The 144,179-nt window shown below is 37.4% G+C and overlaps 1 protein-coding gene across 4 annotated transcripts; it reads left to right on the top strand.

The window, feature by feature from the left end:
- Window positions 1-40,733: 40,733 nt before the first annotated feature.
- LOC131044964 (uncharacterized) lies at window positions 40,734-141,190 on the top strand. 4 transcript variants are annotated; one of them, XM_057978464.2, is made up of 4 exons: window positions 40,734-41,189; window positions 134,015-134,127; window positions 139,186-140,200; window positions 140,381-141,190. In XM_057978464.2, exons 2-4 carry the CDS (start codon window positions 134,082-134,084, stop codon window positions 140,868-140,870), a joined length of 1,551 nt encoding a protein of 516 aa, XP_057834447.1. In that variant the 5' UTR covers window positions 40,734-41,189; window positions 134,015-134,081; the 3' UTR covers window positions 140,871-141,190. The 4 variants fall into 4 exon arrangements, with proteins under 4 accessions (XP_057834447.1, XP_057834454.1, XP_057834458.1 ...); XM_057978471.2 differs by lacking the exon at window positions 134,015-134,127 and adding an exon at window positions 41,277-41,368; XM_057978475.2 differs by lacking the exon at window positions 134,015-134,127 and adding an exon at window positions 41,277-41,368 and having other exon boundaries at window positions 139,183-140,200.
- Window positions 141,191-144,179: the final 2,989 nt, after the last annotated feature.

The raw sequence follows: 144,179 nt of genomic DNA, 5'->3' as shown, positions 1-144,179 counted from the left end.
CTTTGAATAAGCAGGCCAATATCCTCCCCACTTCATGAAGAAAGCTCTAGCACGCAAAACTTGAACCAATTCCTTCCAAGCTGGTGAATCAATACAGATGCTGATGGTTCTCTTTTCTGTCATCGCCGGTGCCTCCATCGTGATGAGTTTCTTAGTAGCTGTTGGTTTTTCCTTCCAAAACCGCTCCTCAGTCTGCTTTTTACTCCACTTAGGGAAGTTCAGAATCTGGGAATGACCCCATTTATTCTTGTCTGGCTCGAAAGAAATGCAGGCATCACCAAAATTGCCCCTGTCCCTCCTCCTTCGATTTGTACCTTGCCATTGGAACTGGTTAGCACGAGGTGGGAACCAGGGCCGTTGGTTGTCCAGGCACCGTGAGCCATTCTACAACTCTCACGATCGAAGTCTGCCACCACCTGCAAACCCTAGCCTCCTCCCGCGCTCCATCACAAAAGTATATATATTTTTTATTTGTGTTCTTAGATTTGAGTGTCTATGCAATTTAAAATTCAAGTTTTTCATTTACAAGTTTAATTTCCTTGCAAATTTTAAAAATTTAGAGGTTAATTTCACTAGAAGCCTAATTTTTCAATTAAGAATTAAGCTTGTGCATTGTTTGATTTGGATTAATTATTTTAGATCTAAGTGCTTTTCAACTTCAAAATTCAAATTTTCACTTTCAAGTTTGATTCAAATTTTAAATTTTAAAATTAAGTGGTTAACTTCAAAAACCCTAATTTTAATTTTTTTTTAAATTGAGCTTGTGGGTTGTTTAAATTTAGAATTTACCATTCCAAATTCAAATTCAAATTCAAAATTGCGATCTTGAATCAAATTTCAAATTTAAATTTTAAAATTAAGTGTTTAAATAAAAAGACCTTAATTTTTAAATTTAAATTAACCTTGTGCATTTCCCAAATTTGCATTAATTATTTCAATTTCCAAATTTCAACCTTAGATCTTATAATCAAGAGGTTCTTTTTACAAGGCTCTAAATTTAGACTTAAATTTCTTGTGGATATTTTTAAATTTAAATTTTAAAATTAAGAGGTTATTTTCACAAGGCCATAATTTTTCAAATTTAAATTTATTTGTGGTTTGCATAATTTTCACAATTATTATATAATTTTTCAAATCAATTTTTTTATTTAATTGAATAATCATTTTAATAAAATTTGGCATTATTCAATTATTTTGCAAGTTCCAAATTTCAAATTCTCATTTTCAAAAAAAAAGAAAAATCAAATTTTTGAATCTTATCAATTGACATAAATTAAAAGGTTTTATTTATAAAATCCTAATTTATTTTGATATTCATTATAACAATTAATGGATTTGATTTATTTGCTATTTCACATATGATTCTATTGCTTTTTACGTACATTTATTATAACCATGTGTCAGACAATGACTTCTTTCACTTCATGTTACTTATTTTCATTCATGGCACTTGGACATATTGAATTTTTTGGATTTCAAGTTTCTTCCTTTGCATCAATTATATCTCAAAGCTTTCATTTATCATGTGTGTTGTGTTATGGTGATGTTTTTGGGAAAATGCATTTCATACGTAAATCTTCTAAAAGCTTTTGTAGATCCCAATCCTAGAGATGTTAATGGAAAACCTAACACTTCTACCTCTTCGAGGGTATATCTAATGAGAATGAAGAGCAAGCTAACTCTCCTATCAATTATCTCTCTGATGGAGAGTGAGAATTAAAGAGAAACATGACCCCATCTTCTTCTCATACACATACCCTTGCACAAGGGAGGCAAGATCAAAATATTGGTGTTTCCATCTCTCTAGATCATCCTTATTCTCCTAGAGCCTATCTTAAACATCAAAAAAATTGTAGAGAAGATGATGTTATACATTTGATTCATGATCTCTCTCCTCACATAACGTTAAGTAAATATGAGGCCTTAGATGATAAGGATCTTCCTTCCCAATCTACCAAAGAGGATATGCATGATGAAAGAAAGGAAAATCCTCGTCCACAAGATATTCCTTCTAAACATCCTTACACTATAAATTTCAAATCAATTTATTATAATGTTCCTCCACCTTATCAATTAAAGGATTCTTATAGGAGTGGCTTTAACATAATATCAAAACAAGGTTTTAGAGGAGGAGGAATTGGAAAATTTGAACAAGGAATTTGAGTCGCTATAAACCCTCATACACAAATTTCCATAGAAGGCCAAGGAAATTATCATAAATATCCTATGGATGACCTCCTTAAGATTCAAGACTTTAAAGATCATCTTGCAAGACAACAATCCAATCGTTCTCGTAAAAGTGCTTCTTCTTCAAAAACTCTTTTTTGTTCATTTCATCAAATTGATGAGCATCATGTTGATGGTTGTCCTGATTTTCAAAATGCAATGAAAGAACTTATTGATATTGAAAATTTTAAAATCATTGATGAAAGTCCTTCTTCTACAGATAACTCTTTTCCTCAATCTCAAAAGAATAACCTTACAACTATTGATGATCAAGAAAAATTCACAACTAGAATCTTTTGGAAATTGAAGTATGACAAGAATGTGGTTTTTCCTTTTGTGAAATTTAGTACTAAGCATAAATAAGGAAGTGGATATTGTATTTTTTATCATGGTGGTTCTCATTATCTTGGAAAGTGTAAATAATTCAAGGAATTTGTTCAAGAACAATACGATTGTGCTCGTATATGTCTTTCAATAGATCTTTCTCTTTTTCTAGGTGAAAAGCTAGTGCCTTAGCACTCCTTTCCCCTCATGTTGATCGTCAACCTATGACACATGTAGTTAACTTGATTGGGGGATATTTTTCAATAAAGGTGGTTCTTTTTCAATTTCAAACATCTTGGGGTAGCAACATGATTCCCCTCCATCCTATCTCTTATCTTTAAAGTTTCACCATGTCCTTTATGGATTGCATTATTCATAACTTAATATCCTTTATTGCATATAATTATCCTTTATGTGAGTACATGTGTGTCCATTGTTAGGACCTATTGTTTGTTTGAAATTGCACGTCTCTTATGAATAATCTCTCCTAAGGAAATGTGTGATTCTTCCCCCTAATCTACCCTTGTCTTCTTGCTTGGGGGGCAAGGATAGAATTTTCTCCAACTCTTGCTCTGTAAAATATCACAATTCCCTCTAGGGGCTTTCATTTACCATATATTGATATCCTTTCTTGCATAATGGCATGTCTTTTATGACTAATCCCTCAAGAGGGGAATCTGTGATCTCTCTCTCTCTCTCTCTCTCTCTCTCTCTCTCTCTCTCTCTCTCTCTCTCTCTTTGAATATTGTCGTTTCTTTAGAGTTGTATTTTACATATACTAATGTCATTTCTTGTATCAGATATTTATTCATGTGAGTACATTGTGCATTTTCTTATGTTTTATCTCTCTTTGGAAGATGTGTAATTCTTCTCATTGTCCTCACACTTGGGGGGCAATGATTTCTCTCTCTATCTCTCTTACACTCTCTAAGGATCTACTTTTCCTTTGTTGAGTGGTGTTTGTTTCATGATTTGATGTCATTCCTTGTGTGAAGTTGTTATTTGCTCACGGATTCTCTCTTATATAAGAGGTGCAAGTCCTTGGGTACAACCTCTTTTTCACTAGGCAATGTATAACTATCATTAACTTACCCCCTCACATGGGTTCAAAAGTATGTCATCCTTCATCAAGAATCTCTTTCACCTAGCAATACGGGAAAGGTATGAATTCTTGTTCCCCTTCCTTTCTTGTGGTAGAAGATGTTATATTTATTCAAGAAACTCCTCTTAGAGGTAGTCTTTTGAGAAAAGATCTTGTATCATCCAAGGATCTCCTTTACATTTGTGGCAAGGCATCTCTTTTTCAACTATCTTATCCTTGGTTGAAGAGTATTTCCTCTTTAGCTTGGATTTATGACATTGTTGACTAAAGGATATATCCTTGATGTTTGAAGGTTAATATCCTTGTTTCTAGCTTCCTTAATACATCAACATAGGGCTATATTGACATCAAGGGGGAGCACCCATATCACTCCCTTTGTACCATATTGTACTATATTTTTGCATATAATTTTGGCACATCTTAAACGGGGTATTGATTCTCAAAACCAGAGGAAACAAACTCTTACATAAGATAATTCACACCCGAAACTAGACGCCACATGTGATATATGTCTTAGACAGGGTAACACATCATGGAAACTAGAAAAAAACTCTTACATGAGATGTCCTCCAAACCAGGCATGTATATGTTTCAATTGGGGTTACACATTCTCGAAACTAGAGAAATTTTTTTAAACGAGATGTTCTTGAATTTGCACATTCGCCCCTTGGAATTTGACCACACATTCATCCCTTGGCATTTGCACACACATTCGCCCCTTGGCATTTCAACACACAGTCACCTCTTGGCATTTGTATTTACATTACATGTTTTAAACAAGTTGAAGTGCACTCAAAACCAGAGGAAACAAGCTCTTATACTGGGTGCTATACACTTAAAACTATAAATCACTTGCACACACGCATGAGGATGAGGGGAACTAGTGGAATAGCGCTAGACTATTCCTACTCTCCTCTCCAACATGGATCACCTAGATGAAAACATCTAGGGGTGAGGTATCTATGTTCTCCTCTTTTTCATCATTCTTCTCATGGATCACCTAGATAAACACATCTAGTGTGTATTCATTCTCTCTCTCTCTCTTATTATTCTCATGAACTTGTACCTTTTCTATTGATAGTTCATGGATTATGCTTGCTTTTGTCTTTTATGTGATCGCTAGTGTTTGTGAGATGACATTTTTCAAGAATGATATTAGTTGTTGAGACATTTTGATATCAATGTCTCTTCAACTAGTTGACTTGAGGTCTTATTTTTGGTTCTTAGCTTTTATTGTTTGTCATTTTATCTTTGTTTGCCTTTTTGTTTTTGTCTTGATTTTGTGTGCCCTTGCATATGTTTGAGTGAGTTAAGATCCTAATATTGGGGGCCTGGTTCCTCGAAATTAGTGACATCTTATACTCCTTATGATTTTGCTCCACATTCCTCATCTTCTTCATCTCTCTTTCTTCTACTTTACCATGAGTATTTGTGTAGGATCATACTCCTGCTAAAGTGGGGGCTAAATGCAGAATCCTAAAATTGCACCCCTTTGCAATTTTGACCTCATTTGGGGCCCTCACCTTAATATTCTCATCCCTATACTTAACTAGGATGCATTTTATGCTTGTACCATGTAATAATGGCCTTTATATCACATTCTACCCTTCTAGGACCCTTGACCCTAGCCCAAATATGGGGTAGGACCAGGGCATGGCACCTTGGTCCTCACTAGGACCATGGCGCCATGCCATGGTCCTCCCTAATTGGGCCCTATAAGGAAATCATCATCAAGTGTTTCTAAAGGTCTCCAAGGCTATATATTCTTCATCTATCCATTATGGAGCAACTTTACATCATTAATTTGCAAGCATATAAGTGTGATTAGGGTTTTGTCATGTTCATGACATTTCATACAACATATGTGATTACATTCAAGAAGCAAAGCATCATTATTTGTCATTGCAAATTTGAGGTATATCTTTCCATTATTTATTTCAGTATTTGTATCATTTCATTCAAGATTGATTCCTCAACCAAGGTTTGACTTAGGCAAACCCCTATTCCCCAACCTATTTTCCCTTCTTTCTATGTGCTAGAAACAGGTAGGAAGTTGTACTATTTAGGATAGGCATTATTTGTAGAGACAAATCAACCTTCTTTGGAGGACGAAAAAGTAGGAGGACCAGGGCGCCCACCACCACGGTCTAGGCATTTTTGGAGCTTTTTTCGGGGTCATGTCTAAATCTGCATATATTGCACAAATCCAAGTGCGTGCGAAAAATCCCGCATCTGTAGCTCACTTATTTATCAATTTTACCTTTATTTTTCAGCATTTTACCTTAATTTAGCGTTTCAACTCACAAAAGAGGGTAAAAAAAATTCACTCTTCCTAAATCCAATTAGTATTCAGTCCCTATCATTCTTAATTTGGGATTGGATCTATTGGATTCATCCCTCTTTTCAATGTAATGGAAAATTAGTGGTTTTCATCCCTCTAATGGTGGAAGCCCTAATTTTTCACCATTACACTAAGAAACAAAGCAAGATTGATATGCAAAGAATAAATATAGGTTAAAGAAATTTATTTTGAAGATACATACGCTCCTATTGCTAGAATGGAGGCTATTAGGATGTTTTTGGTTTTTGCAGCATATAAGTATTTCAAATTTTATCAAATTGATGTGAAGTTAACATTTTTTAATGGAGAGTTAAAACAAGAAGTCTACATTGAACAAATAGAAGGATTCAAGTTATTAGACATGGTATGGATATTGTTTGTATATTGAAGAAGGCATCGTACAGGTTTAAGCAAGCACCTAGAGCTTGGTATGGAAGATTCAACAAGTATCTAATGAATCACAGTTTTTAAAAAGGGTTTGCACACACCAAACTTACTTTAGAGTTGAATCAATTAACATCCTAATTCTTGTTGTATATGTGGATGATATAATTTTGGGAGGTAATGATGACATGTGCAAGAATTTTTCTAGTGAAATGCAAAAAGAATTTTAAATGTCTATGATTGGTGAGAATTGCAAGTGAGTCAAAATAGTAAATATATTTTCATTTCTCAGTTAAAGTATGTTAGAGATCTATTGAAGAAGTTTGGATTGGAGAATTCCAAACCAATATGTGCGCCTATGACTATGGGATGCAAGTTGACTAATGATGATAAATCTCCTAAAGTCGATGCAAGCAAGTACAGATCTATGATTGGAGGATTGTTATACCTGATTGCTACTAGACTAGATATCATGTATGCAGTTTGTCTTGCAACAAGATTTCAACAAGAACAAAAAGAATCTCATGTTTTTGCAATGAAGAGGATATTCAAATATTTGAAAGGAATAAAAGATTTTTGATTGTGGTATCCGAGAGGATTAGATATTACTCTAAAAGCTTATATTGATGCATATGGGGCAGGAAGTGTTGATGACAGAAAAAGTACTAGTGGTGGAGCATTTTTTCTTGGCTACTGGTTAGGTGCATGGTTAAGAAAGAAGCAAGATTATGTATCTCTATCAACCACAAAAGTTTAGTACATTGTATATGCTTCATGTTGGACTGAGGTACTTTGGATGAAATAGACATTGAAGGATATTGGTGTGATGTTTGATGAATCGATATCAATCATGTGTGATAATACAAGTGCAATCAATATTTCTAAGAACCTGGTATTGCATTATAGAGCAAAATATATTTCTATTCGGTATCATTTTTTAAAGGAAAAAGTGTTGGATAGTAAAGAACTTGAATATGTACCTACCAAAGAGCAAGATGCAGATATCTTTAAGGAGGCTTTGTGCAAAGATACTTTTGAGTATCTCTGTCATATGTTGGGGGTCACACCCTTTCCTAGTTTGAAATAAGTGTATTTGGCAGTGCATTAGTCCAGGAATTTCATGCATATTTTTGAGTCTGGGATAATGATTGGTGTTTCCTCTTAGGGGGAGCTATGTAGATTCTAAGCTAAGTTGATGTTCACCTTTGTCTTTTATGCCAAGGGGGGGGGGGCGCATTTTGGGAGAGATTTTAAAGTGTGTTTTTCACTGATGAATGTTTCCATCAATGGAAAAGGGGATATTGTTGCAAATGTGAAGATGTTTGATGTTTCGGTATGGTATTCATTGATGTCAATGTGTTGATTTGTATTCTAGTGTTTGGTTTTGCTTGGTTTTTCTCTACATTTTTTTTTTTGTTACAAATGTATTCACGATGTGTTGATATGTCATTGGATATTGCCTTGAGATGTTATTCTTGTGTTTTGGTGGTCCACAAACTATGCTTTGGAAGTATATGCGGTGATGATGATGTTATTTGGTAGAGTTTTGCAAAGCTCCATGTTGCTCCGCATTTCCAGTTCTATTGTTTTGATTTCGGATTCATCTTATTCATGTGTTTATCTTTGCTATTTTGATTCAGAACATGCTAGTGTGCTCTGGAGTTGTGGTTTTGGATATGTTCATTTTGAGTCTGATTGACCCCAGATGTTCTACCTTTTGCTTTGGTGAGGGTGGTGTTTGGATAACATGTTGTTTCTTCATGGTGTGGTCCACTTCACATTCCTTTCCACCGTAGGAATTCTTAGTGAAGACCTATTTCAAATTGTGTTTTATTATCTCCTTGGCTGACTTGGAAAATTCTATTTTAGAGATCAGTATAAATACAAAATGATTGTAGTGAAATCAATATATAGAAAGAAACAGAAGAAAGTGGATTGAAAAAAGATGTATCTCCTATTGATTTGTGTGAGATTTGGTTGTAGATGATCAATATGTTGTGTGTTGATGCTATTTGGTACTGGTGATAGTGATCCTATAGTTTCTTTTGGCATTTCAATCATATGGCAGTTGTGCTTAGGTGTTGGATTCTTTCTTTCTTCTTCTTTTGGATAGTGATCCCTCTTTCTTTTTCTAGTGGTTCTAGTTAGGCAGTGATCCAACCCGTAGTGAGCCATCTTGCAAAAATCACCTCAATTAGTGTCACCCTAATAGGTTTTTTCATATTAATAAATATCATTCTCTGCGGTTTTTCCCTTCTTGGGTTTTCTATGTCATATATGGTGTTTCATGTGTGTGTTATTTCATGTTTATATCTATTTACGATTAAGTAATCAGAGATTGGTTAACTGAATCTTTTTCTATGGGAAAAGTATAATTTTTTTATTTAACAACTAATTCACCCCCTCTCATTTGTCTAGGATATTCAACAAAGTGTCCTAAGTACAATTTTTTTTTTAAATTTTGACATTTTGTTTCTCGAAATAGATGGCACTTGTAAATGATTTGTCAAAACCTACAGGGTCATGTGAGGCCCCTCTATAATAACCTATCTTATATTTTCAAAATTTAGAGTGGTTTTCCTAGGACAATGTTTTTTTTGTTGACATAAAATTTGTCAAGGCATCGAATGAAAATTTGCAATGGAGCCTAATTCTCATTTTGTTTGTCTTGGGTGTGAACTGTTGGTACCAACACGTCTGATTAGGTGGTTTTACCCTAGGTATACTCTTGTTTTACCTCCCAACTTTCCGGAACACTTAGTGCCATACCCTAGCAACGTTGTCACTTAATTTCCCTAAGTGCAAAAAAATGTCAAACTTTGATAAGTTATTTCTCAAAATTTGTGGCACTTGTGAATGATCCATTTGAACCTATAGGGTCACATGAGGCCCCTCTATAGTAACATGTTTCAGAATTTCAAGATTCAGAGTGGTTTTCCTAAGGCAACAATTTTTCTGTTGATGCAAAAATCGTCAAAGGAATTCAATGAAAAGTTGCAACAGAGCCTAATTCTCATTTTGTTCATCATGTCCACAAACCATCGATGCCAACACATCCGATTAGGTAGGTTTGTAGTCTAACATGTCTATATTATCTATAACTACAACTATATTATGTCTGACATAATCATAATCATCATTACACACAAAGGTAACCATCATGAACAAGCATAATCATACATCTTTTTAGAAAAAAAAAACATCACAAAATTTTATTTATATGTATAAAATTTTGCCTCTAAATAGGCATAGATTAGCTCATGTCCTAATTCTTACCCATGTCATCATGTATGAATACAACGTATATCATCAATACAACTACATCACTAACATCATGTACAAATATATCAATTCTATCAACAATCCAACCACATAAATTTCATCATGTACAAATACATCAATGCTATCAAGCAATCCTATATACACAACTAATACATTTGATTCTGATATATGTTCTACCTAATGTATAGCTCCAATCACTAATGCTCTCAAAGATACCTACATTGCAATATTATACAAAATATCAGTATTAAAGAAATAATATCGAGTAAAAGTAATTTAACAATGAAAGTAACATAAACTCCAATGTCGGATGCATTGACATTGTAACAAATTTACTTCTTCAATTTGGTAGAATTGAATCATTTATGCCCTTAATTTTTTTAATCCCTGCATTCCTAAGCCATGAGAAGAATAGGCTTATTAACGGAACATACTAATGAACCTAAGCATTATGAGCCTAGTGAATCATATGGATGTTAGTATTAACAATGAATTGTACCTTCCATTCCTTACAGTTAATTGGTATGAGGTAGATATACTAGTCAAGTTTGCCTGAAGGGTCATCTCTTTGCTTAAGAGTATCCAATATTGCTTCATGATCAACACTATTGAATTTGCTCACTATTGAATCAAGTGTCCATCATTTTCATAATCCCTGCATTCTCAAGCCATGAGAAGAAAAAGTTTTTAACCAAAACAATTATTGAACCTAAGCATAATGAACTTAATGAACCATAGGGATGTTAGTATTAACAATGCATTGTACTTTCCATTCCTTACATTTAATTGGTATGAGCTAGATATGCTAGTCAAAGGGTCATCTCTTTGTTTAAGAGTATCTAGTATTGCTTCATGATCAACACTACTAATTGTACATAGTTCTTTTGTCTTTGGTTTCGCATGATGCTTCAACAACTTAACATTTGTTGCTATAACAAGGTGTGAATACATGAAAATGGTTTTGTGTTTCTCGTAGTCTTCAAATGTAGGTATGTCATTCTTTCTAATCATGTATGTTCACAACCAAGGTCCTGCAACAACAACTGAACCTGTAGGATAAATGAACCCATCATCATCTATCATCAGCTATGTTAGATTTTGATTTCCTTGTACACATCATGCCTACCATTATTCTAATCTCTCTTCATTCCCTTGTGGTGCAACAACTACAAAAACATGTCCTTGTCGTAGAAGATCTAAAAGACGGTCATACTCAACTAAACTTTTCGTGTAATAATTTGGCATTTATATTCTTTGAGATAAAGGAATATTGTGGAACCCATGTATCTACCCACTTACTTGACTCGCATTGATCCCAGTCACATTGAATACAACTCTAACAAAAACAAGCCAACTATCATGTCCAAATGGTCCATGTAATTGCATCTAAGTTTTGAAATAAATGCATCTTTGAAGATTCTTTGATTGGTCAACAATCCAATCTATGTCCTATTGTGCCCTCCTCAACCAACCAAAAGAATCTACACACTTCTGAATCAAGTGTCCCTCTCTATGACATTGTTGACCTACACCAATCAATAATAAAAAAATACATCATAGAATTTAGCACTTGAAATCCTTAATTGCTCCTTAACTAGAGCTCTCTTCAAACATGCACCTACTCCATCATGGTCCCCTTTTCCATTCCTAGCTTCAAAAAAAATCTAAATATGAGGTACACCCCTCTTTGCATGCATTCTACTCAACCAATAAAACATACAAGCATTGTTGAATTGACCCATGCAACTATCTCACCAAATGAGATGTCAATCCATTGCAATATCTTTTTCTTGTAAGAAATCGAAAAAATTCTCAAAATAATGTTGTACATACTGAAAGGAGTGAGATCCATCATCACTCATATAAAATGATACTCCCTAATTATATTCCTATCCTCTTTTGTACCATCAGGAGCATGTCTATATGTTATGTGGACAAAAATAACAATCTCAATGGAATTGTAATACCGAGCTTGTACCTCATTTTGTGGTAGCAATGTGTAGGTTTTTACAAAATTAACCATTGATATAGTAGTGTCAACTAGGAAAGAGTTCTTACACATCCTAAATTGCTAATCCAACCAGTGAGACCTATTGGTATGCCTTGCATACTTGTAGAAAATATTTTCCCTAAAATTTGAAATAAAATCAACAACATTAAGTTCTCTAGAGACCAACTCGCATCTAGAACCTTCACCTCCACTCTTCAAATTATATTTGATCATCTCATATCTCTTTTTCTCAACAATATCTTTCCAAATTTGTGTTCATTGCCCTCATGAAAACACAAAAAAACTTTGACAAGCCACCACATTGTGAGCACTTCTCATTTAAACAATCATTTCTATATAAAAAGCAACCATAATCTCTAGGACATAAAATAGATCTAGCAAGTCCCTCAATGATTTTGGAAGTTGCATTGCACCACACTCCAGCAACATTTTGTTAGTATGCAAAGTAGAATAAATTATCATAATAGTTCATGGTATATTTAAAATTGCACATGGTATTTGCAACAACAAGTATTATGAATTTTTAGAGGTACACAATAAAATGGCTTTAGAGATTCAAAATCCCTTTGTGAGATTTGCAAAGTTGGATGTGTTTCACAAAAAAATTTGAACAACATTTTTTGGCTTGATTCCAACAAATGTTTAGGATGCGGTGATTGCCAATTCTTAACTTTAAAACATCCTTTAAACTGGGTGATACTCTAGAGTTAGAGTGTAAAAATTGTTCAATTTCCTCTTTTACATTATTAGTTAGCTTCTTATCAACACGTGGAAGCCTCCCATTAAAAGTTCATGTATCATTTTGAAGAGGATCGTCGAGTATTTCTCTTCTTGCAAGTTCTATATCCAAGGTTTTACAATTTATGTTGAAATCAACAAACAATTATCTCATAAAGTAAGCCTTTGTCAAATGATGGCTTACTAAGGAAGTTGTAATCATTCTTTGAGTAGCTCTCTTATCTTTCTCCTTTCTATTCTTTCCAATAAAACTAAGAGGATTAAAATGATTTTTGATAATAGAATTTTTATTCGTCTTCTTGTTCACATGAATCTTCAATTTGGCTTGCAAAGGTCTCATCTTTTGCATCTTTAGAAATTAAACAAAAAGTTGACATTTCTCGATCAATGTCTTATTGCTAAAATATTGGTTGAAAATTTGTGTATCCCACAATCAAACGGTTTAGGTTGACCTCTTGCCTTCAAGATTGTCTATAATGTTCTCATCAATTTCAAGTAACCATTTTGGGGTTCTTGAAGGTCTTGAATTTGGAATTTGTCTTTCTTCTACACAAGGGTCTTCATTTATTATAATTTGGTGATACATAACGTTCACTTGGTTCAACATTTTCACCTTCAATGTCAATTCCAATGTTTTCACTTTCAATATCAACATTTTCATATTCAATTTTATTTTGAACATTTTGAGTATCAATTCCCACATTTTCATTTCCAAATTCAATATCATGTTGAACATTTTGAATATGAATTTCAACATTTTCATTCCCAGTTTGAATATCATGTTCAACATTTTCAATATCAATATCTACATTTTTATTTTCATTTTCAATATCATGCTCAACATTTGCGAATTCAATTTCCTCTTCACTTTAAAAACACTTACGAGTGGAGTGGAGGCCTCACCTTCACCAATATTTTATATTCCTTGTCTTCTTTTCCTATGAGTTTCTCTATCTCTTTGTCTATATGCTTAAATTTGGTCTTTTTAAAGTTTTCTTTTACGTTTTTTCTTTCGATGATTGCTACTCCCTATTATACCTCCACAAAGATGTTAAAAAATGATTGCTAATGACAAATTTATGTCAATGATTCTCAAAAAAGCATAATTTCATCTCTTACTATCTGAAACCCCATGTTTGTTGCCTGGAAAAAGAATGTGGATACATTTGGAATGCTCAAAATCACCCAATATCCTCTTTTGTGTGGCTCAGGTATCTAATATTGGATAATATTCAATATCAGATATCTTTTCATAAGGATGCCTACAATTTTGTTGGTCTCCTTTCTAAAAGGTATTGAAATTTTGATAATATCAGATATTTGATACCTTGTTTAGGAGAGAGAGAGAGAGAGAGAGAGAGAGAGAGAGAGAGAGAGAGAGAGAGAGAGAGGCTGGGCAAGGGAGGGGGTGAGCAGAGTCTAGAAGGGGAAAGGGAGAGAAGGAGAGAGAGAGAGAGAGAGAGAGAGAGAGAGAGAGAGAGAGAGAGAGAGAGAGAGAGAGCTCAATATCTAGAAGTATTGTACATAAGAGGATAGAGTTGGGTACAAATAAGTGTACAAGGTGGGGAGATTATACGAGGGATCTAGGGAAACGCAATTTATTTAATATAAAATATTATATCACGATATATATATATATATATTAATATCATTTGTTATATGTATTGGTAATATATATAAGTATTTATATATTACATAAAATAGTATTTTAAATATTATACAAAATAATAATATAATATATAATATAATATATTATATATATAGAAATGAACTAACAAAAATTAGATATCCGATAATATTGGATATCCATTACTTGCAGATATATTTGATATCGGTTACCTTTGACAAAAAATTGTAGCCTTGGGATTTGCCTTGGGATTGCTTGGGATTTGGCTAGGACATGTCAAACCCAGAAAGTCAACATAAAAGACATGTTTAGGAGTTTTCCTTTCTTTTCTAGACTTCGCCTATGTGGCTAACTTTTTTTTTAACCGAAATTGATGAAACAAAAAAGGTTTTTTAAGGAGATTTCCAGCTTTCCATCAATATAAATTTTTCCTTTTTTTGAATTTAATAAATAATTATTATTCATTTTCTATTTGAATTATAACTAAAGTCTTGATTGATAGGCTGATTGAAAAACATCTATAACTTTCAAATGGTATAACATTTTTTGAATCCAAACCATGCATCACATTATAAGCTCACATACTATAGGATTAAAAAAAAATGAATTTCATAAAGTTTTGACAAAGTTTTGGTGGTCAGAGATATGAGTTTTAATATTTTTTAAAAGCTATAGTAAAAAATCATAATTATTTACTTAGAAAAAATTACAAAAAAATATATGTCACATCGAGACATCTCTTTTCTACTTATATCTAAAATCTTATGAAAAATTATTATGATTTGATTATGGTTAGGGTGGTCAGAAAAACACCTTCTTCTTATCTTTTTTCTAAAAAATTAGTACTACTGCATTGAAATTTCAAATTTTCACCAAATAGATTTTGTTTTTAAAAAAAAAAAAGTAGTAGCTTAGAAACTACATTCAGTTGCTTTAGATTCTATTCTTACATATTTTTTGAATAATGTTGATAACTTATTCAAATTTTTACGTCAAGTTGCCTAACTCTATTTTTCTGAATTTTCATTGCCACTTAAGGGCCTAGTTTGACCCACCATGATCCTGCACATACCCTTAAAAATAAAAAAGTTGAAACTATTTTAAGAGCAGTTACATGAATTAAAATATGAAATTAAGAAAGTAGAAATTATTTTTAGAGTAATTGTATGAACAATAATTAATAATGTTGCTTATTTGGCATTTTGCATAAACAACACAATGGAAGCATCAATGTCAAGCTCACGTCCCGAAAAAGGTAAGGAATCATTCAAAAAATATAATGCAATAAAGTTACCTAAGTTAAATTAAATATTTAGAAAATGTGGTTTCTATTGGAACCTACCAAGTTTTCCAAATAAGTATGATGTCTTAAATTATTTTCTCACTACTGTCCTAAGCATAATACAATTATATATATGCACAAGTTGAGTTCCATGATTGTAGATAATTCAATGTCTTTTCTAGCCTAAAATCCTAGAGAATAATAAAAAAATACTTTGAGATATAGGCAAACCTTATACAAAGATCATGTTCTCAGTGAAATCGTTATACACTAGCTAATATCTTGATACCCCGCTCCATTTTTCTAAAATACCCATTTATCATCTTAGAGAGCCACTATACATCAAAATCCTCAATTATCTTCATTTCGTAGTGTTGGTTGAAAATTTTGTCAACTCAAGAAGAGTTTACAAAATTGTAGTTTCAACCATAGCAACACGAGATTATATCTCTCCTAATTATTAAGAGAAGGATCCCCCTGTGATTTACTACTCTATTCTAATAAAATAAAGTACAAATTTCTAACTCAAATTTCTTATCCTCTTTTTTCAAGACAAATGTTATTCTTTCCGTCTCTTTTCAAGAAAGAATTTACAACATAGAGCAGCAAAAATTCTTACAATTTATTTGTCATAAATTAACTTAGAAAGCAAGAACAATATAATATAGATAAGTAAGGAAGCAAAGTGTCCCTAAAGGCATAAAGTCCTCCATTGCTTCTTTGGGATCAGAAAGAGAGCTTAAGCTCAAAGTCTTAAATTCATTGTTGTCCTATCAACCTTTTTATAATTTCTTCTGTAACCCAAAGAGTTAAGGAAATTAAAATAAAGCTGAAAGTCTTTAAAATTGATTCCTAGCTTCACCTTTGATAATGCTTTTGTGAAGTAGTAATATGAAACTCAAAGTCTTCAAGTTACTGTTTCCTTTTCCAAGCTAACACAATCAAGTGAAAAGTCTTCAAAGTGAAACCTTAATATATATGTATCAATTATTTGTACTTGAAATCACAAAATGAAGTACGCAGTCTTCAAAATGATAATACAGTCGCCAACTCCTAATTTTAACAACAATAGTCAAGGTATGACACAAAGTTCACAACTTAACAATTGCCTCTATACTTTAAAATAATATTCTCTCAACACACCTTCACTTGAGTAAATAAGAATTTATATTGAAAATGACATAAGAAAACTCTCACCATAAACACAAATGAATCCAACACAAAGTCTGGATGCCAAAAGCTTTCTTCTTGTTTCATCAAATTTGCAAAATCACAAGAGGAACACAAAGTTTGACTTTTTCTTTTCACTTCGACAGAGTTTCGACATATAGGTTAATTATAATAGATTACTATTACAAAGAGAAACCTCATATTTATCAAAGAGAAACCTCATATTTATAAAAGAGAGGTGCAACATAAAACTAGGAAATAACTATGACTAATTCAAAGAAGACTCTTAATTGACTGTGGACTCATGCATTGCCTAAGTGCAAAAACTACATACAAAATTGACACTGAAGGTGTCAATGTCTTATAAAAAAATGCATCTACTATGAAAATAACTAAGTATCACCAAACACTCCATTCTGATCCTGCTTCATGAAATCCTCAAATTTTTGTAATACCGCTTTAATCTGCTCTTGATCAGGTCCTTTAGTGACTTGTGATGACCTTGACTCGGGTGATAGAATCTCCGAGATTCACATAAAATTTCTTATGCTTCTTTAGAAGTGAGGCTAGATCATCCAGATTAAATTGGATATCCACCAACTTATCAATAGAGGATAGTGAGAAAGCTTGTTTGTCGACCTCTTCACCAATCAGATCTTTCATGATGATGTCTTCATGAAGAGGCTTCTGATTTTCATCGAATTGAGAAAAGTGCAAGGAAGAGTTGATATTTTCTCAAGGATATCCTTCCATTTATCATTACATTCCTTTTGAGCTTTCCTCAAATCCTTGATAAGCTTTTACAGGGTATTCATTTGACGTTCTAGAATTTCCCTTTGCTCAATGTACATTCCCCTTGACGATATAACACCATTGTCAACCAGAATATCTAACTGGAAATATTCTAACTTCAACCAAGAGTCGAAGTCCTTTTCATGTGCTTCTAATTCAATTGAAAATAAATTCAAAGTATTTTCAATCTCAACCTTTACCTCTTCTAGACTGCTTACCAAGGTAACTACTGAACACAAGAGATGAGTCCCTTGACTTGATAATCTATCCATTCAATCTCCTGTTGTCCTCCCATGAGAACTTATTTGTTCAGCTTGTCTCACCATATGTTCATCTACTGAAGAAGTGACTGGCTCAATTATCTTTGATGACTTAGTAATTTTGATCAAAACTTTAGTCAACTAATCAACCTGTTTCGTAAGTTTATCCTTTTTCACCCTTTCCTCATTGAACATGGATACAAGATGTCAAAAAGAAGATTCAACATCCTTAATTGTACCTTGATGTGTCTATTTTCCTAAGTCAATTTTCTTGATACCATAATCAAAGGTTGAATTCTATCGAGATTTGTATCAGGAGGGGGAATAGCCATCTCCACATATTTATTCTTTGACTCATCTACTTTGACCCTAGATAGAGTTTTGGCCTTCTTCTTACCTTTCGGTTTGACAGGTACCAATTGATTGAAGTCAAAATAATCTAGAGATACAACTTGTTTTTTGCTCTTGGGAGTGTTAGACACTAACCAAGGTGGTAATGACAAAACTCCATGAATTCTGACAGTCAAAACTTGTGTAGCCAACTCCTGGGACTGAACACTGGTAGTAATAATAGGTGGAGTTGAGCTGACAACAACAGGTGGATTTCAAACAATAGGAACCTTAGGAGGAACTTGGGTTTCCATCATCAAACTATCAAATTCTTCTAACATAGAAGAAGTGACCTCAAACAAATTAGGGAGAAAAATAGTCTTAAGATTGTCATGAGGTGTATCAAGGTAAAATTGACTCATAGAAGTGGAAAGAATAGTATGAACTTCAGGATCCTGTGATGAAAATAACACAACTAAAACCAAAGGAATGACATCAACAACATAAATTGAAGTAGTACCTGGGATATCACCTGATGAAGGAGGAATACCTTCACATGTCTCTTGAGACTGGGAAGTACTTGGGATTTCAGGTAATCCCTCCTCATCAAATTATCCTTCCTCTTGTTCTTATTCATTCTCTGGTTCATCTTCTTCTTGAAGTTGTTCATCTTCATTTACTTCTTCTTCCTTTTCAACTTCAGCTTGAACTTGAGTCTCTTGTGCTAAAAACTCACCTTGATCTTTACCTTTTCCAACAGTGAACTTGAATTTAGGACCCTTAGGAGTTATGGGTTCCTGTTTGTTTTTGCTTCTTAACTCAGAAGTTTTCCCTTTGGGGCCTACAACATCCTCTTCAAATGATTTAGTTTGAAAAGGTTTCATCTGTACGCCATGTAGGTTTAACCAAATAGTAGCATTATCAATAATTTTTTGGAACCTACACCTTATAGAAGTGTTTTCCTTTGGGACCATTGTATGAAAGGTAGAGGTAATCCAACAACTTTGTTTCTTTCATATGCAGGATCGAGAATGTCACCATCTTCTTAAATATCTTTAGGTACATCTGCAAGATCGAAGTTTTCAATCTATCTACTTTCAAACAACAGTAATCGATTTTCTGCACATCTTCTTCAATTCTGCAATCTACCCATACATCGTCAATTCGATGGATATGAGTATAGTTCTTTTTAATCTTATTCTTCATACCACTATAATCAAAGAACTTTCTGGGTTTCAAAAATCTCATAGTCACTCTTCTCATCTCTTCCTCCATGGCGCGGGCCTTGTAGATGGAATTGATAGAGTATCTGCCTATGCCAATGGAGAACTTAAGCCCTATCTTATGAGCTCCAGATTGACACTCATAGATAGAAATCATTTGGTGAGCCATATTTATAAGGATAATCTTATCAGATGGATATTGTTGGTTGAAAATTTTGTACACCTGGGGGATGTGCAAAATTGTGGTTTCAGCCACAGTGTGTGAGTATGATACTCTCCTAATTTAGGGAAGGCTCCCCCTATCTACAAACTAAGCTAATCTAATATGGGTGGGACAAAATTCTTTCTTCTTCTTTCAAGAAAAACTATACTCTTTTCTCTTAACACATAAAAGTAATAGTAATTGGAAATAAATAACAACAAATATAAAAAAATGAGATTTTTTTGTAGGATTTTTGGAACATAAAGGGAAGCAAAGTTTCCATGAAGGCACAAAGACCTTCGTCACTTCCCCAGGATGGGAAAAGAGAAATAAAGCTCAAAGTATTCAACTATCTATTCTCCTATCAACCTTTTTAGATGATTGTCTAGTAACCAAGCATAATATTTAGTATCTCAAAGTCTAACTACATGATGCACTTCACCTTACATGGTCTTAAAAATAGAAGCAACACAAAGTCTATAAGCTATCTTCCCTCTTGAGCTTTCCACACTAGCTTCAAATATGATAAGTAGCTCAAAGTCCGCATGACCAAATCTGAAAACCAAACATATAACTCTAAAGACAATTAGCTGCTCAAAGTTTGCAAGATTGAATTTAAATCTCTCTTGAACAATAGAACAAAAATACAATCAACTCTAAAAAATGTCGTCACATAACAACTTGAATTGACACAAAGTCTCAACACAACTTGCCTCTTTTATTGAAAGCGATTTGATTTACATATAAGCTCAAAGTCTTATAGTGCGCATACAAACTAACAAAATTTTGTTACATTGTCAAAATAGATCTAAATTACAATAGATACCCTCAAGTATTTATAGGAGAGGAGAATTGAGAAAAAGGTGGGAGGATCCCAGCTAAATTGAGAAATTCTCTCAACCACCATGACTTATTCCAACTACAGTCCTAATTCAACTCAACTTGCAGTTGCTTTACATGTAATTACAAAAGTGCAAGTAATGAGTTAACTTGCAATTACAAAGTTGTTTTTTTACAAGTAAACTTGTCAAAACAAAATTATAAATGCATAATTAATCTAAGTGTCCAAAGACACGACTCTAACTACACCATCCTTTGTCTGTGATGATCTTCATGCTGCTTCAGGATACTAGAACTTGAAGTACTCAGGACTGGTGAAGACATCTCGAACCAGAATGAGAATTTGCATCCTTAATATTCTTTATGTCCTTGGCCAATTAAATTCAACCTTATCTTCTTTCTTGGGGTAGTACTATCTTTTCAGGAGGAGAGTCTTTTGTAAGGCTGAAGTAAGAAGCCTATCTCTGTCTTGAAAGTATTCTATAATTTGCACCCATGAATTGTTGTTGTATCTCTTCTTTGTATTATCCTCCAATCTTGAAATATGCTTGTAAACTAAGGCCCATGCCTTAATTTACTGATTTGGTAGGTCATATGTGCAAACAAGACTGACATGCGAAGGGATAAAATTGATGCAAAAAAGGGCTCACAAGTGAATTTAGGGTTCTGGAAGCTACATTACATGTGTGGAAAAACAAGAGCGTTGACTTGTAATTGCAGAGAACAAAAATGCAACTTCATATGTGTAATGGATAACTACAAGTTGGCACTTGTAATTGGACCTTTAAGACTCATTTTCAAGTGTTTTTGAGTGCATTTTGGACCAATTTTGGATTCTGGAAGGCTGACTACAAGTAAAGATACAACTACAACCGGGTTTTGACATGAGGGGAAAATGGAAAGAATGATACCAACCGGTAATGAAAAACTTGGAAAATGTGAAAAACTCTTCTTTGCAATCAGATTTGTAAAACCCAAAATCAAATGAATGAGTCTCATGGAAATTTTTTAATATTTAAAAATTTTGTAAAAAGAAGATTAACTCTTTTTACCAAAGGGGAGAAAATCTTGCACATTTACAACTTGCATTCAAAGAACTTATCCATTTGGGAAGATCACTTAGAAACCCGAATTTTTGCTTGGTCAAATTCCCTAGACCAAAACAAATGAGCTTGGGGAGAACTGAAATGCTCCATAAATAGACATGCTCAAAACCCTTGGTAGACAAAACAAACTTGGATTCAAACTTCTTGCACCAAAAACGACATGAAAGGAGGAAGAAAAACGCCTTCAATCATATTGTAAATCCACGTTGGGGATGAAGAAGGAAAAACGTCTTGCAATGGAGGTGTAGACACCTAAAATTGTCCTTTCTAATTAAATAAATATTTTTATTTAATTAATTATTTAAGCCTAATTCTTCTATTAATTAAATAATTATTTATTTATTTAATTAATTCATTTATCCGCTTCTAGCCTTTTTACTTATTTAAATAAATACTTTTATTTATTTAAATTATCCTTTTCCTAAATTAAATAAATACTTTTATTTATTTAATTGATCCCATTTCATCCATTAACTAAATAAATATTTATTTATTTAATTAATTCATTAGCCCCTTTTTACCCCTGACACATGTCATTCATCTCTTAATTATTACACTACCTACCCTCTCATTATTTTATTATTTCCTCTACCTACCCTCTAATCCTAGCCGACCATTTCTCCCTTACACCTCTTAATCTTATCCCTCCATTTCCTAAAGTGTATTCTATATAAGGAGATGCTTCCTTCATTATCAACCCTACTCAACTAAGCATTCTAGCATTCAAACTTTCATATGCGATCAAGCCTACTTGCAGCCACATTTTCATTATTTGTTGAGCTCTTATACACACATAAAATCTGAGAGCAAATATATCAAGCAAGATCAATGAAGATAGAAAGAATGGAGATTCAAACCCTAGTGGACATGTGATGGTATAATCTTTATGATTTTGCTGATTTGCATTGTCTTAGATAATCTTCATATGTTATGGTGGATCTTTGTTGTTGTTAGGCTAGGGTTTTATTGTTGAATCCATTTTAGTCGTTCAATATTGTTGTTTTCATTATCCACTTTTCACCATAAACATTTTGGAACGCTCGGTGGGACATGGATTTTTGTTAGATATATGTTTTTTCAAGTTTTTCTAACCCTATATTGTTGTTTTGTAAAACAATTTGGAGAATAACCTTTTGCAGCTTTTTGTACCAAATGTTGTTGGTAGGTTGAGAACAGTATCAAGAGATTTCAATAAAAAAATTCAGATCTTTTGGAGCATATTTGAATTTTCATAAAAAAATAATTTTGAGAGCAAATGAGCGAAGTTTTCAAATTTTCTTATATTTTTGGAAAGATCTTCGATTTATACATATGATCTATTCTTTGTGATTTTAATTTTGATGCAAAATATTTCCTACAAAATCAAATCTTTAAAAATTAGGGTTTTTCATTATTTTGATCAGATCTCACAAACGGCTGTGAATTTTGGCGTCCGTTTTTTTTTCAGGTCAAAAACATTATCAGAAGTTCTCAGTAAAAAAAACAAATTTTTGTGAGCATATTTAAATTTTCTATGAATTTTTTATGCATTTTCATAAAAAAATAATTTTGAGAGAAAATGAGCGAATTTGTCGGATTTTTTTACAGTTTTGGAAATCTCTCAAACTTATACATAGGATTTGGTCTTTGTGATTTTAACTTTTAAGCAACATAATTCCTAAAAGAAAACTCCTGGAACAATAAGATGGGTTTTGCATTATTTTGATCATATCTCACAATCTGCTTGAAATTTTTGCAAGAATTTTTTAAGGCAGGTTTGGAATGCAAAAGTTTCCAGTAAAAAAATCAGATTTTTTGGATCATTGTTTCATTTTCTATGAAGTTTTTAGGATATTTCATAAAAAAATAATTTTTGGAGCAAATTAGAATTTTTTTTGGATTTTTTTACATTTCTGGAAATGTCTTGAAATTTTACAGGTGGTCTATTTTTTATGATAGAAAATAACTCGTGGAAAATCAGACATTTGAATCTATCAAAAAACGTTTTGTCGAAGGCCCCTATTTCACGAAGTCTTTTGGATCTAAAATTTACCTAACTTGTGTGCTTGTAGGAAGGGGTAATCATTTGAAACAAGCCAAAATACTCACAAATCTTTGTTTTAGGATCTTGGCAAGGGTTTTATTTTTATTTTCATTGTGGGCCTTGTTTTCATAGACTAGCAAACACTTCAATTGGTGTACTAAAAATTGAACCAGTGTCTTTTGTGTCTTGAGCAATAGGCTCTTTGTGTTTAATCTTTAGAGGGCCTGCCTCCTCGTGTGGTCATTAGGACTACTAGTGAGGAGGGAACGACCCAAGTGGTAGCAAGGAAAATCCACCTCTTCCGAACCACTGTAAATAACTGTGTCCATGGTGAAAGTCATGGGTAACATGTGTTGATTAGTTCATATCGACACTGTCTCCCGATAAACCGTTTGATCAAATTTATTTGATCAGTAGTAGGGCGTAACCCCTATCGGCTGGGAGGCTTCTGTATTTACAAAGCTGAAAGTGTTGCATGTATGGCCACACAAGCGGATGCCCTTACTAGCACCTTTTTGTTTTAGAAAGCCAAAATCCTTCTAGTTGTTGGGGCAGGAGGTCAGACCTTTGGAGCGGCCCACACACATACGGTTCTTAGTAGAGATACGAAGTTCACCACGGGGAGTTTTCGTGGGGACTGGTGCTTGGTTGCCCCAGAGAATTGAGTGCCGAGGGTGGAGCCAGTGGGGTCAAGCATTTAAGTATCTTCTTTGAATAGCGTAGCCTTGGGGAAAACCCCATGTGGGATCAACAACTATTGTCCTGGCCAACCATAGGAATTGTGTTTGTCTTCTTTTAAACATTCAAACATTCAAGACCAAACATTAAAAAATTGTATCTTTTGTGTCTTCAAGTGTATGCAAAACATTTTTACATCAAACAACACACTTTCTTTTGAGTCATTTTGAGTCTAAACACCTGCAAACATTGAGTCCTCATCAATATTGTGTCCTCTTGTCACGAAAAATGGTCAAAAATTCAAATTTGATCACAACAACAACTTCACAAATTGGAAAAATTGCACTCAGGTTTTATAAACGCGTCTGTGTACTGTAACCGTGTTTGTGAAGTATACAGGCACGTCTATGTTCAGTATTGGAAAAAACTTACAGTCCAACAAACAAGAGCAATCAGTTTCAGAATTCTTGAGTTTCCTAAGTTATTTCTTCAAGTTTTCATCTAGCATTCAACCTATTTTTGGGTCTCACAAAGTTCACCATTGCTTCACACCTTGCATTACATTCACATTTGCCTAAACTTGAGTCAAAAGGTTACTTGCTTGTAATAGGGAAAGAAAATCCCCTTTACAAGTTTTAAAAAAACAAAACATAAAGCAACAAAAAGACTTGTAATAGGGAAATAAAATCCCCTTTACAAGTTTTTATGACTTAAAGGACATAAAACATGTAATAGGGAAATAAAAACCCTATTACAAGTAAAAATAACATTAAAACTTGTAATAGAGAAAAAGAATCCCTACCACAACTTAAATCACTTAAGTAGGAACTTTTATAAGAAATTACAAGTTCTTTTTAAACTTATAATTTTAAATGCACTTGTAATTTGTCCAAAAAGTTCCTATAATGATTTAAAAAACATAAAAAGCAAGGGGGAAATAAAAAGTAAGTTACAAGCGACAAGTTTGAAATAAAGTGCACTTGTAATTGTTTTAAAATTTCCCTACAACACTAAAACAAGATAAAATAAAAACTTGGAATCAAAGGAAAATTTCCCACCTGCAGCCAGGAAGAAAAAACCCAAAATTGAAGAAAAAACATAGCAAACGAACTCAAAACGTGATAAAATTTGAAACGTGGATCGAGGATGGACTGAGGATTAATCTAGTCTAACAAGAAACAATTTTTTTCCTCGATAAGTGTGCCTTAAGAGTAAAACCTTCAACATGCAGTGATTGCTCTGAAACCCAAAATTGCATAAATGGCTAGGAAAAAGAAGACCAAAACTCACCAAAAATTAGGACAATGGTGGCAAAGACACCCCCAACTATTTGACACTAACAAATGTGAGTTTTTCACTTCATAAAATGTTCCTTGGAGACAAAAATGACACATTTAAACCAAAAATTTGTAGGGGTTGTCACATTTTTGAATTTTCAAAAATGAGGACAATAGATATCTCAAGAGCATGAATGGTTCTCTATCAAAACATCAAATTCTAATATATGTGAAGGTGGGAAATTGAAGGAAAATGCAACCATACTCTCTCACCACCTTCCATGCTTCATCTGGCACTCTTTTATTTTGAAGTTCCTTGTCAAGTAAACACATGTAGTGAGCAAAGAAAGCATCATTTACCCTCCTGAAATGATGTAAACTCTCGGAGAGAGTTAACTGAGAGAAGTAGTTGTAAATAGGAACTTTACTCCTGTCACCTATAGTTGATAGAGCTGTAAAATGCCTCATCGAGGCAGTTGCATAGACAAATAATAAGTCATGTAAAATTTCAAAGTGGTAGGCACCTTGGTCAGCTGATCACACAGGGCATCTGTAATTTGTTTGCCCTAGAAGATCTCCTTCTTATTTTGTCTGATGACATGAATGTACTTATACATCCATTTATGATATGTATTTAAAGTTGGAATACCTTTTACTATGCTGAGAAGAGTAACTAGGTCATTGAATTCCTCAATAAAGTCACCGTGGGGAAGAGTATTTGGCCATCTAGAAATCGTATGCCTAGGTGTTTTTAGCCAATTCTCATTCATATTCTTCCTGCATTTCTATGAATGTTTATCAAAATATGTTATTGTTGACTGCATATCAATAGCTGCATATTGATCAATAGGAGACCATTTCAAAATTGTATCAAAGAAATCCTCATCAAGTTTGATGATTGTCTTCCCATCTGTATCCTTCACTGATCTAGTTGTAGACTCATATCTATTGGCAAGAGTCAATACAAACTCTAGATTTTGAGCTGACATAGGGAAAGCAACCATTAGATGAATTTGTCTATTAATGGTGGGCTCCATCCTGTAGGACACTGGTGGTGATTTCACCCTTCAAGAATTCATTGAGATCCACATGACCGATCTCGGTGTCCGCGATATTGTCAATGTTTGATGCCATTGAAGAAGAAGGAAACAATAGATGTATTTCTTACTTTTTGAACTTCATTGATTTTTTACTTGACGAGGGTCCTGACATTTTCAATGGATGGACTGCATCATGAAAAGATCATCATTTGAAATGATTAGCCTTCATAAAAATCATCATTTAGTAGGAAAAGTTCATCGATCAATCACAAATTGATTAAAAATAACATCAATTTGTATGTATGTACTTTGGATGCAATTTGGACTTATAAGTCCGATTTGCACTTGAACAAGTGAAATCAAGACCAAAATCCATATCAGACTTATTAGTCCGATTTGTATTTTGTATAAAAATAAATATCAAAAGGCAATGTATTTCAGACTTTTAAGGCTGAAATGCATTGTAGAAGAGATCATCTAATAGTGTAAATTAGAGTCGTAACTCTGATATACACTACAAAATCAAAATGAGCAAAGTGCATATCAGAGATACAACTCCGATTTGTACTTTGTAACAAGGAAAGCCAAAGGGGTGTCGGGTGGGGTTTAAACCCCGACCGACACTCAACAAAAGGAAAGGCAATCAAAATAAGTGCCAGGTGGGGTTTAAACATCGGCTAAAACAAATGGTGGTTGGGTTTGTAACCCCGACCACCATCACTACGCAGAGTGGTGGGTGACGAGGGTGCAAACCCGCCCACCATTACTGAAGAGAAAGGAAGTAAAATGGGGGGGTCGGGTATAGGATCCCGATCACCACCACAATCATTGACTACGGTGAGGGTCAGGGTAATATCCCGGCTCAATTATCGACCACGACAACAAATAAAACAAGGAAAAAATGACGAGGGTGTGTGTTCGCCCCACACCATGAAATGCATCATGTTGTGTGACGAACATACAATCCCGTCACTCATTAAGAAATACATTTTTAATCATGAAAATCAAGTTTGTAACTCGATGAATTTTGCAATATGTATTGGGTTTTAAATTTGGTTTCAAGCAAAACTAGGGTATGCTAAAATTGAAAGGAAAAGCATAAGAAATCGATACATACCATAAATAATGAAAGAAGCTTGACAAATCAAGATCCGCATTCCATCAAGAAAGAGTTAAGGAGAAGATTAAGGCCAAATTAGAAAATGAATGGGTGAAGAAACTCAATTTTAAACAAACTCCAAAACATTTATTGCAAAATCGTGCATATTTAAAGTGCAAATTAGACTTATAGGTCCGATATGCATTCAAATGACCAAGGTCCGATTTGCACTCAAATTGTTTACTTAAGTGTAGTGTCGGACTTAAAATTCGATTTTACACTTAACAATCAAAATGAATGTAAAACCGGAGTTAAAACCTGATTTTGCTTCAAAATAGGAAAGTTCACATTTTAAGCTAAAATTTCAAAATTTTAACTTAATGAGGTAATTAAACACCAAAAAATGCATATTCGATGACCAGTGAGACAACCAAAATGTCTCATTTTCTTGACTACAAAGGAAAAGGGCGAATTATGAAAAAAATTCGTAGGGGTTGTCCTATTTCGACATAAACGAAAATGAGGATAACACGCAGGAACATACCTTTGTTATATTAAGCATCTTGCAAAATGACGAAAATGGGAACAAAATAAGTTGAATATCACTATTTCACAAGACTAATGTCAATTTATACTATGCACTCGACGAAAATGCGAAAAGGGGCATAAGACACATTAAGTGTTGCTATTTCGCCAAACCCGAATCTCATTAATCTGAGCATCTTGGGAAATAACGAAGGAGGAAATAAAAATCTGTATGGATTTTGCTATTTCACGGGACTCATACTCCACCATATTAAATAGTTTGTGAAATAATGACTAAGGTTGCACTGTGGGTTGATGAAATCGCCATTTCGTGGGTCCTACAACTTATTATATTTAGTAGATTGTGAAATGGAGATAAAGAAAGCAAGCTTGTAAAGTATGTCACTATTTCATTAGTAAAGAAAACTAAGAACTTTAGAAGAGCATGATACAACCATAACTCAATAGAATATCGCTATATCACAAGGAGGACATAAATAACAAGAAATTATATTGCGATGAAGTGATAATAGTGTTAATTGGTTTCTCCATATCGCGGGGAAATAAAATAAAAGAAAAGGAAGTATAGCGATATAGCGACAAGTTTTGTCGCTATTTCATAGTAGTAAAATCAAATTAATAAAGCATATTTGTGATACAATGAAAACAATGAGTCGAGGCAAGTTGATAATGATGTCAGCCTTATTTTAAAAAGGGTGGTGAAGCTATTGATGGCACAAAGGAATTAAATGCAGAAAAGACCCAAAGGTCACCATTAATAGTCGATCTTTAGCTCAAAATTTTCATTCCAAGTTCGAGGATTGTGTGGGTTGAGCTCTATGATGAAAAGAAAAAAAGCTAGTATTGCGCACGATAAAAATCACAAGTAAGTACTCAGTTGCCTCCTCAAGCTACTAAATTTGTAGAAGTGTTTGAATTTCAAGTAAGGAACACAAAATAAAAATGCCTGAGAGAAAATGAGAAATTAGGGAGGGAGAAAGCTCTAAACATGATGAGGGTTCAGAAAAGAAACCTAGGGTAGTAAACCTAGCCAAAAGGCCTTTGCAGAAGTAACTGTTAGATGTATTGCCCGACTCGGCAGACATAGGAGTCAAAAATATGTTCAAGGATAAAATGGAGGGTTGTAGAGATGCTTCAATTCCTATTTCAGGGAGAGACTTGTTTTGGTAATTTTATAAGAATAAGGATGGAAAAATCCCTATGTTGAACCCTTAGACTTGTGATGCTGTAAAGTTGATTGTATCGAATGTCTTTGTGGATATTGAATTAATTTATCTATTGGTAGACAATTACCACCATGTCACTAGAACTATTAGGATTCCAAGTGGGAACCCTCTACTAGTGATTACAAAATTTGCCATTATTGACTGCTTATGCTCAATAAATAAGCCCTAACTAAAATCGACCTTGAGTAGTTTGAGATGAACTATAATAGGTTGCATAATACATTCAGGAAGGATGAACTCCCATCCTATAGGAGAAGGGGCATTGACAACAATCCTTTGATAATACAAAGCAGTGAGCCCTTCTTGGTTGAAGATTTCCTTAAATACTTCCAAAAAACTTACTTTTCCTTATGTCAGATACTAGGGCATGATACCAAAACTGAGATGCTTGTATCGCTATTGTACATGGAAACGAGGATACAAAATTATGAGGTGAACCTCAAATTTGATTTTGCCTCTGAGATTGAAAGGAAGATACATGAACAGTTGGTAGCCTGGAAAGATAACAAGAGCACTGACTTTCGTCATTACTCCTTGTTGTGTTATCTGATCCCGTTTCAAAACAAGCAATCCTTCATTCAAAGATTGAAATTGGGAGTAGTAGATGAAAACGACAATAGGCTACTAGTTCAATTCTCGTATTACATATGGGACAAAAGTTGCAAGAATGTAGACTACAAGGTTTTCCGTGATTCTTTTGTTGTTACTATCTTTGGTGTTTTTTATCATCTAGTTGAGAGATTGTCACTTGAAATAAGGAGGGTGTTGAGGCCATTGGTCTATGATACTGAAAAGGGTCATACTCATAATTTTGCATACTAGTTTATATGGATGAAAATACCATCATTCGGGTATATGGATGCCCCCAAACACCTCATTTATTGCCCATGTTTGTATCAAACATTCTTTCTTGGAATTCGTATGGAAAATGTTGTGGCTAGAGAAATAAGTGATTGCACCAAGGAGAAAGGGGACTTCCATGCCTCACCATGTCACATTTGTAGGTTTTTCCATTGGCACCAATATGTTAGAAAAGGTGCAGAATTACATCAAAACCAATTATTTGTTAAAATATGGCAAATAAAGAATCTGTGATCCTGAGAATCACATTGGTTTTGTTGTTAAGTTAGTTTCACATGAGGTACAAATAGAAGAGGACCTGATTAGAAATTGCACATCACTTGGAGAGATCATGCAAAGGAGGAAAAAATGGCACATTGTGCAAAGGATAGAAGAAGAAAAGAAGAAGAGCGATCCTACTTTCCTTGGATTCCACAATGAAGAAGTAAATGAATTGAGTTGTGTTTGAACTTTGAAAAGATAATGTTAAATCAATAGGTGGTGGATCTCCACTAAAGAGGCCACAATTCCTTTGAAAAAACCCCAAGGGGTTTTATTCATGATGTTTGAAATGATGAATCCACACAGGAGGTTTCTCCTATTCCCCCCACTATCAGAAAATAAAAGTTGAATGACCTAGACCCTCTCATCCCTTATTAGGAATCGGATGGGGAGGGTGACACATATGAAGCTGCTAATATATTAAGAGCTTCACGAGGAGACGAGATAGTAGAGCAGTCACAAGTTGACCCACCAAAATATGAAGAAGAGATACATGGCTATGAAGCCAAAGTAACAAAGGGAGATGAGCCTGTCAACACTATTGATGACAAGGTTGCAATGTCTATGAGGTTCCTAGATGATGATGAATTCATCCATACTCTAGAATTCAAAGATTTTTGGCTAAAATTGACAATGAAAGAATCTGAGGAAAGAAAGCAAATGAATCTCATGGGTGTAAATGAGTCTAAGAATGATGAAGTCGTTGCTCAAACTTTTAAAGAGATAAGATTTGATGATGTGCATATCACTCCCGAGGAAGCTAGGGAAGTTGTCTTAAAAAAAAGGTGCTAATTATTCTTGGAATGACTGTAAAACAGATGACTTTTATTGGATCAAGTCAGACAAAAAGAAGATCCCTTGTTAATAGCAGAATTTGATTCAAATGAAGGAGTGAGTGGTATGGGGTATAACCCCAATACTGAAGTATTAGTCGCATGGATGAGCTCTAAAAGCACCAATAAGCCAAAACTACTAGATTTGGTGAAGGAGACACAAGGGACGACAATTTTAAAAACCATGAAAGATACCTCTCCGTTAGAGGCGACCTCTTTGACGATGCATTCTGCAATGTTCACCAGAGATGCAGTAAAACACATGGAAGAAATGATAGCTAAGTTGGAAACATGTCAAAATGATATGAATGATGAGATAAACAGGTTGTGTGTTGAAAATGCCATGTTAAGGGAAAAGGCAAAGAAACAACCTAATAACCAAAGTAAGGCTATTGTTTTGGATAAACATGCCTCCTCCAAAGCAATAGACAAAACAAGAGACATCAAAGAATGATACGAAGAGAAGAAAAAGTATGTAAAGGAGATTCAAGACATGAGGGCAACCCATGAAGAAATCCTACAAAGAATGCGACAACAAATCTTGGGTACTTTTGAGCAAATTTTTTCACACAGGGTTAAACTTTTATTTGAAAAGTTGGAAGATATTAGTAAACATTATAAGGCTATTTTAAAAATGATAGAAACATTCATAGAAAACATGCATGAGTTGGAGAACTTATCAAAGAGATGGTAACCAACCAACCACATCTTGATTACCTTTTGCAGGGTCACATAAAGGGACCCATATGCCCCTCTAGCAATAAAAGAAACTGAAAAAATGATAGCGAAGATCATTGAGGAGATTCAATATATTCAGGGGGAAGAACAAAAGGTAAAGGCTAAGATCGACTCCTTTCACACTTTCCAACATTGGACTATACCATCTATAACATATAAAGATATAAACATTAAATATTTCAATGACTAGAAAAGCAAGTGTTGCCAAATGGTTCCAAGGATCATCTCTCACATGAAGGAAGTAAAGGATACAAGTGTTCAAGGGTTCAATTTGTTTCTGGACATGATTATCACCCTAGACATTGGATATTCTAAATTCATCACTAAGGTTAGGGCTATGACAGACAAGAAGTGGAAAGACCACCTCATTAACATGCCCGTTATTCAAAGTTATAAATGGCCCAGTGATTATGAGGTTTATCAGTGGGAGACCAAGTACTTGAAGATCTCAGAAGATTAAGAACAAAGGGGAGCTGATCGCTGAATGAGAATTCCGCCCAACTGAAAGTAGAACCTTTCCAGACCCAAGGGTCACTCGCGGGTTACTACTCACATTAAAAAGACAACGAGATTACTCACATTCATAGGTTATAATTAACATCATCTTCTATTTCCTTTATGTTGACATACTTGCTTAAGCAAGATTTCAAATGTTTTTTATTTAATTTTTTTTTAAATTATGCATTAGTGATGAAAAGATACATTGTAACGGTTTGAAGCTTGTTGCTTCTCCCCATTTTGTATATAAGGTTGAAACCAAGACTGATATAAGGACATAGAAGATATAGAAAATATATGGAGAATAGGAGAATACTGCACAAATTTTGTACCTCATTTCAATGGCAAAATATAATACAAGGATTTGAAGTTTCTGGCTCAGTTGTTTGCTAATTTTGAAGATAGAATATTGTGTGATTGTCTCTAATTTCTTTCTTTCTTACATATTTAAATCAAACTACTAAGGGTAATTTTAATTTATCAAACCAACTATTAGTGTTTTGTGCGATTTAATTGATTGGATTCTGTCAGGCGAAATTAAATTCCATTTGGTTAAATTACAGTGGTTCGAAAGAAGTAATTGGATTAAAAAGAAGAATCACATGATATCACATTCTTGCATGTTTATATAAGATATAAACACTGTAAATGGCAAGTAACTCGAATGATACTCATAAACTAGATTAAATGACTCTGCAACCCTGAATGAGGCACTGGTTACAATTATCTTAAACAATTTTTGTTGAAGTTTTTATTTTATTTTTTATTTTTAAGAGGAATAAGTAGGAGTAGGAGTAATAAGGTATAAAGAATTCACTCAAAGCATGCTACACCAGGTGAATCTGAAAATAGAGATCAGAACGAAATTAGTAATTTGCTATATGCGAGGTATATTCGCCTAGGTTTTGTAGAGCCTAAAGAGAAGAAGATATCTCTCATTTGGAGAATCTTGTTCATTGGCCAAGTCACTTAGCAAACCTGATCATAGAACCTAGCACACTCTTAGGGTTTTCCAATTTGTTGATTTGCGAACCAACAATTTCTATCACAACTTTTTACAAATAAAAATTAGTTTTTCTAGATATAGCTAATGGAGCAACAAATATAGATGAATACAAAATAAAAATCCCTCTAGATCAACTTAACTCTGAAAAAAATCAAAATAAAATAAACAAAACATACAATACATAACCTAAAGTTTTGTATTTTCCCCTTTCATGAATCACTTCATACTTGTACTAGTTGCAAAGCCCCATGAATAAGGTAAGCTCTATAATACATAACCTATGAATTTCATTAGTAAAGCTCATCGATTTGAGGTATAAGTTTTATAGAATTGTGAAACGCCATATTTGAAAGGTTAGAAAATATACCAAAAAAATGATATCATACAAGACCCATGTGTAACAGTAGGTTAATATTGAAAATTTACTTATATAATAAAGATAATATATTTTAGATAATTTTTTGTAAAGGATTTAATATTATCCATGATTTCATTTTTTCTATTTAATACAGAAGAATGAGGCTACAGTGATACCTTTTTGGCAGAGATAGGATTGAGAGATATTTATTCCACCAATGTTGTCTAGGGCAGGATCTAAGTTGCTTCATCCCTTACATCATACTACTTGGAGTTTGAATTTTGGTGAATGACTTAATCAAAGACCATATCATTACCCTCATCAATTGTGCTCAACCCATTGATATTAAAGTTCAGTCTCACAACTAAACTATGATATCATAAGCAACTTGACAAAAATAGAGATAAAAAAGGAAATAAGATGTAGACCAGACAATTTAATGGAACATACATAAAAGTGATCATCATCAAAAGAGTAATAATTAAAAGTAATCATCATTAAAAGAGTAATGAGTAGTGCTTCACTTATAACAAAATAAGAATACAAGAAGAAAGAGGAGAGTAATGAGTAGTGCTTCACTTATAACAAAATAGGAATACAAGAAGAAAGAGGACAACACTTCGAATGTCTGAAAACAAAATTGAAGGAAGCAAAGAACAAGATAATAGATGCCCCTAAGATATTGATTAAGCCTATGACAAAATAAGAAAATTAAACATATTAAAATTTAACCTACAAAGCCACATTGTGTCACATTTCATTGTTTGTCTCAAAGAGGTTGTAGCTACTACTGGTTCTACCTTCTAATTGAGCAAAGTAAGAGAATAAAATCACAAATAGAATCAAGTAGACAAAAAAGATCAAGTCTAAGAACTACTCCATCTCCATCAAATTCAAATCTCATTTTTTAACGTGGAACACAAGATACTTCCTTGTAAAGCCTCCAACTTTTTCTTAATGGATAACAAATCTAAGAAGTACTTGTATGCATATTGAAGAGAGTATTACAATCTTGCTTGATTACTGAAAAGAAGAAAAAAAAACTGAGAAAACATTATTCACATTAAAACCATTTTAAAAGATCATTGAATCAATTGTGCCAAATGAATGCAAGTATTCTTGGTTATTTATATAAAATTAAGTTGAACAGATGAAACTTACAAATTCGATAAAAAGAGTCTTCTCTGGCGTTTTTTACAATAAACTATAGCAATATGCATGAAAGCCTAGTAGGCTACTGTAAAAGCCAAATATATAAATTTCAAAATTTGAAAATAAAAACCAATTCTAAGCTACTTTTACATGAATATGCAACATTGGTAACAATGCAGATGAGAGTGAGAATAGAGTGGCTTCCATAAATCAACAAATATTACATTTTATACATCTTTTGCTTAGTTTTGACTGTTTTAAGGTTAACATAAAAATAATCCACAAAATATTCCATTATATGTTCCCCTTAAAAACTTCATTCTTGGATATTTACTTGAATATACCTTGTGCTTGCTAGGTTTGTTGAAGAGAAAATCAAGCTAAATAAAAACACTTCGTATTAAGTGATAGTAAAGGTTAATTTCATGAGACTGAAGCAAATTAAAATCACTTCTTGTTAGACACAATGCACCACTGAGAGGGGGAGGGGGTGAATAAGTGGTTCTCAAATCTTTTTCCCTTTTGCAATCCTATGTGAGCATATCAGTTGATATATTTAACTCAATGCAGACTTACCGGTTATGGAGGAAACTAACTTAAATGCAAACACACTCACAAGGGGACATCACATAACACTAACATATACAAGGAAAACCCAAGATGGGAAAAACCTCGGTGAGCAATGTTGCTGGAGTCTACTACTCCAATCCAACCTCACAATAAAACACAGTTACAAAGTTTAGGGCACCAACCCAAGGAGCACCAACCCCTGACTTTAGGGCACCAACCCAAGGAGCTACAACCCCTGCACCGAGCTACAACTCAGTGTTCACAATGTAAACATCAAATACATAAGTAGATATCTTGTTACAAGTGAATCTTGCAACCATTATATATATATATCTTACTCTGTCGGTGAGATACCTTCTCTGCTTCACCGACTCACTTCTCTGCTGCTTTTCACCTGCTGCTTCACTAGTGGTAAGCCCTACCAGTTTATCTCTCTTCTATACTGCTCTCACTGAATCTCCTCCTCACTGCTATGCTCTTCACCGATTCTACTCTCTGTCGGTTGTCTATTTATCTTCTCTGCAACCTCCTTCACTTCTGCTCTGTCGGTATGAACACTACCGATTCTTCTCTCCAATCGATTGAATGCTTCAACCAGGTTATCTCTCACTCCCACTCTCTTCACAGATGCTCGTTGAGCACTTGGCTGATTTGCTCTTACTTGCAGAAGTTTTTCACTTCGCAATCACACAATATTCTTCTATTGAGCAACAACAAATAATCTCTTTGGCCTTCACACTTATAGCCCAGACTTCCCGCCAAAACCCAATTCAAAATCTGGGCAGTTAGGGTTTCCTCACCATCCTTGAGGCAAACCAAATCCAATCAGATCTTATCGAATCTTGTCTTATCTAATCTTTCAGACTATGAATCTGCATGACTCCTCCACTTACGCATCTCCTAGATCACGCCTTTCATCTCTGGCGACTTTCTTTTTACCCTAATAGTTGATCTCTTGGTCAAACACGAAAGATCTGTCATGCTATTTCCTCCATCGCCTCGATCTTCTTGATTGCTCTTAGCTGACTCGTAGTTGTCTTCCAGACCTCGAGCCTCAAACCCCTACAATAGCTCTACAACATGTCCCGTGATTTGTGTGACCTTTCATTAAAGTCGACCAACACTGTCGATGTACATTCCATCTTTATCCAAACGCAGGTTCGCCACGTTGACTCCATGTGGCATCCATATCGACCAATTGCCAGCTTAGCACTTCATGTTAGTCCAGATAGGATCACCGACCAACCACTCTACCGGTTCCTCTTTCCTGTCGGTTTGCTAACCCTGTCGGTATTACATACTGTACCGATAACCTCATCATGTCTGCATTTTGCTGAATTGTGGGTGGAACACCTTGACCGGTCGTCAGACATGTCTTTCTTGAGCAAGCTCATTTGCTCATTTCCCCAAGGTGGAGTGTTGTCTGCATCTGCACCTTGCTCATATTATTGGTGGGCTTACATACCGATTATCACTCATGATGACACCAATCATCAACCTTCATTAGACTCCTTCATCGGTCATACCATTCTCCTCTGACTGTATCTGATCAGCCGGTTTGTCTGAATGACAAACACATCACTCTTCTTCAGCATGCCTTCTTTGTCGGTCCAGTGCATAACCCTGATCTCATGCACTTAAGGCATTCACTCAATTCACCGTTGGATCTAGTGTGATCCTTCAAGTACTTGCCTTTATCTCTTTACTCTTATCTCACCAAACTATAATGCACTCAATGCATATAGGAGATAAGCTCCACTTACTTGGTGGAGTAAAACCTTTTCATCTGCTCATGTGAGTTCCCTGTTTGTGCAGCATATCTTCAAACATGCACATGTGATCCGGTGTGGACACACTCATTGTTGGTCATTGCTTCTCAAGATGACTGCATTTTCATCTGGTGGGAGTCCTGTTGTTTTGTAACCTCACATCATACCAGTGACCTGTTCAATCTTCTCTTCCGGTGTGGATGTGATTCAGATAACATTCTGCCTCTTCATCACAACCAACCACTCAAACACCTCTCTATCTCATCATACAATTCAGGAACTAACTTGTGTACTAGTGACTCCTAAGTTCATCTCTTCTACTGGTGGTCATCCCATACCGGTTGACATCAATGCCAACACAATGCCAACATTTTCTAGAAAGTAAAATGAGTCAACCAAAAAAAATGTCAAAGTTAAGATTTTTACCTATAGCTTTGTCAAATTCACAAATATTTTACATGTAAAAGGAACTAAGACAACGAAAAAAACTAAAGAGCATAATACTTAAATTTCATTCTAAAAGACAATCACATGAATCTCTACTAAATTCATCAATTTGTGGAGTAAAGTGAAAAAGCCAACCAGAAACAATTCAAGATGTCAACAAGAAATCCATTCTCTAAGCCGCACTAAATTTTGTCCAAACTCACTAGACTCGGGAGTGAGAAAGAGATCTTTAGAAATTGGCTAGGACTAGGTTACAAACCCCAAAAGAACAAAAAAAAAAATAGTTAGATTTGAACTGTAGATAAGTTTTCTTGTCTGAATTATTTTGTATTCAATTAGTTGATGAGTATTAGGCATTTTAACTAGTTCTATTAAGGGGAAAATGATTTATGAGAAGCTTATTAATTATGTATGAAAAATAATGAAATATTTAATATTTTTTGTAGATTCTAAACACTCATAACTCATAGTAGAATGACACCAAGTACAATTCGTCCAACTATAGTAAAAAACCAAACTCCAACCAATATGGTACAAAATTATGAAACCCTACTTCTGTACATTATTCCAATTCTCAAAAAGATAATACCCTAACTTGCCCCAAATAAAACCTATAAGTAAATTAAAACTCTAACATCCATTTCTCAGAAAAATCCAAACTTTACGTCGTAACACACAAATTCCAAACCCAACTTATCTCAAACCCACAAGAAATGGCATCATGTCTATAATCAACAAAATCGTATTGTTGCACATAACCAATCTACAATGGTGAAACTTAAATTGTCATTCCACATATACTTCAAATTTATAAAATAAAAACCTCTTTTACCAAATTACACATTTTCATCAAATTCTAGTATGTTAAAGTCACTTAATTGACATAAAACATGACACAATAATTTGCTAAAACATCTCCCATTTAAGATAAGAAATAAATAAGGATAAAAACTTAGGTTATAACTCAAATCCTAACATCCATTCCCCTCAAAATTCAAACCCTAAAACAAAAATTAATAATACCCTTTCCAAACTCTACTTACCTAAGGCTTGGAAGACATAGCCATTTCATTGTGAGCATAATCAACGATTCCAGACTGCCTTTGTTGGGCCATTGTGCCTCAATAGGACTTGTAATCATAGAAGAAAGGCTTTTAGAGGGGTTCTTTTCAACAACTACATAAGCTTGTGGCAAAGGAGACGATAAAGCTAGATAATTATCTTCATTTGCATTTCCATCTTCTTTCATGTCTTCATCAAAGTCTATACAGTGATGGATCACTTACGTGGCAATAGATCCAACAATTGTTTGCTGATTGCAAAACATTATAAAATTATCACAAATTTTTCACTGCTCATTTTTATTAAGTACTGCATTTTTTCTTTTCCAGAAAAAAAACCAAAAACCCCAACAAAAATATCATCAACCAATAAAAAAAAAGTGAAAACCTCAAAATATTACTTTAATTAAAAATCAAAATTCTTGAAACTATAGTAAATGAGTTTTATTTTGCTGGCATAGTTTCCAAGACCAAACTAATTGAAAAAATAAGAGCACCAAAAATATCAGTCTTCGCCTATAGACATGGACTACTAATAAGCAACTTCAATCATAATTATTTTTCAGGAACTAATAAACAATAAAATACATTATAAAAGTATTTATAACTAGACATAGAAAATATGGATGTGACACATATTCACTTCAATAGAGTATATACATATAAAATGATAAATACATTGATATGTAGTATCCAATGTCTAATACCACTATAATTCAAAGCACAAAAAGATTTAGCTAAAGCTGCAAACTTTGATGCATAAGTTTCGCTATGATCAAACTTTCAAAATACCAATAGAAGCCTCTAAAACAAACCCATACTAAGTAAGCATTGTGGAATAATAGTGAGGAAAACTATAAATGTTTAAACTTTCAAAATACATGAGAAAAGTCTCTAGAACAAACTTCTATTTAGTAAGCTATATGGAATAACAACAATGAATAATATAAATTTCATTATTGAAATATGTATAGATGGTAATTTGAAGTATCTATGTTGTTGCTGTTATTAGTTTGGACATTAATTTATAATTGATTAACTAACAAATAAATGGAAAAAATATAAAGAGAGATAATTTTGATTCTAATTTTTTTTTAGATAATTCTAAACCTTGTAAATGATTATAAGTGGCAAAACAATTTTTTAAGTTGGTGAGATTTTTTTTACCTTAAGCCTAAATGCACCTCCTCAAAATTACAAACTAAAAAGTAGAGACTATTTTTTTATAGGAAATTATTCTATTTAATTTTGTAATAATTTTTTTGTCTCATAAGATCTCTCGCTCTTTAAGAGTACCTAAAGGCTTTTCATGAGGCCCCGCCCTTAGTGTATATGTTGATTTTGCCATAAAGACAAATAGAAGATATGAACATCCTTTCTTGATCTTGATATTACTCTCCAAACATTTTGATAATCCTTGTCTTAATTTTTTTTTAGATGGAAGGTTTTATATCAAACCAAGATTTGTTTAGCTACTTGATATGAGATCACGAGTTATAGAATGAACCTCTTCAGCTAAGAGCCAAAGATTGAAGGGTATCCATTTTACTGAATTTGTCCAAAATACGACCTTCATCTTATCATCCCTTGAAATGTTAGAACCTACAGTCAACAAGACTTATCTGAAACCATTCAACATTAAAATAAACTTCACATAGAACCTAAATAACCACCGTATGCCTATTAAACTTCTTATCTATTCCATTCTCTTGGAATTTTGCTTCTCTACTTTGCGTCGAATACTTTCTATTCCATTGTACTGAGAATTTACTTCTAAACATTGTGTCTAATGCCTTCTTCAGCGGGAAAAGTAGGTGAAAAAAGATGATAAAGCACGTCAATTGATGATATTTTACAGCGTAAAATAATGAAGTTGCAGCCCACGGCAATGCATGCCAAACGCTGATAATGGTTTGTAAAACTGTTGGCTATGTTTACTAACTTGGTAGGTCTGCCAACTTATCGTAATTAAAAATAAATTAAATAATGCGACCACCGATTTTCATCTTGTTAAGCTTGACAAACGGATCGCTTTCCGTATTTCTCAATATTTTATTTTGTTTCCTCTCTCTCATGTGCGACTCGCCTTCTAACCTATCAATTTCTTATCCCCGTTTGAGTAATGATAACTAGTAGGCGCCATTTCAATTTTACTGGCGGTAGGCCTATGTATTCATTCATCATAACCCTTCACTGCCCACTGACCCACTGCCCACTAAATTAAATAGTACACAAAATTTGCCAGGCAAGAGTTATTATCGTTAATGACATGGATTTGTCTTTCCCAGTAGTCTTTTTGGTGTGATGACACGTGTGAAGGCGCAGAAGTGGAGGGGCAATTGTTCGATCGAGGGAGCGCTGTGGCGTATAGCATTCTAGAATGATACATTCAATTCCGCTTTTAAAACATTTACAAACAATACAACGATTATCACAGAGCTCATCTTGTTGCCCGCCCTGCTCTTTCTCTTGCCATTTTAATCGAGTGAAGCGTGCTACTCTCAAGGTAAATACTTTAAAGATTAACCTTAAATCTATACACAAGTTGCCCTTTCTTCTGTCGGACAATTCAGTTGCCCTTTCTTTCTGTCAGATAATCCAGTTGTGTGAATTGCATATTGGGAACTTTGGCGGTTTTTACTAGTTCGCTATAGAAAAACAATTAGAAGGCAGATCTGTTTCCGGGTATGTTCTGTATTTCAAGAGGGCTACTTTATACGGGGGCAATTGTAATCAGATGAGGCTTGAAATTCTGTTTTATTTGCTCTACAACCAATTCGATTTTCTTCCATGTTAAAATTTACAGATAAATTTCATTGCATCCTCAGTTCGTTAGGCGTGGATGAGATGTTCTCTTGCCCCTGCAAACTAATTTAAATTCTCCTTAGCACTTCGTACACTGGTTTCTGGTTGACTTCTGTTAGAGAATTATAGTCAAGAGATCTCAAAGTTCAGTAAAACTCACATATACACCGAGAATATGCTAACATAGACAGACTTCTAATTGGGTTGAGAACGAGTCATCATAATGGAACTCCTTTGCACCACTTGGTATAATTTTGAAACTGTTGGTTTATGATACTATGAATTTCAATTGACACTGACAAAAACTATAAAACGGCTATAAAACTATATTCAAAGTTATTTGGAGAATCCAAAAGAGTGTAAGAAATTGGGTGAAGTGAAAATCCCCTGGTTATCAGCATGAGGGATCTCATACACCGACAGGGGTTCTAGCCAGACTGGATTTCTGTACCTTTTTCCTTTTATGTAACTTCACTGAATTCTATTATTTGGATCTTTAGAATTTGATTTTGAGCAGCATGAAAGGCTATTAATTTATTAATCTTAATCTTTAAAGTGGAAGGAAGAGGCAGTGACTCCAGCTAAAGGCCATTCAAGCAATTCTGTTTGAGGAAGCCAGAACTATAATTTTTGCACTGTTTTTGTTGTATTAGCTCCTCTTGATCTTGTCAAAGAACTTTACAGTTGATTGTTCAAGTTTAATCCATTTCAAAGATGTAAATTTGTACACGATACAGTTCATGTTTTAATAGATAATTTGCCAAATTTTGGTTTAGTAAGTCAGTATCTAATACGACTTAGCATTCCCAGAAAGATTTTTCTTTTGTTTGGCTCGCCATGGACATATTGTTATATACTTGTTTTGAATCCCCTTGTGATAATTTGTTACCATTTTATGTAGGGTGTAATAAAATTTTAACCTAATATAGTTGATGGAATAGTTTAACATAGCCATTAATCTCTCTAGTGGTCCAAATGGAAGTAAAATGTAACGAATATTTTGTAAAGATTAGAACGAGCAGAGAAAACGATAACAAAAACAGAAAAGGCAAACAACACACGATTAATCGTGGTTCGGTAAATTTGCCTACATCCACACTCACAGCAGGGAATAACTTCTATTAATCAATCACACTATACATGGGCTGCACACAGCCATTAAATAATCATATTCAGATATGAAATGAACAGTTGGAAGAATGCGAAGGGTCATGTGACCATTGGGTTTCACATTCCCAACAATAAATCTTAATCTTTAAAGTGGAAGGAAGAGGCAGTGACTCCAGCTAAAGGCCATTCAAGCAATTCTGTTTGAGGAAGCCAGAACTATAATTTTTGCACTGTTTTTGTTGTATTAGCTCCTCTTGATCTTGTCAAAGAACTTTACAGTTGATTGTTCAAGTTTAATCCATTTCAAAGATGTAAATTTGTACACGATACAGTTCATGTTTTAATAGATAATTTGTCAAATTTTGGTTTAGTAAGTCAGTATCTAATACGACTTAGCATTCCCAGAAAGATTTTTCTTTTGTTTGGCTCGCCATGGACATATTGTTATATACTTGTTTTGAATCCCCTTGTGATAATTTGTTACCATTTTATGTAGGGTGTAATAAAATTTTAACCTAATATAGTTGATGGAATAGTTTAACATAGCCATTAATCTCTCTAGTGGTCCAAATGGAAGTAAAATGTAACGAATATTTTGTAAAGATTAGAACGAGCAGAGAAAACGATAACAAAAACAGAAAAGGCAAACAACACACGATTAATCGTGGTTCGGTAAATTTGCCTACATCCACACTCACAGCAGGGAATAACTTCTATTAATCAATCACACTATACATGGGCTGCACACAGCCATTAAATAATCATATTCAGATATGAAATGAACAGTTGGAAGAGCACGAAGGGTCATGTGACCATTGGGTTTCACATTCCCAACAATCTCCCCTGTGAAGGCCAACTGGCACAGCCATGCACTGGCATTCCCTGCTTCCACATCTAAACTCACATTGCACCCAATTTGCAAGATTTTAACTTCGCGATCTTCTGCTCGCATAGACTTCGGATTAATCTTCTGCAAAGCACGTCAGATTGAATGACATTACAATTAACTTCTGCAGCTAATATATCGAAACCATTGAAAGGATCATTAACTGGTTCTAAAATGAACCCTTCATCCTGAAATGAATTCCGAAGATCATGGGTGCTCCCCCGTGATCGAAAAATGGAAGACATGTCATCTTTCTCAAACACCATGAGCAATGAGGCTGGCTCAATAAAACCAACAAAAAATTCTAGTTTTGGAACATAGTATTCCTGCCAAAATCGATTATATCTTCCCCTGCCGTTAGGTGTGCCAGGGCCCAGAAGTATGATTCGCTATCAGAATTCTCATGCCTACCAAAGGAATTATTACAAGCATACAGTAACGGCTTCAGATGCTCCAGCCACGTCACCAACGACTCTACAAGATCACTCAGCCAGAATATTACACAACTGCCAGCGGCCTCGATACATACCGATTCACCTGCTCGGTCCAACTCATCATCCATGGAAGGTGCTACGACAGATGAATGTTCACCATCCACTCCTTGACGAAACGAGCAGAGAAACGTATAGGTCAGAATTCTAACTCCCATCAAGGACAGCGCGGGTTTATCCAAATTATCCGTTACAGTATCTGTTTTGTACTGCAAACCGTCAGGGATTACACCACCTTGGCATTTGGCTAACTCATGAGTTCTCTTAAACCACTGGGACACATTCACAGGTACAGACTGGTGATTCGTGTGTGCAGAGGCTGAATACTCCCCATTCAAGCCACGACTTTTCACACCATATGCAAGCACCGTGCCATTTACAGCAACACCATTGTTTGCTTTGATATAGATACCTACCATATTGAAGCTTTTCACCATCTCGTTTATAAAATTTTGCACCAATTCATTATTCCCGTTGGGGTTTTCCGAGAAGTGTATGATTCCCCAACTGTTAATGTTTTTCTCCTGAAAAACATCGTTCCCACTAGTCATGTTCCATTGCCTCTTATCGCTGCTAGATGTCATCGGCTTGTGGTTACCCTGCACTAGCACAGGTGTGCGTGCTATCACGTTGGTCATTTCTTGGCTCACAATTTCGCTCTCATGGATGAAATCCATGTCTACAACCTCAAAGATCTGCGCCTCAACAAAATGCCCAATTCTAGCTCGTGATATGACGAGAATATTAACATATTTATCGATCCCGCAGATCACACCTGGATCGGTCAATCTGGTAACGCCAATGGCGGCTTCCTCAACCCCTGGTCGCATGGGGGTTTCCTCGGCCGCGACTACTGCTATAGCTCCTGTTGCTTCTACAATTCGGGCCTGTTCGGCATCGAAAAGGAAGACCCCTATTGCTTGTTTTATATTTTTAAAATTTCCTGTAGACTTTGACATCTTTTCAGAGATAGGATGCCAATTACACCTAAACAAACGTGGCCATTTCTCCTCTGGTAATGTTGCACCAAAAATTGTATTTACCTCCTGAAGCATAAACAGGGAAACACCTATGGAGTCTACCACCACCATGCCTCCCAAATGCGTATCACCAACCGTGTCTTGTCCTTTCTGTCTGCCGCGATTCTGCCGCAAGTATGCCTCTGCTCTCATAAGTGTGGTTGGCCCTTTCTGCACCCCCTCTGCAATGTTTCTGTGCTTTGCAAAGGCTTCACGATATCAAGAAGTTGGTCCTTGGTGAAACCCGCCAACATTTTCTGCGTGGTCTCTATCTCTCTCTCTATCGGTTCTTCTCCCAGGCTTTTCTCATCCTCCGAGAGCTCCATCACCACAATGCAGCTGCCATTGTTTTCTTCATACGCTGCCTCCTTGGTGAAGCCCTCTCCGCTGGGGTCAACTTGCATCTCCACCACAGCCTGAGGACAATTCAAAATAAGGCCTGAACTAGACCTGGTCTGGGTCAACACTCCTACCACCACATCACGAGGCCCATCATCCTCAATTTGGTCTGAGATTGGAGGCTCAACACGTTGTCTTCGTCGTGGTCTGCAATCAACATCATTATCTGTATCATGATCACGAAGCCTTTTGTTTACAGAAGTAGCTCCCCTTGCATAAATCATAAATTGATCAAAACTTCTTCCATCCTGCACTTCGTCATCCAATTCCATAGGATCATACTCTTCTATGAAATTGTCTACATAAAGGTCTTCTCTCTCTTCAGCCGCAACCTCTACTTGGGCATTCAACAAATTTTTCTCAACATCCTTTAGCTTGGCCTGAAGATGAGCTTCTCTCAAAGAGGCGTTTTGCAAATCTTCTTGAAGAGCAAATAACTTGGCTTGTGTATTGCTATGATGATCTTCTAAAGCTATTACGAGATTCTCCAGCTCAAGATGCCTATCAACCGGTATATCATCAAGGTTGCCTTTATTTACTTTTGCTCCATTTAAGATTTCCATCAGTTCTTTTTCTCTTAAATGTCTCGAAGTCTCAACCTCAAAAATTCTTGCCAAGGTATCTTCTATAAAATACAACTGATCCGTCTGTAAGAAATTTTCCTCCTTTAGCCGCATAATTTTCTCTTCTTGATATTTTTCGACATCGTATGTCTCATCATCTTCACTCGCCTCTACGTCCTCTTCTTCAGCCGAATCCTCCTCATCTTTCCACCCATCCGACCAATGTACATGGTGTTTCATTTCAGCTTCTTCTTCTTCCTCCATCTCTGCTCAAGCCAACATGGCTCTGATACCAATTGTAAAGATTAGAACGAGCAGAGAAAATGATAACAAAAACAGAAAAGGCAAACAACACACGATTTATCGTGGTTCGATAAATTTGCCTACATCCACACTCACAGCAGGGAATAAATTCTATTAATCAATCACACTATACATGGGCTGCACACAGCCATTATATAATCATATTCAGATATGAAATGAACAGTTGGAAGAACGCAAGGGGTCATGTGACCATTGGGCTTCACATTCCCAACATATTTCTCTTGTGGATCTATCTCGACAACGTTACTGTTTCTTTTCTCTTTTCCTATTTTTTGAAGTTCAAAGAGCTGGGGAAGTTTCTCAGCTTGGAAACACCGTTTCACATATCCGAGTTGTTTTTCATTCAATTTCTATCTCCAATTTTCTTTTGTTCATAAAATTGAGGGTTCTATTGGTGCACTTACCTGTAAAATATAAGATTCTTATGTTACACATTGCAAAAAGAGGACCAAGCGAAACCTACAACAATTTACAATACTATCAAAATGAAATGAAATTTTACCCCATTCCGAGAATACAAGCTGAAACAACCTAACTAGAGACGATAGAAAATATCTTCTTAAACCTGCCACTCTGACACAACATCAACTATAGGGAAACCTATTAGCACCAAATCGGTCACCTTCCTTTCCAAGAACACTCTTGGTTTCTTTCTCTTCATACCCACCGATCTTCACTCTAGGATCAAAATATGGGTGTTTCTTGGAATGAACCAGACCCTCCAAGGATAAGGACGACAACATGGATATGTCAGAGACATCCATATTACCCTCTCCCTATGAATGACCTAAAAATTATTCCGAGTGTGAGCTACTAACAATAAGCTTCCAATGCTCCCTTTTGGTTGTAAATTGTTTAAGTTTCTTTTCTCAAGGACAAGATATCCCCTTCCACACTCCCTGCCAGCCCTGCCTCCTGTCACAGGATCTCATCTGATTCTGATTCTCCCAAGGGAAGTAGCACCTGGGGAATCCGTAATGTCCCCTATTCGGATCTTCCTATATCTTGGCATAGAATCACGAATTTAGTAAATAAGGTTAAGTATATTAAAGAAATGTAAAATTACCGACTTTAAATCTTGATTTAGATCCTGCAACCAAGTTAGTTATCATTTCTAATATCCATGAAAGATTGGAAAAAATATAATCAATTATAAGGAGAATCCTAATCCTTACATCACCATTGCAAATTACATGATGTGGATGTGGGAATTCAATTAAGACTTTCCCGAACCTGTCCTTTCCAATCTAGCCCAAGAGCACGGAATGAACACCCAGTCATTCAGCCTCCTGGCCCCACCTAGGGGTTGGCGTACTTGATGGGGGACTTAGTGCTGCTGTAATGTCCCCATTTGGGATTTGCCTTAATTTTAGTCCTGAGACAACCATTCAGACTTAAAGTGAGAACTAGAATATAAAATTTACCCAAACTGATGACATTTCATTATTAATTTAAATTTTAAGAACAGTTCAAAGGATAGAACTTATCTTGATAAGTTTCTCCGATCTGTATACTTGAGATATATATATCTCAATTGCGATAGTGCTGCTTAACTGAAACTTCAGAATAGTGTCATAATAAGATAGATTCTCCACCTTCCAGGCCCCTTTTCATATACCTTCTATTTCTTAGAGACATGCTCTTTAGAGAAATGTCCTCCTATTAATTGTTTCTTGTGTCCTCTTCCTAACTGAGGCTTACTCAAACTACTCTTCCTTTTCTGATCGCTGCATCTGATATATTAAAACCTTTTATATTGCTACCTTTTAGTTATACATTCCTTAATGTCTCCCAATATCGATATGAAGGGCTACCGTCTCCAATATGCCTTTATAAATATTCAGATGTGTACGCTGATATCACTTACAGTGATACGTGGCTGTCCTTGATATGAAGTTATGTTCTTGCAACAATAGGTGATGGTGCTGTTTTCTGATATGTCTGTAGGAGCCTGCCACAGTGTGGTGCTTTCTCCGATTTAGATCTTATTTGATATGCAACCGATTATTGATATTTGGTCAATTCCTCAACTAGAGCGATCCAAAAGGATAAGAATAATAAAATGAGACTGATTTTCTCCCTTATTGCTGGCAACACTGCTTGTTGTATCTGATATATCTGATGGTGATATGTTACTAGCTCTGACCCGATATAGCAGATCTGAGTGAATACAAGACTGATAATGTACCAATCTGATTCTGGACTGGAAGTCGCTTGATTAGTCTAAGTTATCGCACACGATATACCTAAAGAGATTAATACAAACCATGATGCCCAATGGAATGATATCGAGTGCTTCTTTATACCTTACCATAGGATGCGTTGTCTCCAAGAGACGTGTCCACTGTCTACCTTAGTTCTGATTCGTTATGCCAAACAGTCACCTTGTTATCGCAGTTATGAATTCCATCTAAAGAATATTTCTCGTGCCTTTCCACAAATTATACGATAGTATTATAGTTGGTGCCATAATAATATCAACTCACAAATTAGTTTATCATCGATACTCTTTCTTCTATATGATGGCTGACGTAACACATTATATTGTCCCTTGCAAATTTAAGGAACCAAATCTGACACTTCTCTGACATCCTCTGTGGGTTGTCTGCTGAAGATTCGGTCTTATAATCGTATCACCTAAGGAGAAATGGAATTAGTTTTAAGATTTTCATTAAATATTTCATTGGTGAACAATTTCTTACAAGCTGAAGCAATCTGGTGGGTCCCAGATGCTGTCTCAGAAAAAATACAGAATTCTATTATTTAACCAAACAGGTTACAAGGCCCCTGACCTGCAGTTTGACGGGGCATGACAATTCTGCATAAGAACATTATTAGGCTTCATATATTAAACATACATATTAAGCACATTCCCCAATTGTTCTTTGTTATCTTTCTGGGTCAAAGATGGGGACATGACAGCTGCTGTATCCTTATCATGTATTTCATCCTTCACTCCATAATGGGATGGTTGGTTGGACACAAGCATTAAAGGAATCCTTGTTAATATAATTCATTAAGCATGTATTAGAATAATAGCTAGAATGGAAATATATATTAGTAGTAGTCCACCAAATTACTTATCATTCCTAAATAGTTATTAAATTGAAGACACGATAACAAATTGGCAAGATAAGTATTTCTATGTATTATGCATCATACCAAGCACCTATCAAAGTCTGCTGACTTTTTCCCTTATTAATTCTGAAATCAGATATTCTGTCTTGATTGATTGACTTTCTTTTTAAAATGATTCCATATTTAATATTGAATGCTTATTTTCTTCCTATTCCAGTCAGGTCTGATTTTGTGATTATAGATTTCATGTTTCTTCTTCTTATTTCCTGTTTCATTCTCTACCCTTCAAAATGAATTTCTTCTTCCTTTTATATCCTCCCATATGAGGGAGAACTCTTGAATATTTCTCCCCTTTGAAAGAGTCACAACTCCTCTTAAAAAACTAATTATATTTTAATTATTTCCTATCCTAGGAAATCGCTGCCTTTATTGGCCATTCCCTTTTAACTGTTGCCTTAATAAATTATTTTTAATTTACAACCTTTCAGTTGCTGCCCATAAAACTCTTAGTTTAACTATAATTAAATTCTTTTATTTGAGTATATACATTAATATCATATTTTATTTTATTATATATATTTTAATATTTTTAATTTATTATTAAATACCATAAAAAGGGACATTTCAGTCCACCCTACCCAAGATTGCTTGTCTTCAAGCAATGACTGTTTTAATCAATTCTTTTCAATGTGAGGGTCCCTAAACTAATCATTGGAGATTTGTAATCTTTAGATCCTCGTGATATAGTTTACTTCTGTAACTCCGATATTTCCTTAAGTTGCAAATTTGAACTAAAACTCACCACAACATAATCTAGACTTGGAGATTGACAAGGTTTATAATTTTTCTCTCTACCCTCATTTTGCATCACCGTGTAAATGCAAAGAACTGATTAGGTTGTCCCAACATTTGCACAATATCATAGATACCTCTTAATGTTAAATAAGAACTATATATTAAGATGAGGATTAGAAGCATGACACACATCTATGATCTTGAATGCAATATTCTCTTTATTGATGATAGACCATACATAGAATAGCTATCTAGGGTAAAATGGTAATACAAAGGAGAGATCTTATGATATGTTCAGTGAATCCTAATAGTTTGTGGGATAGCTGTACCTTAAGACAATTGTTTGAGAGAAGGGGTAATGTTACGAGTTTGACTGTTTGATTTTCATAAAGAAGCTTGACATAGTGACAGATCACTGTGTACAATCTGGTTCTGTACTTTATTAAGTTTCAATAATTGTTTTAATCTTGAACATGATCTTAGTGATGTTTCACTATGTGTCATAGTGGTAAGCAGATCTGGGAAATGATAAAGTACTGTTACACTTAGAAAACGGAAGAGCTTCCAGAACAAAGTATCATGTATGGATTATGACTGACAAGGGAACATATAATACCCTAAATAATGTTTACTTCACCATTATGCACGGTTCATGATTCTTGTACAGAGATGTCTAGGTTTCTTATCTCCATAAGTTGTGGGACGATTATGTTTAAGTCCACAGTTAGGAGATCTTATGACAATGGGTGAGATAAGTTTCTCAAAAATGTATAGAGGCTGTATCTTTTAGAGAACCTGAAAGATGTTTGATCTATGACTGAATTACCATCTGACTTTAGAGACTGAGATGTCTTGCTATGAAAAAGAGGTCCAGATGGCATATCGTGCTACAAGAGGTTTGATAATGCCCAATATGACAACAAATTTTTAAGCTTACTGAGCTATGCACTTGAACTTTGGCCAATAAGGATTCAATCAGGTGGATTTCAAAAGGAGGACTACTAATGCTTGTGATAGCATTATCACTTTATAGCATTTGTATTCTTACACAATTTTCCTTCCTATCCTTTGGTATAAACCCTATTGTCATTTTCAACAGTCCTATGTTGTTTAGTATATTACCCATGTTATTCGTGAGACTCACGTTTGCAGAAAAGAAGGGTCTTGTTAATTTTAAAACACGCTTCTTATTTTAATCTGAGTGCAAGAATATGGCTCTTGAAACATTCACGAGTACTCATTGAATAATCTTGTTGAAAACACATCAAACATGATGTGAAGCATATTTCAGACATAAGGCATACATTAGGAAGGTACACACACATGAAGTAATCACACTGAAAACATGAGACATGGGGTAAATTTACATAAAATATGAAGCATACATACAAGACACAAAGCATACATGGAGTAAGCATGCTAAAAGCACACCAGACATGAAGCAAACATATAAGTACGCATAAGATACAAAGCATATCCATGAACACACATGAAGCATGGGCATAATACCTGGAAGGCATGAAGCAATATACATGAATACATACAAGACATGAAGCATACATGTGATATACAAAGCATAAATACATGCAAGGCATGAAGTATACATGTAAGACATGAAGCATCCACACAAGGCATGAAGTAATTGATATAAGGCACGAAGTCATGTAAATAACTGTATGGCATGAAGCACACACTTGAATACACAAGGCATGAATCATACACATGTAAGGCATGAAGCATACATGTAATTGTACATAAGGCATGAAGTATTCACAAAAATACACATAAGGCCTGAAGCACATTTTGAAAGGCACACACACATAGGAATGCGATGTTGGCCCATTTGATTTTATTCCATGATTTACTTAAGAAGAGGGCTTGAATAGATAACCCTAATTGAATGTCGATTAAAGTTGGTTTGTCCCGTAGGCTGGCCGGATTAATGTTTTGATACCAATTGTAATGCCCCCTATTGGGATCTTCCTATGCTTTGCCATAGAATCACCAATTTAGTAAATAAGGAAGGAAGTATATTTAAGAAATGCAAAATTACCAACTTTAAATCTTGATTTAGATCCTGCAACCAAGTTAGTTATCATTTCTAATAACCATGATAAATTGGAAAATGTATAATCAATTATAAGAAGAATCCCAATCCTTACATCACCATTGCAAATTGCATGATGTGTGTCTGGGATTCAATAAGACTTTCCCTAACAACCAATCTACACTATGAAGTACCTCTGAAAATCATATAAGGCCCTGGGAGCCTGTCCTTTCCAATCAAGCCCAAAAGCATGGAATGAACACCCAGTCATTCAACCTTCTGGCCCCATGTAGGGGTTGGTGTACTTGATGGAAGACTCAGTGCTGCTGCCTCCTTGTCATGTATTTCATCCTTCATTCCATGATGGGCTGGTTGGTTGGATAAAAGCATTTAAATACTAGCAAGAACGGAAATATATATTAGAAGTAATTCATCAATTTACTTATCTTTCCTAAATATTTATTAAATTGATAAGTATTTCTATGTATTATGCATCATACCAAGCACCTATCAAAGTCTGCTGATTTTTTTCCTTATTAACTCTAAAATCAGATATTCTGTCTTGATAGATTGACTTTCTTTTCAAAATGATTCCTTATTTAATATTGAATGCTTATTTTATTCCTATTTCAGTCAGGTCTGATTTTCTGATTATAGATTTAATGTTTCCTCTTCTTATTTCCTGTTTCATTTGATGTCCTTCAAAATTAATTTCTTCTTCCTTTTATATCCTCCCATACAAGGGAGAAGTCATTACTCTTCGATATTTCTCCCCTTTGAGAGTCACTACTCTTCGTCTTAAAAAACTAATTATATTTTAATTATCTGCTATTCTAGGAAATCGCTGCCTTTATTGGTCATTCCCTTTTATCTGCTGCTTAATAAATTATTTTTAATTCACAACCTTTCAGCTGCAGCCCATAGAACTCTTAGCTTAATTTTAATTAAATTCTTTTATTTGAGTATATATATTAATATTTTACTTTATTACTATATATATATATATATATATTTTAAGCAAACTGCTACCTAGGGGTAGCTACCATATATTGAAAGAGGAAATGATTACATATTAGGTACAAAAGAGAGAATGGCAAGGTCCTTATAGCCTCTATGACCTCCTGAAATCTCTCAATTTGTGCAGATGAGAACAGGCTCTCGTTTACAGACATTACACTATCATATGTCTCCATATTGTTGCTACCAATGCTGTCACGCATCACCTTGATAGTGTCATATTTATGTCCATTCTCCAGCACCTCTTCCACAGTGAATGCATCCGCAACCAGTCCAGTCTGGGCTGTCGGATTCAGGTTCTCCAACGCTGCAAGTGCATTGTCCTTAAGTCCCAGCATCACCAATCTCCTAATTGCTCGTTCTACATCACCATGGTCACCCGTCGTCCATGCAATGTTGTGTATAAATTGTTCCAGAAGGGCAGCATTATGCGAGTGGTCGCCCAATAAAACTTGATCCCCTATCATCTTCTTAACAACATCCTCTTCGACATTGCCATCCATGACAAAGATGTCTTTCAGTTGATCTTCCACAGAGCTATGGTTGCAATTATAGTTGCAATTACGAATTGAGACATATTGGGAACCCATCGCTATGCCTTGCCTGAGAAATGAGTATCTCATCCTTATATCTCTGTGCTTAGTGAGTCACGTGGTCAAAGATGATTTGAGTGAATCTTGCTGTGACAGAGAAGTTCGATTGTCTCAGTTTCCGACCAACATATGAGCCACATCTAAATATTGGAATTAGTTCCTTATCTTGCCGTATTAGCATGGTAAGTCATTGTTTGCCCTCTCGGGTAAACGGTTAAATGCAGAAAGTAAATGCACAGAACATAATGGAAATATATTAAATAACCAGCCTCTATATTAATTCCACAGTCCATGTACAATAAGTGCTTATAACATTACATCTGACACGACTAACATGATCCTACTTCGAAGAAAAGGTACACAATATATAATACCCGAAGGGGTGCGACACAACCGTTGAGACTCCAACTACCTACCCGTCGGCTAACTAACTGACCATCGTAACTCATTATTACCGACGACAACATAAACATAACAACATAACATAATGATTATTCCCGGCAACATCATCCCCCCCAAGAAAAGAAGTCGACTCCGACGACTTAATACAAAATAGAGATGAACGGCAAAAACTATTGACGCCAGTTGGGCCCGGATCTTATACACTTCCTGCGTCCTCGCCTGAAAACCCTTTTCTGCTACCATCCGATGGTCAAGTGCGGATTTCACCAATATTGCTTCCTTTGCCATCACAGTCCTCCTGTGCCTAACCCAAACTTGTCTGCAAAACACGTTTTTCAGTCTCAGCTTCCACCAACTGCTACTCAAATGATACTGTCTCCCTAGCCAATTTGTCCTCGATAGCCACCCGTGCTACTCTCCCAACATCCAACTCCTGGGTACGCTGAACTAAGTCTCACGCGACTATTGCCTCCAACCTGGTGGTCAGCTCCTCCCGAGCCCTCTGTGCATCCACCAAGGCAACCTCACGTCCAGCCGAGACATACTCCGAGTTCCTCAAAGCGTACCTATCCTGCCTGGAGGTGGCCACAATCCGCTGGCACAAATGCTAGGAGACACCTCAAATCCTCCATCACACTCCCCAAAGGCCAAAAACTGAACTGAATAACTCCCTAGTGTCATACAATTGCGCGGACCTGCAATGCCTTCCCTCAAACTCTGTTTGTTCCCAACCTCCAAATCCGTCTCCCTCTACGGCTTATGGCTTCCCCGCCAATGCTTAGCTGCAGGCTTCTTTCTCACAGTACGGACAACCACAACACTTCCCGTGGTTTTCTGTAGCTCAAAATAAACTGGGGGTCTGGGGGCAACGCCCCCAGCGGAGTCGAGGGGCAGCGCCTCTCGCGGAGTCTGGGGCAGCGCCCCAGCGCCCCTCGCGGGGTCCTGGGGCAGTGCCCCAGCGCCCCCCGCGGGGTCCTGGGGCAGCGCCCCAGGTGCCGCCAACACCATTTTACAACCCTCAGAACCATACGAAAGTCCATGGCGCACAACATTTCTGTGATATTTTAAGATGCCAAAAACCCTTCTTTTCCACTCTGAATTTCCAGTGTCCTGGCTTCAAACTCCAACGAATCATTTTAAATCTGGTCGTCGTCATTTTTTTTTTTTTTTTAAATGTCCCCGATGGCACCCCGGCCATACAACCTCCCTGTACGGTCAACAATAGCACTGGCACCTCCGATCGTGCGGCCACCTTTCCAATCGTGCGGCTACCTTCCCGTGTGGCCTACACCCCTCCACCGTACGATGGACCATGACGACGGAGCGGCTGTGCGGGGGTTTATGCTGGGTGTGCGGTTGACCACCGCACGATGGTATCCACCTTCGGTGGCATCCACCGTCGGTGTTGCCACCGCCGGGGTGGCCCACCGCACGGTGGTCACCGTCGGTGTTACCACCGCACGGTGGTCACCGCCGTATGGTGGTCCGTTCCTTTTTTATAATTTTCTTTTTCTTTTTTTTTTTAAATATAATTTTTTGACCGTACGGTCGCTGTCGTACGACTGTACGGTTTTCATTTTTATAAATTTTTGACCGTACGGTCGCCTATCATACGACCGTACGTTTTTTTAAAATTTTAATTCTCATCTCCTAATTTAGTTGTCTTAGAGAGTCGTCTACTCAGGTCCCCTGTTTCTGCGATTGCCCTTCATCCTTCTCAGTTTTCCTCGCCCGAGAGTCTCCCGTTTTGGTCCTGTGCTTGGCGAGTCGCCTGCCCGGCCTCTCGGGTCCCCTACACGCTTCTCGTGGTAGGGTTTCAATTTGAACCTATTGGTGGCAAGTTTATTTTCCATGGCCATCCGAAGACCTGGAACCACAAATTCTACAGGGACCACGGTCTCCTTCCCGTACATAAGAAGAAGAAGAATAATAAAGATTTTGAAGACTGCGGTCTTCCACACAGGGTTCCAATCGTTGCCAACACTCTTCGGATTATCTATGTCGCCAGGGTTTGGGGCGTCTCCCTTCCAATATTCTTTGTATTCCGGCAAGTACACCTCTGTTGGTTGCTCTGGTTCCTCTACTTTGAGCCTGTAGCTTTGGAACATTTCATAATCCTCCATTTGCCAGTGGAAGAGCCCGTTAAGTGAGCATACCTCATCTTCAGAACATCCCTCCAATTCGAGCACCCCTTCACTATTCGGCTCCATCGCGTTCTTGCCCTTGCTTTCATCGGGACCCCCTTCCCCTTTATTAGAGTGTAATGTCCCCGACTTCGTAATCTAAAGAAATATATAAACAATGGATTTCAATGATTGATTTAAGGTATGTCTTATTTATCTATAGTGAAATTAGCCAAATTCACTTGAGATCATTTGTTATAAATAAGTCAATTCCCATATTTAATCTCTAGTGGGATCGAGAGGCCTAGCTACCATAGGATGCCCGTAGCGCTTATCAGGCCCAAGGGCGGTACACTCCCCCTTGGCCCAACTACCAGTAGCCCTTTGTCAACTGTAGTGGGTGGCCTTCCTGACAGAGGCCTAGTTCCTGCTATCCCTGTTGCCTAATTCCTCATCTATCTCACTAGGTTTGGATATGCAATTGCTTTATTCATCATCTTGGTGACATCTTAGTTCCTTCCTACTTGTCCTTAATTGAATAATGCTACTTATTCCTCAAATTATATTTGTAAGTTGCTTATTAATTTAGCACATGTAGATATATTCATATTGTATACCCATAACCTATATATATATATATATTTGTATATGTTAATAGATTATATTTGCTTTCATTATATAATTTCCATTTATGTAAAAAATGTATTTTTATCTAAGTATATGTAGTTATATTGAATTTACAGCTACGTAAATTTATGCACCTATGCATTAAGTATTACCTATTTATAAGTAGGAATCCCCATTCATTCATTAAAATATTATTGCAGATTTGAATAAGTGTGGTTAAAACATCTTACCTGCGTTCCCTGTCGCGACCTTCCTTTTTGCCTTTTCCCGTGCGCTTCCTTATCTTATTTCCCGCGTGTCCCTTTTTCTCCTCTCCTAATGCCCACGAGTTTGGCTTTAATACCAGCGGAGGGGGGGGGGAAGCGGACTCGGCCAGGGGTCGTGTCTGTTGGAGGAGCGAACGAGGTGACTGTTGGAGTCACCGCTTCCACCGAAGCTCTCTTTCGGCGCCTTCAAGCTTAGACGCACGCATCACATATAATGTGTTTGCCGAAACCCCTAAGTTTAAAGCGCTTGTTATATTGTGTATCGGTTCTTATAAATTAATAAGGGGTCCCTTAATGTTAGCGTAAGTTTGTAAAATCTCATTTTCTTAATAGTGTTTATAATGTATTAAGTTCTTCTTCTCTCTTTTTTTTTATATAGTATATTTATATTTTTAGATTTATTACATGCATCAATACTAATAATAATTATTATATATTTAATTAACAATACATTTCATTGTATATAGTTTATGTCTTATTTAGTATACATCACTAATTATATATTTAGTTAACATCATTTATGGTAAAGTTAAATCAGGAGTTAATAATTAAACATGATTATTACATTAATATAAACAAGGAGTCATTTCCGATTAAATAATGGAAGGTATAAACGTTATCTTTATAATTACAAAAAATGTGGGGTTATGACATAGAGTCCTCTGAGTCCGAGTCGGAAGAGGCGAGCTCTTCGCCAACATCTTGGGTGTGTAGGTCAATGGTATATTTCCGTCCTCCCTTCTCCATGGAAAGTGTATTCTTCTTCCAGTTGTGGTTTACCCTCGCGTTGATCAGCCACGCTCTCCCCAGGATGGCGTCATAGCCTTTCTTCTTCGAGGGAATAACCACGAAATCTAACAAGAATGGTTGCGTACCAATCGTCACTTGCTGGGCCATCAACAGGCCGAGTGGCTTAATGCCGTGTTGGTCCGCTCCCTCCAGGTTGAATGTGGGTGGCCATAGGGTGGGCTTCCCCAGCCGCTTCCATGTTTCTTCTGGTAGTACATTCACCCCAGATCCCCCGTCCACAATGGTGTCCTTCAGAATGGTCCCACGGATACCCATTTCTACCACAGCTGGGTGTCTACCATTGCTCAAGGCTAGTAACATTGGGTCAGTCGAAGGGCTGACGGAAACCTCCACCTGTGGTGTACTCTTCGAAGCGGTGGCGGGAACCTGTACCTGTGGTGCACTCAACGATGCGGTGGCGGGAACCCGTACCTGTGGTGCACTCGACGATGCGGTGGCAGGAACCCCTACTTGTGGTGCACTCGATGATGCGGTGCTTTGCACATTGGTGAGGATGGCAGTCCTCAATTGTGGCATAGAGTCTAGAAGGTCTTTTACCTTTATCGGCACCTCTATCTGCAAGATTTGCCCAATGATGTTATTTTCCGCTTCCGTACGGGATGATGTACTCGCCACCTCGTTGTCCCATCGTTCAGTCGTCATCTCACGTTCAATATTGGCCTTTGCCTCCCTTAATCTCTCCTTCTTCGTACGGGGGTCGGGATAAGTGGCTTTTTTCGTTTGGGCGCGGCTGATCGCCAGTACTTCTTTCTCACCAGTCTTCTCAGCCTTTTCAATGTTGAGGAGATTAACCCCTGCCTGTGGGCAATTTGCGTCCTCATGGTCACCTGGCCCACACCATCGGCAGAGGTGCTGAGGGGTGGCTTCCTTCGTGCAATCACGGGCGAAGTGCCCCCACTGATTACAGGCCCTACATTGGATAATTGGCCGGCCCTTGGCGTCATACTGGATACGGCTTCCATTATTGTTATTGTTGCTATTCCTTCCGCCGCCGCGTATGTTGTCCCGGTATCCTCCAGATGATGCCGTTGTGTTAGTATGTTGGCCGGTACCCGCTGGTGCGGATGTTGTGGCCTGCTTCGTGAACAACACTTGGTTTATTTGCGTACTTCGGGTTTTCATGTTGTATGGGCACTCCTTGGTGGAGTGTCCCATCACTTGGCAAATCTTGCAGGATGCCTTCTTTTGGCAAGTACCCTTTGTGTGCCCTTCCTCTTTGCACTCAGTGCACCATATGTCCCCTTCGTTCCAACCAGTGCTTCTCATTATTTTGAATTCCTTTCTCATTCGCTCCATGTCTTTCTGGAGTGCTTGCACCCGTTTGCCAGCCTTGTCGTTGCTGCTGCTTTCCTGTGAAGAGTCATCGTCCTCGGATGAGGATTTATTACTTTTCTTCTTCTTTGATGTTTTGTGTTCGCTCTCCAGGTCCATCGCCCTATTATAAGCGTCGTCATATGATGTCGGGGGTACAATTTTCATCTTCCTCCGTAGGGAGGATTTCAACCCTTCAACGAACCATCGTTTCTTCAATCCATCTGCGGGTTGGCTTTCCAATTTACCCAAGAGTTCTTTCAGCCTTCGACTGTATGCCCGTACTGTCTCCCTGGTACCTTGTTTGGTACTGTATATCTCCGTTACAATTTCATTGTCATCACGGAGCAACCGAAACTCCCCCGTGAATTCCTTCTGTAGATTGGCCCACGTGGCCACTTTTTGCTTGTCCACATCGGAGTACCAATCTATGGAAACTCTTTGTAACGTGGCCGGGAACTGCTGTACCCAGTCATCCTGGTCTGTTACTTCGTTGGCGGACCAAATGGTTTCACATGTACAGCAGTGCCGTAAGGGGTCTTCCTTGCCCTCCCCTATGAACTTTGGCAATTTTTGTTTACTCGCCATCCCACCGCTGGGTCTCGCTCCTCTAATTCCTTGTGTGCTTGTTGTACCTGGCGATCCTCCGCCTCCTGCAACTGAACCTCCACTTGTGGGTCCTCCGAAAAAAGTTGCTGACACCGAACCAAACAAATTGCCTCCCGTACGATACCCTTGTGCTCCCTCGGCACCTTCGGTCGTACCGTCACCTTCTGGTGTCTCCCTCCGGTTGGTTGTCTCCCTCCGGTTGTCCTCTGAAATGGACAAATTCTTTAGCAAGTCTCTGGTAGCGTCGATCAGGTTTAGACTTCGCCTTGTTTGTTCCACCAACTCTTCGCGGCTTCTTACCCTACGGTGGTATTCTGGCGAACTGTAGAGTTCTCCTTCGGCACCCTCCGTGACTCCTTCTGGCAGCCCTACAACAGTGTAGACAATGTAGTTCTCTCCGTCTATCTCTGCCTCCGCAACCTCCGTGACACCTCCTAGGTTCCCTTCGGGCAACCCCTTGGCCGGTTGTCCCTCGGCAAGTTGCCTTAGCCTACGCCTTCGTTCTATCTGCTGTTTGAGATTCAACGCGGTTTGTGCCACTTCCCATTCGTCACTCTGTATCTTTTTATTTTTGTCCTTATTTAGTCTATTGGGCATAAGTCACTTCCATACACAGCAACCACACGCCATGTACACAAAAAAACTTTTATTATTTTTATTTTTTATTTTGCCTTTCGGCCACAATTTATATTAGCAGTGTGTTGGGATTATTACAAGGTTCAATTTCCTCCTGGCCTGGCGCCATCTCGTTCCGTTTCCCGTCGGCTGTTCTCTTCGTAGCGTTGCAGGATTTGTTGTCGTCGCTCTTCCTGGGCAATCTCCTCCAGGCGGGCCTGTTGTGCCAGCGATGCCTGTGCAAGCAACCGGGGGAGGTGGTTCATTAACCGGTTTACTGCCGGGCTAACCTCCAGCGCTGTCCACATGGCACTTGGTGGGATTTCTGCCTCCGCCGCCTCTCGTCGGACGTAGGTCTGAATGGCTACCTGGAGCAAAATTGAAAATTCTCGCGTTGCCGTGTCTTCTCCTGTGTAAAGTTATGTCCGCGCGTCGTCGGCCTCCGGGTTTACTTCACCAACGGGTAGGCCCATTGTGTCTGTGCGCCATCCGTGTCTTCCGTTCCCGAGTTCGTCTAGGCAGTGGCACCAAATGTTTGCCCTCTCGGGTAAACGGTTAAATGCAGAAAGTAAATGCACAGAACATAATGGAAATATATTAAATAACCAGCCTCTATATTAATTCCACAGTCCATGTACAATAAGTGCTTATAACATTACATCTGACACGACTAACATGATCCTACTTCGAAGAAAAGGTACACAATATATAATACCCAAAGGGGTGCGACACAACCGTCGCGACTCCAACTACCTACCCGTCGGCTAACTAATTGACCACCGTAACTCATTATTACCGACGACAACATAAACATAACAACATAACATAATGATTATTCTCGGCAACATCATCCCCCCCAAGAAAAGAAGTCGACTCCGACGACTTAATACAAAATAGAGATGAACGGCAGAAACTACTGACGCCAGTCGGGCCCGGATCTTATACACTTCCTGCGTCCTCGCCTGAAAACCCTTTTCTGCTACCATCCGATGGTCAAGTGCGGATTTCACCAATATTGCTTCCTTTGCCATCACAGTCCTCCTGTGCCTAACCCAAACTTGTCTGCAAAACACGTTTTTCAGTCTCAGCTTCCACCAACTGCTACTCAAATGATACTGTCTCCCTAGCCAATTTGTCCTCGATAGCCACCCGTGCTATTCTCCCAACATCCAACTCCTGGGTACGCTGAACTAAGTCTCACGCGACTATTGCCTCCAACCTGGTGGTCAGCTCCTCCCGAGCCCTCTGTGCATCCACCAAGGCAACCTCACGTCCAACCGAGACATACTCCGAGTTCCTCAAAGCGTACCTATCCTGCCTGGAGGTGGCCACAATCCGCTGGCACAAATGCTAGGAGACACCTCAAATCCTCCATCACACTCCCCAAAGGCCAAAAACTGAACTGAATAACTCCCTAGTGTCATACAACTGCGCGGACCTGTGTTTGCCCTCTCGGGTAAACGGTTAAATGCAGAAAGTAAATGCACAGAACATAATGGAAATATATTAAATAACCAGCCTCTATATTAATTCCACAGTCCATGTACAATAAGTGCTTATAACATTACATTTGACACGACTAACATGATCCTACTTCGAAGAAAAGGTACACAATATATAATACCCGAAGGGGTGCGACACAACCGTCGCGACTCCAACTACCTACCCATCGGCTAACTAACTGACCACCGTAACTCATTATTACCGATGACAACATAAACATAACAACATAACATAATGATTATTCCCGGCAATAGTCATTTCCTTGTCAGCTTTCTATGGAGTTGGGTATTATGTTAGAGACTGTTTGGTCTATTGCATGATTTGATAGGTAGTCTACCTCCTTATTTGCTTGTCGGTAAATGTGTTTAATTGAGAAGTCCATATTATTAAGGATCTCCCTTATGCCTCCCAACCACATTTCTGATTTTCAACTCGGTGCCGAGACTGAGATGACCGTCTGAATGACACTAAGGTAATCGCCTTCAATGTCTATTGCTCTAAGATTCTTATCCGAGCATAGCTTAAGATTGCCAAACAAAGCCACAAATTCGGCATCATGGTTGGTGCCATTCGGAAGTTTTATTGAGCTTCCCCATACTAATTCTCCTTTGTCATTTCGAATGACGAATCCTGCTTTGGACGGACCTGGGTTTCCTCTAGATGCTCCATCGAAGTTTAACTTCAATCAGCCTGTTGGTGGGAGAGACCACCTAACCACCTCTCACGGCCGGGTACTTTCAGTTGGAGGTTCCTTTGGTGGAATGAGGTGCGGTCACGTGTTCATCATTTTCTGATCCCAACTTGTGAATACACCTATTTTCCCTTTAACATTTACATTCAAATGTTCACATATACCCATTTCAATCTTGTTAATCACTGTCTGTATCGTGGATTCCTTGTTATTAAATATTCTTGCATTTCTCTCTCTCCAGAGATGCCAAACAATTAAGGCAGGGACAGCCATCCAAAGACCACTACATATAGATGTGTTATTCAAATTCGGCCAACTCTCGAAAACACCCTGCAATGTGCAGGTATTAATATATATATATTTTAATATTTTTAATTTTTTATTCAATAAAATAAAGATGGACATTTCAGAATCCATCTTGGTCTACACAATTTGCTACCCATGCCTTAAGCTTGCCCTTCAAATTCACCTCTAAGGAAGCCCGATACTTAGTGACACTTGCATTAGTTAAATATCCTATGCTAGAACGTGCTTAACAAGTTTGAGAGAAGCCAGATCCAAGTTGAGAAGGGTATTCTTCAAATGCGTATCTGAAACAACAACACCATAAAAGGAATCTCTACCATCTTCTCCTTCTATTGGTAGCTTCATTTTCCCTTATCCTCTTGTCTTATCTCTAAACCGAGAGCAAGCTGCAAGGAGCATTTTGAATTTCACCAGCAAACAAACTTTCTAGCATCAATTAAAAAATTCTTAACATGCTCTGCATTAGGCAGAAGAGAAAAACAAACAAATGTTGCTCAATTTGTAATTAATCTTCTGCGGTGCATGCCTCAAAAAAAAATCTTCATAAGGAGGAGATAAAGTGAGCACCAAATCCCCATATGTGTGGGCATTAAGACATACTCTATGGAGCCCAAGACATTAAGCACAATGGCTATAAAGCTTCCAATAGTTTGCTAGCAATTATTTGGGAAGGTAATCCTCCAGAAGAATTGGAGGTAAACCTTCCTGGGAAGATGACTTTTCACTAACTAAAGGTGAGGAAAGGCATTTGGTCAATTCCTGCATTCACAAGAATATTCAACTATCTATTTCCTTCCTGAAACAATGGACACAATTTTTTTTCTCAAATTATCCGAAAGAAATCAAGATTCAGATAATCCAATTATCCAATTTACAATTAGCAATAAAACCCTTGGTAAGACACGAAATAATATTTTGGGAGTCTTCTATGATTAGACAGTTCCATCCAAATAAAAGAGCCACCTTCACACCTTTAAATAAAGCTTTCAATTTTTCCTTATTGTTTGTTTTGGTTCCCACAAGTTAAGAACCACCATTGATAAACGGTCAAGTTGCATCCCTTTAAATGAAGCCAGCTACATCTAGGCCCAGACTGGCCCAGGTCAAACCATCAAAATCAACTTCATAAATTCGTCTAGGGCTTCTTCCAATAAGTCAAAGTCCTATTCTTTTTTTTCACGATTACCCCATCATGGGTTATCAATTTCCAATGATCATTAACTTAGCTATGGAGAGTTATGTGACTACTGACAGTTAATTTTGTTTTGGATCCATTATAGCTATTTGCATAAAAAGTATACTTCATATATTATGCCAATTTGTTTAACTCCTAAATATTTATCGGCTGTAATGAATGACAGAAAATGAGTACATGTTGGATGTTGTAGTAAGCTATAAAATGGCTTTAGAAAAGGGTTTTATTTAAATTCATGGATTTGTTTAAAACCATATGAGATAAATTAAGCAGGGATTGAGGTATACTATTTAACTACCAATAATTTTGGGGTCACCAAGTCTAGGGTTAAACTTGATTTTCCTCTTGACATTCCTTTTGGTGAGTATCACTAGAAGAGTATCATATATATTGTTTTGATATACTTGGACAAGTGAAGTTCCTGGTTGGTATGTAGAAGTTATATTGAAGTTCATTATGGGAATTTTTATCTCCAAAATGCTAGTGGAAAAGAGTTTGAGAAATAGTTGTCATCGTAATAGAAGGTGATGTATTGACATTGGATGATCATCCAATTCTCATAGAATTTGTGGGTGTATTTCCATAAGAACTTCCAGGGTTACCACTTGAGAAAAATAGATTTTCCCATTGACTTGGTACTTGGTACTTGGTACTGAACCTTCATCCAAGGTACTGACCACTCCAGCATTGTGCGAACTGGGAATGCAAATGAAACTATTGATAAGAAAGGTATTGATCAGATCAAGTGTGTCTCCATGTGGAGTCCCTACAATTTATGTGAAGAAGAAAGATGGTTAGTCAGGTTATGCATAGACTATTGACAATTGAAGAGGCAATGGTCAAGAATTGATGCCCCTTACCAAGCTTAATGGGATTGGTCAGATGCTATACACAATTCATGGAAAATTTCTCCAAGATTTCAGCAGCAATCACTACACTATAGAGAGATAAAAGAAGTTCAATTGGTTGGACTGATGTGAAGCAACCTTCAATCCACTGAAAGGAAAATTGACCGCAGCCCCAATTTTAGGAGTGCTTTGCATGGGAAAAGATTTTGTTGTGCATGTACAAATGCATCTTTAGATGGACTTGGAGGAATTATAATGCAGGAAAGAAGGGTGATTGCCTACAAATAAGGAAATTCAAAAGAACATGAAATGAAATATCCAACTCACAACTTGGAATTGGTTGCAATAGTGCATGCACTTAGAATGTGGTGACATTACTTGGTCAGTTGGTGTAGCGTCGTAAATTGTAACTGGTCCAATTTACACCTCATGCTTGTGCTCTTACTTTAGTGTGTCCTATCTCTATCCCCTCTCTAGGTCTGTTTTGGTCCCTTTTGCAACCCCTAATGTCATGAACACCATTGAGTGGGCCCCATCTTGGAGGTTCCTTCCCTGTTTGCTGATTGGTAGGTCCTGTTTGCTGGAGGACCAGGGCGTGGAGCGTCTTGGTTTGGACCAGGGCACCTCAAAACGCCCTAGTCCCCCTTAAGTAGGCCCCAATTTGAAATGGGGTAGCCCTATATCTCCCCGATGGATTCCAATCCCCATGGCTACACTTGAATGTTGGAGGTCGGCCTAATCGAAAATTTACCTAGAAAACCCTATATAAAGACATCCTATCAATTCATTTTGACATCCATTATCTACTTAAAGTATTCGTGCATCCGTGAAGCATTCATCATTAAGCATTTTCAAAGATTGAAGGCTGCATATTCATCCTTCAAGTATTGTGGACCAAAGTTACATAAATCTTCATGCAAGCATGTGTGTGTGATCAGGTTTTTTCATGTCCATGTGTTTGTTATGCCATTACATTTAACATTTGTGATTACATTCAAAGAGCCTTGCATCATCATCAACACTTGCAGATTTGAGGTATATCTCCTTAGCATTTATTTTAGTATATGCATTATTTCATTTAAGGTTAATTTCCAAACTGAGGTTTGACCTAAGGCAAACTCCTATCCACAACCTTATTTCTTTTCTTTTGGACTGATTGAATCCTTCAAGTTCTCTTTGATTTGTAGATGAAATGAGCACTTGAAAGACCATTTATATTCACCTTCTCTTTTGTGAGCTTGGAACCTTGGGCCATGAAGATCATGATGGCAATATCATTAGCGCTTGGTTGTCTGCTGACTTTTTTAAGGAAGTTATTGGGGATTGGGAATTTGGGGTTACAGTTGGAGTAATATAGTTTTTCTTGGCTTCTTCAAGTGCTTTTTTGTTTGAGTAGGTGAAATTGTCTTGTGAAGGACTATTTAGGTTCGCCTTTTCTTCTATAGGCTCAAAGCCCTAGGCTACGAAGTTCATTGTGGTAGCAATGTTGGTGTTTTGTTGTTTTTTGACTTTTCTTCAAGAATATACTAGGGAATGGGACTTTGGGGTTCCACTCTAGTGGCGTAATATAGCTATTCCTGACATAAATCGCTAAGTGAGGCGAGAGTAGAATTAGTTCCTAATTAATTTGGGTTTTGGACCTTGTTTGGACCCTCACAAATTGTATGTAATCTGTGTTAATTCAAGAGATAGGAGTTGTCATGTGATTGGGATTTCCTTGGGAAGCTGAACACTTCAATCTCACTAATGCATTGAAGAGGGTGAACTTTCACACTATATAGAAACTATTTCCGTGAGCGCAAACACCTTCAAGAAGAGTGATATGTATAGACAATGTAGTATCCATCTCTAGAATCTATATTGTAGCACTAGTTTTAAACAAATGAAGATCAAGTGGGAAGAATAAGTTGGGTCCCACCAGACATGCAAGAAACTTTTGAGGTCCCAAGACAATGCACTTGCTTAGGTCCTTCCCATGTGCATAGAAAGATCTCTTTGGGGAGGGGTGAGTGAGAACCCCCAAGGGATGAAGAAGAGTTCTCTTGTGTGAAGTGTGGGAATCTTCTTGGCATATTGATAGGGATAGAAGGTTCAATATTCCTCATGTAGAGAAAACAAGTTTACAACATCATTCACTAGGTCAAGTGAATAATTATGCTGCCATTGCTAGTTCTATGAAACCTCAAAAATGGAAACCCTTGGGACAATAGTTGCCTTAAACTTAGGGAAATCTCGATAGAGAAGGTTGGCTCCTATTTTAATCTAATTCTAGTCTAAGACATAGAAAGCAAACAATGCTAATACTAAATATTACTAATCTAACTCTAGGATAGGAAAAGGGATAGAAAGAGGTTAAGGGTTTAGAAAATGGTAATAAGAGTTACAAAAAAACAAGAGAAAAAGAGAGACAATGCAATCGAAGAATTTAATTAATTTGATCTCCTTTTTAGCATTCAACCTTCCATTTATATTGCTATGCCATGTGTGGTTGGGGATGATTCAGTCAATCTTTATAGCTTAACAAGCAAACATGGATGCATTCAATCACATGAAATAGGAAAAAATGCATAAATGCATTCACATGAACATGCTAAACCTTAACGACTAGAGGATCTTAAGTAGGAATAAAAACATGGACACATCAAGTCCAAGGATCGTCTCCAAAACAAGATGTTGGGCAATAAATGTGTGAAGACACTTATTGCACAATGAACCAAAGATACTTTAAAATTGAGCATAGTTCCTATTTATACAATGGTAGGCAACAAACTCATAGGGCTTGGAGTTTGAGAAATAATATAGCATGATGAGAAAGGGTAGGGGTAGATGCAAGATGGGTAGATGATAAGCTTGATGATCAGTTGTAGATTGGATTAATAGTTGAGATATGGAACTCATATGGTAAAGTTGTTGGCAACTTGTTAACTTCAAAGGATTATGGAAGCATGAATGCTTATTGAGGAATTTGCTAACAAGTTGTGGGGTGCCCTTAGATTTGGTTGACCATTTGAATGTGATGAATGGGAGCCACCACATGAAGGCCGTGAACATGGTAGGCATTAATGTTTTACAATCATTAGAGTGGAAGATTCCCTAGGTGTGTGCTCAATAGGTGTAGAATATGGGTAAAAAAATAACAATTGACATCTGTGTTGGAATATTCCAAGTAGGCATGACTGAGCAGAAAGAAGCCAAGGTACATAATCGGGTCAAAAGTGTGCTTGAGAAGAGATCTATCTAGAAACATAAACCTGTCAATGTTTTTGTGCCATTGAACATACACGTGGGTAATGGGGCTCATTTCAATATTGAATCTTCTTGAGGGAGTTGATCCACAACACCAGCTCAAGAGAATGATGGTTGTCGAGAGTTGTGACAACTCTTAAATTTTCTGTTTTGCCTTGAAGACTTGCTTCAAAGAGGTATCCGCTTATAAATGAACTACCTTGAAGGTGAAAAGGAAATCATAAATCCTCTTAAGCTGAAGAATGTACAAGGCCCTCATGGGAAGCAAAATTTGCCAAGGTGCACTGGAAATGCTCCAGTAAGGAATTGAGTAATTTCAGAAATATTTCAACCGGTTGAGATCAGGTGAGAATGCTTCGATAAATCATGCTTTATTTGAGATGATTTATTTGTTTGAGCTGATTATTCTCATGTTCTACTAGTTGTTCCCGAGCCTTGCAACTGGAAATCTAACAGAGAGAAACTCCCAAAGCAAAGAAGTGAAAGTTAAATAGAAATCTGTAGCTCAGCTTTGAGTTTATGATGATTCAAAGTGTCCACTATTGTTTTGTTCCAAAGAAAATGCAGTGTCCCCTTCTCAGTTCTAGACTATTGGATGGAGTCTTAGCCTATTTTGGAAACTCGTAGCCAAATCAGAGACTAAATTAGGGTTTTTATCTTCAGGAAGGTTTTCAGAGAGGTGTTTGTAGGAGTTCTACAGTTTGCTCTCTAGATTCTTTTTGGGTTTTTTGAGCTTCAAGATGGTATAACATCATTCCAATCAGAGAAAATTTCTGAATTTACTTTTTTTAGTAAATTGCGACAGGCTGACGACTGTTTGCTTTATAGGGTTTTTCTGGGATTTTTGAGAGCTCCAACATGGTTTGACATGCAAATTCTTCGGAGATGATTTCCGGACTTACTATTTTTAGTAAGTCATGATTGCTGCTCAGAATGTGATGAAAATGACTTTTGACACACTTACTATTTTTAGCAGTATGCTATTTATAGTAAGTACTATTTTTAGCAGTGCTATTTTTGGCGGGGGTTTTGTAGCTCAGCTCTGTGGCTATGTCTGGCAGTGTTATTTTTGGCAGGATCCTGTGTTCAAACTCAGATAACTATTTTCTGCATTGCAGTTCAGTACCTTGGCCTCAACTCATTTTTGGTAGTATTCAGTATTTTGGAAGCAAAAGTATTTTTTAATATTTTATTTTTCTCCATGGCCTAGGTGTAGTTTGTGTTGTGACTTCAAGGGGTCACCATGGTGTTTTTAATTTAATTATAGCTTAAGGCAAGTTGGACGATTTTCTAAGTAATATTGCCCAAGTTATATTATTATTTATAAGTCATTGTTGAGCGCTCACTTTACACTTTATTGGCAATTTTAATAAGGTGATTCCGCTATGATCTTGGACGACTTAGAGAAGGGAAATATTATTTTTTATCCTAAGTCTATTTGGCAAAATATTCCACATTCATATTGAGATGCCAAAGTACAATTTGATCATTGTTACTTTATGAGTCTTATATTTATCAAAATGGCGATTTATGGTGAATGTGAGTTGGGCGAACTTGTGTAAAGGAAATAAAATGAAATGCAACGCCTAATGAAGTCGAAATGTAATGACATTTGGTTTGGGCGCATTTGGAGAGCATTTGAATTTGAATTTGGTCGGCAAAAAGTTATAAATATAGGCCTTGAGCTCTCATTTTGGGGATCTATGAAAAAATTATAATTAAGTGCTGCCGAAATTTGGAATGAAGCTTCGGGGAATGCATACCTCTGCTTGATTTCTTGCTTGCAATACAACAATTAGTCGAGTTTGTGACCTCTCTTCATTCAGAGGAGTTGGGAGAACAATGTTGCAGAATTTTTGTGTCAATTTCAGATGTTTTGGAGTGTTTTCTTGAGTGTTCATGCTGCTGGTTGCGGTGTGTGCTGAAGGTTTTTTTTCTTGTGGCTCCCTGTGTGCTTGATGTGTGGTTCTGGGTATTGGCTCCATCTCTTCCTATGCCTTGGGTGATAAAGTTCACCATTTTGTGGATCTTGAAAAGCTGATTTGGATTTTATGTAGCAAGTCGAACTTCCTAGCAGAGCCATCCTCTTTCCTTGGCTGCCTCGGGTTGCGTTCTGATTGTTTGTGGTGTTCGTGGTGCAGGTTTGAGGTTCTATTTGTGTTGTCTATGTTATATCTCTCATTTTCTTTTGATGTGGTGCAATTCGGAGTTGATTTGGGGAAGTCGTGTTCAGAATTTGAAGTTGGTTGTGTGAAGAGATTTCTTGGTGTGCCTTGATCTTTTGGTGTTGGGAGTTGATTTTGGGGTGTGTAAGTTCATTGGTGTGGAAAGAAGAAACTTGGTTATCATTTGTAGTTGTTGGTTCTCAATTCTTACTTCTATGATTCATATTGTAATGCTTGTAGTAGTACTAACAACAGTTCCTATTGTTCTTTCTTGTCCCACTGCATAAGTTGAAGAGGCTAGCCATGCCGCCTATCTTGGAATAGTGTTTCTTCTTAGTTTGTAATCCATACTATGCATTGTAAGCTAGTTAGTAGTACTAGCAACCATCTTATTGGATTATTGCTTTAAGTCCCACTGCATAAGTGGAAGAGGCTGGCTTTGCCGCCTGTTTTGGATGTTGTAATACTGTCCTCCCGCTGCATAAGCGGTAGAGTTGATTTGAATTTCACTTCTAGTCCTCCCGCTGAATAAGCGGTTGAGTGATGACATTCTTTAGTTCTTTGGCTGGTTTACCGCCAAGTGATTGCATTGTTTGATTATCTCGCTGTATAAGTGAAAGGGGCTAGCTTGCGGCCCAAAGATTGTAATCATTTTCAGTTAGTGGCATCTAATGATCACCTCGTTACTGTATGCTCTCACCCATAGTTGGACTACTTGCGACTCGGCTCGACTCACCAAGCCCTTGAGAAAAAAACTCGGCAAAAACTTGGGAAAAACTCAGAAAAACACGGCGAAAAACTCGGCAACGTAAAAACACACTTAATTTTAATAAAAAATGCATTTTTTTTGCAAAATTTAATCATAAGATGCATCCAATGAGTCAATAAATGATAACACAAAAGAAACAAGCTGATTCTAGATATATTTAAATGCAAAGTGTCTACAAAATCGCATCCTCATGAGGAATGTTAATGGCTGGAAGCAAAATAGTAAATAGTTTTTGTAAAACCAAAAGTAAATACATCATTACAAATTACAATTACAACTTCCTCTTCCCAGCTCTAGCTAAAACTAGGGGAGAGGTAAAACTAGAGGGTCTAGTCCTAGAAGTCTGCAGTGGGCATGATTGTGCCTCCTCGCTCGGTATGGCTGGCTCATCCTCCATCCTGGATGAAGCTATGTCTCCACCTACTTGTGGCACTGGCAATGACTCCTCATCCTCATCCTCTTCCTCCTCAATGTTATCCAGCGTGAAACCAAATCCACCTCACTCCTCCTCCATAGCTTGCCTCTCCAAATCAATGTTGTCATCCTCAGAAAATAATGGAGGCTGCTCCTGTGATGTCCAATTACTGTAAGGATCTATATCATCCAAGTCAAGTGGACCACCTGCTACTTTCTCTACCTTCCTTACCCGCAATCGAAGATTATATTGCACAAAGACAAGGTCATTGAGGTGTTTTTGAGCTAGCTTGCTCCTCTTCTTCGTGTCGATGGCTTCAAACAAGCTCTAATTGTGCTCACAATTGGATGAACTACAAGGTTGACATAAGATTCTGAGGGCAAATTTTTTGAGATTTGGGGTATTTCCACCCCAACTTTGCCACCAAGCATCTACAAATTAAAATTAGGTTGAAAGTAGCACCCCTCGTTGGGGTCTGAGGGTGAGAAAAAGAGGGGTAGAGAGATAGGGCTAGATCTTGGTGGAGATCTACAAACGCGCAATATATGAAATTTCATCATTCATACTCATAGTTTCAAACTTTCAACTCTAAAATGTATAATACCAAGATTTCTTCAATGCTAATTATGTTGTTATATGGAGCCTAATCAGACTTGGAGGTTAAATTTTCCCTACTTCCATCAACACAGTTTCCCCCTATATTTTTCGACGGAGGTTTGGGGGCAGCAAAGAAAGGGAAAAGACATATTGAAATGCCACTTATACTTAAATGTTATATTTCATGTGTATATTATGATGAAGAGAATGAAACTGACCTGAAAAAACAAAAATTGATAATTTTTGACATGTTTGGGCCTCTTTTTTTAGTCTAGCTGAGTTTTTAAAAGAAACTCGCCGAGTTTTTAAAAGAAACTCGTTGAGTTTTTGCAAAAAACTCGGCGATTACTCGGCGAGTTTTTTGCAAAAACTTGGCGATTACTCAGCGAGTTTTTTGGGCGAGTTTTTGCTGCGAGTTAAAGTCGTAAAAACTCGCAGAGCTCAAAAGCTCAGCTCTTGGTGATCAGAAAGTGGGGGGTTACTTTCAGCAACATTTGGTTTTCATTTCTTGACCATAAAAAGTGTTGTTGAATGTAATCGTGGAAAAAAAATTGGAAAAAATTAAGGGTGATATTATTGTGGTATCAAAGCCACTCTTCCCGCTAGCCTGTGTGATAAGGGTTCTCCATGAGTGACAGAGACACTAGATATTACAATAGAGAGAAGAGAAGGCAGCAGTTTCAGATACCATCTGTGCCAGTGGAAACCTTTTCAGAGGTTTTGAGAAACAGAGAGAAAGAGATTGATTCAGCCGATTCAGTGGATTCTATGGCTGATAAAGCAACAGATTAGAATGGTGCTAATGGGGCTGCGAAGAGAGTTGAGAAAAAGTTTGATGCCATGATGGATATGATGTCACAGTTGTTGGCCAAACTTAATCAAAATTATGGTGGGACTCCTAATCAGCCCACTAATGGACCTCAAGCTAGCACTTATAATAACCCTGGAGGAAATGGAAATGGGAGTAACCATGGAAGCAACAATGGAGGAACACTTGGAGGGTCAGTATCAAGACCTTTACAACCTGTCTTCTTATCCAAGGAAGTGCCTCAAGCTAAAATGGAGATACCAACAGTGGATGAAATAAGGAATAGTTACATGGAGTATGCTTCTCTCCCTGCAGAGATCCAGGATATCCTCACCTTTGACCAGTTTATGAATCAAAAGAAGAAGAGAGGTGGAAGATATGATAATCACTCTTCTGCTCCAGGAGATTATCAGCAAGCCCTTGGAAAGGTTACTCTAGCCCACTTTGATGGGAGTGATAAAAGTTCTGCTAGATCGTGGGTTCAGAAGTTGGACAATTATTTGTCCTTGAGATCAATTCTGGAAGAAGATGAACAAACAGTAATTGAGGTTGTGCATGATGAATCTCTTAATGTTTCTTATGGAGCTAGTGACAGGGTTGAATGAACTCATGTGCTTCTAGAGGAAGAGCAGATGAAAATTGAAGGTGTTAAACAAGAGGAAAAAGATAGAAATTCAGATTGCTTTTGGGATGTCTCCAATGAAGTTCATGTAATTTCATATGATGAGGAAATGGATACATCTAAGGATGCCTACATGGTAAATTTAGAAATGGAAAGGGTTAACCGGTTGTTGAATGGAGATTCATGTTATGAAGCTGAAAATATTGCAGCTAATGATGAAGTTCCTAATGACCAAGATGCTGTCCTATTTTGCGAGTTTAAAATATACCAAGATGATGACATTCAAGGGGCAGATTTAGAGGACCAATTAGAAATTGCATTTCAGAATAATGGTGTTGAGACTCATAGTTTGAAGAATGAGCTTGACCAAATTCTGGAAGTCTTTGACTTGGAGCAGTATCCTAAATTGGAATTTTCAGATTTAGGACAGCAAGATGGTATAAGTTGGAAAAAGGAAATACTTTTCATATTGTTGATAACCCTCTCTTTGTGATGAGTGTTGATGTGACCTTAGATAATCCACTCTTTCAGTTGGATGATGAGATGGATCTTAACCTTGATGACATGAATGAGATATGGGATCTATGTGTGGTATGTAATTGTGAAGTAGAACAGGTCGAGTTGTCTATTGGGCCATCCATGTTTGTTTGTGACTTACTCTCTACAGAGGGCTATGATGGTGTGGATTGCCATGATTTGATGGTTGACCTTGGAAGCCTACAGTTTGACGAGGAGCATTGCATTGGTGATGAATCTACAAGCATCATTGAATGCATTTTCAGTGGGGGTCAAATGGGAATCTTAGGAGTGCAGCAACAACATTGTAGAGCCACTCTTGGGGCTGGTATCTATGCACCAAACCTTTCTCAAGGATTGTTGGTGACAAAAGACGATGGAAGAAGTATACCATGGAGTGTTGTGAATCTGAAAGGTGATTTAGTGCTGCTGTTACCTCATATTTCTGTGACCAAATGAGCCCATTTGAGTTCTTGCAAATGGAATGGAAAGAGATTTTGAGTAAAACTTGGTTTCCCACCAAGTTGGTGATTCTTGGGAAGTCACTTCTAACACATGGTTTGAAAAAAAAATTGATTTTGTCTGAAGTTACTTAGTATTGCAGCGATGGTTCTTTAATGCAAAGGTTATATATTGAAAAATCAGATTTTCTCAGTTGTAGATTTGAACAATTTCAGTCCAATCAGCTTATTGTCAGGATTAATTTTGGGCTTCAGATTGATAGGATGTCTGTTTGGGCTAACCAGTTTGGATTTTGGTTGAACATCTGGGCACTAGATTATTGTTATTGCTTACACATCTTGTATTTGCATTTGGGACAACATAATTGACCTTAGAGACAGTTTCTATGATAGAGTGCAAGGAGTGGGGAAGAACACCATTGTGGCTGATGCTTTGTCAAAATGGCCGCATTTGAGTTTGTTGCTTGAGATTACTGCTGATTGGAAACAACAGATTATTGCAAAGTATGCCAAAAATCAGTTTGCTACTAGCCTAGTGGAGGGCACTTCGCATGATGGAAGGTATCAAATGGATGATGATCTGATATACTATAAAGGTAGAATCTTCCTAGTACTTGATTCCAAGTTCAAGAAGAAGATTCTTCAATCATTTCATGACATCCCCTTGGCTGGTCATCAAGGGCATTTCAAGACATATCGGCAGATCCGAGGAAGATTTTCTTGGAAGGGACTCAAGGATGAGGTCCTTTGCTACATTATAGAGTGTTCGGTCTGCCAACAGAACAAAGATGCACACACTTTCTCAGCTGGTTTGCTGCAACCCTTACCTATTCCTGATCAGAGAAAGCCAAGCATTTCAATAGCTTTTATCACTAGGCTACCAAGGATGCAAGAGAAAGATTGCATATATGTTGTTGTGCACATATTGGCTAAATTTGCACACTTGTTTGCCATTACCAGCTCATTTGCAGCGGCTCAGGTTGCTGATCTCTTCTTCAGAGAAATGTTTAGATTGCATGGTTTGCCAAAAACCATTGTGAGTGATAGGGACAACAAGTTCCTAAGCATATTTTGGCAGGAGATATTCGGATTGAGTGGCACAGTATTCACTCCTAGCACCTGTCATCACCCTCAGACTGATAGACAAACCGCGGTTGTGAATAAGTGGTTAGAAGGTTACCTTAGAAAGTATGTATCAGGGCAGCAAAAGGCTTGGGTGAGATGGCTTCATTTGGTAGAGTATTGTTACAACTCTTCCTAATGCATGTTGATTAGGATGTCTCCTTTCACAACCCTGTATGGATATGAGGCACCTAGCTTTGCTGATTTGACTTTTGGAGATAGTAGAGCCCCTCAGGCGAGGGATATGTTGCAGCAAAGTCAAGACATTTTGAGATCTTTGAAGGACACAACCTTCAACATGCACAGAATCAACAAAAGATGTATGTTGGTTGGCAGCGAGTAGAGCGCTCTTTTGAGGTTGGAGAAGTGGCTTATCAGTTGGAGTTACCTGGAAACAACAAGATACATAATGTTTTCCATGTGTCACGCCTCAAGAGGGCACTTGGAAATAATATGGTAGCTTCATCAGATCTACCTCCCCTGGATGAGGAGGGACAACTGGTGTTGATTTCAAAGGCCATTATTGATTCCAAGGAGCGTTCGTTGAGGACTCTCAAGATGTATTTGATTAAATGGAAAAACCTACCAATTGAGGAGGCAACTTGGGAGAATGAGTAGATTTTGCAGCATCCAGCCTGGCTATTGCTTGAGGACAAGTAATTTTGGGAAGGGCGGACTGTAATGTCCCCTTCTCAGTTCTAGACTGTTGGATGGAGTCTTAGCCTATTTTGGAAACCCGTAGGCTAATCAGAGACTAAATAAGGGTTTTTGCCTTCAGGAAGGTTTTCAAAGATGTGTTTGCAAGAGTTCTACAATTTTCTCTCTAGATTCTTTCTGGGTTTTTCGTGAGCTTTAGGATGGTATAACATGAATTCCAATCAGAGAAGATTTCTAAATTTAGAATTTTTAGTGAATTGTGATAGGGTGACGATTGTTTTCTTTATAGCGTTTTTCCGGGTTTTTTGAGAGCTCCAGTGTGATTTGACATGCAAATTCTTCAGAGATGATTTCCGGACAATATTTTTAGTAAGTCATGACTGTTGCTCAGAATTGTGATGAAAATGACTTTTGACACACTATTTTTAGCAATATGCTATTTATAGTAAGTACTTTTTTTAGCAGCGCTATTTTTGGCAGGGGTTCTGCAGCTCAGCTCTGTGGCTATGTCTGGCAGTGTTATTTTTGGCAAGATCCTGTGTTCGAACTCAGATGACTATTTTCTGCAATGCAGTTCAGTACCTTGGCCTCAACTCATTTTTGGTAGTATTCAGTTTTTTGGAAGCAAAAGCATTTTTTAATACTTTATTATTCTCCATGGCCTAGGCATAGTTTGTGTTGCGACTTCAAGGGGTCGTTATGGTGTTTTTAATTAAATTATAGCTTAAGCCAAGCTGGACGATTTTCTAAGTAATATTGCCTAAGTTATATTATTATTTATCATTGTTGAGCGCTCACTTTACACATTATTGGCAATTTTGATAAGGTGATCTGCTATGTTCTTGGACGACTTAGAGAAGGGAAATATTATTTTTTATCCTAAGTCTATTTGGCAAAATATTCCACCTTCATATTGAGATGCCAAAGTACAATTTGATCAATATTATTTTATGAGTCTTATATTTATCAAAAATGGCGATTTATGGTGAATGTGAGTTGGACGAACTTGTGTAAAGGAAATAAAATGAAATGCAATGCCTAATGAAGGTGAAATGTAATGGCATTTGGTTTGGGCGCATTTGGAGATCATTTGAATTTGAATTTGGCCAACAAAAAGTTATAAATACAGGCCTTGGGCTCTCATTGTGGGGATCTATGAAGAAATTATAACGAAGTGTTGCCGAAATTTGGAATGAAGCTTTGGGTAATGCATACCTCCTAGCCGCCGCTTGATTTCTTGCTTGCAATACAGCAACTAGTCGAGCTTGTGACCTCTATTCATTCAGAGGAGTGGATTGGAGAACAATGTTGCAGAATTTTAGTGTCAGTTTCAGATGTTTTGGAGTGTTTTCTTGAGTGTTCATGTTGTTGGTTGCGGTGTGTGTTGAAGGTGTTTTTTTCTCCTAGCTCCCTGTGTGCTTGACGTGTGGTTCTGGGTATCAGCTCCATCTCTTCCTATGCCTTGGGCGATAAAGTTCACCATTTTGCAAATCTTGAAAAGCTGATTTGGATTTTATGTAGCAAGTCGAACTTCCCAGCAGAGTTGTCCCCTTTCCTTGGCTGCCTCGAGTTGCTTTCTGATTGTTTGTGGTGTTCGCGGTGCAGGTTTGAGGTTCTATTTGTGTTGTCTATGTTATATCTCTCATTTGCTTTTGATTTGGTGCAATTCGGATTTGATTTGGGGAAGTCGTGAGCATTTTAGTGTCTGTAGCTTGTTGGTGTTTGTATTTTCAGTGTGTTATTGTTAATTTCAGAATTTGAAGTTGGTTGTGTGAAGAGATTTCTTGGTGTGCCTTGAACTTTTGGTGTTGGGAGTTGATTTTGGGGTGTGTAAGTTCATTGGTGTGGAAAGAAGGAACTTGGTTATCATTTGCAGCTATTGGTTCTCAATTCTTACTTCTATGATTCATATTGTAATGCTGGTAGTAGTACTAACAACAGTTCCTATTGTTCTTTCTTGTCCCACTGGATAAGTGGAAGAGGCTGGCCATGCTGCCTATCTTGGAATAGTGATTTCTCTTAGTTTGTAATCCATATTATGCATTGTAAGCTGGTTAGTAGTACTAACAGCCATCTTATTGGATTATTGCTTTAAGTCGCACTGCATAAGTGGAAGAGGCTGGCTTTGCCGCCTATTTTGGATATTGTAATATTGTCCTCCCGCTGCATAAGCGGTAGAGTTGATTTGAATTTCATTTCTAGTCCTCCCATTGAACAAGCGGTTGAGTGATTGCATTCTTCAGTTCTTTGGCTTGTCCTTGGCTGGTTTACCGCTAAGTGATTGCATTGTTTCATTATCCTGTTGTATAAGCGGAATGGGCTGGTTTGCCGCCCGAAGATTGTAATCATTTTCAGTTATTGGCATCTAACGATCCCCTCGTCACTGTATGTTCTCACCCTCCTAGATTGGGCTCTTGGTGATTAGAAAGTGGAGGGTTACTTTCAGCAGCATTTGGTTTTCATTTCCTAACCATAACAAGTGTTGTGTTGAATGTAATTATGGAAAAAAAATTGGAAAAAATTAAGGGGGATATTACAAAAAATCAATTTGTAATTCAACTAATTTCATATTTAAACCACTTATGCTTAATTAGAGACGTTATGCTTCCACAGTCCATTATAAATGTATTAAAATACTCCTAGAAAAATCTATGAAAGATTTTTTGAATCAATGTTTTGGATCACACTACATGATCCATCATCAGGAAGAGGAAGAATTTTGATTATAAAGCATGATCTGAAACATTGATTCAAAAAAGTTCACACAGCTTTTTTCAGAAGTATTGCAATGCTTCTCGTTAATCAATGACTATTCCAATCTGTACACCTGGAGGACACCAATCCATGTTTGCACCACTCAGCCAACTGAACTTAGTTATCTTCAAATAAGAAGCCATGTGTTGTACTGATGGAATTTGATACCTTTTTTGTACTGGTTTTAGCATTTTTAAATGATGCAATGTAAAATCTCTTTTCTTTTTAGTGAACAAATGCTTTTGAATCCAATCTTATACTAGCGAAATGCTTTATTTGTGCATTGAGTGACATATTTTCATATTTATTTTTCTAAAAGATTAGGTTAACATTTTTCATAATCTTTGGGTTCCCACATCTCCAATACCTCAATGCCTGCTGGCTAGGCATAAAAGTTTAGAAATATAATCAAGACCACACCCATGATGAGCAAGAAAGGAGGGATTCTAGTTTATGCTTGCAAGTGAGACTTAACTAGCTAGTTTATGGTAAATTTCTATTAGTGTCCAGCATGTGCTACTGTAGGATGAGCATCAAAATGGTAGGAACTTTTCTGGGTCATGAGTTTGATAAATTTATCATGGTAGTTCAGTATGTGCTAGTTAATAATAAAATTATCTAATAGGGAATATCTTGTTTAATTTCGAATTAAAAAAATTATATATATATATATATACTAAGTTACCGGTTCCGGTTTGGATTCAGGTTTGGATTCGGGTACGGATTCGCGGATTCGGCAATTTTATTTCTTTCTTGGGTACGGGTATGGGTTCGTCCGTACACACACACACACACACACACACACACACACATATATATATATATTTTAATTTTATATATATATATATTATATATACATATGTCATATATTATATTATTATATATATGTTCAAACATCAAAATTATATATGTTCACAGTTCAAACATACAAATATGAAACATACAATGTAACTTTCCCATACAATGTTACATAAATGATAACAAATAAATCATAAATCCATAATTGCCAATGCCAATAAATATTTTGATATTGATATATCATAAATGTAATATCATATTCATAATTTGCAAAAAGGATAATATTCGAGTTTCAAGTTTCAACTGATTCAAGTCTCAAAATGTGAAAATGTCATGACACAATAAAGTATAAAGTTAAACATTCAAATTACAAGCCATCCATGGGATTTAAATTCCATATTCATCTTCATCCGAAGCATCCAACCCAAGCCCAAGGTCATCAAGTGGTTCAAATTCAGCATCAATTGAGCCAATATCGAATTAAATGCCACTCCCACTAGCTATGTCTCTGTTAAATTCCGTTGTGCAACTGTAGCATCTAAATCAGCACACTCAGGGGCTAGATCCCAATTCCTTGTTACACCCTCACTATATCCAGGGTCCTTATGTGACAACAAACGAAGGTTGGAGTGCACGTAGATCAAATCCTTAGCTTTCTTTGCACCCAAATGATTACATTTGACTGAGTGGATGCAGAAGTATGTACTCCAATTCCGCTCAGCTGAAGAAGAACTTGCAACCTGTTAAAAGTTAAAACATAATTAGAAATTTATAAATTATAAAATAAAAATATGATAGCATCAAATGGAATTGGAAAACTATAAAAATAAAAAATAAAAAGATACATACTTGGGAGTTAAGTTTAATTGCAAGAGGTTGCAAGTAAACGGAGCCTTGACCATGTACATACCACCACTCATCAACATCCATCCCATATCTAGCATTAAGAGCTACAACATGATTTTTTGCGGATACAAATTGGCCAAACTCCCTCAAGACAATATTTCTTGTCTCCTCATCTTGATATATCTTTTTAAAGGCAGCCCTACAGCCAGAAGCAACATCTGCATCTCTATATGGTTGCACCCTCCCTGGTGTTGCAAGCATCTTTGCACTATAAAATTTTGGCGTCAAAGCAAATGCTAAGAGATGTAAGGGCTTGGTCATCTTGTTCCAACGGTCAACAACAATTTTTTGCACAACTTTGAAAAATGTTTCCGTTGGGTCATTTTCTTTTCTATTTATTACTTTTATTTTTTTCACCATGCAATCCATGCCATCATAAATCTCACCCAAACATGGGCGACCAGTATCAGCATAGCCGATCATGCTCATGATGGGCTCAGTGAAATTCAAAACATATTCTACATCATCCCATCATTTCTCACTAAGGATCAATGCTCTTACTTTTAGAGCTCTTTCTGTGTGGGACTGCTTCCATACACTCCACAAGGTGTTGATGACCATAGAACTCAAGGCGTCTCGCACCTTCACAAGTCGCCTTAAGACGAGCGTGTGAGATGCAAATCGCGTTTCAACAACCTAACATGACATAACAAAATACATAGCGTATATCAACCATAAGTCTATAAAAAATACAAATTTAAAACTAAAAAATTAAAAAATAAAATTTAAAATTAGTAATTATAAATTACCTTCAACAACTCCAACTTGGAGAAGGTCCTAAAAATGGCTTGTGACATATGATGATTAGTCACAAACATTTGAATCTCCTAGCCCTCTGCATACAGTTTTTTCACCCAATCAATTTGTGTGCCAAGCTTTTTCATGATTAAATTGAGTGAGTGTACTGCGCATGGTGTCGAAAAGATGTGACCATAAGTAGCCTCCACTATAGTCCCTGCTGCCCTACAATTTTTAGCATTGTCCATTACAACTTGGACAACATTTTGAGGCCCCACCATGTCAATGCATTCTATCAAGATATTGGCAATGAAATTTGCATCTTTCACTTGCCCCTCACAATCCACTGCTTTCAAAAACATTGCCCCTTTAGGACACATTGCTATAACATTGATCAATGGCCTATTTTTACAATCTTTCCATCCATCAAAAACAATGGTCACACCTGTTTCCTACCATGTATCTTTGATGACCTTCAATTGTGACTCTACGGATGCTTTCTCCTTTGCCAATAAGGTGGTTCTCACCTTTTCATACCCTGGACAAACATAATCAGAAGGTGTATTGCAAAGAGTATGAACCATGTCCCGAAAGTAAGGTGATCTAACAAGGTTGAAAGGAAGCCCATTGCCATAAAGGCAACGTCCAATTTTGGAATCTGCAATCTCTGTCAGTTCATTTTTGAAGGCAAAATCCAATGGGCCTCTTTTCCGTGAAGCCACAACATTCTGATTCACTACTGCATCAACTGGTGGGTTTTGCATGAAAGGATGTGAACTAGCTGGTCTTGTGGAGCCAATGCTACTAGAAGGCCTCTTAGACGTCGAGCTTGGATGGACAAGAGGATGATCAGTCTTTGCTTTGCTACTTCTCCTATCAGCTTCCTCTTGTTCTCTAATATATCCCAAAACTAGAGCTTTTGATAGCCCTCTGCCATTTGATCCCTTACAAAATTTTATTCCACGCCCTGGGATGAAACAAAGGTGGCCTTTCACTCGAAAGTATGAGCTGGTATACTCAGTGCCACAATGGTTGCACTGCCAAACAAAACCCCCACCACCAGACACTTGCTTGATCATTGTTGTATAATGCCAAAGTGGTGAATCTTGATCAATTTTAAAGGGGTTATTTTCAGTTTGGACATTTGCAACTGAACTAGAGCTTGCACTTGCACTTCCAGTTCCAGCCATTATGTATGATTATATGAATAATGCACCTAAAATAAAAGAGAAAGCACAACATTATTGAAAAAAATTATTAAAATTTTGGCATTATAACCCCATACTATGCATACAAAGTGTAAAGAAATCTACAAGACTTCTTAAAAAAAAATTTAAAAAACTTAAAAAATTTGAAAAAAACTTGAAAAAAACTTGGAAATATTCTTGAGAACTTGAAAAAAATTCAGATTCACTTACCTTTGATGGCTAAATATTCCTTCTCCAATGATTCCTACACTTTTGATGTGTGTCTCACACCTTCGGAGTCGTCACCTTCGAAGAAAAATACAAAAACTAAGAAACCTGACTGTAGAGAAAAAATCTTCAAAAATGCAAGTAGAATGAGTTGAATGAATGTTTTGATGCATGAAATGCATCATAAAGGGACGGATTAGGGTTTAGATGTTAAAATAGGATTTAAAAAACTGATTTTTAATTGTTTTTATTTGTTTTCTTACCCATGGGCCCCGTTTTTGGGAACCCACGGGCTTGGGTTCACCCGGGTCCTCCTAGGTTTGACCTGGGTCCCACCCGGGTCCTGCCCAGGCGGCGGGGTTCCCTGTGGGTCTTGTCGCAGGACCCACAGGGAACCCAATTGCCTGGGTAGGACCCGGGTGGGACCCAAGTCGAACCAGGACCGGGCATGAACCAGGACCAGGACCTGGGCATTTTAGGGAAGAATTGGTATCTGAGTATATATATATATATATATATCTATATATATATATATATGTATATATATATATATATATATAGGAGGTTAATAGATATACTACTAGTAAAGAGGGAGGTAGAAGAGAAAGGAAGAGGATGATTGGGTTATCCTAAACATCCAAGATTAGGGGAAACTCCTCAAGGACACTAGAGAATTGTTAGTGCTAAAGATGAACCATAGCAAGAAAGAATTCCTAATATTCTTCATCCTCTTATATGGAAATATGGTTGTGCTATGCACAGGTGAAGGATCTTGACTCTATGCCTCCTTATTGTGAAAATGATTTTTGTACGAATATTAAGATGGGATGAACTATTTGGAAGTTGCTTACAGATGGCAGCAATTGCCACAAGGCTATCTATCTTGGGTGTATCAGTTTTATATTGCTATCAAGAAGACAGTTCTAAAGTGCCTCTTCTGGTGCTTCCTAAACATGGCAGTTGTGATCTACCAAACATCATCCGTAATGCATTTACCATTAAAAAATAGATCCAATTCTATTGAGTGCCATTTTTTTAATATAAGCTAACAATAAACTTCCACTTTGAACAATTCTTGATGATTTTCTTTTCTGCAAGTTGACTATCAATATGTTTCAATTGTGCTTTGGAGAAGTACTTAAAAATATTAGTAACTTATTAAACAAGCAATTAAATAAGCTCTACTCAAGCGCTTGTGAGCTAGAGTCATATCTGGATGGGTGATCTTTTGGGAAGTTCTGGTTATTGGTGTAAATCTTGATGGTGGTGATTGAGGCTATATGATGGTTCAATATGCTATTTTCAATAGCACCACTTGACCCGTTTGAGCTTAACATGATGCAATGGTTGCCAAGTGGATTATTGAAGCTCCTAACAGATGGAGGTGGGTCACAAAAGAATTTTGTCTCAAGCAATAAATTTATATTTTTGATCCTAAAAAGTGGTAATGAATAATTTTATCTCCAACTAGATAATATTTAATATTAAGAAAATTACTAATTATAAATGATGAATTTGAATTGTTCTCTCATTGAGGAATGCACATTAGATTCCATGTGTGAAGATTCACAATTGGTCAACTGCATTATCAAAATGAACAGAAATTTATTTCTCAACACCATTCTAGATTCCATGTGTGAAGATTCACGATTGGTCAACTGCATTATCAAAATGAACAGAAATTTATTTCTCAACACCATTCTATGTCTATTTAATAACTCTCTTAATTATTCTTTGACATAATTTTTGTTGCCATGAATTCTTGACATGGATTTCTTAGTCTTTCTTAGTCTTGGAGTGTTGTACAACTTGCAAACTTATGTAAATTTAATGACATAAATTAGCCCCTTATGGAATGGGGTGCCACCCTTGGGAGGACTTAAGATTTGTTGCATAGTAGATCCCACCACTTAGATAGTATCTTATAATGGTTGTAAGAGACTGTTGATATTCGAAGTTACAAGTAGACTAAGTGGAGCATCTATGACCAAAAAAATATAGCCACATATAAGAGTGTGTAAGAGCAATTAACACTCCAACATGGAGTGTGTGGGTTGATTAGTTAGCCCCCTTGATTGCATAGGTGAAGGTCCTGTTATGACCTTCTCACACATCGCCCCATTGCAAACGGGGACCCCCTCTTTCCCACTTTCCGTGTCTTGTTAGGTTAGGGTTTTAGTAGCATAATTGGCAATTTTGAGTTCTAGTGCTCGAGTCTCAAGATTTTGACCATGCCTAATTGTCATTAGGGTTTTGAAGTTTTTCTATAGTATCAAGTGTGAAAAATGTTGAACGTTTAGGTGATCCTAGATTTTGTCTAAGTGTAGCCTTTTTGAGTGTTAGCGTGTTTTTAAATGCCCCTCGTCGATAATGTTTTAAGTGCCTTAGTGTTTTAAGGATATTTAAGAGTCGTTTTCTCGCTCCTAGGAGGTTAGTCAAGTTGAATTACACTTTATCCCGATAGGTTTCCTTTTGTTTCACTCAAATTTTGCCAAATTTGGTTAAGTCTCGATGCGTTTTATTGAAAATTTGAAGTGTTTGGTCAATTTTGAGTGATAAGGTTATTAAATTCCTGATGAAAATCCATGTTTTAAAGGTCTAAACGTCAAAATTCTTGATGGGAGGTGCTTTTCCCCCATATTTCTGATGACCCATGATTTTCCACCACTCAAAATCTTGATGGAATATGAATTTCCATTGGATTTCCCATGGACCTCATTTTTCCCCCGTTTAGATTCCTAATGCAGGGCGATTTTCCACCAGGAAGGCAAAATTTGACCAAGTGTTGGGGATTCCTCTTGATGACCCACGTTTTTCCCCTGGAAGTGCAAATGACTTTAATGCGGATGAAATTCATGTTCTTGATGATGATCGATTTTCCACCGAAGCTATTAATGATCAAATTTTGAGGATTTTTATGCGGATGATGATTCCAGATGGAAGGCGAATTTCCCCAAGTGCAATATTGACGAAATTTTGTCTGGATAATTATCTGATAGGGGTTGATTTTCCCCCAAGATGATTTTTTGAGCTCATTGATGAAATGAAGTTGGAATTTTCATTCTAGATGGATGGCGATTTTCCCTTGGAGACTTTTTGTGCAAATTTGATGAAATTTTGATTGGGATTTTTATCCCAATAAGGGGCGATTTTCCCCCAGAATGCAATTTTAATAAGTTTAATTTGGATTTTTTAATCCAAATAAGGGGCGATTTTCCCCTAGGGGATTAAAACATATTAAACTTTGAAAATTTTAAAATAAATCAGCCCCAAATTTAATTATTTTTAATGGTTGACGATTATTCAAAATAAAAAATAATTAATAAATGATTTGCAATATACATTTAATGATTTACACCTTCTAGAAGAAAATCGATTTTCCCCAAGTAGGTATAAAAGCAAAGTTTTATCCCACATTGCTTGTGCGGTGAAAACTCAAGGTGAAAACAAGTTTAAAGGGAGCTGGCCAGGATTATTATATTATTATATCATTATATTTGCTGATGGTGATTGCTAAGTAGCAGATTGAAGGTGATTTATTGGTTTCAGCTGGGCGATTTTTATCTAAGTGTCCATTGGACACCATTTGAAATGTTGAAGTTGCAGATTTGTCCAGTTCAACCTTGGCGCCCCATTTGGAGGAGAAACTACAGCGATTTAAGTGACTGATTGACCACCATTATTGGCGAGGGTTCTCCTAGGCTTGGCGCCACATCTCTAGCTAGGCGATTTTGATTTATGGGTCATTTCCCTTTAGTTTGGGTGATTTGGTGAATGTTTTGAATGATAGAAGGGGGCTGCCATTGTTTTCAGACTGAGCTGGGCACCATTGCTGAAAGTTATTCCACCTCCATTGTTGACTGGGAAACACATTTTCAGATCTACATTTCATTCCTAGCAACTTTCCACCTACGGCGATTTTGATTAAGGGCTGTTTGGAGGAGTTTTCAGTGCATTTTCAGGGGCTGCCATTGTTGTTACAGGTCTGAGATACCATTATTGCAGTCTGTCTTTAGAATTGATTCCATTTCCAGCCACCTCCTAGCTCGGGCGGTATCACTTGGAGGACACTTTTATACCATTTTGGGGTCATTTTCTGGGTTTATTATCACTATTTAGGTAGCTGGTATGTCTGAAATTTCCATTTTCAGATTTGTCTTCAGACTAACTTTCTTTTACCAGCACTACATTTATGCCCGGAATTGATTGTTTTCACCTTGGGAAGATCGTTTCCATTAAATATTTGCATTCTAGGTGGCTGCAACATGATTTAAGTGACTGATTTTTGATGTTGCAGGTTGTCTTCAGACTTACGAGTAGCCATTAGTGAGTTTGGAAAGATGTCCTCACATTTTTGAAGTGAAAATCAGACTTTTCACACCTTTCCTAAGACATTTCCATATTTGGTATACTCACTTGGACTTCAATTTTCATAATTTTTTGAGTATATGGAGGTGTCTTCAGACTTAGTTTTACATATCAGACCTTAGTTAAGTCTGCAAATGATGAATTTTAAGGGTTTTACACCCTAATCTTGTTACGTTTAAGTTTTATTTTCAGAATTTGTTAGAAATTTGGATATAACTTCTAATTTCCATCCCTAAAATTGTCTAAATCATTAGAAATCAGAACACTTTTAATTCTGAAAATAGTTATCGGGATGATAGTTTCCAAAGTCATTGACTTCTAGCTTCGTACAGGTACAATGTCAAAATCCGGAATTGGAGTTCGGAAGGAGCAACAAAAGATAGTTCAGGAGGGATTCTATCCAGAATACAAATTGTCATCCAAGTGGAAGGAGATCACAGATACGAATATGCACTTCCTGAACATGGAGCAAATGCGGTAGAGGATGTTCGGAACAAGAGATCGGATCCCCTCTCCTACCAATGCAAACATCATGAAGAGTGGTTTCTATCATGCCGTTGGATTTCCACAATCCATATAGTGCAATGAGTTGATCCTGGAGTGCGCAAGGCACTACGATCCCCTCTCCCAAATGATCAAGACTCCCAAGGGTGTGACCATTGCCTACCTTGCTGAGGACGCCATTGCCGAAGTGTTCGGAATTCCCCGTAGTGCAGACATGAGGGATAGGACAAAGGATGAGTATGTGGTGAAGTATAAAGCTAAGGCAGATGCAAGCAAAACTATAGTTAACAAAGAGTGGATGATTGAGCCAAGGCCTCATCATTCCAAGGCTCCCAAGACACTCATGTGCACAGATTTGAAGGAGGAATACAACGACTTGGTATTCCTATTGAACCGAGTGATGGGGATGCCACAAGGTGCATTATATGATGGATGGATGTTTTAGTTTATCTAGGATTGTCTGAGAGGAATAGTGATCGTTTGGTCAAAAATCATAAGCGACAATCTGGATTTCCAATTGAGAAATGTGGAGAGGTCCAAGTCATTCGCCATGACTTCTTACCTGGTGTATATACTTGCACGATTTGTCACATACAAAGGATTGTATGTAGAGGTGAACTCGGGAATGGACAGGGATAGTTCAGGAGTTATGAATGCTATCCACAAGTTGAATATGAAAAGAATTGAAGATTATAGGAGGGTGAATGATGCATTCACCATGTATATTACGAGGATGTTACAAGGCGGAATCCACAAGAGGTTGTCCAAAGAGGCAACATAATTAATTGAACAATATGGATCATGGTACATACAGTTTCCCACTTTCACATATCTAAGGATTTAGGGATTTCAGTCCAACCATACAAGCTTCCTAGGTATCCTATCGACAGAATGATCCTATTGGAAGTGGTGAGACAACTTCTGGAATTTGATTTCATTCATAAGGAGAAGCATAGAACGGGGATGACATTTCCTATTTCTGTAGGAAAGACATTAGAGGTGTGCCAATCCGTTGTTGTAGCTAGTACGGTGATTGAGGAGATTACATTTTATCGCCTTGGAACGTACAAGAAGAGAGAAAGATTTGATCCACATAAGAAGGTTGGAAGGATCAGGGGAGATAGATTCATACACAAGGTGGACATTGAAGATTATTGGGCCAACCTAATGGACGAGCACGCAGTGAAGAGAAGAATGTGGTCTAGAATGTCCATGGATTTCATGAGAAGGTATGAACTCTTTCTCATTCCTGATCAAGTATTGGACGATAAGGATCATACTCATCCACAATATGAGAATGAGATGAAGAAGGCTATCCTATTGCCTAATTGGTCAGAGCAAGAAGTGATAGATTTGAATGAATTGATGAGAGAAGTCCTGAGTTTCTCTAGAGGATGGTAGATAGACAGATGAACAAGTTAGTTGATATGGGTGTTATCTTCATGTATGATAAGATGAAACAGTAGGAATCCTCTTCCGAAGATGATCAAAGGACAATCAATGACATAAGGATTCATGCAGATGAGGATAGTCAAGCTCCAAAGCGAAGGAAGAATACACCAAGAGAAACAAAGGCTAGAGGGAAGAAGATTGAAGAAGTAAAGAAGAAGAAGCAAAAGCCTTTATCTCCCCTCAGTGTTTCATTAGTCAAGGAGATTGATATGCTAGAACCAAACAAGGATTTTGAGCAATGCTCAAACACAGTGATATTACCATAAAATACTTAGGAGTTGCATGCCACAACCACATCCGCACCACCAAATGAAGACGATAAACAACCGGGATCTCCCACCATCCTTTTGTAGGTTAGCTTGGGAAAGAATGTGTATGATTTGACCAAGGATAATGATGATGATAATGATGTTATCTCGCCATTGAAGGAACTTGATCGAGTGTAATGTCCCCAATTTAAGAACTAAAGAATAGATGATTTGATAAGTTTTTTGTGCACTCTAATGCTTAATCATCACGGCTCCTCTGCAAAAGGGACATTAGATTCTTCATCATGAAGACAATATATATAGCCATACCGCATCAACCATATAGTCTCAGACAATCAGCAAAACCTATCAATGTCATGTTTCCCACCGGGCTTTGAGTTAACGATAGGAGTACAATGAGAAATCATTGCAATCATTACCATCGACTCATGTTTAAGAAGACAGTCTTAGAATAACTTAATGGATATTCACGATTCTGCAAAAGTGATGATGGACACCAGCAACCAAAGGATGGTTGATTGTTAGAATGACAACAATAGAAGATGTCAGTAAAGCGGCGATTATAAAAGGCAGTAATACGATTTGTTGAGGCATGTTTACATTAACGAGGGTGCGATTTGTTTATGACTCATCTAATTAATCAAAGACAACGATTAGACATACACATGCGATTTGATAAAAGAGCAAATAACGATTAATGATGGAAAGGTGCGATTTGGAAAGATATGTCTCTTAAACAACCAATGGATATGACTGTTCAATAATAACGAGATATATAAGGGGAGGGATTCCATTCGGAGAGGAATCATCATCTGTAGCAGATAATAGCAGATCGGGACAGCAATATATCCAGCGAGTGACACCATCATACACCTCAGTGTATCCACAAAGACTTATAAGGAACAGCCGACCATCGCATTGCTTTGAGTGATATTTGGGAAGTAATTGCAAAAGTTTAAGAACCAAGACTCGATACGGCAAGTATATAGAAGAACATTTCAAGTTCATATCGATCTTCTCTGCATATTTATAAATCTTTCATATCTGAAATAGCACGAAAGTATTAACAATATTGTACTAAAAGATTAGAGATCATCTTGCACAAACATTGTATATATTTTACATTCTACTTCCAAATATCTAGCTCATTGTAAGTACCAGTTATTAGTTGACCCATATTTCATATATTGTTCGATAAGGGGCATTACAGTGGTATCAGAGAAAAGTCCTGCCAGCCTGTGAAAATTTGGTGAATGCAAATATATCAGTGAAGGGTCAAGCAGCCATGGCGGAGCAGTTGTTAAAGGAAATGAAGACATTCATGGAGCAGACTAATGACAAGTTTGAGAAGACAAATCAGTTAATCCACCGAGCCATTCAAAGCATGAGCAATAACAATGCTAGGGTCAATCCCAACTTGGAAAGAGACACACACTCCAACCAATCTGAAAATGAGCATTCATCCCAAGGATCCATCCTTAGACCAGTTATGCCCTCATTTCTGCCAAGAGAAGGGCCCATGATAGAAGTGGAGGAACCAATAACTGAAAATGTTGATGAGATAGCAGCGATGTATGCAAGGCTAGACCCCGAAGTACAAGAGCGCATCCCTTTTAAAGAATATTACGAGGTTAGGACCCAAGCCAACCCGAATAGGAGGAAGAAGCATGTTGACAAAGATCTCAAAGCTAGGTGGAGTAAAATGACATTACCATACTTTGATGGGACCGGAAAATCCTCAACGCAATCGTGGGTTCAAAAATTGATACATATTTATCTCTCAACCCAATGATGGAGGAAACTGCCATCAAATTTGCTACCCTTCATCTAACAGGGATAGCACACGATTGGTGGCACCATGGTCTCGTCACTCAAGATCATCGAAACATTACTACATATGGCAAATTCACTCAAAGGCGTATCTCAAGATTCGATCAAAGACATCCAGAGTGGTACTTCAAAGAACTAGCGTTACTCACACAACGAGGGACAATGGAGGAATATGCAAATGAATTTCAGAATTTGGCAGTCATGGTCCCCAATCTCTCTCAAGCAAGGCTTACCTACTTATTTGTAGAAGGGCTCAAAGAATCCATTAAGAAGATTGTCAATCCATTGGAGCCTCAAAATTTAAGTGAGGTAATACAAAGGGCCATCAAGGTTGAAGATAATTTCTCAAAAGAAAGACTAAGATATATGACCTCCAAGACGTATTCTAGAAGGGATTGTAGGGATGAACCTCATAGGGAGCAAGGAACACCATGCCATTTCTGCAAAGAGACATGGAGACCCGGACCTAGAAGTCAAAATAAGGATGGTCTTGGGCTAAGGGAAGAATCGAGGAGAAAGAACTTATGTTTTAAGTGCAAAGAACTTATGTTTTAAGCGCAAAGAACCGTGGAGACCTGATCATCAATGTAAGAGAGGGCAATTACAACAAGTGGAAGAGTCCAAAGACGAAGAAGAAGGGAACTCATACAAAAGGCCAAGGTTGGAAGAGCATGGACATGGAACATTAGCGACAATTTCAAACAAATGTGAAGATAGACCATTCAAACTCAAAGGAACCCTTAAGGGACAAAAGGTAATCTCCTTGGTTGATAGTGGGGCTTCCCACAACTTCATTAGCAGAAATTTGGTAGTAAGAAGTGTAAAGCGGAAAATCGCGGTCGAACCCTAGTTGTTCTCCCCTCTTCTAACTCCGAGGAGAGAGAAGGGAGGTTCGCTAGGATTCGATGGGTTTTCACTTAGGGGGAAGACTTTACATTCAAAAGAGGGGTTGAAACTCATAAGATTCAATCCCACACAATGTAAGATTGGATGCTAAATGAATTTCAAGGGTTAGGAAAGCAAGGCTACCCTCTTTTGTAAAGAATGTTGTTAAGGAAATTAAGCCAAGAATACATAGAAAGTCATAAAGATTAGCTTATAAACTGAGTTTAGGTTATAGGATGAAGCTGCGGACCTGGAATTAGCAGTAGAATGTCGATACGGCGCTGTCCTGCAAATTTGAGCAAAAGTTGTCGGGACGATGGCGCCCGGCGCCACGGTCCTCCGAAAAATCCGCGAAACGAAGGGGGATCTGTTTGTCTCTGCACAAGGATTCCAGATCTTCAATCTCAGTCGCGTACCTGCAACCTACACACAGAAAAGCGAAGACGATGGGGGGTTAGGGATTAGGGGTTTGCCTTTAGGTCAAACCCCGGTTTTGGAATTAACCAAGAAATGAGCAAGAGCTGTAAATGTAAATGACTGTAATGTAAACAAGTACTAATACCTTGTTCTAAGGATGTTGGTATCCTTATGTGCAAAGGTTTAGATGTTGTATGTTGTATGTTGTAGCATGAAGTAGGTGATCTCCTCTTCAATGGTTGAATCCTTGTCTTGAATGCAACACTTAGCCTTGAATGGAGATTTGAAATGATCAATTGCTTGAAGGAATGCTTGAATGCTTGAATGCTTGAGTATAATTTCCATGCCTTTTCCATCATATCGAATGAAAGAGGAAAATGTAGTTTATATACTTGTCAATTAGGGCTGATAGACTGATTTTCCCGACCTTAGGCCGACCAGGGAAGTATATTTCCAAATTGCAATCAAAAAGACCCGATATCACTTAGGAGATCGGGCCCAAAATAGGACCCAGGGACCAGGGCGCTGGGCGCTCTGGTCCCACCTCCGGGACAGCGGGGTGCAAGGAGGTTCAGGCCAAGGTGCTTGAAAAATGCAGTTTTTGGTGTCGTGAGCAAGTTTTGGGGTCTCCATTCAGGTTGCGTGTTGCGTCGCCATCGTGAAGACCGAAATGCAGTCGAAATTGCAAGTGTCGCAATTTTAGGACGCTACATTTAGCCCCCACTTTAGCGGGAGTATGTATGCTCATACTTCCGGTAAAGTACAAGGAAACAACATTGAAAGACTTTCACCACGTCAAGGAGGCAAGATACACCAAGCCCCCAGTGGACTAAGGATCTTACGACTTCGATTGACAAAGTAAAAGGGAAGATCACGAGGGAGAACCATGACTGTCAGTAGTAAGGTTCCCTCACTATGAGTCATGTAAGAGAAATACCGAAAATTTTCAAGGCAAAGCTAAGTTCTCCAAGAAATTTTCAAGTATCGTGAAGGGATAGTCAGGGTGTATGCCCCCCTACGTTAAAGCGATCGCACGCGCCTCAACGGGGGTGATTGTTTTAACGTAGTGATACACATAAGAAATGAGAAAAGAAAGGAGCGCGTTATCGCAAGGATTTAGCCCCCAAGTGTGAGATAAACCCAAGGATAATAGACACAAAACACAAAGCACGAGGTGACTTCGCTTTCCTCGGGGTCAGTATGCTGTATGATAAGTCATGTATATATCATATGTATGTATGCATAATTGTTCTTCGTTCCCCAATCAAGGAAGGTCACCTAGAAGAAGGGAACACATGTGTCTTTTGAGTCAACATGAGAGAGGCCGAAAGATCTCAATGCTTTGCATCGTCCTCAAGTAGACAACACCAAGGACAACAAATAGAAGAATGAGAATAACATATAGAAGAAGTAACGAAAGAGAGGAGGAAAGAATCTGCTATGCTAATGTAACTAGTCTAGCACGTCATCTACCCCCCGATCTTGCTGATCAATGTTTCGGGAAGGCAGGGAACACGCTAGAGGAGGAACATCCAACACAGCAGATGGAGCTATCACAAGATCCAAACAAGGGCTATGTTCATGTTCCGAGCCACATTGTTCTTGTCTAGGAGCTAGGATAAGTGCTTTAGAAAATTCATTAGATAAATGGTTATCAACATCAACAAGTTCATATTCACTATCAGAAGCAAGAGGAGTAACATTTTCATCATGAATAACATTTTCATCTATATCATCATCAAGATTTATAAAAATAGGATCTTTAACTCGCACAGGATCAAGACCATCATGCATCTTATGTTTAGGAGATTTAGGCTCAATATCCGGCTGAGGAGAAAATGGAATAATGCTTGTTGAAGGTGTTTTTGGAGATTGTAAATTTTGAGAAGCGGTTGCTTGGGCCCTAAGACGACGTTTTCGTCGGCGTTCGCGTGCAGAACGATTACGTCTAGTCCTAGTAGGAAGTGTAGAAGATTGAGGAGGAGGAATGTTCTCATCCTTAGCACTTGGGTGTTTAGGTTGTGGTCTCTTAGGCTGGATAATAGGAGAAGAAGGAGGTCTCTTTTCTCTATAAAAGGCAGGAGGAGGAACTGCTCCATATAAAGGAGGAATTTTTGGTTTAGGGAGAAGACCAAGTCCATCATGACGAGGAGGTATAGATCTACTCTTAGAAGATTTATCAGGCATAGACATAGTCACATCCATGGGGACGGGTTGGGAATCTTCTTGAGGAAAGACATTAGTTTTATCTTTCAATGGAAGAATTTCCTTCTCAAGAATGATAGGAATGTCAAGTTTAGGTGTTCTGGGTTCACTTAAAGATAGGATCATATCTGTTTTCCACTTTTGATAAGATTTGAAAAGATGATCACTTCGCGGGGGAAGAGATTGGAATTGTTTAGGCCAAAAGTAATCAATAGGAACACTAGAGGTTCTTTCAGCTGGTTTAAAGAGACTATGATTGACAGTAACAACTTCACCATTATGGGGAAATTTCAAACACTTATGTATAGGAGAAGCAATAGCCTTCATGGAAGATAGCCAAGGATAGCCAAGCTTCACACGAAATTGTTCGGAAGAAGGAATAATAGCAAAGTTCACATCAAGAGATTTATTATGGACCTCAATAGGCAATGTAATAGAACCAATTGCAGGAGAAGAAAATGCATCAAATAGTTTCACAATCACATCTGTTTTGTCATAGATCACTTGATTCAATTGCAAAGTAAAAAGAAATTCTTCAGTAATAACATTAATCATGCACGAAGGATCAATAAGCACTCCACGGCAAGGTGTATTTTTGACTTTTGCAACTATGTATAAAGGACCATCAGGTGCTCTAATGGTTTCACTAGAATCAAATGTGATGGAAGGTTCTTTAGGGATTTCTTGCTGCTCGACAAAGTTAATCACATTCGGAGTCATAGACACAAGACCATCAGATGAAAGAGAGGAATCATTAGCCTCAATTGCATTAGAGGTATGAGAAGGCAATGGATCAGTGAAAATCTGAAGATTTTGGTTAGGAGGAGCTACAGATGTGTTGCCTTTATCATTCACTCCAGAAACAGAGATAGTATTATTATCAATCAAATCCTGAATTTTACCCTTTAAAGAAAAACATTTTTCAATATCATGACCAGGCTGACGATGAAAATGACAAAAAGCTTTGTGATCAAAATAAGGTGAAGTAATCTTTGCAGGATCAATTTGTCGTACAGGAGGAAGAGTAAGCACATTTTGTCCCAATAACTTATTCATAATATCATGCAATGATTCATTCAAAGGAGTATACTTTCTTTCTTTCCTGAAAAATTTAGAAATAGGAGGCACACCTGATGCTGCATTCACATTGTTGTTGATGATGTTTTCATTGAATTTGATGGAATCTTTGTTCGGTTTAATCTTCCCAAATGGTTGTTGACTGCTATCACCCTTATCACTTGGAGCCATAGGATGTGATTGTTCCATTTGACTCACAGTCAGTTGATAATTGTGAAGAGTGGCACACAACTGTTGGAAAGAAGTAAACTCAGAAAACAGAAGTTTGTCTCGAATATCTTTTTGTAAATTAGAAATAAAGATTCTTTGAATATCATTATTAGGCACTGGAAAAGAAATTTGAGCATACAAATGCTTATATCTACCAATAAAATCAGTCACTTTTTCTTTAACACCTTGTTTACAATGCATTAAATCAATCAAAGTAACTTTAGGACTTATATTGTTTTGAAATTGTTGAATGAAAGCATTTGCAAGTTGTTCAAAAGAAGTAATAGAATAAGAAGGCAACGAGCAATACCATTGTAGGGCTTTGTCTCTTAATGTTCTAGTGAACAGTTTCGCAAGCAACCTTTGGTCATAAGCAAAATCGGTACATATTGTTTGAAAAGTCTTAACATGTGTTAGAGGATCTCCTTTACCATTATAAAGCTCCAAATGCGGAATTTCAACATGTTTAGGAGGGATAGCTCGAACAATATCAAGAGAAAGTGGGCTCGCAACATCAAATGTGGGCACACTAAACTTAGATTGATTCATAGAGGCAATTTGTTGCTGTAAAGAAGAGACAGTTTGTGCAAGATTGTTAATGGTCGCTTCAGTCGAAGAATTCATATTGGATGTGTTAGATTGAGATGGAAGTGTAATGTTATTGAAAAAAGGTAAAGAGTAAGGTGGTGGGACCCTATGATAGTCAACCATAGGGGATGATTGGATAGGAGGAACACTACAAGGAGGAATGGAATGGTTAAATGAATTGCCCCCTTGCGTCATGTTCATTTGTGAATATGTAATAGGAACATTCATTGAAGGAATGTACGAAGAAGTTGGATTGAATGAAGGAAGAGGATTAATTGAAGAAGAGGGAGGATTGCCCCCATGACTAGTGATCACAGGAGGAATGTCTTGTATAGAGGTAGCCATGATGTTTGATGTAAAGGTAGGTATACTAGCAATAGGAGTGGTCAAAGGAATAGAATGGTTGACTTGTGTAGGAGGTTGTGTATAACCTAAAGATTCGGCACAACTCTTCATAGGCATCATATTCGAATCCACAATATGTGCGATACCACGTAAAACATCAATTCCATTCTTATCACTTTGAAGCATGCGTTTTAGACCCTCAATTAAAGGAAGAGCTTGACTATCGGGATACTCATGAGACATCCATTGGTGAAAATCGTCAAATTGGTTATCCAATTTGGAAAGTTGTTCAACGGAAACTTCATGGGGAGCTTCTTCATCATTAGGAGGATTAGAGGAATTACCCATATCCTCGTTAAAAAGGCTACTCAAATTAGGTTCCATCTCCTCGGTAGTTAAACCTCGGAAGGACTTAATTCTACGGCTTCGTCTAACGGGAATAGTGTAAGTAGGGCTTACTGTTGTAAAACTCATGCACTAGAGAGAGAGAAAAGATTTTGATCTTAGAGGTAGCAATTTTCAGTAAAACCAGCCAATCTTCCAGATTTAAGCTGTTAAATACAATCACAACAGTCTCCCGAAATTTCGGAAAAAATGTCCGGGACCGTGGCGCTCGGAGTGCAACACGGTCCTTGCAACTTTTTTCGAAATTTGCAGGGATGAAAGGTATGATGATTTTAGAGCTAATCTGAAAAAATTGAGGGATTTTACGATCTGTAGATAGGCCAAATTAAAGTTGCAATCTCAAAATTGAACCCTATCAAGATTGTCGAAAAATGCAAAATTTGAATTTTTGAAAAAGAGAGGGAAACTGAAATTTTGAATTTTATGATTTTAGAGGGAATGTCAAAAGCAATGCAAATTTTGAAAATTAAAAATTGACTCAATTTCACGCAAAATTCAATTTTGAAAGCGGAAATCAAAGTTATTGTAATTAAGCACTTAATTTCAAAAGTCATAAATTGCAAGAATTTGAATAAAGCACTGAAATTTCGAATGAATGTAGACACACTTTTCAGATTTATGATAATAAAAAACGCAATTTTGACACAAAATTTTAATTTCGACAATTTTTGAATGATTAGGAGCCTTAGACCAAGCAATCGCAAGACCAACTTTGACTGTAACTTTGAAGGTGTTATAATTGATAAAATCAGCCAAAATTCTGGATTTTAGCAGAAAAACACAGTAAGATGTCGCTCCCGAAATTTCAGAAAAAATGTCAGGGACGATGGCGCTCGGAGTGCAACACGGTCCTCGCAACTTTTTTCCAAATTTTCAGGGATGAAGGATAATGTGATTTTATTGCGGAATCCAAAGTTACAGCTGATTTGGAGATGTTTTGATCAGTGAAATTGTCGGACAAAGGTTGAATCAAGAGGGTTTCAAAAATTAGGGTTTTGACTTTTAACCACTTAATTTTCAAAATTAAAGTACAGACATGAATTGATAATTTGTAATAGAAAAGCAGATCTGAAGCAAGCATTAATAATTAAACATTTCGCAAGTTCAATGTTCAACAAGAAAATTTAGGGTTTTTATGCAATCACCTCTAAAATTTTGCAAAAGACCAAACATGGAAATGTAATCAACTTTTCAGATCTAAGCATGAAAAATCAGAAAGGATGTTCACGTCGGGTTCACCAAAATGTAAAGCGGAAAATCGCGGTCGAACCCTAGTTGTTCTCCCCTCTTCTAACTCCGAGGAGAGAGAAGGGAGGTTCGCTAGGATTCGATGGGTTTTCACTTAGGGGGAAGACTTTACATTCAAAAGAGGGGTTGAAACTCATAAGATTCAATCCCACACAATGTAAGATTGGATGCTAAATGAATTTCAAGGGTTAGGAAAGCAAGGCTACCCTCTTTTGTAAAGAATGTTGTTAAGGAAATTAAGCCAAGAATACATAGAAAGTCATAAAGATTAGCTTATAAACTGAGTTTAGGTTATAGGATGAAGCTGCGGACCTGGAATTAGCAGTAGAATGTCGATACGACGCTGTCCTGCAAATTTGAGCAAAAGTTGTCGGGACGATGGCGCCCGGCGCCACGGTCCTCCGAAAAATCCGCGAAACGAAGGGGGATCTGTTTGTCTCTGCACAAGGATTCCAGATCTTCAATCTCAGTCGCGTACCTGCAACCTACGCACAGAAAAGCGAAGACGATGGGGGGTTAGGGATTAGGGGTTTGCCTTTAGGTCAAACCCCGGTTTTGGAATTAACCAAGAAATGAGCAAGAGCTGTAAATGTAAATGACTGTAATGTAAACAAGTACTAATACCTTGTTCTAAGGATGTTGGTATCCTTATGTGCAAAGGTTTAGATGTTGTATGTTGTATGTTGTAGCATGAAGTAGGTGATCTCCTCTTCAATGGTTGAATCCTTGTCTTGAATGCAACACTTAGCCTTGAATGGAGATTTGAAATGATCAATTGCTTGAAGGAATGCTTGAATGCTTGAGTATAATTTCCATGCCTTTTCCATCATATCGAATGAAAGAGGAAAATGTAGTTTATATACTTGTCAATTAGGGCTGATAGACTGATTTTCCCGACCTTAGGCCGACCAGGGAAGTATATTTCCAAATTGCAATCAAAAAGACCCGATATCACTTAGGAGACCGGGCCCAAAATAGGACCTAGGGACCTGGGCGCCTTGGTCCTGAGGGACTAGGGCGCTGGGCGCTCTGGTCCCACCTCCGGGACAGCGGGGTGCAAGGAGGTTCAGGCCAAGGTGCTTGAAAAATGCAGTTTTTGGTGTCGTGAGCAAGTTTTGGGGTCTCCATTCAGGTTGCGTGTTGCGTCGCCATCGTGAAGACCGAAATGCAGTCGAAATTGCAAGTGTCGCAATTTTAGGACGCTACAAGAAGGAAGCTGAAAGCTGAAAAGTTTGAGGGGTTTAAGGTGGCCTTGGCAGATGGAACCATTAGTCATTGCACCAAGGTCATGCCTCAACTAGAAATCAAGGTGGGAGAACATGTTGTTAAAGGAGACTTCTATGTGATTTCCTTGGAGAATGATATAATACTAGGGAGGCCTTGGATCCTCTCATTGGGTCGCTTCAGTATGGACATTCCAAATCTCGAGATTTGTTTCCAGCAAGATGGACAAGAAGTAATATTAAAAGGCCTACCTAATGGAGATCCAAAAGTAGTTTCTTGCAAAAATATAGAAAGGATTGTTCGACATGGGCAAGGAGAATGGATCACTCAATGTTTGGTCTTAGACAAATCTGGTCCATACTCACCTGTGGTTCATATAGACATACAACCCATCTTGAAAAGACATAAGGGAGTTTTCAAGGACATTCCATATGGGATTCCGCCAAGAAGACGATTCAAACACTCCATAGAACTTGAAGAAGGGGCCAAACCAGTGATTACCACTCCCTATTGACACCCACGAAGGTTCAAAGAGGAGATTGAAAAGACCATCAATGAACTCCTTAAGATGGGACACATTCAACCGAGCTGCAGCCCCTTTGCGTCATCCGTTGTCTTAGTCAAGAAAAAGGATGGAACCATGAGAATGTGCATAGGCTACCGCACCCTCAACAAAAGAACCATCAAGAACAGGTACCCTATACCAAGAATTGATGAATTGATCGATGAGCTTCATGGAGCAAAATATTTCTCCAAGATTGATCTACGGATGGGTTATCATCAAATAAGAATGAGGAAGGAAGATGTACCCAAGACAACCTTTCGATGCCACTATGGGCATTTTGAATTTTTGGTCATGCCCATTGGCCTTACGAATGCCCCAACCACTTTCCAATCATTTATGAACCATGTTTTTTGTCAGCAATTAAGGAAATTCTTACTTGTATTCTTTGATGACATCCTTATTTACAAAGAAACCTGGGAAGAACACCTTCAACATGTGGAAGAAGTCCTAAACATCCTAGAGAAAGAATCTTTGTACGCCAAAGAGTCAAAATGCGAATTCGGTATGAAAGAGATACTCTACTTGGGTCATAAGATCAGTGAAGAAGGGTTGAGTGTGGATGAGGAGAAGATCAAAGCTATTAAGGAGTGGCCTACACCCAAAACCTTGACCCAACTCAGGGGGTTTATTGGTTTATGCAGCTATTACCGACATTTTGTCAAAGGATTTTCCAAAATGCACCCCTCACGGACCTAACCAAGAAAGGAGCCTTCTCATGGAATGTTACAGCACAACAAGCGTTTGACCAATTGAAGGAGACTATGAGCTCATGTCTGGTTCTAGCTATTCCGGATTTTATACTACCATTTGAATTGCAATGTGATGCATCCGGAGAGGGGGATTGGAGCGGTTCTAATGCAAAGAAGACACCCAATAGCATTTGAAAGTAGGAAGTTGACTGAAATAGAAAAGAACTATTCAATTTATGACAAACAAATGTTAGCTATTATGCATGCCTTAGCCAAATTTTGACAATATCTTGTATGTGGAAAATTTCATGTTAAAACTGACCACAATAGTCTACGCTACTTTATGAATCAAAAGGATTTAAATGACTGATAACAGAAGTGGATAAGGAGGATACAAGCTTATTACTTTGACATTAAACATGTCAAAGGCACCCAAAATGTAGTAGTAGATGCATTATCGAGACAACCATGTTTAAATACCATAACAAGCATCACGAAAGAATGGAAGAATGACATCCTCACAGAGTATGCCAAAGACCCTCTTGCCAACGAAATCCTAGAAGGGAGAATGCCAAATGATGAACACAAGGTAAATGAAGACATCATCCTTTACAAGAACAAGGTATACCTACCTACTAATTCAACAATGAAGGAGAAGATTTTGAGGGAGTACCATGATAATCACCTAGCAGGACATCAAGGTTACTACAAAACGTATAAGCAGATTCGTGGAAGATACTCATGGAAAGGAATTAAGAAAGATGTCCTCAAACATGTGCAAGAATGTATGACTTGCCAACAAAAGAAGGTGTAACAACGACACCCAGACAACCTCCTACAACCACCACCCATCCCCAACCAAAAGTGGGAAAGTATCTCCATGGATTTTATAACTGGACTACCAAAGGTGCAGGGTAAGGATTGTATTTATGTCATAGTAGATAGACTTACAAAATATGCTCACTTCTTTGCCATCTCCACCAACTACAGCACAGTTTAAATAGAAAAAGTATTCTTTAAGGAAGTTTTTAGACTTCACGGTTTACCTAGGACTATAGTTAGTGACGGGAACAACCGATTTCTTAGCCAATTTTGGTAAGAACTTTTCAGATTGGCAAGCACAAAACTTACACCCAGTACCAGCTATCACCCACAAACAGATGGTCAAACTGAGATCATCAATAAATGGATCGAAGGGTATCTAAGGAACTACGTCATAGGGCAGCAGAAAGCATGGCCTAAATGGCTGCAACTTGGAGAATATTGCTATTATAATACACACCACATGTCCACGGGGATGAGTCCCTTCAAAGTATTGTATGGATATGAAGACACATCATTTGGTGACCTTGTCCAAGATAGTAGAGTACCCGGAGCTAAAGATTTTGTGCAGCAGAATATTGATATCATGAGGACCCTGAAAGAAAACATCCAGCAAGCCCAAAATCAGCAAAAACTATATGCTGATAAGAACCGGGTGGAGAGATCATTCAAAGAAGGGGACATGGTGTTATTGAGGTTACATCCATACAAACAATCATCAATTAAGCCAAGTGGGGCAGAAAAACTCAAACCAAGATTCTATGGTCCTTACAAAGTCTTGAGAAGGATAGGGGAAGTAGCTTACGAAAATTAGCAAGATCCATAATATATTTCATGTATCACGGTTGAAGAAGGTACTAGGACAAGAAGTTGTCCCATGTACACAGTTGCCGCCATTTGATGATGAGGGGAAACTCGTGCTAGAACCGGAGATTATCTTGGATTTATCTTGGATACTAGAGAGAGAAGGTTACGAAATAGAACCATCACTGAGTTCCTTATTCAATGGAAGGGCCTACTGATGGAAGATGCCACATGGGAAAGGAAAGAAGATGTTGAGGCACTCCAGAAGGAGAGCCACACTCCTATGTAAAATTTGTACCATTGTATTTCAATTGTAAATATTAGAAAGAAGTACAAAACAAACTTTTTGCAATCAAATTATTAGAATAGGCACAAGGAAAGGGGGGTATGGCTCAAGGAAGCCATCACCTCAGAAGAGTAGGATGACACAAGAAGGTCACTCCTCTCTAAGTGCGATGGCTCAAGGAAGCCAAAGATGGGCAGCTGGACTCAAGGAAGTCAGCACCCTAAGTAACCATAAGGGCTCAAGGAAGCCAAAGAGGGGCAGCTTGACTCAAGGAAGTCAGCATCCTAAATAAGAATAAGGGCCTGTTGGTTGAAAATTTTGTACACTTGGGGAAATATACAAAATTGTGGTTTCAACTACAGCACACGAGTAAAAACTCTCCTAATTAAGGGAAGGCTCCCCCTATCTAACTACAACTTGGAAAATAAAATTGGATGGGACAGCAATCTTTCTTCTTTTTTTCAAGAAAGACAATATCCTTTTTCTCTTCACAGAAAAGGATAGCGATTGAATAACAGCAGTAACCACTTTCAAGTAAAATGAGAGAAAGGAAGTGAAGTTTCCTGAAAGCTCAAAGACTCCCGTCACTTCCTTCGGGACGGGACAGCAATATCAAGCTCAAAGACTTGACTATTGGAAGTCCTATCTACCCTTTGCTATACTAAATTTTACAACGAATAAAAGATAACAGCTCAAAGACTGAAATAATCTATTCTTTTAACACAAAGACAAGAACTAATGCAAGCTCAAAGACTTGCTGCTATTTCTTATCAAACAGTAATTTTCCTCAAGAATAGACGCAAGCTCAAAGACTTGCTGCTCCTTCTAGAGATTTTCCTATTTTAATTAATCTTCTCTACTTGCAGCTCAAAGACTTCAAATCAGATTGGACTAAGCTCCTTTAGAAACACTTGGCATAGAAGAAATAAAAGATTCAAACTCAAACATGTAGCTCAAAGACTCAAAACTTGAGTAGTCCTTCTTTATTATTTCTTCAAAAACTTTCAATCCACATACATAAGCTCAAAGACTTCTTGCTGTAAATTTGGCAGAGTTTTTGCTTGCTTTCCCAAAAGATATATTTACAATGGACCTCTCAAGTATTTATAGAAGAGGAGCCTTGAGAAAAAGGTGGGAGGATCCTAACTAACTTGAGAGATTCTCTCAACCACCAAGACTCCTTCAATAAATAACTGAGACTTCATTAATTAACTAAGAGTCACTCTAACTAACTAAGACTTATTCCAACTACAGTCCTAATCGGACATAACTTGTAGTTGCCTTACATGTAATTACAAAAGTACAAGTAATGTGTAACTTGTATTTTACAAAAATTACTTTTACATGTAACTTGTCAAAACGAAATTACAACTAAAGATTACGAAAGAGAGAAAATTCAACTAAGTGTTGAAAAACACTTAGGTTGCCTTTTGTGAAGACATGAATCCTTGAAATTTCCGGATGCTCGCTTGTAGTTCCTCGGGATTCGGTTCATGAGTGTTCTTAGCAACTACCATAGTCTTCACAATAGTGTCGTGACAGCGGAGGAGCGCGGAATTGTCTCTATCCAGGATGGACTGGATCTCATGCAAAAAGGCTTGATGTTTCATCAATGCTTGAATTGAAACTGCCGAGAATTGTTCACTCCTCCATTCACCATGAATCCTCATCTGTAAGTCCGCAAGAACTTCTTCTTCTGGAATTAGCTCTCCATCCTGACTTACTATATTGCAAGAGGCCCTTTCACAATGTGAGACAATACCTTGATAAACTTCATTCCGGAATCTCCTTGCATCACTGATCTCTTCGATGAGGGACTTAAGAACAAGGGTTTTGTTTTCCATGAGTTCCTCATATTCCAAGTACATGACCCTGGAAGAGATGATGGTGTGCTCCTGCAAAATACTCAGCTGTTGTTGGGGCATGGTACGCCAGATTGCCAGACTTTTCTCAACACTTTCCAGATTCTTTTTGAAAGTGTTAGAAGTCTGATCCAATTTCTCCTCAATGGTTTCCAGCTTAGACATTATTTGAAAAATGTCTTTTATCACTTGCACGCATTGATCATGAAGGTGATCAATCCAGGAATCCAGTGCTTGTACTTTTTGAGCAGCCCTTTCTACTCCACGAATCGATTCTTGGGAACCGGAAGAACCTATGGAGTTACTCCCTTCAGCAGCAGGTTTTGTGATTTTATTGATGGCTGCCATGAGCTGTCGGTTTTCTTCTTCTAGCTTGTCTTTCTTTGCAAGAAGATCGTCACACCTTTGCACTAGTGAAGCAACAGAAAACTGAGCATCATGTTTAATGACTTCATGTGTTTGCTTGCCCAATTCTACCCTTGTAACCTTATAATCAGCAGCTGACATTTCATCAAGTGGTTTATCTGCAATAGGTTCCACAATTTCAGCTACTTTCATCTTGTTGCTATCAACAGTTACCCTGGAAATAGTCTTCGCCTTCTTAGCAACTTTGGATCTGGACTGTTTGAGTTGCTGGTAGTCGAAGGCATCAGGTGAGATCTCTTGCTTCTTTCTTTTCGGGGTGAAAGAACTAAGCCATGGAGGCAAAGTCATCAACTCACTTCCTGTAACAGCTGTAGGCAAAGGAGAAGCAGTTTCTGTTTGAATCACTGTGGTCACCCTGGGAGGAATATCTGTTTGAATAGCGACTATGTTTTGCTTAGTTACCAACGGACATGAAGATTGCCTCATGAATTCTTCAAAACCAGAAGTGGAAGTATCAATTTCTGATAACTGAATGCAAGTGGGATTATCTTCAGGAACTTCCAACACACTTTCTCGTTGTTGCTCAGGAGAAGGCCCGTATGCTGAAATGGGAACTGCGTTCTGAGGAGACTCATCAATGAGCAAATCAGGAGGAGAAAGAGGCGTCTCAATAGAAACTGGAGGAATGACCTCATGAGGCGTGTCTGAAACTGGAGACTTAGGCGCATCATCAGATTGCTGCCCCTCTTCTGGATTATCCAGATCGATCACCCGAACATGGAACCGTGATTTCTCCTTCCCACGAGTAGTTGTCTCCTCAGGAGGAAGCACTACTGCACGACTAACTCGTAACTTGATCCTTGTGCTTGAAGATGAAGCACCCTCCTTATTATCAATCTGAATCTCAGACTTTCGTCCAAGAGGCCCTGTAGAATCATCTTCTTTACCAACCTTGATTTTGATAAGTCTAACAGCATTGCTTTTCAACCATGCGTTAGTGTTGGCCAAGATAGGCTGAAATCTGTCAAGAATGGAGACGCACTCTTTATGTGACCATTGGATCAAAGGAAGTGGAGCTTCCTCAACCCTCCGTGAAGTGTATTCAGGATCAAGTATACGCCCATCATCAATCATCCCTTGTGGGATATCTGCCAAGTTCAAGTCAACAATTTGCTCAACAGTGAGCCTGCAGTAATCCATCTTCAGGACTTCAGCTTCTGTGCGGAGATCTGCCCAGATGTCTTCAATGCGATGAACATGTACAAAGGATTTTTTGATCTTTTCCTTCATACCTCTATAATCAAAATCAGCTCTAGGTTTGAACCTCTTAAGCTTGATTTCCTGCAATTCAACCTCCATGGCCTTAGCCTTCACAGATGTGACAAGGGAGTATCGACCAATCTTCAACGGATTTGTGCTGGAGATCCCCATTCCAACCTTGTGTCTAGCAGACTGAAGAGTATGAACAGCCATAATCTGTCTACCCAACTCCATAAGAATTATCCTATCGGTCGGGTATCTTGGTAGCATGTATGGTTGTCCATCATAGCACCCAATCCTCATGTAGGTGAAGGTGGGAAATTGCAGGAATAAGCACCCATACTCAGATACCTTGACCCATGCCTCATCTGATACTCGCTTATTTCTGAGATCCATGTCAAACTGACACATAAAATATCCAAAGAATGCGTCTTGGACTCTTCTAAAATGTAGTCTGCTAGGTTTCAAAGGCAGCTGGTCATAATATTCCCAAACTGGTATGAGAGAGCGATCACCCTTGGTAGAAAGACCTGGAAAGTGTCTAAGTGATGCTGCTAAATATACCAAATAAGAATTCATAAAGAAGGTCATAGTGGTAGGAACCGCTGCAAGTTGTTCGCACAAAGCATCGCTGATGATTTCACCCCATGAAATGTGATGCGACTGCCGTATGAACATGATGAATTGATACATCCATGGCTCAAAGACATTAGAGTGCTCAAGGCCTAACATTCTGCTGAGAAGAGTGATGGTGTCTCCTATCTCCCACTTGAAATCACAACGGTACAACTTTGCCCATCTTGAGAAGGAAGGACGTGGCTCATGAATCCACCTATTGATGTGGCGCTTGCAATCTTTTTCTCTTTTCACATAATACTCTGCTGCACTTTCTTTGGTGATTTCCATGTAAACAGGTGCAGGAGGTATTTTGAAGACCTTCTCGATTGTATCCGCATCAAGACGAATTATGGCTTCACCATCATCATTTTTTATGACTCTTGACTCTTTGTCAAAATGATGGGCGCATGCAAGAACAAATTCAGGTTCTAGGGCAGCCACTGGGAAAGAAGACGCATGATGGATATGGCTGTCCAACAGCCGCTGCAAGTTGTTATCCTGTGGATCTTCTACCCTGTGAATGAATTCTGCCATATCAACATGCCCTATTTCTGTGTCCCTGATGCGATCCAATGGCGAGGAGACCTGGGAAGGTGTAACCTCATTCTGGTATTTATCATATTTGTATTTCATTTTCTTTGGAGTTGGCGATGCCGGCAAATCTGACATTGATTGCGAACCTGGAATGCTGTGATGAAGACTTAAAAGGGTTAAGGCCACATCATAATCAGCTGCAAATATCATTCTTTCTTTTTTTTCAATTGGGTAAAACTTTGATCTCTGAATTTCATGGTTTTGTGAGAAGAAGAGGGAAGACATGTAGAAATGGGAAAATCTTGACTTTGACCAATTTCGGATCTTGGGGGAATTTTCGCAAGTATACAAGTTGGAAAGTACATACATGCAATCGGGATTTTAAAACCCGAATACAAGTATACTTGTAAATTCGAAAATGGAGAAACGGATGAAAAATGGGATTTTGACTTGCGGGAAATGATGGAAATGGAAAGTGCGGATATGGGGAACGTGAATGGATAGAAATGGGAATATTCGGGATAGTCATTTTCATGAAAATGGGAAGATCTTTTCAACATGTAATCCGGTTTTCAAAACACGAATTTGCAAGAGAGGTATTTCACATTTTTCAAGCTTGGAAATTTAACCAAAAATGATTAAATTTCTCAACCGTAAGGGAAGAACAACAATTTCCAGCGAACTTGTAATCGAGATTAAAAATCCCGAATACTAGCTAAGATGGAATTTTGAGAAGAATAATGCAATTTAACAATTGCATTTCAAAGGGAAGATTTGTTTCATGAAAACCAATTTTAAGGGAAGAACAACACATGTGAAGAATGCAATTAATAACAAAAAATGAAGAAAACATGAAAATAAAAAGAAGAGAAGAAAGGAAGAACATACCTTGATTGGAAAATCAAAATGCTTCTCCAACAATGCAATACTTCTTGAGATGAAGAAGCAAAACTGAACTTTTAAACCCTTATCACGTTTTTGTGAAAATGCCCCCAAAAATGGTAGCAATCTTAAACTTGCAAGAGTAAAATGCCAATGAAAGTGTTCATTTCAAGTTTGTTGCAGCAAAACGATCAAGGTATTTGCTAAAGCAATAATACCAAAGGTGTTTGAAGAGGTATCAATGCCAAAGGATTTAAAACGCAGCCAAGAGAGTCACGTTTTTGTGAAAAACGTGGCATTCATTACACATTACACATTCAATGCACCATTAAATGGTGCGAACCTGCTCTTACCCTCCACGCCTTAGGAAGAAAGATCAAAACGATCTAGGAGTGTGCGAAATTTTAAAGATTCAACCCCTCAAAACGTGGCATTAATGATTCACGTTAGGAAAAAACGTGGTTGCTGTTTTTAGGGTAAAAACCAGCGAATTTGTCCTTGGAATGGCATGATAGATTTCCAAAAATGCAAGAAGATAGGATACAAACCCAAAACGCCTCATTCATCCAACGATTCATCCATGAATTTCGCTTTGAAAAAGTCCAAAATCGCTTCCCTCTTGCATTTCGGGTTTTGAAAAACAAATGACAAGTTCGATTTCTTCAAAAGGAAGCAAATCGGGTTTTAGATATAAAATGACAAGTTCGATTTGCACTTTTTCCTCTTTCATGCTTAAAATGGGGTTTTGGATATAAAACAACAAGTTTAAAATTTCACCTTTTCACTCATTAAGCCAAAATCGGGTTTTTTTGGACAAATGACAAGTTTAAAAATTGTCAAAAATGAACTTTATGTTAAAATCGGGTTTTAAAAGACAAACTGCAAGTTTAAAAATACTTGTAAGGGGGAAATAAAATCCCTACAACAAGTATTAAACACTTGCACACATGTAATGGGGATTTAAAATCCCTATTACATGTAAAACCCATTAAAGTAGGGGTTTTTTGGACAAACTGCAAGTTTACTTGCAGTTGAGCTAAAAAACCCCTATTTTAACTAAAAATGACCAAAAAACAACAAAAAGATAAAAACATTAAATGGGAAACTTAAAATAAATTACAAGTGACATATTTGAAATAAAAAATGCACATGTAAGTGATCAAAAATTCCCCTACAAAGACCACAACAATGAATATCATTAAAACTTGCATTTTGAAGAAAATTCTCCACCTGCAGTCTGGGTTTTAAAACCCGAAATTGAAGGAAAGGCATGGCAAACGAACCCAGAATTGGACGAAATTTGAAACGTAGTTCGAGAATGGACTGAGGATTAAGCTAGTCCAAGGATTAGTCAAAATTTCGCCTCGGGAAGCGTGCCATAGAGTAATAATTTTCATTTTTCATAAAAATTCCATCGTAGTGGTCCTTCATTTTTGGAAACAAAAATGAGGACAACAACAAGCTCTGACTGGGGAATTCTTTCGTTTATCCTTCAAGATTATGAGAGAAAAGAATCCAGAACTCGTAGTGCCTTCCTCTTATCCATTGGGTCACAGAGTCAAACAAAGCAAAAAAAACAAACAAACAAAAGGCGAAAAACAAACAAGAGAAAGACATTATTTACAAAAAGTTACCTCGAATCTTCATTCAAAGTAATGCTTCAAATGCTGACCATTATATGGCAGCACAAATGGAGTTCCATCATGATAAGACAAGATAAAACTATCTTCTCCAGCAATACGGTGAATGGTGAAGGGTCCTCGCCAAAGAGAATCAAATTTGCCATGTAAGCCTTTCGGTTCCCTTCGCTTATCCCAAAGCAAAACACGATCACCAACCTGGAATCCTTTTTGTTTTGCTTTCTTGTCAAAAAGAATTTTAACTTGTAGCTGATGCTGAGCAATTCGGTCTACCACTTGTGTTCTTTGTTCTTCCAATTGGGAAAGATACATGATCCTTTTATCTAAAGCATCCTCATAAGTTTGATCCTCAATTGCTTTAGATAACTTGAGAGCAGGAAGTTCCAAAGTGATGGGTATTTCTGCATTAATCCCATAAAGGAGCTGAAATGGAGACATACCAATAGCCCTTTTGGGTGTAATCCTGTCTGCCCATAAAGCATCAAAAAGAGCCTTATGCCAGGACCTTTGATTTTCCTCCACAAGCTTGCGAATGATAGTAATCAAATTCTTGTTACTAGATTCCGCTTGACCATTACCTTGAGGATAATAATCAGATGAATGAGTTAACAAAATATTATACTCAAAGCAAAATTGTGAAATTTCTGAGGAAGAGAAAGTAGCCGCATTATCAGTCACAATCTTGAAAGGAACACCAAACCTGGAAATAATATTCTCCTTGAGGAACCTGCATACTACCTCAGAAGTAGCGTTCTTTACTGGTATGGCTTCCACCCACTTGGTGAAATAATCAGTAGCTGTAAGGACATAGGAATGACCCGCACTTGAGGAGGGATTGATCACACCAATGAAATCAATGCCCCATTGCCGGAAAGGTTCTTCAACAATAACCGGCTTCAATGGTAATGCTGCAAGCTTTGGTTTACCTACAAACTGCTGACAATGTACACACTTACGTACCCACCGAAAAGCATCTTGAAAGAGTGTAGGCCAATAATATTTTGCTCTCAAAATTTTATGAGCGGTCACTGGGGCAGAAAAATGTCCACCACAAGCCTTGTCATGAAAAGATTCCAGCAATTTAGTTTGTTGCGCTTTGTCAACACAACGGAGGAAAGTATCGTCAATGGCTTTCTTGTACAAACCAGCATCCCATAATACGAAGTTTGCAGCTTTCAACTTGATACTTCTCTTTTCCTTGAATGTCAAATGTTGTGGACATTCGCCATAGGTCAAGAAAAATGCTATATTAGAGTACCATTCATCAGTAGTACTAACAAACAACACCTTGGGAAGATCTTCTGAATCATTCAATTCTCGCTCCTCCGGAATACCTTCCGCCATCAGCTGACAGAGTCCTCTTCCTCGAACGAGCTTTGTAGGCTTGATTTCCAAGTCATATTCTTGGATTTTAGCAATCCAATTTCCTCTTTTTGTACCAAAATCCTGTTGTGTTAAGATAGATTTGACTGATGTATCAGGAACTAACACAACGGTATGAGAATTCAAGATGTAAAAACGGAAATTCTTAACTGCTTTTACCACTGCATAAGCATTCTTCTCAATAGAGGAATACTTGAGTTCATGAGACTTCAAAGGACAACTCATGAAAGCAATAGGAGATTCAATTCCTTCTGAATTTTTCTGCATCAAAATGGCTGACAAAGTATGCTCGGAAGCATAGCTATACATAATGAACTCCTTGGTGTAGTTAGGACAAACCAACACGGGTGCATGAGCAATTGCATCTTTAATTTCATTGAATGCCGCTCTTCCTTCAGAATTCCAATGGAAAGAAGACTTTCCTTTCATCATGTCCACAATATGACGAGTCTTCTCTGCAAAGTCAGGAATGAATCTTCGCAAAAAATTAACCTTACCAAAAAAGGAATGAACAGCAGTCTTGTTGGATGGCAAAGGTAGATTCTGAATTGATTTAACCCTCTCAGGATCAACTTTTATACCCTCCTTGGAAACAATGTGACCAAGAAGTTTTCCCTCTGTCACCCCAAAAACTGACTTCTTGGGATTAAGAGAGACGCCATGCTTGCGACATCTTTCAAGTACATCTTGTAGATGAAAAAGATGATTCTCACGATCTTTAGAAAAAACAGTAAGATCATCAAGATATACTACAATATATCTTCCAACAATACCACGGAAAGCCAAGTCCATAGCTCGTTGGAAAGTAGCTCCTGCATTGATCAACCCAAAAGGCATTCTTCGGTATGCAAACGTACCCCATGGAGTGGTGAATGCAGTCTTGTGTTGATCAGGTTCACTAACCTCAATCTGATTGTATCCCGAAAATCCATCTAGCATAGATAGCATCTCGGAACCTGTCACCGTTTGCAAGACTTGATCCATGATTGGCAATGGATAATTGTCTTTGAGTGATAGCTGATTAAGATTTCTAAAATCCACACAGATACGTATTTCTCCATTCTTCTTACGCACCGGTGCTATGTTTGCCAACCATGTTGAATGATGGATGGGAAAGATAATCCGAGCATCAAGCATTTTTTGAACTTCAGAAAGAATGGTACCTGAAATCTTTGGATTATATTGGCGTTGCTTTTGTCTGAAAGGTTCCGCACCAAGCTTGAGAGGAATGTCATGCTGCACTTCCTTGGGTTGGAAGGACTTTAGATCATCATATGAGTACGCCAAGACATCATGATATTGACACAAAAGCTGAATAAACTGATTTCTCTCTTCTAAAGTGCAGTTATTGCCAATATTGACAAACTTTGGATCTCCGTCAGATCCAATATTGTATTTCTCATATCCCATAAGAGAATCAGTACCCTCTTGTTGTCGTCTCTTGATATAACGATCATGTTGATCGAAAAGTTTTTCAAGAGAAACCAATCCCTTGGGGATTTTATTTCCTTTCAGCTGAAGGATATTTTCATCTGATTCAGATGATGTATCAGGCACTGGATCTGAAGACGAAGAAGAAGGAGAATTACTTCCTTCAAAATACAAGTTGTTGAAACCATCCTCAGCTTGCAAGAAATTATTAATCTGTTTATCATCATTGAAGATCTGCCAATGATCCCAATTATCAGGCACACTTGGTCTGCAGATTATCTCAATGATGTATTTATCCTGACCAAAGTCAAGATGTGGAATTAATGAAGTAGCTGAAACAGCAAGAGAATCAGCTCTATCATTGTATTCACGAGGAACAACTGAGATATTGAAAGAATCAAACTCTTCAATATTCTCCCATACCAAATTGCGATAATGCTTGAGCCTGTCATTCTTAGTCTGATATATATTTCTCAATTGACAAACAATTAATTCTGCATCGCCTTGGGCATGAAGGTTTCTGATTCCTCTTTTCAATGCAACACTCATTCCCAACAAGAGCGACTCATATTCAGCCGTATTGTTGGTATTAGCAAATTGTAATTTGAAAGAGTAAGGGAAGATCTCTCCCTTGGGAGATATAAGAACTACACCAGCTCCGGATCCATTCGTAGCACAGCTACCATCAAATTCAAGAGTCCATACATCATTTGAACTGTTGTTTTCATTGGAATGATTAGAGCTGCCTTCCTCCGAGATGAGTGCATTGTGAAAAGAAAAGTTATCATCTTCTTCCATAGGAGAGGATGAACTTTCCTCTTGAACAGACGAAGAATGAAGCTCTTCTTGTTGAGGAGGTGATGGAATACTTTCATCAGCAACTGAAGATGCGACCTCTTCAACCATAACATATGAACTGGATGACCCACCTTCTGATGTTTGATCCTGATCAATATCAACAAAACTTTCATTTGCCGAAAGTAATGAAATGTCAGAGCTGCTAGAAGGATAATCTTCAGCAAATTCTGAAATTTCATCAACATGGAGGTAATAATTACCAAAACCTGAAGATTCAAAAAGAATCTGAGCATGAGGGTCATTGGATTTGACAACCGTGTACTTGGTCTCTCTTTCAGGAATTAACTTCTGCACAACACCTTTGACAGGTATTCTTGCTTCTGTCATATCCATGTTGAGTTCACCTCCAACATCTTTACAAAAATTACGGCCAAGCAACATTCCGTATGATGCAGGAACGTCAGCCACCAAGACAGTCATCTTTATCTTATTATCCGGAAAAGCAGCAAATGCAAATTGTGCGTCCTTGATTTGTCCAATAAGGGGTACTTGCTTGTTCTCCATGGAATAACAATGACCAAAAGTTTTGGTCAAAGTCAGCCCCAAAGCTTGAGCAACTTTCGCGGGCATGACGTTATCAGAAGCACCAGAATCCAAGACACAATTGCTTAATTGAAAACCATTGATCAACAAGGAAATGTAAAAAGGTTCTATTTTTCCCTGGGTGGTAGATGGAATGGTTACCAAATGATTAGGCAACTTCTTGGGTTCTTGTGAGATAGTGTTTTCAAGTATAGGACGAGTCTCCTTGCTTCTAACAAAATCAGCTAATCTATCAAATTGATCAGGATTAGCTTGCAAATACTCAACTTCGGACATCTGGATCTTAGTCTTCCTAGCATGGTCAATAATATCAAAGGCTTGAAATGAACCAGCTAGAAAAGGATTAACATTGTCTGATAATGTTTTGGGGTTGGGCATACTGGGCTTGGGATCAACAGATGAAGCAAGAGGAGGACTTTTGTTACTTACTTGGTTTTTCGCTGCATCCTTTGAAATATAAGGCAGCGGTGTTCCTCTTTGAGCAATAACAACAGGTGTTTGTAAATCACTTGCGATCTTTGCAGCTTCTTCTTGCTGGGCCAACCGGGTCTGGGATCTTGTCGTTACAGCAAATGCTTGGCTATGAGTCCTGTCGGCAGCAACAGAGTCATCATAGTGCATGTAACGTATAGTAGAGTCGCCAGTCACTTCTTCTTCTTCTTGTTGAGGAAGAGCAACTTCATCGGACTGATAATCAAAATAAGAAGACTCATTTTGATCAGTCTCATAATAACCAACTGCTGCCTTTGAAGGAGGTGGCTCAAGCGCAAGTTTCTCCGGAGGGGGAGGCAACTTGGGTTGATTTTTGGCAGCATAACTGGCAGCAGCATTAGGATATGTCCTTCTTGGGATATCCTTGTATGGTGCGGGGTAGGAATTCTGAGACACTTGCTTCTTCAAAGCAAGAAGTTCATTTGCCAATTTCTGTACCATTGGATCGGTAGAACCAGAAAATGAACTATCCTGGTGCGAAACTCCTTTGAACCGATTAGAATCCTTCTTGATCTTACCAGCTAAGATCAAGTCGTCCTCAATTTCAGTAGCCATTGATTGAGCAACTTCTAAATCAGCAGGAGATGCTCGTCTTAAGAAGAAACTAACCTCGGGCAATTGAGTGTTGATGAAAAAACACTTGAGGTTTTCAGGAGTAGGCTTAGAATTAACGGGAATTCTATTTGCTAATTTGTTAAATTTAGCAATGAATTCACGCATGCCTTCATGCGTATCCTTCTTCATTTGTGTCAACTGGGCCAATAAGGCGTGCTCATCTTCTGCAGGCTTAAAACGTTCCTCGAACTTGTCTCTCAACGAGTTCCAGGAAACAATTGAACCAGCCGTAAGATTGAAAAACCAGTCGGCTGCAATACCTTGAAGAGTCTCTATGAACAACCGAACATCAACATCTTGATGTTCAACCCCAAGAACACCACATGCCATATAAAAGGACTTGACATGTTCATCTGGGTGTTGCTTTCCATCGCCATAAAATTTGGGAAGATTTTTGCGCGAACCTTGTGGAAGCGGATGAAGAGGCGGGGTTAATGCCAAAGGCCCAAAAGCTACTCCCCATGGACCGGGAGGAGGAAGTGGAGGATTAGCCATATTAGGTAATGAAGGAATTAGTGGTTTGAAAAAGAAGGAAGAATTTTCACTTGGGATGGATTTCTTCTTCCTTGAAGGAGGATAACTTGTGGTTCGTGAAAGGGAAGATGTACTAGCGAGCAAAAAGTATCTAGCTCTTTCAGCAACAGATATTTCTTCTGAATGTTCACCTTTCTTCCGACGAACGTAAACACGCGAACTTTCCAGCTTAAAGAAATGAAGGAATTTCCAAGATCTTCTTTCAAAATGGTAGGACACTAGTCTTCAAACGAAAGCGTGAGGCTCCCGAATGCGTCCGTGTCCCCAACAGAGTCGCCAAAAAACTGTTGGTTGAAAATTTTGTACACTTGGGGAAATATACAAAATTGTGGTTTCAACTACAGCACACGAGTAAAAACTCTCCTAATTAAGGGAAGGCTCCCCCTATCTAACTACAACTTGGAAAATAAAATTGGATGGGACAGCAATCTTTCTTCTTTTTTTCAAGAAAGACAATATCCTTTTTCTCTTCACAGAAAAGGATAGCGATTGAATAACAGCAGTAACCACTTTCAAGTAAAATGAGAGAAAGGAAGTGAAGTTTCCTGAAAGCTCAAAGACTCCCGTCACTTCCTTCGGGACGGGACAGCAATATCAAGCTCAAAGACTTGACTATTGGAAGTCCTATCTACCCTTTGCTATACTAAATTTTACAACGAATAAAAGATAACAGCTCAAAGACTGAAATAATCTATTCTTTTAACACAAAGACAAGAACTAATGCAAGCTCAAAGACTTGCTGCTATTTCTTATCAAACAGTAATTTTCCTCAAGAATAGACGCAAGCTCAAAGACTTGCTGCTCCTTCTAGAGATTTTCCTATTTTAATTAATCTTCTCTACTTGCAGCTCAAAGACTTCAAATCAGATTGGACTAAGCTCCTTTAGAAACACTTGGCATAGAAGAAATAAAAGATTCAAACTCAAACATGTAGCTCAAAGACTCAAAACTTGAGTAGTCCTTCTTTATTATTTCTTCAAAAACTTTCAATCCACATACATAAGCTCAAAGACTTCTTGCTGTAAATTTGGCAGAGTTTTTGCTTGCTTTCCCAAAAGATATATTTACAATGGACCTCTCAAGTATTTATAGAAGAGGAGCCTTGAGAAAAAGGTGGGAGGATCCTAACTAACTTGAGAGATTCTCTCAACCACCAAGACTCCTTCAATAAATAACTGAGACTTCATTAATTAACTAAGAGTCACTCTAACTAACTAAGACTTATTCCAACTACAGTCCTAATCGGACATAACTTGTAGTTGCCTTACATGTAATTACAAAAGTACAAGTAATGTGTAACTTGTATTTTACAAAAATTACTTTTACATGTAACTTGTCAAAACGAAATTACAACTAAAGATTACGAAAGAGAGAAAATTCAACTAAGTGTTGAAAAACACTTAGGTTGCCTTTTGTGAAGACATGAATCCTTGAAATTTCCGGATGCTCGCTTGTAGTTCCTCGGGATTCGGTTCATGAGTGTTCTTAGCAACTACCATAGTCTTCACAATAGTGTCGTGACAGCGGAGGAGCGCGGAATTGTCTCTATCCAGGATGGACTGGATCTCATGCAAAAAGGCTTGATGTTTCATCAATGCTTGAATTGAAACTGCCGAGAATTGTTCACTCCTCCATTCACCATGAATCCTCATCTGTAAGTCCGCAAGAACTTCTTCTTCTGGAATTAGCTCTCCATCCTGACTTACTATATTGCAAGAGGCCCTTTCACAATGTGAGACAATACCTTGATAAACTTCATTCCGGAATCTCCTTGCATCACTGATCTCTTCGATGAGGGACTTAAGAACAAGGGTTTTGTTTTCCATGAGTTCCTCATATTCCAAGTACATGACCCTGGAAGAGATGATGGTGTGCTCCTGCAAAATACTCAGCTGTTGTTGGGGCATGGTACGCCAGATTGCCAGACTTTTCTCAACACTTTCCAGATTCTTTTTGAAAGTGTTAGAAGTCTGATCCAATTTCTCCTCAATGGTTTCCAGCTTAGACATTATTTGAAAAATGTCTTTTATCACTTGCACGCATTGATCATGAAGGTGATCAATCCAGGAATCCAGTGCTTGTACTTTTTGAGCAGCCCTTTCTACTCCACGAATCGATTCTTGGGAACCGGAAGAACCTATGGAGTTACTCCCTTCAGCAGCAGGTTTTGTGATTTTATTGATGGCTGCCATGAGCTGTCGGTTTTCTTCTTCTAGCTTGTCTTTCTTTGCAAGAAGATCGTCACACCTTTGCACTAGTGAAGCAACAGAAAACTGAGCATCATGTTTAATGACTTCATGTGTTTGCTTGCCCAATTCTACCCTTGTAACCTTATAATCAGCAGCTGACATTTCATCAAGTGGTTTATCTGCAATAGGTTCCACAATTTCAGCTACTTTCATCTTGTTGCTATCAACAGTTACCCTGGAAATAGTCTTCGCCTTCTTAGCAACTTTGGATCTGGACTGTTTGAGTTGCTGGTAGTCGAAGGCATCAGGTGAGATCTCTTGCTTCTTTCTTTTCGGGGTGAAAGAACTAAGCCATGGAGGCAAAGTCATCAACTCACTTCCTGTAACAGCTGTAGGCAAAGGAGAAGCAGTTTCTGTTTGAATCACTGTGGTCACCCTGGGAGGAATATCTGTTTGAATAGCGACTATGTTTTGCTTAGTTACCAACGGACATGAAGATTGCCTCATGAATTCTTCAAAACCAGAAGTGGAAGTATCAATTTCTGATAACTGAATGCAAGTGGGATTATCTTCAGGAACTTCCAACACACTTTCTCGTTGTTGCTCAGGAGAAGGCCCGTATGCTGAAATGGGAACTGCGTTCTGAGGAGACTCATCAATGAGCAAATCAGGAGGAGAAAGAGGCGTCTCAATAGAAACTGGAGGAATGACCTCATGAGGCGTGTCTGAAACTGGAGACTTAGGCGCATCATCAGATTGCTGCCCCTCTTCTGGATTATCCAGATCGATCACCCGAACATGGAACCGTGATTTCTCCTTCCCACGAGTAGTTGTCTCCTCAGGAGGAAGCACTACTGCACGACTAACTCGTAACTTGATCCTTGTGCTTGAAGATGAAGCACCCTCCTTATTATCAATCTGAATCTCAGACTTTCGTCCAAGAGGCCCTGTAGAATCATCTTCTTTACCAACCTTGATTTTGATAAGTCTAACAGCATTGCTTTTCAACCATGCGTTAGTGTTGGCCAAGATAGGCTGAAATCTGTCAAGAATGGAGACGCACTCTTTATGTGACCATTGGATCAAAGGAAGTGGAGCTTCCTCAACCCTCCGTGAAGTGTATTCAGGATCAAGTATACGCCCATCATCAATCATCCCTTGTGGGATATCTGCCAAGTTCAAGTCAACAATTTGCTCAACAGTGAGCCTGCAGTAATCCATCTTCAGGACTTCAGCTTCTGTGCGGAGATCTGCCCAGATGTCTTCAATGCGATGAACATGTACAAAGGATTTTTTGATCTTTTCCTTCATACCTCTATAATCAAAATCAGCTCTAGGTTTGAACCTCTTAAGCTTGATTTCCTGCAATTCAACCTCCATGGCCTTAGCCTTCACAGATGTGACAAGGGAGTATCGACCAATCTTCAACGGATTTGTGCTGGAGATCCCCATTCCAACCTTGTGTCTAGCAGACTGAAGAGTATGAACAGCCATAATCTGTCTACCCAACTCCATAAGAATTATCCTATCGGTCGGGTATCTTGGTAGCATGTATGGTTGTCCATCATAGCACCCAATCCTCATGTAGGTGAAGGTGGGAAATTGCAGGAATAAGCACCCATACTCAGATACCTTGACCCATGCCTCATCTGATACTCGCTTATTTCTGAGATCCATGTCAAACTGACACATAAAATATCCAAAGAATGCGTCTTGGACTCTTCTAAAATGTAGTCTGCTAGGTTTCAAAGGCAGCTGGTCATAATATTCCCAAACTGGTATGAGAGAGCGATCACCCTTGGTAGAAAGACCTGGAAAGTGTCTAAGTGATGCTGCTAAATATACCAAATAAGAATTCATAAAGAAGGTCATAGTGGTAGGAACCGCTGCAAGTTGTTCGCACAAAGCATCGCTGATGATTTCACCCCATGAAATGTGATGCGACTGCCGTATGAACATGATGAATTGATACATCCATGGCTCAAAGACATTAGAGTGCTCAAGGCCTAACATTCTGCTGAGAAGAGTGATGGTGTCTCCTATCTCCCACTTGAAATCACAACGGTACAACTTTGCCCATCTTGAGAAGGAAGGACGTGGCTCATGAATCCACCTATTGATGTGGCGCTTGCAATCTTTTTCTCTTTTCACATAATACTCTGCTGCACTTTCTTTGGTGATTTCCATGTAAACAGGTGCAGGAGGTATTTTGAAGACCTTCTCGATTGTATCCGCATCAAGACGAATTATGGCTTCACCATCATCATTTTTTATGACTCTTGACTCTTTGTCAAAATGATGGGCGCATGCAAGAACAAATTCAGGTTCTAGGGCAGCCACTGGGAAAGAAGACGCATGATGGATATGGCTGTCCAACAGCCGCTGCAAGTTGTTATCCTGTGGATCTTCTACCCTGTGAATGAATTCTGCCATATCAACATGCCCTATTTCTGTGTCCCTGATGCGATCCAATGGCGAGGAGACCTGGGAAGGTGTAACCTCATTCTGGTATTTATCATATTTGTATTTCATTTTCTTTGGAGTTGGCGATGCCGGCAAATCTGACATTGATTGCGAACCTGGAATGCTGTGATGAAGACTTAAAAGGGTTAAGGCCACATCATAATCAGCTGCAAATATCATTCTTTCTTTTTTCAAATGGGTAAAACTTCGATCTCTGAATTTCACGGTTTTGTGAGAAGAAGAGAGAAGACATGTAGAAATGGGAAAATCTTGACTTTGACCAATTTCGGATCTTGGGGGAATTTTCGCAAGTATACAAGTTGGAAAGTACATACATGCAATCGGGATTTTAAAACCCGAATACAAGTATACTTGTAAATTCGAAAATGGAGAAACGGATGAAAAATGGGATTTTGACTTGTGGGAAATGATGGAAATGGAAAGTGCGGATATGGGGAACGTGAATGGATAGAAATGGGAATATCCGGGATAGTCATTTTCATGAAAATGGGAAGATCTTTTCAACATGTAATCCGGTTTTCAAAACACGAATTTGCAAGAGAGAGGTATTTCACATTTTTCAAGCTTGGAAATTTAACCAAAAATGATTAAATTTCTCAACCGTAAGGGAAGAACAACAATTTCCAGCGAACTTGTAATCGAGATTAAAAATCCCGAATACTAGCTAAGATGGAATTTTGAGAAGAATAATGCAATTTAACAATTGCATTTCAAAGGGAAGATTTGTTTCATGAAAACCAATTTTAAGGGAAGAACAACACATGTGAAGAATGCAATTAATAACAAAAAATGAAGAAAACATGAAAATAAAAAGAAGAGAAGAAAGGAAGAACATACCTTGATTGGAAAATCAAAATGCTTCTCCAACAATGCAATACTTCTTGAGATGAAGAAGCAAAACTGAACTTTTAAACCCTTATCACGTTTTTGTGAAAATGCCCCCAAAAATGGTAGCAATCTTAAACTTGCAAGAGTAAAATGCCAATGAAAGTGTTCATTTCAAGTTTGTTGCAGCAAAACGATCAAGGTATTTGCTAAAGCAATAATACCAAAGGTGTTTGAAGAGGTATCAATGCCAAAGGATTTAAAACGCAGCCAAGAGAGTCACGTTTTTGTGAAAAACGTGGCATTCATTACACATTACACATTCAATGCACCATTAAATGGTGCGAACCTGCTCTTACCCTCCACGCCTTAGGAAGAAAGATCAAAACGATCTAGGAGTGTGCGAAATTTTAAAGATTCAACCCCTCAAAACGTGGCATTAATGATTCACGTTAGGAAAAAACGTGGTTGCTGTTTTTAGGGTAAAAACCAGCGAATTTGTCCTTGGAATGGCATGATAGATTTCCAAAAATGCAAGAAGATAGGATACAAACCCAAAACGCCTCATTCATCCAACGATTCATCCATGAATTTCGCTTTGAAAAAGTCCAAAATCGCTTCCCTCTTGCATTTCGGGTTTTGAAAAACAAATGACAAGTTCGATTTCTTCAAAAGGAAGCAAATCGGGTTTTAGATATAAAATGACAAGTTCGATTTGCACTTTTTCCTCTTTCATGCTTAAAATGGGGTTTTGGATATAAAACAACAAGTTTAAAATTTCACCTTTTCACTCATTAAGCCAAAATCGGGTTTTTTTGGACAAATGACAAGTTTAAAAATTGTCAAAAATGAACTTTATGTTAAAATCGGGTTTTAAAAGACAAACTGCAAGTTTAAAAATACTTGTAAGGGGGAAATAAAATCCCTACAACAAGTATTAAACACTTGCACACATGTAATGGGGATTTAAAATCCCTATTACATGTAAAACCCATTAAAGTAGGGGTTTTTTGGACAAACTGCAAGTTTACTTGCAGTTGAGCTAAAAAACCCCTATTTTAACTAAAAATGACCAAAAAACAACAAAAAGATAAAAACATTAAATGGGAAACTTAAAATAAATTACAAGTGACATATTTGAAATAAAAAATGCACATGTAAGTGATCAAAAATTCCCCTACAAAGACCACAACAATGAATATCATTAAAACTTGCATTTTGAAGAAAATTCTCCACCTGCAGTCTGGGTTTTAAAACCCGAAATTGAAGGAAAGGCATGGCAAACGAACCCAGAATTGGACGAAATTTGAAACGTAGTTCGAGAATGGACTGAGGATTAAGCTAGTCCAAGGATTAGTCAAAATTTCGCCTCGGGAAGCGTGCCATAGAGTAATAATTTTCATTTTTCATAAAAATTCCATCGTAGTGGTCCTTCATTTTTGGAAACAAAAAATGAGGACAACAGGGCCCAAGGAAACGAAAGGTGGGTAGCTTGACTCAAGGAAGTCAGCACCCTAAGTAGAATAAGGGCTCAAGGAAGCCAAAGGTGGGCAACTTGACTCAAGGAAGTCAACACCCTAAGTAAGAATATTGGCTCAAGGAAGCCAAACCCTCTCAAATTGGACAAAGATGGCTCAAGGAAGTCAATCTCTCTCACATCAAGCAAAATGGCTCAAGGAAGCTAGTCCCTCCTGAGTTGGACAGAGATGGCTCAAGGAAGCTAGTCTCTCTCAAGTGGGGCAAATGGCTCAAGGAAGCCAATCCCTCCAAGTTGCAATATACGCAATAGAAACTACGTAGTAATTTTTCCTAATATTTATCAATTATATGTTTGGTACTACTAATCTATGTGCGGGTTCATCTAAGAAAGAAGACAAGGAGGAGGGAGATTGCTTGAGGACAAGCAAATTCAAGAGGAGAGGATTGTAATGTCCCCAATTTAAGAACTAAAGAATAGATGATCTGATAAAAAATTTATGCACTCTAATGCTTAATCATCACGACTCCTCTGCAAAAGGGACATTAGATTCTTCATCATGAAGACAGTATATATAGCCATACCGCATCAACCATATAGTCTCAGACAAGCAGCAAAACCTATCAATGTCATGTTTCCCACCGGGCCATGAGTTAATGATAGGAGTACAATGAGAAATCGTTGCAATCATTACCATCGACTCATGTTTAAGAAGACAGTCTCAGAATAACTTAATGAATATTCACGATGCCGCCAAAGTGATGATGGACACTAGCAACCAAAGGATGGTTGATTGTTAGAACGGCAATAATAGAAGATGTTAGTAAAGCAGCGATTATAAAAGGCAGTAATACGAGTTGTTGAGGCATGTTTACATTAACAAGGGTGCGATTTGTTTATGACTCATCTAATTAATCAAAGACAACGATTAGACATACACATGAGATTTGATAAAAGAGCAAATAATGATTAATGATGGAAAGGTGCGATTTGGAAAGATATGTCTCTTAAACAACCAATGGATACGACTGTTCATAAACAACGAGATATATAAGGGGAGGGATTCCATTTGGAGAGGAATCATCATTGGTAGCAGATAATAGCAGATCGGGACAGCAATATATCCAGCAAGTGACACCATCATACACCTCTGCATATCCACAAAGGCGTATAAGGAACAGCCGACCATCGCATTGCTCTGAGCGATATTTGGGAAGTAATTGCAGAAGTTTAAGAACCAAGAACCAAGACCCGATACGGCAAGAGTATCAACATTGCAAGTTCATATCGATCTTCTCTGCATATTTATAAATCTTTCATATCTGAAATAGCACGAAAGTATTAACAATATTGTACTAAAAGATTAGAGATCATCTTTCACAAACATTGTATATATTTTCCATTCTATTTCCAAATATCTAGCTCATTGTAAGTACCAGTTATTAGTTGACCCATATCTCATATATTGTTCGATAATGGAGAAAAGTAAGAAGATGATAGAGGTGCAACCCATTGATGATATTGATGACTACCTAGCTAGGAGCAATCAAGAGAAAGAGCCTAGGAAGGTTGAGATACTTTCACACATAGCTAGAGATAAGACTGGAATGCGGATTGCACAGGTGGCTATCCCTATTGGTGATGTGACTATGGATGCACCTACACCCATGGATTTCCAGATCACTTCGATTACCCTTGGACGAACTACAAAGGAGCAAGAGTTCCAAGAATTCAATGATACAGTTCGAGTGATCAATGCGAGGGTGGATAGGGAGATTGAAGAAAAAGGGAAATATAAAGAAGAGAATATCAGACTCAGGGAGTACATTGCAGGGATAAGGCATGAGAATCCCACCTTTGTTTCCCCTATTGCAGTTGATCGTGGACTTCATATTGATTATGAGGCAGCGAGAGCTGCACTCTCGGAATTGGGAAAATGGATTGAAAATATGAAGAGACAGGTGGATGATTTCCTTACTTAGTTTGTCTAGGCATTTTATAGGACAACAACGCTTATATTCAAGATACAATATTTGTAGCGAGTTTGGGATGAATTCCAGCCTATTCAGGAGAAGACTATTCCCCGCCTCAGAGTTTTGAGGAGGATTCCCATGTCCGTATTGATTAGTGAAAGAGTTGTGCATAATGGAGACAAATATGATTTCCATGGCTAGTATTGTTCATTGGCCATGAAGAAATTCATTTATGAGCATGCACACTAGGATTGTGCAGAGATGGAAGGATCAATTCAAGAGATACAATCAAAGATCCTTACATATATTGAGGAATTATTGGGAGTAGATGTTAGTGAGGCCAGTGGTTTACACTTAGCAGAATTAAAAGATAAGATGAAGTTCATGTACTTCAATCAGTTGGATTCTTTGAAGAAGAATCAAATGGATGATTTAGTTTCCTTGCTGATTCATGTTCACAATTCGTAGAAGCAGAAGCTTATGCCAGATTGGGAGAACACTTTAGATGCTTGCTTGGATGCGTTGGAAGTGATTGATTTGTAGTAGGATGCCTTACCCAGCATTTCCATGGAGGAGTTAGATTCTGTATTGGTTAGATTCTTGGAGTATGCTATGAGAGAAAGAGATGCAGGACGAAATCTTCTAGAAGATTTCCTACTTGATGATTAGGCATTATCTCATTGAGCCATATGTTGGTGGCTGCACTTTTGATGTAAACTCTAATTAGGGCAACTTTAGGGCATTGTTGGCATGATCTTGGCCCTTGATTTTGATTGAATTTTGGCCATTCATTTTGTTTGAGACTCTATATATACCCCATTGCCTCTCATTGTAATTGAGATTTTTGAGAATTGTCAGTATATGCTGCATATTTGAATACAAATCATTGTTCGACTTGATGGTGATTTTTGTTTAAGTGTTGTTTGCATTTGAGGTTCTCAATCCCTCCAAGTTAGATTAGAAATTTTCTTTCAAGTATTGTTAGATTGAATGAAAGAATTTGTTGAATGCATTTTTGTGGAATCCATTTAGTCCATACCACTAGCCTCTTGCTGATTGTAAGTGTGCCTTGTGTGGTCAACTAGAATTTTATGCGCACTTAACTTCAATTATTATGCATTAACTTGAATGGTATCAATGTTTGATGGTAATGATTTGAACATCTTTGAGATATACCTTAGATGATTGCACTAAGCTTGTGTTAAGTTGTTCGATTTGATTATGAGACCTTGCCTAGTAGGATTCCATTAAATCATTCATCCTTTTCTTGCATTCTAGGCTTTAGAATAGAATTCCTAAACCCTATTCCCTTTTGTCTTTTTTTATTAGAAATCTTTGTTAGAATAGACCAAGAGCTTAATTGCAAAATCCTAAGTCGTCGGCATACCTATTCCAAATCGAAATCCATGAGAAATCTCCACATTGAACAATTACGTAAGTCCCTAAGTGGAAACAACAATTTACATCAACCTTTGAGTTACTTACATGTCAAGAACTGACCGTAGAAACCTTGGAATCATCATATGAACTTCTAGTGATCTTAGCATATAAGGTGATTTTGTTTAAGAGAGGGTAAAATACTTTGGTATTTTATTCTGTGTTCATATGTGCATAAAACACACATCAACAGAATTGGCGCTAGAAGGAAAGCCTAATTTGTTAAAAGCACTGGAATATTTTTTTCTATGATCATGATGCGGAATGGTGCTGCCTGAAGAAGAACTCATCCTAGGTGAACAACGAGATATCATTTCACAGTTCAACACTCTTGCTTGGATAAGCCAAAGAAGTTATGCTGAATTCAGACAAGTGACAACCGTAATTGATAAAGAACGATTGGGAAATTTTCCTCCAGTTGTCATTGTTCCTGGAACAGTCAATCGTGAGGACTCATCTCCTACAAATCAGCAGAGAAGAAATTGAACCAGTTGTGAGATTTCCAAGTTTAGTATGAATCACGATGGTGCTACCTACTCTTGTTAGAAGAGGCGAACCTGCTAGAGAATGTGAATTTAAGCAACCAAACTTGGGAGACGAAAGAGACATTATATCCAGTTTGAATAATCTTGCTTGGGAAGTGAAAACGAGTACACCGCAATACATTGGAGTGACTTTTGTGTTGGACGAGGAGGAAGACATAGCTGAATTCATTGACACACAAGTTGAAAGGGATCTACTTGCTCAAGAATTACAACAGGTCCGGATTAATCCTAGATAAGTCATGCTGGATCGCATCAATTCATTCTTGTCTGAAAGATTTTAGAGAGTTTTAAGATCCGCTTTTGGATGACGAAGACACTGCGAGTTGGAGTCTCCTCGTAGATCCAGATTTGGGAGGGAGAAGATTCACCAAGTTCCGACATGGCAGATAGAGATAGATTGTTCAACCAAGAGGACGTGCTAGGAGGAGAGAATACATTCCAAAATTGTCTTTTTCAAGATCAGAATCAAGAAGAAGACCAGCAGTTTCAAGAAGATCAAGCGATGGATTAGAATCAGGGTCCACCACCAAATGGTGCTACATGGTTGGTCACCAACCCGTCACTGCTTGCATTTGAAGACATTCTTGAAATGCCGAAGAATCCGGAGAACTCTTTCTCAAAGTACAATGCTAGTGACTTGAACCGGATGGTGGAGGACCATATCAAGATGTTCGAAGATCATTTGAGAAACAAACCAATTGAGTATGGAGATGTTGCTTGTAGACTTTTCCCCTATTCTTTGGGAGAAGAGACGTATCATCGATTCATCCATCTACCTACAGGATCCATCAACTCATGGGAAGGATTTAAGGAGGCATTCATTGGAAAGCTTGGTATCCAGATTTCTCCATCCGAATTGCATAGACAATTTGTTGAATGTAGAAGACAAGAACACGAGCCTATTACTTCATTCAACAATTGGTTTCAGAAGGCTTATACAAGGTTTCAGACTCCTTATCTTGTCTCAGATGCTCGAGAGATATATTATCATGCTTTAGATCCACTTACAACAATGTTTGTGCGAACTAATCCAACTCCAGCAGATTTGAATGAAGCATATGCAAAAGCTATTGAAGTTAGTAAAGGATTGTGTCAGAACATTTCTAGACCTTTGCTCAATTTGGGGTTCGCCTGTAGTTGCAAACCAAATTCAAAATCTTAGTCAAACTTTGGTGCATCACAAGCCAATAATGAATCAAGTTCCACAACCGATGTACCCAGTAGTTCAACCACCAAATCAGTTGGTACTTCATCCCGGGGCACCCATTTCTCAAGCTCCGCAGACTCATCCAGTGTACTTGCAAAATGCCGTAACATCCATGAGGACACAGGAGAAGAAAGAAGAAATAAAAGAATTGATAAATCAAGTAAAGAAGTTATCTACAGAGGTTACTCATTTGAGAAATTAGAACAACCAACTCTACAACATGCATAGAAATTACCAGGGTGGTAACGAAAATCAGAACTATTAGAACAATAATCAGAACTATCAGAGTAACAACCAAGGTTACCAAAGCAACAATTAGAATAACCAAAACAACAACCAGGATATCGTGGCATTAATCAGAATTATCAGAAGAGAACGTGGAATACTGCACCCAATAATGGAAATGTGCCGTCACCACTTGACAATCCGCCAACTTCAAGGAGTTGATTGGCAGATAGAGTCTTCCTTGCGGAGGCCCTTTATCAAATTGGTGTAGATTGCATAATACTAGTCAGCATTCAGAGTTGCATTGTCCCGAATTCAAGGTTGATGATATTTTTCAATAAGTGCGTAACAATGAAACATCAAAAAGCACTCCAACAATGGGATATGAAATTGTCCCCACCATGAGATATGATCAAGCATTTATCATTGAGGATTCCAAGTTTCCTCCAATTTGTGAAGAAAGTTTAGTATGTGAACAGAGTGGGAGATTTCCTCTAGAATCGGCTAATGGATCGATGGTCCTACCTAGTTCTCAGTTTCCACCTGCTTCAGCAAATGGACCTATTGAAGATTTAGATTACTATTTCCCACCATTGAAAAACGGTTTTCTAGTTGAAGGAATAAGAAGTGTTTCATCAATCATCAGGAAATTCAGGATCCAAGGTTTATCAGAGGAATTAGAGAAATCAAGAACCTTTAACTACGTCAATTTCTCCAAATAATTTTGCTACTCCACCGAATCTGAATGCAAACAATACTCCAAGCTATGCACAAGATCTGCCCAAATATAGACAAAAGAATGTTCCACCTTCTTCACAAGAAGAATTGAAGAGGCTAAGTCTTTGTGTGTTAGAAGAATTCAAGAAAGTCAAGGTGAGCTTGCCATTGTTTGAACTGATGAAGGTACTTGAGATTAGAGATACATTGATTAGTGGCTTAAGTGAGAATACTACAGGAAGAGCTACAGATCAAACCAGCTCCAACATACCGAGAGGTACTACAAATGCTCATCAAGTTAGCACAAATGTGGTTCATGATGAACCAAATGATCGACAATTGTTGGATATGGTGTGTGTAATTCAAGATTCATCCAATACACCTAACAATGAAAGTTTGGCAAATAAGTCAAGTGTTCCAAAGAAAGAAGATATGTTAGAAGGAAAGGCTTTACTCACAAGAGAATGTAAAGAGAGTTAAGGATTCACCAGTTGTGATTGAAAATTCTGCCAAGGGTGAAATTCTCCCGAAGAGTGAAATTGCTTCTATTGAAGATGCGACTAAAAGTGAGAAGGTTACAACAGAAGAAGATAAAGTTTCCAAAGAAAGTGTGAAGAAAGAAGAGAATTTGCAAGTTCATAGGGATAAGCCAACACTTAACTATCAAGATGAGTTGGCGTTGTTCTTGCTTTCAGTAAGAAGTTTTGACAAGCTTTTACACAATTGTCTGGTGGATTCTGGAGCTTCAAGTAATGTGATGTCGAAGGCTATATGCGAGAAATTGGGTCTCATTCCCATACAGACTAGTAAAAGAGTTACATAGTTGGATAAGACAAAGGTACCTGTGATTGGAGAACTTAACAATATTCATATGCAGTTGGCTGCAGATCCAAGAGTCCAGCACTTCATAGATATATCAGTTCTAGACATTCCCGATGGATACGACATGCTTCTAAGTCGAGATTGGTCAAGGAGATTGAATGGATACTTTTCAAATGACTTTTCTCATATGTGGCTATCATGGAGAGGTGTACCCAACTAGATGAAGATTGATAGTACCCCTAGGTTGAGATTGATGATAACTAAATATGGGGAGAATAGTGAGATTCTTTTCCTAGAAACCGATATGGGGAATTACAAGCCAAAAATTGTAGAAGTCCTGATGCTTCAAAACCCGACGAAAGAAATAGAAGAGATAGAACAAGAAAAACAGGAGATTGTGGATTCTATTGAAATTGTAGTAGAGAGTGACCATGATTCAGATGAAGATAATGACATGTTTGAAAGTTTTAGAAGATTTTTGTTTAAGAATATCCAACAAAGAGTTGAGCTAGGTAACCGTGCTCGCATTCAAGACTTACTGTTGCCCAATTGGTGTAGAATTCACAATACTGCTCATTCTGAATTCTCTTGTGCGATGTGCAAGATAGCTTTAAATCAGATATACAAGAGGCCTGAAGTTTTGACACTTGAAGAAATTAAAGAGGCCTCACCTAAGCCAGATGAGGAAATTAAAGATGAAATTGAAGAACAATATGAAGAAACAAATGAGGAAGGTCAACTTTGGACATTAAGATTTGATTGTTCCAAATCAATAAAGGATCTAGAGCCGGGTTTGAATTGATTAGTCCCTCAGGGGAAACTTATTTGGCCGCTCATAGATTGCAGTTTCCATGTACAAACAATGTTGCTGAATATGAATCCTTAGTTCATGGATTGATGTTAGCCATTCAGAAGAAAGTTAAGATTTTACATGTGTTTGGAGATTCAGAGATTGTAGTGAGACAAGTGCAAAAGCAATGTCTGCCACGACAAGAGATTGACAAGATACCGTAATAGAGTATGGGATCTCATTGAGATTTTTGACGCTTTCAATATCAAGTCTGTATACAGATCCCAAAACCAAGTGGCAAAGGTCATTTTGGCCTTGTTTTAATCTTTGTTTGAGTGGATGTTCTACTAGGTAAATCTAGCGTATTAGATAAATAATAAGGCAAATACTTCTAAAATGGAGATCAATAAGTTCAATGGTTAGAATTTTGAGCTTAGGAAGCTCAAGATGAAGGATCTTATTGTGGATAATAATCAATGGATTGCAATGATTGCCTTTAGTCATTTGTATATAAATTTTAATGACTATGCTAAACTTGATAGAAAGGCTAGATCTACCATCCATCTTATGCCTTTGTGGATCACTACTATTGAACGTGTCGAGTGAGGACACCACAAAGAAAGTTTGGGAGAAATTTGAGGCTTTGAATTAGACAGTCTCTTTTAAATGATTATTTTTGTGGAAGCATTTGTATATTTTATACATGTTTGATGGAAAATTTTTATTGAGCATTTGAATGTTTTTATATTGTTATCGATAAGTTAACATCTATTAAAATCTAGATGGATTGGATTTAGCACGTGATTTTGGTCACTTTCACTTTGCAGCTAGTAGGGTGTTGTGTAGTAATCTGAATCATTTTGATAAAAAAGACATCTTTCACTTGTATGTAGTTCCTTTGAAGATTGCACTATCTCATGTTTAGATTGTGGATACCTAGTCTGATGAAGATTGGTTTATTACTAAATCTGTCCATTTGAGAAATGATGTGTAGGAGGAAATGGATTTGGATTTTCATTTTCTTTCTCTAACCAATTTTCTTCTCACCATTTCTTTTTCACTTTTTTTAATCATGATGTTAAAATTACGATCTTATTGATAAATTTCAAATTATAGAAGGCAATAGACTAATTTTGAAAAATTGTGAATTTTATATGGGATTATTCATCTTCTTCTCACATGTTTAAGGGTTTTAGAATTATTGAAAACTTCTGGCTAATAGTGAACATTTTAGTTAAGTTTCTCTTCAAATTAAATTTTCCTAAAATTCATGTCACCCCTTGTGAAAAGACCAGCTGAATTTCATCTCTAACTAAGAGATTTTGATAAGCCTTTGGTATTATTGCATTATTTTATTGACATTTAAGCCTGACCACCTCTCAAAGAGTAGAAGGACCTTTTCTGTTCTAGCTTGTAGGTTTCATGACTAGGAAGCCTCTGTGGATTTCCACATCATCTCTTCAAACACCAACAACCTTCTATAGGTTTAACTTGGTAAAGTTAGAACTAACTGCCATTATAAGGTTGTCCCATGAATATTACAAACAAAGTATTGTTAATTACTATTCTTCCTCATCTAGATATCAATAGATCCTAACTATTTGATAACAATAGTAAAATCATATAAATTCTCAGTCACAAAATCTCCATCAGACATACACAGAGTATACAACTTCCAAAAAACAAGCTTGTTTACAAGAGATTTTGTTTCATACAAAGCCCCTAACTTCTCCCAAACCTTAAATGTGTTGTATGCGCCCAAGAAATTCAAGAGCACTAAATCAAAAAGGAATAAGTTAGATAGTAGATCTAACCTTTCTGTCAAGTTTAGCATAGTAATCAAATTTAAATATGCACAAAATAAAGGCAATCACTTTAATCCATTGATCATGATCCACAAGGAGATCCTCCATCTTGAGCATCCAAAGCCCGAAACTCTAACCGTTTAATTTCTCAATCTCCACTCTGTAAGTGTTAGCCATATTCTTTCCCTAAGAGGCTAGATTCACCTATGCAAAGCATCCACTCAAACAAAGATTAATACAATGCCAAAATTCCATTTCCTCTCCTAGATCTAAGAAGCAAAATAGCTCTAATTATATATGAAAAGAATATGTCCTTTGATGACCAATGAATCTTTGGCAGCCTCCATGGAATTTTGCTTAATCAATTTAGACAACAAAGGTCCAACAACATTCTCTAGCTTCAAATCAATAGAGGTAGAACTAACCACCACTACAAGGTTGTCCCACAAATCCAGGAACAATAAAGCAAATTTTGGTATATTGTATTTAGGAATAAATTTCTGTGGGTTTCCACTATTTCCAACCCACATTTTGGACAGGAAGACCAATAGCCTTGCTTTCCAATATCACAAAACACTTTAGAATTTGACAGGTCACTATGACTTGTCTTTTCATAATCTATTCCTTTATTACATGTCATCTAAAATTTGACATGCATATGCATTTTATAAGACTAATGCACACTTTCCATGTACTCCTCTATTCTCTAGACATCCTAATCAGTGTAAGGGCCCTCAAATTTTTGAATTTTAGGGGTGTGTTGTAAACCTGAAAAAGAAGTGAGATGCTGGAACTGTTGGAAGACTTGTCATATCAAGAACTTCAAATGAAAGAAGTCTAAGAAAGAATTTGATGATGAATTAGATTAAGAGAACTTCAATGATGACTTTAGAGATGTGTTACTTGCACTTTTGAGTAAAAATGCATGTTAGGATGCCATGTTTATTGATTTTTGAGATTCTTTCCTCATGATTCCTCATAACTCATAAGGAGTGGTTGTCTTTATATAAAAATCTACAATGGAGCTGAATTTGTCTTGAGAGACAACACACCTCGCAAGATCATTGGCTGTGGAAATGTTAAGATGTTATTTAGAGGTGGGATAGTCAAAACTCTCTCTAACATTTTGCATGTTCTGGGTTAGCTAAAATTATGATTTTTGTAAATAAAATGAATGATGTAGGAATGCATGTTGTTTTCAGTAAGGATGCAAAATGGTCAAAAGTGTTGTGGTTACTTGCTGAGAAGACCATATTGTGGCATGAATGCATGGGCCACATTGGTGAAAAAGGCCTCAGAACCTTGAAATGTAAGGGTATGTTTGAGAGACTTGCTATTTGTTCTTCAGATTTTAATGTTTGTGGACATTATGGAGGAAAAATCATGTTTAGTTTTACTTGTTTTGTTAGATTGATGGGATTTTTTATTTGGTCTTTAGGGATGTTTTTGGATTTGTTAGCGTTCCTTCACTAGGAAAATTCTTGTATTATGTTTAATTCATTGATGATTTCTCTAGAAAATCATGGGTGTTCTTAGACAAAAATATGAAGTCTTCAACAAATTTATTGAGTCCAAGGCTCTTGTAAAGAACTAGACAAAGAAGAAGATTTTAGTTTTGATAACAAGCAGAAGTGGTAGTGTTGTTTTGTAGATGTTGAGAGGTTTTGTAAGGACAACTCCATACAACCCTTAGTAGAATGTTATACATCTCTCAGCAAAATGGAGTTGTAGAATGAATGAACAAGATGTTGATGGAGAGTGAGGAGTATGCTCAATAATGTTGTGGTTTATATTTGAAATTTTGGGCAAAAATAGTCAATACTGTTTTATCTTATCAATAGAGCTCCTACAGTGGCACTTGTTAATAAAATTGTTGAGGACATCTGGATAGGCAAGAAATCCTCTCTTTAATATCTCAGGATTTTTTATTCTAGTGTATACATCCGTGTTTTAAAGGAGAAGAGGTCTAAGTTGAACTTCAAAACTAGAGAAATGCATCTTCATTGATTAAAGTGAAGGTGTGATAGTTTACAATCTTTGGAATCTTGAGATACAAAAAATAGTGTGTTGTTGGAATATGATTTTAAAAGAGATTAGATCTCCTCCTAACCCTAAGCAACCTAGAGACAAAAAAAAAATATGGTGCAGTTTGAACCCAAGCTTGAGAAGACCGTATGTAAGGATGAACTAGATGTTCAAGAGGGACCAGTGAGGAGGGTGATTCAGAGGATGATTTAGATTATGAAGAAGAACCTCATACCCCACTAGTAAGACAGTCGAGTTGGTAAAGGAGATGACCATAAAGGAATATCCCAACTTATATTTGTTTTATTATTTTTTATCTACTAATGTTGGTGAACCTAGAACTATGGAGGCAGTTGAGTCAAAAAAGAGTAAGTACAAAAGGCCATGAATGAGGAGACAGAAGAGCCTCGGAGAAGAAAAGAACTTGAGATTTGGTTTAGTTACCTTAAGAAAGAAAAATTGTTGGTTGTAAATCAGTCTTTATTGTGGCAAATTTGAGTATTCTATTTGTTAGTAGGGAGAATTTGATGTGGGTAGGTCTTGGGATAAATAGGGCTTGTTGTTATAGATTAGCTTGGTGATGTATAACTAGTAGGACATCTACTAGTGGTTATGTATTTAACCTATTTTTCGGTGTAGTTAGTTGGATTAGTGAAGGGTAGGTTGTGGTAGCTCTTTCAACTACAAAAGATAAGTACATGACAGTTACTCACACTTGTCAGGAGGCGATGTTGCTTTAGAGGCCATGTTTAGATGTTAGCCTAAGACATGGTATAGTGAAGAGTGATTGTGATAGTCAAAGCGGCTGTTTGTTTGGCCAAGAGCCTTATTTTTCGCTTGCGAAAAAGTACATTAATATACAATGTCATTTTGTTTGTGGCATGGTAGAGGATAATAGGGTGATGATTCAGAAGGTGGACATTTCAATGAACGTTGTAGATTCATTGATGAAGCTGGTGAGCACTGAGAAGTATTGTTGGTGCAGATTGGATAATGTCGACCTTTGAGAAGGTGAGCATTTCAATTATGTTGCAGATTCGTTTAGGAAGCTGGTGAGTGCTGAGAAGTGCTGTTGGTGTAGATTGGCCCCTAGCTACTGGACTAGCTTATTTACTATTGTTCCCTTATGTTTATTTGCAATGTATAAAAGAAATGGAAGATTGTTAGGTTAGGTTGTTGTAGACTAGTATATTTATTATTGTTCCCTTATGTTCAATGTATAAAAGAAACGGGAGATTGTTAGGTTCGGTTGTTGTACAGCTTGCAAACCTACGTAAATCTAATGTCATGTAAAATGTCCCCTCATGGAGTGGGGTGCCACTTTAAGGAGAAATCTCAAGATTCCTTGTATGGTAGATTCCTCCACTTGGATTGTGTATTATCATGGTTGTAAGAGAGCATTGATATTGAGAGATACAAATAGACTAGTTGGGAAATCTTTGTCCGATTAAATATAGATGTGTAAGAGTTTGTGAGAGCAATCGTGTGATGTCCCCATGTAAACAATCAAAACATGATAATGCCCGCTCTAAAATGGAATTTAATAATAAATAATAATACAATAAATGAATAAGAATGAACTAAATAAAATCTTAATAATAACAATAAACAATATTTAATATATAATTTATATTTATTAAATATTAATATTAATTTTATATCTATCAAATAATAATAGAGAAAGTGTATGAACAAGCATCATCTTGATAAGCAAATCGATCTGCAATAAATTGCTATGTTAACCCATGAAGTAAACAGTCAGCAATCACATTGATGTTATCGCATGACCACCACCATAATTATCACTTATTATTGAGAAGAGATCACAAGGATCGATTATCCAAAGATGATTATATCAGTCAAAGGAGAATAGCATCAAACATAGGTAAATATATTATCGCTGCCCAAGGGAAGTTAAAATCAATTAATTAACAAATAAAGTAAATAAATGATTAAGGCAGCGATTAACATACATATGCGATTTGGGAGAAATAACAAATTAATTATGGAAAGGTGCAATCTGAATAACAAGCCGATTCGTTTGAATGATGAAGAGAGGCGATTAAGAGATGTAACTATTCGATTTTGCAAAAGATATATATATATATATATATATATATATATAGTGAGAATTGATTCCATTTTGGGGGAGATAGGCTGGACACGTATGCTTAACATATGAAGGCTAATAATGTTTGAATGCAGAATTTAATAGTAATAGTAATATAGACTGCAACACATATGACAGTAATTCTTAATTGCTTATATAGTGGCAGACCAGATCTGATGCATGTCAGATCTGTCTGCCCTTACACCCCACTAAATATAATTATTGCTTTGTAGGTAGTAATGGTATTATTATTTTATTGCTCCAAATAAAATAGAACCTTTGCCACTCGTCTCCAACTAGATTCACAACTTTTTGCATGCAACAGTTTAATGGATTTGTATTCTTGATGTTTAGTTTTTTAGAAAAACATTTATTTTACAATGATTCTCTCTATTATAAGATCTCTCGGCATATTTTATATATATTTTCTTAATATAAATATACTAGTTGATAATATAACTTGATTCTTTTATTTATTTATATTCAAGTCAGAAAAGGATAATAGATTTAATAATTGTCAGCAAGATTGTCCAGATCAGATCAGAACTGTCATTAAGTTATTGGCAGTATTCACTTCTTGGTGGCATGCATGGTGATGTGCTCAATATGATGATTAAGATTCGAAGCCCGATAATGATCACATGCAGAATTTAATAATAATATAAATATAGATATTAATATAATGGTTATAAATATAGATACTAATATAATAATAGATATTAATATAATAATTATAATTATTATAACATCTTTTAGAAACTGTTCTGCAGTAATGCATAATAATTCATATAACTAGTTATTAAAAAATATGTAAATGTTTTATAATGATTCAGAAGAAGATTAATTATCTAGTATGGTAAATTAGCAAGTACTTGTAGTCTGTAGACTAAGGAAAGAGAGAATATCACAGATTTGACTCTCATTAAGATAGACTTGTCTCTTAATCAAGTTAGTTCAAGTCATAAGTACATAGAAGTAGATTAATTATGGTTATAACAGGTCTAAACCTAGTAGGGGACATTACAAATTGATGCTCCGAAATGGAGTGAATGGGTTGACTAGCTAATCCACTTGATTAGGGGTCAAGACCATCTTTGGAATTTATATTCCATGTTTAGGGTTGCATTGATGAGGTGGGGTGCTTTGGTCCAGTTGGTTCAATTTGACCCATATATTGGCATTGATGGTTTGTTGAGCCCATGATTTTGCAAATCACTGTGGTTTACTGGTTGCCTTTTGCCTATAAATCCAATACTTGGGATGGATGGGTATGTACGTGCTGTCAGAATTGCTTCTGACACTGGGTTGAAGATCTCCTACAGCAGATTCAACTCTTTTCTGTATTGTGAACTTATCATTAATATAATCAGAGTGGTGGTATTGTTTTCTGGGTTTTCACCTGTAAGAGTTTCCCAGGGTAAATCTTGTGTTGTGTGCTTTTTCTGCTGATGTTTGTGAGGATTCTATAACCCTTTAGTTTAATTTTTCTCATTAGATTAGACATATTCTTCTAGTATTTATGGATATAATTGACAAGCAGCTTGCGAAGAATTTGCAGCAAAAGTTATACCATAGGGAGGTTTAAAACATCAGTGTCAAAGAAAACAGAAGAATTAGTTTGATCATACTGTTAGCTTCCATTTTCTCAGTCTAGTAAAAGTTAAAGATGGATTAACCTGTAGATGCACAAGGTTGCCTATTATGGTTTCTAATAATTACGCCTGTTTTAGTTAGTTGATTTCTATAAAAAAGTACCCAGGCAGAGAACCTTTTTTATTTTATAAGGGATGGGACTTACTGGGTATAGGTTTTAGCTTCCAGTTTGACAGAATTCACAACAAACACATTGAAAGGGATGAAAATGCACCAAACGAATGGAGAAAAGATGACTTTCCTTCCGAGAATCGCTCTTTTTGACTCTAAAAGTAACATGTTTTCATTAATTTGTTGATGCGAGTAACTGATCAATTTGTATGAGAACAGTTGCATATGTAACCATCTAATGTTGCATACCAAGGTGAACAATATGTCTCACACCTATAAGGTTACAAGGAAACAACAAAGATATTGGTTATTTTGTACCATTCTATTTTATGTTCAGGCCCTGTTTGTTACCTTTCCTTCTTTTCCATGTTGCCTAGAAACATGCGAATATGATATATAGCAGGCTGTCTTAAATATGACTTCTTGCTAAAGTTGGTAATTGAATAATAAGATAATCTTTATGTTTTGTAGCAGGTTATAAATTCAGTGATGATATAATGGCTGCAGCTGAAGCAAGGGCTGCTTGGCAGCGTACTGCAAATCGCTGTTTCATGCAGGAAGATGCAAAAAGAGCTCCAAAGTTGGCCTGCTGTCCTGGTGCAGCTTCATCAAAATCTCAGTGTGATTCATCTCATTGTGATAGTGGAAATGGAGTTGATCATTCTTCTTCTGTTCAGTTACCCAACAATTGGAATTCTAATATGAACATGTCTCCTGAAACAAGATGGTGGCTTCAGTGGCAGCCTAGTTTTGGAAACCAGAGAGATTTTATGTGCGAGAACTTTAAAGACAAAAAGTATCAAACAGACTACGTTGAAATGAACTCTGACCTGCCAAGAAGTTTCAACTCTGTTCCTGATAGATCAGGAAATGCTGATGTACATGAAGATTCTACTTTAGCTGATTCAACTACACAGGATTTAAAGAGAGAAGATAATGTTTTGAAAAATCAAAATATTGCATTCAGAACTGTGGATGGTAAGGGTATTGGGGCAGATAATTCATACGGTAGTGAATACCCCAGGGAAGACCAAAGATCTTGTCAGGATTGTGACAATAACATTGTAAAGACAGAAGATCTTGCAATCTTGGAGGGATATGAGAAATATGCCCGTGACATGACAACTTCCAGATCACGCTATAATGGTTGTCTCTGGTGGCGCACTGCAGATGAGAATGAATTGGCCACACTAGTTGCACAAAAGTCATCAGAGCATATCGAGAATTGTGACCTTCCTCCACCTCAATTCATGCAAATAAGAAAAGTTCCGTTGTTAAGTGTTGATGAATTATGTTATAGGGGGGTTTCTGAGCCCATTGTTCACCATCAGGAGAAATTGAAGGCCATACAACACAATGTATCATCTTCATCTTCAAATGTAAGCAAACCAACATCCCCACTTTCAGTCTGTGGAAACATGGATTCAGTGCCTTTGTTGTCTGGTGAATCCCATTATTCTTCTACAAATGCTGGTGATAGAGCTCCTAGGTAATGATGCTTACTGAAGCTTAATGGAGCATTCTAAAAGTTAATCTGATTATCCAAATTCAAGATATCTAGAAGACACTTTTTATTTCTATGATGATAAGGATTTAGCTATTTAGTTGCTAGAAAAAACTATAGATGAGACTGCATTTTTGAACATATTGAAATTCTCTTTCCTTACAGATCTGGTGGTACAATCAAAACATGGACTGAAGGTAGGCAGAGCTCTGAAAGTGAAGGAGAAAAGGCACAATTACTAGAGGCACTTTGTCATTCGCAGACCAGAGCAAGAGAAGCTGAGATTGCAGCTGCGCAAGCCTTTTCTGAGAAGGATAAGCTCTTGCGACTTTTTCTGAAGGAAGCATCTCATCTATTTGCTTATCGGCAGTGGTTTCGTCTGCTACAGATAGAAACTGTGTGTCTGAAAATAAAAGCCAAAGACCAATCTGTATCTTGGGATCAATTGAGAGCACTTTTTCCACTGTTTCCTTTGATGCCAATGAAGCAGCAACGGTGGGTTGCTTCAAAAACTAGTAGTAACAAACGACACAAAATTGGGCAGCAAAAGTTTGACGTTAGTGCGTGGGCTCTGGCTGTGGCATTGGGCCTAAGTCTTGCTGGAGCCGGATTGTTTCTAGGATGGAGTATGGGATGGTTGTTACCTATGTTTTAAGTAATTTCCTGTGGGAAGTACTATTATTGACCAGTCAATTTTTCCGCGCAGTTTACATAGAAGATTGATATATAAGGTAGTGAGGACAAATTTCCTGGCTGTAGTAGCAAGAGATTTAATGTGAATTCAATATGTGAGGTCTCCTATTATGTAACTAATTTCCAACATCAATTTCTATGCGTTGCCAGTAATGTAACTAATTTGGTATTTCATGGCTGCCCATTTACAGTAATAAAGTATTTGAATGTAACGGAACCAACTTCCAGTGTAGTACCTAGACTAATTGCGTTATATATTTGCTACATGGCATTTCAATCTTATCTATGTGTCGTACCAATGCAGGAGGATTGTCAAAACATCGAACGGCTGAAAATTTGGTAGTATAGTGCCATAGATTTTCTCGCATGACCTCTTATATATGATACGCACATTCTAAATTAGTCCCCTTGGAGTTCTATTTGCAATTTTCTATTAGGTAATTTGTCGATAATAATTATTCACCAATTTAAAATGTATAGCTCATTAGCATTTGAATACTAGAGAACTCATTAACAGAGGCTGAAAATTGCACGGTATGGAAGGGAAGTCAATTGGATGGGAGAGGAAGTCAAAGTTATTTGTAACTAAACTGAATTTGGTATTACCCTGTATAAGTGATTACCTTTTTCGATGGAACTTGATGAGTGATCGTCTGTTGTTTTGTAACAGAGGCTGAAGATTGCACAGTATGGAAGGGTAGTCAATTGGATGGGAGAGAATGTCAAAGTTATTTGTAACTTAACTAAATTCGGTGTTACTCTGCATAATTGATGACCTGTTTTGATGGAACTTGTTGAGCGTTTGTCTATTATTTTGTCTGTAGAATTTTCAGTGACGAAGGTTGTGTTTAGACACCTTTTGCATATGCTGTTTATGACGAACATATCATGACATGAGTTTTCCATGGGTTTTGGGAAAAGCTTTCGGTGGTAGTTAAGTAGTAATTGTAGAATTTTCAGTGACAAAGCTTGTCTTCACCCACCTTTTGTAGTGTATGCTGTTTATGATACACATATTCATGACATGAGTTTTCCATGGGTTTTGGGAAAAGCTTGCAGTGGTAGCTTAAGTAGTGATTGTGGAATTTTCAGTGACAAAGGTCGTCTTCACACGCCTTTTGCATTGTATGCTGTTTATGCCGAACATATTCGTGACATGGGTTTTCCATGGGTTTTGCAGTGGCAGTAAAGTAGTAACTATTATCTGTACATTTTGCTATTGTTACCGTCATTCTGTTTTGAGGCATTTAGCTAATGGCCTCCAGAGCCCAGAGAAGTTTTCAGTTTCATAGCTTTCTGTTTAACATGTACAGATAAAATGCATAGCGGGAAAGGTGGGAGGCAGATAATCAAATTCTTTACACCCAAAACCTTAACTGCCTTAAAACGGAAAATTATATTGAGCCATTGAATGCTATTTTATTTGAACGGAAAACAATATTCAGTGAATATATGGTGGATTTTACACAAGGCAATATTGTTGAATATCCGAACAACTCTGGGGGAGTGAATCAGTTGTAAATAAACTAGTATCCTTATATTCTAAAAAATATATACGTAACATAATGTCGAGAGATATCACATAATTGTCTTGCATGTTTATTAGTTGTCAAGAAGGACAAGTGGCAATGATTCTATTTTATTCAGAGTAATAAAATAATACTTATAGACAAACTGAAATATGCATGCATTTACTTGTCATCTACACGTCAAATTTATTCAAAATCATTTTTTTGTTTACGGACATTTGTATGTCATTCTAGATGCCTCTCGGCATAAAAATGTTGCTTTTTTCATAGAAATAGATCCGGTAAACTAATCTCAGATTACTTAACCATTAACAAATATAAGCATGAAAGAGCACACACATGAAACATCATATATGACGTGGAAAACTCAAGAAGGGAAAAACCACGAAAAATGTTAATTTTCAAATATGAAACACCCGTTAGGGTGATATCGATTAAGGTGATTTTTACAAAGGGTGGCTCACTGCTGGTGGGTTCATTGTCTAGCCAAAACTGCAAAAAAAAAGAGAGGGTTCATTGCCCAGGAGAAGAAGAAAGAAAGAATCCATCACTGAGGCACAACTGCCGCACAAGTCAAATACCGAAAGAAATCTTAGGCTCGCTACCACCGGTACCAAACAATATTAGCACACAACCATACTGATCATCTACAACCAAACATAACTTCGCACAAATCAACACGAGATAGATCTTCTTTTCAATCCACTTTCTTCTATATATGTTTGTATTTTCTTCATTACAATCATTCTTCATTTATGCTAATCTTCGAAATAGAATTTTCAAGTCGGTCAAGGAGATAAAGAAACACAATTCAAAATAGGTATTCACTAAGCATTCTCACGATGGAAAAGAATGAGAAGTGGACCAAACCACAATGCAACAAACAAGTTATCCAAACACCGTAGACCGGAGCAGAAACACAACATTCAAGGTCAACTAGATCTGGAATGAACATATCTGCAACCACGACTCCTGATCACACTATCATATGTCGAATCAGAATAACAAAGATAAGGACGTTAATAGTTTGAATCCAAAATATCATCATTAAAACTAAAAAAACGAAGAAATGTAGAGCATTGCAAACTCTGCTAGAAAACATCATCACTGCATAAACTTAAGAAGCACAACTTCCGGACCAACAAAACACAAGAATAGTATCTCAAGGCAATATCCAACAACATACATACACATCATGAACACATCTCCAACATATCAAAAACAATGTAGAGCAAAAACCAAACACTGAAACACAAAATCAGTACGTTGACATCAAGAACAACCATACCAATCAATCAAATCATTTTCACATTTGTAATAATCCCCCCCTTTGTCATTGATGACAACATTCATCAACAACAAACACAAACTCTCCAAACTACTCCAAACTTCTCCCCCTTTGACATCAAAGACAAAGGTAAGCAACAACTCAGTTCAAAATCCGCACACCTCCCCCTAAGAGGAAGCCCCAAAACACAAGAATAGCATCTCAAGGCAATATCCAACAACATACTAACACATCATAAACACATTTGCAACAAATCAAAAACAATGCAGAGCAAAAACCAAACATTGAAACGCAAAATCAGTACCGTTGACATCAATGGCAACCATACTGATACTAGGCACAAATACAAAGCAAATACCATGCACAAATCTATTCTCATATGACATCAATACGTTGGGGTATTGATACTAGGCAGATCTCACAAGAGCTTTACTTATGGGTGGGTATCATGCTC

This window comes from Cryptomeria japonica, chromosome 3, assembly GCF_030272615.1.
Source record: "Cryptomeria japonica chromosome 3, Sugi_1.0, whole genome shotgun sequence".
Taxonomy (NCBI): Eukaryota; Viridiplantae; Streptophyta; class Pinopsida; order Cupressales; family Cupressaceae; genus Cryptomeria; species Cryptomeria japonica.
Note: the sequence above shows the minus strand (reverse complement) of the source record. Positions and strands in the feature narration are given on the sequence as shown.

Coding starts and splice junctions, on each gene's coding strand:
- LOC131044964 (XM_057978464.2), top strand. CDS start 134,082: ATGGGCCACATTGGTGAAAAAGGCCTCAGAACCTTGAAATGTAAGG. Junction 134,128..139,185: donor CAGAACCTTGAAATGTAAGG/GTATGTTTGAGA, acceptor GTTTTGTAGCAG/GTTATAAATTCAGTGATGAT. Junction 140,201..140,380: donor GCTGGTGATAGAGCTCCTAG/GTAATGATGCTT, acceptor CTTTCCTTACAG/ATCTGGTGGTACAATCAAAA.